This window comes from Nelusetta ayraudi, unplaced genomic scaffold (genome assembly GCF_046127955.1).
Source record: "Nelusetta ayraudi isolate G7.1 ecotype Tasmania unplaced genomic scaffold, CSIRO-AGI_Nayr_v1 ptg000041l, whole genome shotgun sequence".
Classification (NCBI taxonomy): Eukaryota; Metazoa; Chordata; class Actinopteri; order Tetraodontiformes; family Monacanthidae; genus Nelusetta; species Nelusetta ayraudi.
In genome coordinates, this window is record NW_027466091.1 from 1915462 (window position 1) to 2055815 (window position 140354).

The 140354-nt window shown below is 47.1% G+C and overlaps 7 protein-coding genes and 1 pseudogene across 16 annotated transcripts in view; 5 read left to right on the top strand and 3 right to left on the bottom strand.

Moving 5' to 3' along the window:
• Positions 1–28833: 28833 nt before the first annotated feature.
• On the bottom strand, positions 28834–31949 carry LOC142893109 (uncharacterized; annotated as a pseudogene).
• A 574-nt stretch (positions 31950–32523) lies between these two features.
• cenatac (centrosomal AT-AC splicing factor) lies at positions 32524–35835 on the top strand. Of its 5 annotated transcripts, none has more exons than XM_076033387.1 (11): positions 32527–32869; positions 33081–33247; positions 33511–33619; positions 33698–33766; positions 33867–33929; positions 34199–34266; positions 34346–34460; positions 34571–34601; positions 34751–34852; positions 35101–35233; positions 35503–35835. In XM_076033387.1, the coding sequence occupies exons 1-11, from the start codon at positions 32753–32755 to the stop codon at positions 35603–35605; spliced, it is 1077 nt and encodes a 358-aa protein (XP_075889502.1). In that variant the 5' UTR covers positions 32527–32752; the 3' UTR covers positions 35606–35835. The 5 variants fall into 5 exon arrangements, with proteins under 5 accessions (XP_075889499.1, XP_075889501.1, XP_075889500.1 ...); XM_076033388.1 differs by having other exon boundaries at positions 32529–32869; positions 33511–33609; positions 33700–33766; XM_076033384.1 differs by having other exon boundaries at positions 32524–32869; positions 33867–33970; positions 34199–34460.
• A 1175-nt stretch (positions 35836–37010) lies between these two features.
• Positions 37011–62302, top strand: atosb (atos homolog b). 4 transcript variants are annotated; one of them, XM_076033379.1, is made up of 10 exons: positions 37011–37761; positions 54134–54327; positions 54470–54653; positions 54767–56088; positions 57305–57363; positions 58470–58569; positions 58746–58904; positions 60456–60524; positions 60704–60912; positions 61414–62302. In XM_076033379.1, the coding sequence occupies exons 4-10, from the start codon at positions 54937–54939 to the stop codon at positions 61565–61567; spliced, it is 1902 nt and encodes a 633-aa protein (XP_075889494.1). In that variant the 5' UTR covers positions 37011–37761; positions 54134–54327; positions 54470–54653; positions 54767–54936; the 3' UTR covers positions 61568–62302. The 4 variants fall into 4 exon arrangements, with proteins under 4 accessions (XP_075889494.1, XP_075889498.1, XP_075889495.1 ...); XM_076033383.1 differs by lacking the exon at positions 37011–37761 and adding an exon at positions 38120–38495; XM_076033380.1 differs by lacking the exon at positions 37011–37761 and adding an exon at positions 48746–48939.
• A 3212-nt stretch (positions 62303–65514) lies between these two features.
• Positions 65515–72778, bottom strand: naaladl1 (N-acetylated alpha-linked acidic dipeptidase like 1). Its single transcript, XM_076033389.1, is given in 19 exon segments — positions 65515–66032; positions 66356–66448; positions 66546–66633; positions 66720–66893; positions 66994–67075; positions 67180–67273; positions 67639–67730; positions 68447–68514; positions 68742–68805; positions 68920–69005; positions 69096–69215; positions 69350–69435; positions 69769–69873; positions 69977–70070; positions 70199–70391; positions 70622–70741; positions 71722–71843; positions 72166–72338; positions 72494–72778. Coding segments are annotated over 19 exon segments (2229 nt in total). The 5' UTR covers positions 72691–72778; the 3' UTR covers positions 65515–65854.
• A 1540-nt stretch (positions 72779–74318) lies between these two features.
• Positions 74319–89181, top strand: erap1b (endoplasmic reticulum aminopeptidase 1b). 2 transcript variants are annotated; one of them, XM_076033395.1, is made up of 23 exons: positions 74319–74451; positions 74769–75296; positions 75389–75527; positions 75951–76085; positions 76210–76330; positions 76988–77142; positions 77267–77380; positions 77564–77695; positions 77826–77957; positions 78102–78185; positions 78348–78505; positions 79003–79082; positions 79193–79376; positions 80175–80331; positions 80906–81090; positions 81198–81359; positions 81781–81921; positions 82012–82093; positions 82276–84285; positions 85205–85288; positions 86605–86701; positions 87089–87359; positions 87821–89181. In XM_076033395.1, exons 2-19 carry the CDS (start codon positions 74800–74802, stop codon positions 82447–82449), a joined length of 2832 nt encoding a protein of 943 aa, XP_075889510.1. In that variant the 5' UTR covers positions 74319–74451; positions 74769–74799; the 3' UTR covers positions 82450–84285; positions 85205–85288; positions 86605–86701; positions 87089–87359; positions 87821–89181. The 2 variants fall into 2 exon arrangements, with proteins under 2 accessions (XP_075889510.1, XP_075889509.1); XM_076033394.1 differs by lacking the exon at positions 85205–85288.
• Positions 89182–94525: 5344 nt separating this feature from the next.
• LOC142893116 (uncharacterized) lies at positions 94526–105980 on the top strand. Its single transcript, XM_076033396.1, has 11 exons — positions 94526–94697; positions 96689–97243; positions 100977–101024; positions 102775–102816; positions 102909–103295; positions 103408–103440; positions 103602–103655; positions 104032–104121; positions 104874–105017; positions 105123–105305; positions 105795–105980. Exons 1-10 carry the CDS (start codon positions 94653–94655, stop codon positions 105285–105287), a joined length of 1563 nt encoding a protein of 520 aa, XP_075889511.1. The 5' UTR covers positions 94526–94652; the 3' UTR covers positions 105288–105305; positions 105795–105980.
• A 1075-nt stretch (positions 105981–107055) lies between these two features.
• gak (cyclin G associated kinase) lies at positions 107056–128039 on the bottom strand. Of its 2 annotated transcripts, none has more exons than XM_076033392.1 (29): positions 127600–128039; positions 124662–124723; positions 123993–124052; positions 123196–123310; positions 122096–122238; positions 121877–122002; positions 121124–121213; positions 120536–120671; positions 120276–120388; positions 117445–117523; positions 116496–116613; positions 115001–115050; positions 114674–114822; positions 114125–114247; positions 113876–114009; positions 113585–113779; positions 113368–113485; positions 112905–112984; positions 112610–112803; positions 112365–112520; positions 112107–112273; positions 111722–111962; positions 111415–111633; positions 111200–111340; positions 111016–111114; positions 110664–110918; positions 110306–110448; positions 110023–110199; positions 107056–109940 (listed from the first exon to the last, which is right to left on the bottom strand). In XM_076033392.1, the coding sequence occupies exons 1-29, from the start codon at positions 127739–127741 to the stop codon at positions 109839–109841; spliced, it is 3927 nt and encodes a 1308-aa protein (XP_075889507.1). In that variant the 5' UTR covers positions 127742–128039; the 3' UTR covers positions 107056–109838. The 2 variants fall into 2 exon arrangements, with proteins under 2 accessions (XP_075889507.1, XP_075889508.1); XM_076033393.1 differs by having other exon boundaries at positions 111436–111633; positions 127600–128036.
• Positions 128040–131162: 3123 nt separating this feature from the next.
• Positions 131163–140354, top strand: part of aacs (acetoacetyl-CoA synthetase) — a 26852-nt gene continuing 17660 nt past the window's right edge. Inside the window, exons 1-10 of the mRNA XM_076033390.1 lie at positions 131163–131452; positions 132296–132399; positions 133453–133573; positions 134235–134348; positions 137152–137249; positions 137760–137874; positions 138036–138117; positions 138230–138383; positions 139270–139350; positions 140139–140263. Of these exons, the coding sequence (XP_075889505.1) occupies positions 131314–131452; positions 132296–132399; positions 133453–133573; positions 134235–134348; positions 137152–137249; positions 137760–137874; positions 138036–138117; positions 138230–138383; positions 139270–139350; positions 140139–140263 (1133 nt within the window). The 5' untranslated portion in view covers positions 131163–131313. The remainder of the gene's footprint in view (positions 131453–132295; positions 132400–133452; positions 133574–134234; positions 134349–137151; positions 137250–137759; positions 137875–138035; positions 138118–138229; positions 138384–139269; positions 139351–140138; positions 140264–140354) is intronic.

A 140354-nucleotide genomic window follows, 5' to 3' on the forward strand; every position in this document is an offset into this window, starting at 1 on the left:
CTCAGGTCTTTATTTGCCTTTCTAAAGATTTCTCAATAAATATTGTGACCGAATGATTATCCAAGCATGACATTTCGCTCTGGCTTCCAGAACAGAGAGGAAAATCACTCCCCCCCCCCACCCCCACGTCCTCATGGGGACCCGCAGGCCGGACGTTAGCAGAGAGGCCACGTCTTGGTTCTACTACACAGCACATCCATCACTGCAGAGGGACACCAGAGGCAAAGGGGACATTCGGCATAATGGCGGTCATTTCCGGGACGCCCGGCACCGCGCGCTGCGGCCGTCTCCTCGTGCAGAGTCGGCCGGTCTGCAGCGCAACAGTGAACAGACTCATCCGTCCAGCCCCGATTCCATCTGCCGCAGCGGCAGCAGCCCCAAAACAATCTGCTCCTTCTTCTGGACTTTCCCCTCTCCAGACATACTTTCTGTGGCAATCTGTTTAACCCCCCCACCCCCCAACCCCCCTTCCGCCCATCCCCTCTGCTCCAAACGGAGATAAAGGGGAAGACCAGAGCCTGATTTATTCATCAGTCAACGCCGAACCGTCGTGGACCGAGAGCTGGATAGCGTCGCCGCAGGACCTCTCGCTCCCCCCTCCGCTGGATTCTTTTTTATCTACCTTTTCCAGACACACTCGCCCCCCACCCCATCCTACCCCTACTAAGGACGAGCGCTGGCGATAACCCCGAGCTCTCCCTCAAACTGAATAACAATGAGGCAGCAAACGCCGCAAGAATAACACGTCGGAGTTTTCTTTTGCACGTCGACCCGACCCGTTCCACATTAAGCCTCAGGTGCAAATGTCATGAGGAAGAATGAGCAGAGGAAGCCGAGGTGTTGGGCGGGTCAAACCAGCGCTGGACTTTGACCCCTGAGGAGGTCACAGTTCATGGCCGACATAAAACTAAAAGTTGAAACAATGAACAGCCAGCGGTCGAAACGAGGGAGCCGGCTGAATGTGAATCAAGGTGTTCTGGAGGGCATGAAAGGACATCTTCCCCCCCCACCCCCCCCCCAAAAAAAAAATTAAAGACATTTTTAAAATGCACACATGAAGCCATGGGCATGAACTGCAGAAATACTGCTGGCAACTGTGAGTGGAAGCAGACATTTTGAGACAGCTTCCACGTATGGTGCAGCGCAAACTTAAAAGTGCAGCTGTTTTTTTTTTCTTCTCTCGCAGGAAAAAAGGTCAGAGCGTCTGCTCTTTAAATCTTTGATATCAGAACTATTGAGCGCACTGGAGTCTGGGCTTTGAACTTGAGATAAGGTGGTGGCCACATGGTGTGTATTAAGGACAGAGGAGGAGGGGCGGGGGGGAGGAGGGGCGGGGGGGGGGGGGGTCGAGGGAGTGTGTTTGCATTTAGTTTTTCCAAAGTTTGCCAGAGAGGAGACTTTTCTGATTGGCTGCCATGCTGCAGAGCATCTGATGTTGATGTTTTCGAGGAACGCTTATTTTTCAGCACCTCCTGTTTTTCCATTTCTGCTGGATCGGTGTTGTCAGTGCACCTCGGGATTCCACTTTTAACATGCTTGGTGGAGCCAGTAGCGACATCTGCGCCGCCAGGTTTCCTCCTCGAGCGGCCCGATTTTTCCATCTGGCTCCTGCAGAGTTCGGAGTTCGGGGACGAGTCGGGAACCTGATTTACACCTCTGCCTGCTCTGCTCCCCGCCCCTCCCCCGCACTCCCATCCCCCCCCCCAGCTCTCCCTTTTACCCGACAGGAGCAGCTGCACTTTATGACAGATAGGCCATGTCATCTCTGAAATTCCTGCGGCGCTGCCCTGCTCTCAGCGTTTCTGTCAACACTCAATGTGACGCTCTAATTTTAAAAGGAGGCTCTGCGTGCCCATGAACTCTCGTTCTGATTACCTGTGTGGCTAACCAACGCTGGAAAGCTAGTGGCTGACAACATGCTGACAAGCGGACAGCGGACAGGTGGGAAAAAATAATTTACTTTAGGTGGGCAAGGTTGCGTCCCCTGATTTGCCTTCCCTTTGTCCCACCGAAGTTAACATGGAGCAGGTTCTATTTCAAGCATCGACCGAGGTGCGTGTCACCCGCTAGCGTCCTCACAACTTTAGCTACGCCACTACATCACTGGAGAGGACGCAGAATCCGTCAGAACCCACCGTGAGGGCCTCCGCAGGGCCGCTCAGCCCTCTGGGTTCTAGACGTGGGATGAGCTGGGAGGAAATTCAAGGCTGTTTGCCATTCCAGGCAGAGCGCAGCGGGCCGGCCTCAGTATCAATGACAAAAGCAGACAGACAGCGCGCACTGATGCATAAAACATGAGCCGGAAAGGTTCGGTCCGACCGCACCAATTATCATTTTTTTGCAGAAACCTGAGACGCTGCAACAGCATGTCTGAATCAGTGCGAGGATAACACTATGCAAATGAGGGCCAGCCAAATGCACACGTTCGACGGGGTTTGAGGATGGCGGCGGCACTTTGGAAAATCCCACTGCCAGGCCCTGACGAGAATCTCCGAGGAAAATCCATTCCAGGTAATGATATTTACTGAACTACGGCTCTGCGAGGCGGCGTTAACTCTAAAACAAACACGTTTAGACGGGCGTGTGGTCAAACTACTGTGCAGTCCACAAAGATCCAGCAGTTATGTACGAATTCAGACAGGGCCAAGGAGCTGTTTTGGTTCAAACCATGTGGGACTCATTTGCGAGGGAACCTCTGGCATCGATTCCCGGGGCCTGGTTTTGATGTCCAGATAGGCACGGTGCAAAGTCTGCTCGACGTGAAATAACTCCAAGATAAATGTGGCACCGAGGAAGAATTCCAAAGGCTAACCATTAACACATTTGGATGTTTTATCCCCCCCCCCTTAGCCACGTTGTCGTGGAACAGCTCGGGGAACCGTCTGCGTTCACGCGTCTCCTCAGAACTGCGTCCATAAAAAGCAACAAACAAAAGAAACAAACGTCAGTTTTTAAAGATTTTGCGGAGTATTTTATGGTACGGCTCCCAAGCTGCGGGCTTCTCGTGTGTGAAACCAGTTGTTTACAAAGTGTGGCGAGGTTTTAACAGGCAGATCCATGTCCTACTCTTGCTGTTTGCTGTGGACGGTGAGAGTCGAGAGGCCACGACGGGGAGGAGCGTCGCCTCCAGCTGGGAGCGGCGCAAGACTGGGCTAGAAAACATCTTCCGTTGCGTCAGCTTCCGCCGCGGTTTGCACGGTTTCCCAAGTGTTAGCAGTTTTCCTCCGTGACGGCAGCACAAGAAGAAGCGACGACTGCAGATCTTTCATTTTCAGGGTTATACGAGCCAAGAGGATATGTTTCAAGAGCTGAGCTCAACAGTTTGTTTTTTTTCTATTTTTTCCAAAGAAAAATTTTCCATCCACTCGGGATGATTGCCTTTTAGGCTTGCAGCGTTCCAACGGTTTTTTTTTTTGTTTTTTTCATTCGGTTCGCTGCTCACGTGACTCGTAACACCCCCACACCAAATAACACAGCGCTGGCATTGGCCGTGAAGGATTTCGTCCATGGGATTTCTCAGAAATGTTCTCACGATAGGGGGGAAAAAAAAACAAAAAAACAAAACCTCAATGCCGAGTATGGGTCCCATGAGCAGACAAATTTAGCGTTTTTTCCCCCAATCCGGCTCCCACAGATTAAGGTACACGCGCGGCGTATCTTAAATCAAGAGTCAAGTGCCGACAGCGAAGGTGAAAGTGCTCGGTCATGTGATTCAGCTAAACAACGCATTTGCGTTCTTGTAATCCGACATGTCGCCCCTGAAACGGATGTTTCAGAGAGCGCCGTCAGCCGTAAATGTGCAGTGATTTACAAGATCACGATTGCGCACACACACACACACACACACAGTCGTATATAATAACGCGCAGACACAGCGGCACCGAAACACAGAAAGGCTGCACCGACAGCTCAGCCTCCCACCTCCAGGCGTTCCTGGCAGGCAAATGGACGCTGGAGGGGAAAATAAATGCAAGCTCAGACTTCTCGTGGCCAAGCGGTTGTCGTTAACTCTACGGCAGTGGCGGACAAAAGGCTCCAGCCAGTCCAGGATTCTCAGCAGGCCACCACCACTGAGTGGCTGTGGTGACAGGAAATGTAGCCACCGGGGATGAGGAGCTCTCCTCCACAAGGCCTGGAGGCCCAGGATGGAATTACTCTCTCTTTTTTTTTTTTTAACTAATTGTATTAACAACCAGTGGTGGGAAGTAACAAAGTACAAATACTTTCTTGCGATTTTTTTTTAAGTATCTGTACTTTACTTGAGTATTTCTTTTTCTGATGACTTCTTACTTTTACTCCCGACATTTGTACAAAATATCTGTTCTTTCTACTCTTTAACACTTTCTTACTCTTTACTCTTGTGTAAAGAGTGTGTGAGTCACAGAGTGTTTTGTGTGCGGTCAAGCTGGCATTCCCGATTTTGTGTTGCAATCTGTGTACAAACACAGTGTCCAGTTTGGTTAGAATGCCGTCGGAACAGTGAGAAGCCTTTTTGAAATAAAGTTATTCCAAAATAAAACAAATAAAAGCCTCCCTCTGTCAAGATCTCCAGTGTGGACGATGAGCTCATAAATTAAACAGGCCTTCGCTGAGCGCAGTCGTGTGGACACAGTTATATTCCATTGCAGTATGACGAGGCATTTCCTTCCCCTCAGCTGAAAAAATAACCTTCAGCAAAGAGCGCAGCAGCCTCTTACACAACCCAAACACAACGGAGGCCCTGGGAAGAGGCGTCGGAGCGTCTCTGTCCGACTCTTAACCTGCAACCTCCAGCCTACCAGCAGCTGCGCGCCCGCATCCAGCCACCTCCATGACAGAGGATCCACTGCCTGCATCCATCAAACGCAGTAGTGGAGGATGCGAGGGGCGCAGCTTGGGTTTCACACATCGATCACGGGAGATAGAGAGGATCCCCTGCCGGGGTCGCCTCGGTGACCCCTTCACTGTCGACAAACGTCACCAAAACCCCACGACGTGTCACTGGGCTCCGGCTAAATTTATGGAAACGAGGCAGAAACTGTGGTTTTCCGGGAGCTTTCGCACCTGAAAGCGCTTTTCCATCTGCTGAACGGGATGATTTATTCCAGATCGATTCACAACGCTTCCTTTTGGGACGTGTCGGGTTCTCATTTCTCAGTTCTCAGAGTTTTTGGATTGTGCGGCTGCATCGTTACAACAAAGAGAGAATCAAGTGAGAAAGCGGGGCTGAGCATTCCGTCCAAAGGTTCCACACAAAGCCTACGTCAAACGATCTTGCAGCCCCAGAGCGAAGCCACGAAGAAGCCCATTTGCCATCAGTTGTATTCTCACTGCAAACCACTGGAGAAGGTCTGGACTACCTCTTCCAGACCATCTTGGCTCTGATGATTTGACTGTTGTACACAAATAAACAACTGAGACAAAGAAAGGAAAACACGTTGACGTTTCGGGTTGTTTCAACAATCTCCAGTCGCATCTGCTCCACTCCAACCTCCAGGTCATACCAAGAAGGAAGGTCCGGGGTCCCTCTGAGCAGACCGGACTGTTAGAAACTCCTTTGGCAAACTATTTCAACGCGTAATTGACGTCTTATCTTTCTGACCCAGGTGCAAAAGCATCTGAAACAGCCGGACGCATCCACTCAAAGATGGACAGAGATGTGCCGGCTGCGGTGCGGCACAGAAGACAACAGACCACAGACTCTGGCCGCCGTCGCTCTGTGTTGTTTCAGAGGATTTGAACAGAATTCTGAGTGAGTCCGTGGCCGAGATGCTTTCAGTGCGGCTGGCGGTGCCTTCAGAGAGGTGAGAGGATGGAGGAATTTGCAGCCTCTGTTCTATCCCTCGACTTCTGGTGGTGACAGCTGTTCAGAAAGAGGAGATCGCTGTGTGTGTGTGTGTGTGTGTGTGTGTGTGTGTGTGTGTGTGTGTGTGTGTGTGTGTGTGTGTGTGTGTGTAAGCGAGAGGATGCAGCTGCAGTCTGGCCGTGTGATGGTAGAGGTCCGGCAGCAGATGGGGGCTTTAGGCTGCACTGCAACACGATACGCAGCATTTAAAAAAAAAAAAAAAAAAAAGCCTCTCCCCCACCAGCCCCAAAACAAGAAAAAGCTTTCAGCCCCGCAGCCCTGCGAAGGCCTCACTTCTCAAGATACCAGAGGAGAAACATTACATGAGCGTCGACTCGGCGTCAGAGACTGGCTGTCTGCAGTGAGCAGGAAGGAGGAAAAGAGCAGCGTTCCACCTCGCCGACGGGTCGGCGCAGAGCTGCAGAGGCACTTTTGACATTTGAATGATCTTGAATGAGACGACCTCTACATCCTGCCCCCGCAGAGCCAGCTCCTACTCACAAGTCTATCACGTAAAAAAAAATGGAAAAGCGGCTTTTGAAAAATGTCTTTGGCAGTTTTGTCTTTTTGTGCGTTGACATTTAAGCATTTTTCTGCTGTATATAGAAAGAATCTCCATTCCAGTTTGTGCAGTTTCAAGGTTAACGGGACACGGAACGGTTGCCGGAATGGACCCGGAGCAATAGAACTACTTTCGCTCTGACAGTCTTATTGAAAGATCAAATTTACTCCACGTTCATATCCGGATTAATTAAACTTCACGACTTTTCCTATCAATTCTTCTTTTTCTTTTTACGACAAATCAGTTCTTCAGATGTCAAATAACATCAAAGCCAGGAACGGGCAGATTCAAATGAATGTCATATCACGTCTTTAGCTTTAGCTTCAACCAGACGGGGGGGAGATAAGAAGGGAAGCCAATGTCCCGGAGGCTGGAACCCAACTCGTTCCCGTCCTCCTGTTAACGTTAATGACAAAGAATACGAGCTTCTAAATGCTCCCATTTACGTCGCGCCTCGGTGTGAGCCTGTCGCAGGGGCAGCGTGTGAATCCGTCTCCACGTTTGCCGAAAGTCTGGACGTGAGTTACAGCGGCTGTAATGTGGCAGCTGCTCCACTTTTATCACTCCAATTATAGTTAAAAACGTGACGCCTGCGTAAGTGGCCGTTTGAATCTTCGGCCGGTCACGAGGAACCCGGGTGGGGAGGGGGGTCGATGGGGGGGTACTGCACAAGGGGGGGGGGGGGGGGGGGGTGGACGTACGCTCCACATTGTTAAGTGAGGGTTTATGAAGAGTCTATCCCCGCAGCAGGAGAGCTTTTATTAGCCGCGTTTAAAAGGCCGCCTTGTTAAACATCAAGCAGCAGGTGGGTGAAACCAGGCGGCTGCAGGATCCGCTGCGCCGCCGCCGCACCGCTGGCTATTTTCACCCTCTTCTGAGCTTTATTTGACATGCTAGTGTGTGGACAGGGCTGTTTGGAGACACAATAATCACTTTCAACTTGAGCCCAAAACGCTAGATTTACCCCTGCGAGTGCGAGCGACGCCCCGGGTGGTCACTGGCTTTTTTTTTCCTCACTATCTCCATGTCAGAGAGAGGGAGTGTGGGGGGGTGCGGGGAGGGGAGGGGGGGAGAGAGAAAAGGAAGATATGTTCATAAATCATCGCTGGTATGACGTCTGGGAGACGCCCACATACTGTAATCAACCTTTAGATGCGATAAAGTGCTGACCTATGAGATGGACTCCAGAATCCAGAGACCCTGAGTGGAGGATCTGGACAACCTGGACACATCGTCACCAGTTCATCAAAGCACATTCAAAAAAAAAAAAAAAGTTTAAAAAAAATTAGTAACAAAAAAAAGGAGCTAGACTTTTGCCCTTTATTGATTGACTCTTTCATTCATAGATGAATTGATTTTGATTGATTTATATTAATTCACTATGTTTTCACTTCATTTATTTTACTTTCACTTGTGCAGTGGTTGTTTTAAGAGTGCTATAAATAAATGCAGGATGACTTAAATAGAGGCGATTGGAATGTTTTTAGGATTTCTAAAATACAACAGAGGCTGTTCCACAGACGGAATCCCAAAGTTCAGAGAAACAGAACTCATCTCTGGCTGCAGCATGCTCACACACACACACACACACACACACGCACACACACGTCTCTGGGTTAAGAGACGCTGCCACTAAATCCGGCGGTCACAGTCTAAATAAAGCTCTCCATCATATTGTTTAAGCTCAGAGCTGCACTTGATTTAGTCTGCAACTCCTCACAAAGCACACACACACACACACACACACACACACACACACACACACACACACACACACACACACACACACACACACACACACACACACACACACACACACTCTGTCTTCTAGCTGATCTGTATTTCTACTCATAAATAATCAGTTTCCAAGCTCCTGCTTGAATTATCTGCAGTTCTGAGTTTGTTTAAGCTTCACCTCGAGATTGAGGATACACAGAGATGTCAGGCGGTACATTTCTACCATAACAGAAACTATCAGGATAAAAAAAAAAAAAAAAAGAATAACAGGCTGTAGATACAAATACAGGAAGAAAATCCTTCACTTCAGTTAAAAAGGCAAATATCTTTTAACTTTTTCCTCACAACCTTCAGCAGTTTTGGATAATTTTTTTTGTAACTTCTTCTAAAAGTTTGGATATTTTAGAAGAGACCTCTGTTTTTATAAGGTTTTATTTTTGGAAACACTCATTCAATTTTTCATTTTCTATCAACACTGTTGTGACTTTTTCAGCTCCAAGAGCATAAACAGACTCCTGCTCCGTCCCTTTGACAGATTCGATCGTGATCCTGCAAACTGTCCCAAGCTAAATGGGATCCGTCTGCACGCTCCTCCCACTAGCCGCCGCCGACTCTGGTCCCTTCTCAGAATACAGTGGGCGCATCGAGTAGTTAGTCAGCAACAGCAAGTAAACAACTCATTTGCACCAGGAAGCTTATAGGAAGTGTAAAGCTGTCTGTTGGACACTGAAAAAGTCTTTGAAAAGTAAATGAAAAGCGCACACATATGCTCAAAACGACAAGTCGGGCAATGTGGTCAGAGAGTAAACATTTGGTTTGGGGGAGACACAGAACAAGCTAAACAAATTCTCCTGTTCTGCAATTATGTTTTAAGAAGTCGAGCCAGTTTCCTCTGTCCGGGGGGGGGGGGTTGGCAGCTCTCGCACTCTGCCGTGTATTAATGATTCACTGGGGAGTGGCTGCGGCGCAGAGCATATTTCACCAGCCGGGGAGAGTGAGAGCTGAGGTTTCTGGTTTGGGGTCATCTGAAGAGTCAAGACCAGACATCCCCCTGCTGCAGCTCCCTCCTCCTCTGAGTTGGCCAATTTTGTTTTTTTCTTTTCTCTGGCCAGAAAGATTTGGTATCTCCATCTGGTGGAGGAAGTCAGACGAGAAGGGAATTTATTCAGCCACGTCGGCCTGCGGATCAGCTGTGCTGCTTTGCCATGAGGCGCAACGTTGTTGTCGTGCTTTGTTCGTTCATTCGTGACTATTGTTGAGTACTGACACTTGAGTATGTATTGAGTATTAATTCATTAATTCATTAATTAACCAGTCAAAAGTTTGGACTCACCCTTTGAATTGAATGTATTTCCTTTCATTCTCATGACCATTGACATTGCAGTTTCTCACTGAAGGCATCTAAACGACATATGAGCACACATGGAATTACGTAGGAAACAATAAAGGTGGAAAATAACTCAAACACCTTTTATATTGAAATTCTCCAAAATAGCCACCTTTCATCAAAATCATATGTAGTTATTTGGGCTTTTTTTTTTTCTTTGCTACATAATTACATTATCTTGCTAATACTGTATATTTCATGTCTTCAGTATATATCTGCAGCATAGAAAGTTGTAAAGAAAAAAAATGCATGACTGATAGTGTATTTAATGATGTACAAATTTATTGATGCATTGATTCATGAAGGTGTTGTGAATTAATTCCTTTATTCATTCATAGATTCATTAATGCATGAATTAATGCACTGATTTACTTATTCAAGAAATAATTCGGTCTATTCGGTCACGTATTCCCCCGATGAATGCATTAATATGCGTGTATTACTTCATAAAATGTATTCATGTGCGTATTAATGTATTCATTAATGTATGAATCCCTGTTCAAATCCTCATGTTCATTCACGTGGGAATTCATGAGTGCGCCCACGTATTCATCCATTCATAATGCCCGTATTCATGTGTGAATTCAAGCAGAAGGCAGAATCCTCCAAGTGGGGAGATCTTTTAAAAACTTCAATCTTCAATCTGCTGCCTTCTGTCAGACCGTGACACCTTCCCAGCTGATGTAGGTCCTGCATGTCTCCTGGGGGTCTGGGGGACCGGGGGTCTGGGGGACCGGGGGTCCGAGGGCCCTGAGGTTTTTGCCTGACCGTGCAACGACGACGAGGGCTGAGGGATGTGTGTTTACGCGCAGAGCCGCTCGGCCCGTCGCGGCGGCGGGCGGGCGGGCGGGCGGGCTCCCGCTGCAGCCGACTGTTTATGTTCATTCTGGAGACCGGCCGCCTTCAGCCGACATCAATTCAGGCAAGAGAAACACAACCGCCATGTGCGAGTGTTCTTCCACTGTAAATATTTCCTTAGCTGTCAGCTGCCCTCCCTGCCAGCGCTCGCTCGCTCGCTCGCTCGCTCGCTTCCCCCCTCTCCCCGCCCCTTCAAAGCCGTCGTCCTGGACGCTGTGTAAGCTTGTCGCGTCGGAGGTGTTCTCCATCCAGATGGAGAACACCTCCCGCTGCACCTGTACGTCTTTGCTGGCAAAAAGCAACTCGCGGGAGAAAAAAAACACGCCGAGTGTGAACGCCGCAAATAAACAGCCGGGGCCGCTTTACTGTAAGCCGGTGAGTAATGGGCAGGCCAGGGTGCGTGTGTCTGCGTGTTTAAAGCCAGAGTATTTACTGCCCTCCAGCCCGCTGCAGGCCTCGCTCCTCTTCTACCTGCTGCTGCTGCTGCTCTCGTGAAAACCCCAGCCGATCTCGGGGAGGAAGGGCGAGGGCGGCTGGGAGGAATACATTTACTTCCACGTCGTTTTCACAAAAGTTTCCCAAGCAGCAGCGGCTTATCTGCGAGGCCCCTGTCAGGCGTGAAAAATATGTTTAAGCGCACTACGGGAAATAATGAGCCGCAGTAACTCATTTCGCTGGATTTACAAACTCATTTCTTACACAATAAATAAAAACGCCGCTATAGCCATCCGAGGGGAAAATATGATGTGGGTCCTCTGGAATGTCTCCTCCATGTTCTGCCAGGAAATCAAAGCTGGAAACGCTTGGTAGGGAACCTGTGTGTACTAGGAACCAATAATAATTTGCTTAAGGGAACCCACATCTGGTCGTACGGCTGAGGCCGAGGTTAAGAAACTGGGCCAGCGCTCCCCGCCAGTTGCAGGATGAGAAAGGGGCCCTAATGTTAAACAAAAATTTTAACTACAGGAAATAGGCCTGTTATCATAATGCAACCATTTGCCTTGGCTAACAACCAGGCTAAAATTGCTTCTTGTTTACTATGTTTTCATTGGGGCCAAAAATTTATGGACAGATAAATCGCGAATCGTCGGCGGAGCGACTGCAGTCGCCCGGCTCTGTTTGTTTTCACTGTCGTGGCCAAAAAGTAGGAAAAATACACGGAACAAGTGCGAAAAAAGGAGAGTTTGTTTACACAGCTAGGAGCTTTGTTTGAGGGCTTAGATGATAATCCAACGCGGTCCGCCCTTTGAGCTACTGAACACCGAGGAGCGCTTGAGACTTTTTTTTTTTCTACCCACCCCCAGCAGGTGCCTTTAGAAAGTAGAGTGGAAGGATATTACAAGACTGTGAAAATCTTTGTTTGAAGATCGCGGTGCCGATTGAATTTTGCAGATTTTACTTCACCATGACCGTCTGATTAAATGTTTTCAAAAGCACACACAAATGTGGAGGAATAAACTATATACAGGATGCTAAACTCTGACATTCGTCAGTGTGCCAAGCCATCGTGTCGGTAGCAAGCTAGTCTAGTCAGCAGGATTATCTCCTGGTTCGCAAACATTAGATTAAACGATTCATTATGTCTGCGCGTCTTATCTTCTGTTGTCTCTCTAATGAAACAGTGTGTGTGTTTCCACAGGCTGCACAAACACAACTCTGTCAGGGAAACCAGCAGACGGGCCGATGATGAGAGAGGAAGATTTTTGTGTTTTACAGCCGGGATGAAAGGCGGTGAGAGTTTTGGCCTCCAGGGTCTCCACCTGTTTTCCCCGAACTCTGCCAGACGCCGGTGACAAACATCGCCAGCACTCGCACACAACTCCCGGTCCTCGCGAGCAACGAAGTGGAGCCGAAGTGAACCCACCGCAGTTTGACTTCGCCGCAAAATGTTTTTTCAAATCTTACAGAGCGTCCGTCTTAGTGACATGTGTTGGTTGCCGGACCGCATGTGAGGGAATCGTTTTTTTTTTGGTTCATACGTCAGGGTGGAGGTTCTCTATTTAAAATAAGGAACAAACCACGTCCATGTGATTTGCAGCGTGTGTGGGGTTACTGAACAGAGGAGCTCGGCGGCCTCTGACGGCGAGCAGATCCTCCGCTCTGTTTATGATAAATTTTTAGGCCCTCAGGACGGCGCCTCATTCTTCCCAGAAGGATTCCCGGAGCAGCTGGGACGACTTAAAACCAAAAAAAACTAGGAAATCAAGTCTTTGGAAATGCAAAGGTACGGATGTTACGTAACGTGCGTGCAAACGTCTCGCTTCTTTTTTCTGCTGCTCTCAAGGGGACTGTTGAGAATGAAGAGAATGAATTTCCTTCAAGACCAGAGATAAGACCGTTGGATTAGGACTGACGGGAAAGAGGAAAACAGGAACGTCAGCGAGAACTTTGTGGAAAAAGGCGGAGGAGAAGGCTAAACTACGCACTGCTCTTTTTTCTCGTCAATACTTGTTTTAATTTATCAACTTCAAAATCTTTCAAAACCGTAAACACAACAGCTGTCGGCTGTTTTCAAACACATGGAGCCGAATTAAAACTATCGAGAACGCAGCCAAAGTGCTGGCACCGAGCAGTCAGAGCTTTAAAGAAGGTAACCGTCGCACAATGCTTCGCAGAGCGACGTAAACACTGCCAGTAAATCTGCAGGTCAAGATTCACTTAAACTAAACACAGAGCAGAAACCGCTGCAGCGGATCGCCCAGACTTTCCAATCTCAAACCTCATTCATTTTACCTTGCCAAGATCCACTCCAAGGAGGTTTACACTGGGTCTTTAGCATTTGGAGTAGTAACCGCTGCTACTTTAGGTTGCGACCCAAGCAGACAGCGGCTGCTGCAGGCTGCCCTTAAAAGTCAAAGAGGCTGTGAGCTGCCGCCAAAATAAAAAAAATAGGCAAGGATGGATGTTGGCGTAGCCGCAGTCTGATCAGAACTGGGTGGTACGTAGAACCCGTTTACACAAAGACAGATTTCTCTGAAAAGGCAGAAATGTTTCGTCGGTTCGGCCCTGCGTTTACACGAAGCCGGCATTTTCAGTGAAACCGCGCAGACTCAGACCGCACATTTTCAAAAACGCTCCTCAGGGTGGAGAAGTTTGCCTAAAACGGATCATTTTTGTAAACGCTGATGTCACACTTACAAATTCCACAGAAGTTCAACTCTGTCGTTTATCCACGCCGTCTTTTCACGAGCAGCCTTTCTTTCTGTTCTCCGTGCTACTAATGTTGTTAGCGAGCTCCTGCTTCTTTAAACGGCAGTGCTTTTGGTGTTTTTCTCCTTCTTCCGCCTTCAGGGGGTAAACTTGCGGCGCCACACCAGGCCTGGCATAGGTATTACGTCGTCTTTAGTCATTTCCAGTCTCTCCATGGAAACAGGAACATTTTTGAAGATGGTTTCGTGTAAATGCGGGGGGGTTTTTTGTTTGTTTTTTTGTCTAGAGCATTTTTGAAAATGTGCGGTTTCCAAAAAAAAAAAACCTTCTCCGTGTGTACGGACCCTTGCTGTGTTTAACTAAACTTGAACTAAATTCCCTGTGACAAAATTGATAGACAAATAAAGGAATTAGCAAGGCCACGTGAAGTGTACCTGGCCACAGGAGGAGGGAGAGGTGAAGGAAACCAGAGGGAGAATAGGTAGAGGATTTCGGGAAGAACGACAAAGGAAACATTCAGTCTTGATCAGAAAATCTGTCAGCGTGTCAGCTGACTGACAACGTATCTTCTACGCGTGAAGGAACGTCTGTATTTGTAAAGTCAAGACAATCGTGGAGAGCGAAATGGGGAAAAGTCGTCATAACGCAACTGCGAGAGACGCAGCAGTTACGTAATCCGTCGCCTGCTAGCGCCAGTGCAATTTGCTCAAACGAGGAGCATAAATCCACAGCGGGAACGCGCCAGCGACGCCAGTGAGTTTTTGTCTTACCGTCGGCTACAACAACACACTGTGCAGGCAGCTGCAGAGGGGTGTAATTAATGTCCCAGACCAACAAAAAACAGATGCAACCCTGTTTATAAGGAGGGGGGGGGAGTTACAACCTCCACCGGCATATTGCTGTAAAACTCTTCGCTTCGGGCGCTGCGACGTGCTTATTTTCTCCCAGCGAGGAGGACGCGAGGAGGACGCGAGGAGGACGGTTCGGCAGCGACAAGAAAGGCGGGCGACAGCGGACGGCTGAGAACCTGCAGGTGCGAAAGGAGAGTTGGAGTTGGGACCGCCAGGGGGAAGAAAAAACACCTGATTCGCCCTCACGTTTGGCAGATTTCTCTGGAAAAACACTTGCAGAGACAGAGGACGGCGAGGTCAATCAAGCCGGCGTGGGATTTTTACGACGCATATTACACGCACACATGACGCATACGTAAGGCCCCCTCGCACCACAGTCAAGTGTTTCATTAAAGTGGATGGATGGGGTCATCATGAAAAGCTGTTCCTGTAAAATCTCTGAGTGTGGAGCTCAAAACTTCACATAATTCATTATCATAACACAAAATGAAGAGAGAATAAGTCATATGAACAAAGGAAACCACGTGAGCTATACAAGGGCCGGAGGACATTTCATAACGTGCAAGCGGTGGGAATGTGGTGTGTGTGTGTGTGTGTGTGTGTGTGTGACGATGGGAAATAAATCACATTACTGGGCCGAATCCCAGGCACTGTATTGTTTTATTGGATGACAATGTAGAGACATGTAACCAAACAACGCACACCGCTTTTGGTTTTTAAATATATGTTTTTTCAAAGATGGATTTACACTCTGTGGTTTAAACAGAAACAAATATTCTATTGTTTCCCACACAAGTGGCAGTGACGGGATCTGAGACACGAAGGTACAGACACCGGCCGCTTCATGAGGCAAAGTGTTCAAAAGGTTCAGACATCGTCGGATCGTCACACGTGGAAATACATGCTGATCAGCGCACGGTGCTAATGAGCTAACGAGCTAATGGGCTTCAGTGTGTGTGTGTGTGTGTGTGTGTGTGTGTGTGTGTGTGTGTGTGTAGAAGGGAAGGGAAGGGAGGGGAGGGAAGGAGGGGAATTTGTCACTCTCTGACTACCATTATGACTCATTCATGTATATATAAATGGGAAAATGCAGCAGGTCTCTTTGAGGTCGGCTGTAATTTTTTTTAATGGGCAAACTGATGTCAGGGAGACATTTACCGAAACAAACTCCCCCATAAAAATCCCTGAGGTCGCTACATGGAAAGAAAAGGGGTTTATGTGGGGGGGTGGAGGGGGTCAGCGTCATTACAGAGCGCATTTCTTCAAACTCCATTCTGAAGATTATAACGTTGGAACGCAGCACAACAGAGGGTTGTGTCTATATATGTTCTGTAGGGCCTCTTTCAAATGCTAATTCCTCGCCGTACTGTATTTTTTTTTTTTTTTTTTTGCGCGCTCGCACGCGGGAAACAGCTGCAAACAAAGTGCTGTTTTGTTTTCCAGGGCGGGACAGGTAAGAGTCTGTGCAGCAGCGAGCCAGTGGGTTTCTGTCGGCTGGCCTATCGGAGCCATCTGAGGAGAACCTAAAGCAGGGGACCAGACTCAAATCTACAGACTCTTGTCAGAGTTCATTTCCCCTCAAACCTCCGTCGCTCAATGAATTCCAGATGTCTTGCAGACGAAAGTGAATTTTAAAGGGAAGGGGAGGAGGGGTAGGGGGGGGGAATGGGGGCTTGTCCCTTTTTTTTTCTTCTTCTTCTGCACAGTATGTGCGATGCGTGTATGTTGGCGGGGCTGAAAGAGCAGGATAGGCCCCTTTCGCACATGGCACAGCTCCAAGAACATGTGGAGACATTCTCTCCCTCAAACGTCTGAACGCTATTTAACTCACATGTCAGCCATTAAAAAAAATCCCAAACCGAACTATTTACGTTATTCATTGGCAATGTAAATACGCTTCTCGGGGGCTAATGCGAAAGCGGGGGACCGCCACAGCCGACAGGTCGGCCTGCCAGCGGTGCCGGCGTAGCAGCCGTGGCCGAGACGAATGAAGTCCCGGCTCGCTCATCTTTGGCACCGAGACTCCACCATTTCTGCTAAGCCTCAAAATTCAAACGGCGGGGCAGCGCAAAACAAGCCAAGGAGTCCTTTTCAAATCTGCGTGCGTGTGTGTGTGTGGTCCGCCTCGCTGGAAGAACCTGAGCGAGTGCAGTCACGGCTGGAAGGAGCGTACGCCTCTCTATTTTTAATAAATATCAAATCCTCCTCGCCCGGAGGGCCAGATGAAAAGACGCCTCGTGTTTCTCTTGGCTTGCCATTCGGAGGCAGACCCCGTGCAACATTCTCACACTGGGGAAAAAAAAAAAAAAAAAAAAAAGTGAAGTGCGCCGGGTCTGCACGCTGCGTGCGGCCTCCACGGCGTCCCTGAAACGTCCCCGAAAGTCCCAAACGTCAGGCTCATTACGACGATTTCTTGGAAAACCGATGCTTCTTTGAATGTGGTTTTGGAAGGCTTTCGGAAGGGTACGTTCGAGCTTCCGACAACCAAGCGCTTGTATTTCACATACGTCAAAATGAGGTTGCCAGAAGAAATTTAGCCCTCGCCTTGAACCCCTTCCATGCGTCCCCTCATCACATCCGTCAGGGCGAACCCCCAAACTGCTCCAAAACCCCCAAAAGTTGAGTAACGGCTTTGGTGCTTCCTGTCCCAGGACTGCACACTCACTGTTTGCCCCGTCGCCCTTGGTAGCGGCGCTGCTACGTCAGCGGCAGATGTGTAGTGAGGCTCAGAATAAATAAACTCAGCAGCGATGATGCCATCCGCAGAGGCTAAATATTGACTTAGCGACCTGTAATCACATTCACACGCACAGACGGAAGGGAAATAAACAGCGACGTTGAGCCCGCCTGCGTCGCCTCCAGCCCGACCCTCCCACCACAACACTGGAACCTCGGCTGTCTTGGGGGAAGAGGAAAAAAAATACAAAACGGGACGCCTCGGGCCTCCGAGCTCCTCAGCGGTTCTACTAATGACAACTTGCCCGTGACACCAAAGGGTGGGAAAATAAAAGGAGCGAGTATGACGCTGCGTGTTTTTTCCAGTCAGCCGCCCTTTTCCTGTGACGTGCCTCAGTATATTGCGGATGTTTGCACGTTGTTGGTGGTGGAGTGCTGAAATGTGGTGAGCTGTAAAGACAAACTTTTTTTTTTTTTTTGGGGGGGGGGGGGGGGGTTCGGGGGGGTTGTTTTGTTTCTATAGGGGAGATTTGTTGAAAACGGCTCTGTGTTGCACTGCTGAAGAACTGGAAGTATTGCTTCCTGGAGGCCTTGGAACGCTGCAGACTGAAGGCGTAATACAAAACCAGCTGGTGTAATCTTGGGGTGACGCGCCGCCTCCTACCAGCCGGGGGCGATCAAGTTTTGGAGTCACAAAATGCTCCAAAATTTAGCCCAGATTTTTATTATGACATAACCTCACCAGCTACTTTTTTTTTTTACTTCACATTGCTCGATTGCTTCTGAACACAAATGGCTAATCAACCAGTCACACGGCAGCACAGGCACGTAGAAGCGGCCAAGACGACTTGCTGTCACTCAGGGCAAGCATTGGAACCAGGACGAAAGCAGATTTAGCTGTTGGCTAGTCTGCTTAGTTTGTCCTGACGCTGTGTTGACAGTTAAGTTTAAGGCTGAAACAAAACAAACAACAAAAAAAAAAAACGTGGTCTGTTTTAACGCAAAACTCCCCTCCACACACACACACATGTTTACAAGATCAATGTTAATCCACGAGCATCTGTTTATCTGCCTGAGTCACAGCTCTGGCTCATCGTGCACAAGGGGCTGGGTCGTGGGGTGGGCATTAAGCCTGCATTCTTGGAGCTCTATAAATTAAGGGTCCAACTATAAGACCTTCATGTGGCGGGAATCTGGAGATTAAACAATAGTTGTAAATCAGCCACATCTGGGAGGGCCATAAATCTGCAGTCCTATCCTCGGGCTCATCTCGTCCCTGGTCCTGTTTACTGGGATTGGGAGGCACACATAGAGGGGATCCCTTTTCTCCTTTTTCTTATATAATCTCGCATGGTTTTACAAAATCCGCCTTTTCGCAGTGGATCAGCACATACTTACACATACTAAGTGTCAAATCCAGTTTTTGCATCTTAGACGATGACGTTTTCGCCCGAAGATTATGTTAGCTCACACGTTTTGTTTTTGTTTTTGCATTCCAACTAATTGGCAAAAAGGGCACAAGGTTGAGACACAGATGGCTCATGCAGCTCGGCAGTGTTAAATGGAAAACGTCTTCTACGAGTCCCACCTTGCACATCCTGTCCCGTAATGACATCCCCTATATAGCGCTTCAGCAAAACTTCAGAGCTCACACCTGCAGGGAGTAGTTTGCAGACAGGCAACACTTTCCAATACACGGGGTGGACGTGGTTTCTTTATTACAGGACAGGTTCTTGTTTCTTGGACTGAGCGGTAAACCACGTCTACGTTTGAGGTTTTCCTGCAATTGTCATTTGTGTGCGTGCCTGCAGAGCTTATTTGCGGCAGATGTTTGGGAGTTGAATCCTTATTAGTCATTAAGGCAAGCTGTTATTCATTCACTTGTAGCTGTTTTGTTTTCAATGAATTGAAGGGACTTTAAATGAGCAACTCTCGGCCTTTCATCGCATGCCAGCAGACAGGAACTAATGAGGAATGTGAAGACGTTTTTTTTTTGGGGGGGGGGGGGTTCTGGGTGATGCTTTCCGTTTATCAGCGCTGAGCCCCAACGACATTCTCTCGTCGGCCACATGCAAGTGAAAACATCAGGTCAAAAAAGACGCTTGTCTCTCCTCCTTTATGGGACGTTTTGTAGCGTTTTAAATCAACGTGTGTCATTTGGAACATGCTACACTAAAAAAAACTTCAGTTAAGTTTACTTCCTGAAAGCTCTCAATTTAAAAAAAAAAAAAGAATTTAGACAAAATGACTCTGGTTAAACTAACAACTTTGACAAACTAACAGACAGATTGTTGTGCTTTTTGTCTGGTGAATCGCTACTGAAAAAAAAAAAAAAAAGGGGGGGGGGGGCCGCAGCCGTTGAACTTTATCGCGGAAATATATTTCCAAGTGCCGCTTTTATTTTCCATACAGTCGGAGCAGATCCAGGTGAGATGGCTTCCATATGGTTGGTTCTGTGCATGGGAATGTGTTTTGACATTTTCTCTCCATTGTTAAGATCTAGATGGCCTATCCAAATGTTGCCTTTTATTTCAGCGGGAGCCTGTAATTGTCGGAAACTGTCAGCTTAGACCAATTTCTCCTTAAACAGCCGTCTGGATTAGTCAGAAATTGGCCCATTAGTCCCCCTTCAATGCCTGCACATTTCTTGGCCCGTGCACACAGGAGAACCGATAGCGGCTCAGATGACGCCGGAGGTAATCACAGCAGCTCCGACGTGCCCCCGCTATTGGTGCACAAAGCCAGACTGATAAGTCGGACAAAATGCACATTGAAGGCATTTTTTTTTTTTTTTTTTTAAGGCTAAACTATTTGATGCTGATTGCAGCACAGATTTAGTGGATCGCGGACTAATCAAGGCAAATTGACTGAAGCCTGGTCAGTGTTTGGAAAAATGGGCCTGTTTTCTCCACACTGAGCCAAGGTATCATGGATAAAAAGAGGGCTGCGATGAATGGAAAGCACATAGAAAAGGCAGGCTGGGATAATTCAAGAAGATTATTAAAATGAATACAACTTATTATCTAAGTTGTATTGGATACAATGTGGGCATTAAAATACTTTCATAGTGTTCTTATAATTATTTATATTTTTACATGAACATGATTTTTTTGGATCTACTTTCTGTTACTGCTCGGCTGCTGCACACACTGGACATTTCCCTGCTTAGGACACTGAATACTCATATTACCTCATCTCATCTTATTTGTACTTTTTGAGATATTATTAGTTGTGTTTTTAAATGCGAAGTGTTTTAATAAAATAAAATGAAGGTTACACAGGAAGAGAGAGCATTTCCTGCTACATTGAATGTTTTTATGTATATATTTGGTGACCTTTTTATGCAACACACTTGTCCTACAAACTTGTGCCATGACAAGTATCCAGTCAGTGTGTGTGTGTGCGTGCGTGTGTGTGTGTGTGTGTGTGCACGCTCCCTGGCTTCCTTCCAAGGGTGTTAGCAGCAGAGTGTGTAAAGGCAACAGTGGGGAAGCAGAGGTGAGGTCCAGAAGTCATAAATCCTCCTCAGTTCACTTGTTGTTTGCTCAGTGACACCCCTTCAAAGGGAACCCCCGTCTCCAAATGAACTTGTTGCCTCGCTGACAGACTCGGCTTGGCTTGTCCAGCTGTTGACGCCGCTGAGTGTTAAATCCTGCCTCCTTCTGAGCTGATAAATTGAAGATAAATGAGACAGTCACGCCATCAGCGGCTGGAAAAGGCCCGAAGCCCTGAAAATGAAGCCTAAAGATCAACTTTTAAATAACCTGCTGTTGTGGGTTCTACAGTTGTTGTTTTTTGTATTTTCATTTGAAAACGTTCAAAAAATAACCTAACCTTTGTGTATAAAAATGACTTATTTATCAGTTGTTTGTTTTTACCCTTGCTTTACTTAACGTGCAGCTTCAATTCAATTCTTTCTTTTCTAAATCGCAGTGAAAGCATAACGACTAAACTCAATAAGGCCCGTCAGAGCACGCCAGATTAGCTTGAATCCAAACGTTGGCCGGCTTAAGAGGGAGGCCCCTCTGAGATACAATCAAGTCAGAAATGAAGGGGACCCTGCAAACACTTGTTTATTCTTTAGTTTTCTCCCAGGCAGCGAACGTACGCCAACAGAGTTTCCATTGTGGAAGAAACAGACGTCCTTTGTGTGGCGCCACTGCCGAATTTAGTGTTTCCATAGCCCGCTGCTCTCCGCCCTCTAAATCATATAATATTCCTGAATTACAATGACATGCACGGGGTCAGGTTTCTCCCCTCTCAGACATTTCTGTCAGAGCATCTTAAAAGTTTTTTTTCTTTTCTTTTTTTTCTCACGGGAAACGTGAGCCCTGCACCAGAGGCAGGCCTGACAGAATGCGTCGTCTTTGGGCAGCTCAATGGTTTGACCAGGCTTTGGTGTGGAAGCCTTGGAAGTTAAAAGACAGATCAAACTATTAAAAAGGGGGAAGTGGTCAAACCGACAAAAGGACAAAGAACAAGATTTTCTTTGATTAGCAGCGGTGACATGCTAAGGCTAAGTTGCGAGAGACCTTTCAGGGAATAAAAGCACGGCCACTTAATTCAATGTAATGATTTGTAAATAAGACTGTCCATAAATATGTAAATATTTGTTTTTTCTTTCTTACTCTGAAAATATTGTACTTTATTTCAGATATCTTTTCTTCTCTGTGCACTATATGCTGCTGTAACTATTACAAATGGAGAAAGGCTATTCTATTATATTCTATACTATTCTATTCGATGAGGTAAAATGCTCCCTGCCACTCGATGCATTCGGGATCGTAGACGGGGCGGCGGCGACTCGCTGGAGTTCAGAATGAGCGGCGGCAGGATTCTCTTCCCTTCCCTTCGCCTCCTGCCCTCTCTCTCTCCTACACTGGGTGCTGCAGACAAGTCTGTGGTGGTGTGTGGATCCACCCGTGTAAACAGCCAGCCGCCTGCCAAACCCCCTCAATTTGTCACTTCTCCCCCAAAGTCACTTAAGGTTTTTGTGGCTTGCGAAGGTGCTGGTGAAGGTGGTGGAAAAGGAGGAGGCGAGGCGAAGGGACGGGAGTTTGTGCGGTCGGCGGCGCCCGCTGTTTTGTAGGTGCGCTCGGGAACGCTAACTGGCGGTGGAAAACCAACGACAACCTTCATCTGTTTACACCTCGGTGCTATTTCTGAGCGCGACAGATGTTTGGTCTTAGCGGATCGGACCGTCGGCTCATCGTATTACCAGGCGGCAGGCCGTGCAGCCAAACTGTGTAAACGATGGTCACTGGCAGGTTCTGAGCATGCAGGGCTTGGCATGTGCCCGGTGCGAACCACAAACCCACCATTCATAAGCAGCGGCACGGCCGGGGGGAAGGTCAATACGGGGGAGTGGAAGAGGGGGAGGGATGGTGCAGAACTGGAGCAGTGTTTCAGCAAGCAGGGACTTCACACGCTGACCTCTGGAGGAAGTGGTTCAAATGCCGTCGCTGTTAAATTTTATCCCCGACACTTCAAATCAAAAGCTCGATGGCACATTTATTTGGGGCTTTTAGGACAAAAACGCTGCTTGTTGCTTAAGTGAGAGCTGCAGGGAGGTAGGGGGGGGGCAGCCGCATCTAAGCACTGGCTCTGCTAACCTCTAAACAATCTCGAGCTCTGAGAGACGACGCAACAAGGACAAAGCAGCCGAGACACCGGACGGGAGAGAAAACACTCCCATTCAAAATGTGGATCTGTGTTGAAACACAGCCAAACGGTTTGAAAACGGAACCGAAGATTAGCAACAATACTGGACTTTCAGCACGCACCTTCTCACCGCGCGCTGGTCGCCTCCCCACAGCTCAGTGCTAGAACTCGCTGAAGGGAGACCGGACATTGTGGAGGGAAGCGATGGAGTGGGACGGTTGGAGTGGGAGGGAAGACAGGTGTTTGCGAAGACGCGCAGGGTGATTCACGCAGACTGAGGTGAAGGAGCGGAGGGGTCAAGGCTGCCGCAGGCAAGAGAGGGAGAGGGAGAAGGAGGAAGGCAACGAGGGGCCACGGGCAGGAAGAGCACTGATGTCTGTGTTAGCCACACACACACACACACACACACACACACACACACACACACACACACACACACACACACACACACACACACACACACACACACACACACCATCTGTTCTGTGCTCAATCACCATTTGGGCCTGCAGTGGTAAAGTGCAGTCAGGACTACTGGTCACAGTGGTCACAGTTTAGCACATAACACCTGGCAGTTTCACAAACATTCTTTTGTTTTGCTTGGCTTTTAATCCTTTCCAATAATACACATTAATCCAAGGTTGTACCTGTATAACCAACAACAATACGAGGTTTATGAGGCACACAAACTTGACTTGATATCTGACCACTGCCCCTGGAGGCACAGAGTGGTATTACATGACAGAATGAACCAGAGCAGGATGGTTCAGACTTTCTTCAGTGAGGCATCTCTGCCACATTGCGACAATATAAACTTTATCAATGTTTTAATGACCAGTGTTCATTATTTCTCACTCTTTGCAATCTGGGGTTTTTTCTTCAGCAGGACTACCTTTTTCTTTAGCCTTGTGTCCCACACCTGATTCTTGTTCATAACCTGAAAACCATGCGTCCCACTTTGCCCCCTCACCCCCACCCCCTCCTCCCCTCTTTCTCTAGGCAGGCCTTTCCGAAAAGGCACAGGGTCAAACCCTGAGTACAAAAAAAGGCACCGGAGCCTCAGGGAGATATCTGGAGAATGCCGAACACGGCCGGCGAATGAAGACGCAGCTGTGCTCCTTCGAGAGCTCCCAGTCTCTCAGGAACGCCAAGTTACGAGGCCGCTCACACACACACACACACACACACACACACACACACACACACACACACACACACACACACACACACACACACACACACACACACACACACACACACACACACACACACACACACACACACACACACACGACTCTGTTTGCTTAGTCTCTGACACGGAAAGAAAACCAGCCGCAGACATGGGAAGAGGGAGAAAGCGCAGAAAAGTGACGAGAGGCTGAGACGTGAGTGGGTGGATGGGTGTGTGTGTGTGTTGGGGGTGGGGGGGTGATGGCGAAGAGATCAAAGTGTGCACACAGACAGAGACCGTAAACAAAAAGCGGGACAGAAGATGTTGGAAGCAGCTTGTTGTTACTGGAATGCTTCAACCGGCCACGTTGCCTCCAACACACGATGAGCCCAGACTTCATCCAACACCGCTGGAAGTCAGACAACTCATTAGAGTGATCTTCGTCTAATAGAAAAAGCAAATACCAGCATCAGCTGCTCTAATTTAATCAAGCCACAGTGGTGTTAGATAATAAGGCGCCAAAAAACACAACGATTTTTAAGAACTTCGGATATCTTCCACAAAGAGGTAGAACAAAATCTTCAGTCAACTAAACATGATCTTGCCATTACTTTTTCTTAGAATTATGAATTCCTGTCCGCACTCTAAAATCTAAAAGAGGCAAAACTGCTCAATGTTTTCCGAACTAAAACTATTCTTTCCCGCAGCGTGCAAAAACCTTCTCCATGCTGCAGCCTGAAGTGTCTCCATCTTGGTTTCCGCGAGTACAGCAAAAAAAGGGACGACATATTGGCACCCGTGCATCCACACACTCTGTTACCATTTTCTAGATTTTATTTTATGTGCAGGACCCCACTAACTTACTCTGAATACATGTGAGAAATATTCAAACAAACACAAATTCATCAGAATGATTGTCTGACAGATGTTTTCTGGTCTCATCAGATCATTGTTTGGTTATTTAATAGTGACATCCGGCAAATGTGAAAATAAAAAAAGAAATGAAATGCTTGATCTACTTTCGTTTTTATCTGTTGGGTAGTTTTGCATTTAAAAAAAAAAAAATATCTGTTACGATCTGTCTAGTTTGGGTTTTGGAGGGTCTGGGAAAACACACATAAAACCAAAACAGCTGGACAAACTAAACATGTATATTCATGGAGGTGACATGTTGTGCCACTCACTTCAGTAAAACCAAACTATGGCGAGCTGAGGAAGATTTACAGGCTTTTCCACAGCTGCTTCGGCATAATGTGCTGGTGACAGGCCACCCACACAACTGCAGAACACCACCACTCAATCTCAGCACGGCGTTCTGCCCAACTATCAAAGGCGCTGTAATACGTTTGTTTCCTATTGGAGCCTTAACGCTTTTGTTTTGGAACTCGGAGAGAAGAACAAACTGTTCTTTATCACATTTGATGATTAAAGTAAATATTTCTTTAAATCGGACTTAACTAGCATCAAAATAAAATCTGTGCAACATCTTTAAAAGCTCATACTTTCAGTGGGAAAACTTGAGCAATCAGGCATCGGGAGGCAGTCGCCGTCCAGGCAACCAATGAAATGACGCCTCCTGCCGGCTACAAGTAGGTACTGTACATCAATTTACAATTAAAAACAAATAATGCTGATTTGAGTTTGTTTTGGAATTTTAAGACACGTATTTAACTGACTGTATTTCCGACTATGACACAAATGGAATTTCTGACAGTTTATTGGTGGGGTTTCTCTTAAATAAACAGCCAGAATGTTTAAAACAGTGAGTTTTGTTACCAATGTGACAATTCTGTTTAAGGGAGTCTACAATCCACTATTAAACAGCTTTTGTTCATTTTCATTATTACATTATTTTCACGCGCTTGATTGAACTGACATCAGTGAGCGATGGGCCTAAAAAATAATAATGTGTCGTCTGCGCCGATGCAATTGTGTTTCCTCCTCAGTCTGCGGTTATTGTTGTAGCTGAACAACGTCTTTTACATCAACCATCCACCATTCTCATGTGCAAAAGGAAAATGACATCAAATAATGGGGGCTCTCTTTGAGATAGAGCTGTGTTTTATGAAGACAGACGCGTTGTCCAAGCAGATGGACCGAAATTGGATCGAATCAATGGTCCGATCCTCTATAGAGGACCAGTGAACATGTAGTATCAAGCCTAAGTGAGTGTTTAATGGTGGCTGACTCTGAACAAAGTAGTCCAAATAAGACAAGCATTTACAGCCCTTATTAGAGCAGCCCTGTCTTCCCATTTTGCTACAGTCGAAATACAGCAAATGTAAGAATGTTAAATGCAACCAACAGTTTGAGCCGTCAGTCTGGCTGATGTCTCCACGGATTGAGACGTTTGCAAAAAAATCCAAGATCCTGTGAAAATCAGAACTCAGGGTTTCTGCATTAAAAAAAAAAAAAAAAAGCACACATCATTTTAACGCTCACAAAAGCACAAACAAACAAGGCCAAAGCAAAACTGGGGTCTTGAAATTGCTGCGTTCGTAACCGTAAGATTACAAGGGAACATCATAGTTTAGACAGCTATAAAAACATAATTATGCGCTGCTGCTTTATGAATACTGTGCCTTTCAAAATTAGGTCTCTTAGAAAAGCTAAACACCCTCCTGTTAATTTGTTCCCTTTTTCCAGGCCTTTGATTTGGCCACTGCGGTGAGATAAACGTTTATAAATCACAGGGTGAGCCGCTCAGACACTGCGAGCACACAAGTGTGTCGGGGGCCCGAATGGATATGGTTTTGATTTGCAGCGCGCGCCGCCGCACCAGCCAACGCTAATCACCGGAGAAAGCTTGTGAAAACCATGATGGATTTCGCAGACATGGTTTTCTGAGCTGAAGGTTTCATCACAAGTCCATTTGGGCTTTTATGTAATTTGGTTAAATATACAGAGTTCCTTTTTATATCGTTTTTGTGTGTCCATTTTAGACTCAGCAGTCTAATTGGAAAGTTGGACACAGACTGCCGTGTGTGTGTGTGTGTGTGTGTGTGTGTGTGTGTGTGTGTGTGTGTGTGTGTGTGTGTGTGTTCAACTTAGTGTAACAGAACAGTGAAGAGACCAAGGACAAGGCCAGTCAATATACATCCATAACATCAACTCCAAAAAAAAAAAAAAAAAGGGGCAAAATTCTCCAAGAAATCTAAACTAGCAGAGTAACCGACAGAAGGGAAGACAATGTAGGGAACACCCGAGAGGAAGTGGTGGATTTCTTACCTGACCTTGGAGATGTGAAGGATGCCGTCATCACTCATCACACACATTGGGTCATGTGGCGCTAATGCGACGTCTGTCATCCGGCTTGTCGTCATCTTTGCTGGGCGGTGGGGGGGGGGGGAATAAAAAGTTTGCTGCATTGTAGCAGGTGAGACTGCAGGATGTCAAAACTTACCGGCGTAAAGTAAAACCTAGAAACACTGGTTTTATGGTCCAGAAATCTTAACACGTCACACACAGTAAAATACAAGTGCAAAAAAAAAAAACGGTATTTCACGGTACAGTTAAAATACTTGGGAAGAACACGCATTTCTCATACACTGGAAACAGGAAGTCGCTACGTGCCGGACCACTTCCTGCCTCGCACACCTGGGGCAGGAACAGCCAATCATTTTCTGAGCATTTGTTTACAAGCTGAACACTTGCAGCGTTACAAATTGTTTAATATAGATGATATAGAATATCTACTTTATGTTTATCTAATATCTATATCGACCTAATATTTATTTAACGCATTTAAATATTTATACCTATCTAATATTGATTTATTATTTATGTAAATAATGCTAATTTACATCGCGCTCTATCTAATATGTATTTGCTTTAATTGTTTGAGCTTTTCAACAGATTTTATGAAGAAAAATACGTTTTTAAATGACATTTTTAGGATTAGTATTGGACATTTAAGTGGAAGAACAAACTGTAAACTTGCTTTAAACTTAACTTATAGACAGCAGGAAGGGCACATCAATGAAGCAGCACTTGTTGTGGACTTTTGTGTGATGACTGCATTGTTTCTCTGCATTTGTACTTGGGGAAATACATTTTCAGTATGTTTTAATTTTTTGTTTTGCTTTGTTTGCTTGCTTTTAGCTTATGAGACCATAATGCAAATAAATCACAACTTTGACGATTACAAAGATTTGCCTGTTTGAGCCTGATATGGTGGTTGGACGCTGGATTGCGTGGAGGAGAGGGCAGCAACAGGCTGCGCAAAACACAATCCAGATGATTTATGAAGCAGCCTGTGTCCCATTAAAGTCCAGAATCATCACAGAGACTCTGCAGCTCTGGAAGCACCAGTGGCTGATGAACACGGGTCAGATAAAGGTACAAAATAAGAGAGGTGGGTGGTCTAACTGACAGGTGAAGACAGCTGCTGCTGTCCTCTTTCATTTAAATGTTTTTATTATCACTCTGTGAACCCCCGTCAAAGAACTTCTGTTACATGTCTTCGTATCTGAAAACAAAATACCCATAAAGATAATAATTTCCAGTGTGCATATGAAAGAAAAGAGAGACGGAAACATCAAGAGATAAGGTTGATATCAAAACATTCTCTATTTGGACAGGTTTTATCAAAGAGAATAATAACAAACTCTGATCTGATGTGGCAAGGCTCAGAGGGCCCGGGCAGGCTTCGAACACTGAGGTAAAGTGCAATTTATCTTCTGCAAACCTGACGTCTAAATTTAAATTTAATTTAAAATCCATCTCCACTACACCATTCTGAGATTAGACAGTACAAGAAAATGACCACAGGAGGGCAGTATATAGCAGTTGTTATGCTGCGAACGCAACAGATCTGACTTGATTAAAAATAAACATGAAAAGTTAAATGGGACTCCTATTCTCCTATTCATTCAAATGTTAGACAACCCTGAAAATAAGATGCTCCCAATTTATTTTTGGATTAATCTTTTTCTAAAAAAAAAAAAAAAAAAAAAGGCCTCTGAAGATCAAACCTTGTAATTTATTCAGAAAATTGTTATTATTTTGTGTAACCTGTAGTTTATTTTAATGTTCATTTTTCTTGTTTCTTATCAACATTTCACACATATTTGCTGTTATGGGATATTCAGTAGATAGTAGTAAATATTTTGGGTAAGCAACAGAACCAAAATAAGATAAAAACAGATCGAAAGAAACAAGGCAGAGGTTTAAATGAATAATTAAATTAAAAACAATGATGCAGATGTGAAAGTACCCTCTTGTAAAAATACAACATACATTATTTTATAACTGCTGCAGTGTTACTTCCTGAGTGACGTGTGATGAATCTTTGGTGGAGGGTCTTGATGCTTCCGTCTCATGGACATTCTTGTGCCTGTTGAGCTTTAACCAGCTAGAGAACCTTTCCCCACACACCGTGCAACTCTAAGGCCTCTCCCCGGTGTGCATCCTTGAGTGACTTTTCAGGTCGGACCCACGACCAAACAGCTTGTCACACACATTGCATTTATACGGCTTCTCCCCTGTGTGTGTTCTGGTGTGCCTTTTCAAAGTTGTCCCCGTTGCAAATTTTCTCTTGCAGAAGTTACAACTAAAAGGCTTCTCGCCGGAATGAACCCGCAGGTGGTTTTTGTAGGCCGAGGAGTCTGAGAACTCCTTGCCGCAGTCTTTGCAGGTGTACGGCTTCTCGCCCGTGTGAATCCTCAAGTGCTTCTTCAAATTCACGCACGCTCGGAAGCTCTTGTCGCAAGTGTCGCACCTGAACGGCTTCTCCCCAGTGTGGATCCGGAGATGCAGTTCCAGATTGTAGCGCCGGTTGAAACCCCTTCCGCAAAACTCGCACGTGAAAGACTTCTCGGTGGAGTGGATAATCACGTGTTTGTTCAAATCCCACTTCTCCCTGAACAATTTTCCACAGTCGCTGCACTCAAAAGTCTTCCCCACGGTGTGAGACTTCACGTGAGACTTGTAGTTTTTGAAATTAGACATCACCTTGCCGCACTTGTCACACCTGTACGGGTTGCAGTCGTTTGGTATTTTGCTGCTTGTGGTGTCCCTGAACCTTTTCTCTGCTTTTGCCTTAACAGTGCCACCGGGTTCCTCAGTGCCAGAGATCTCATCACGTAACTGATGCATTTTTCCACGAGAGGTCTCATTGCCTGCGGAAGGGACAACACACCCAGGTCTGCCCCGTTGGGCTTTTCTTTTTAGCTCAAGCTCTCCTTGTTTAGAGTCCTCATAATTGTGCTCTTCATTTAGTGCACGATCAAATTCTCCATCTGAACTAGATTTGTCAATTTCAGGTAATGTTGAGTCCTCACCATGAGACTTTTCATCAAGTGTTGGAGTCATGAGTGATTTAGTGATCCTGTCACTACATTCCAAATCTGGAGTGGTCTCATGTCTCTCATTTGTCTCTATCTTTCTAGCTGAGACTGAAGCCATGCTCTCATCACTACTTTCCTTCTGCGGTCTTGAATCAGCTGTTGTACTGGATATTTCTTTATTATTATCATCTGACTTGTTCAGTAGCTGTGTTAGCTCCAGATCTGTGAATGATTCCTGACTCTCATCATCACATCGCTCCAGTGCAATCACCTCATTACATCCACTTCCAACTGAGTCTTCCTTTGTGCTTTTCTGACGTTCTTTCAATGCAGCAGATGTAGCGTCCTGCTCCTTCCTTTTTGTTGTTGCCAGGTTTCTTTTCTCTCGTCTCCCTTTTGATGGCAGTTTGGTGTCTCCATTTGGTTCTTTACTTTTATTTTTCCTGGTAATGACCAACTTTTTACTTGCAGCTGCTGTTGAGCTCTGATTTCCATTGCTAACATTCGGAGATGTTTGAGGATCTCCAGCTGGTGTCTCGCTTTTATCTTGCAGCAGCTCAACGTCATGACTTTGCTCACCAGTTAAAGTAGGGTTTGAGGCATCAGTCGACTGTTGTTGCGACTGTTCTTCGGGCTCCTCTTTAATCTGTGGCAGACCCAATGGGCCAAAACTGGGTGTTGTTTTTTCCACGTTTTGGACAGATGTACCAAGTTCTAAAAAGGATAAGAACAAAGGATATAAAAATGTACTGCATATGTTTAGGTCAGTTTTCAAAAAAAAAAAAAAATCAGGTAAGGAAATTCACACTTTAATAATGTCACAACTTCTATCTAATAATAAACTTGGTTAAACAACCTTAAGCATTTCTGCAAGTTTCAATGATTATTGGGTTTCAGTAGGACGATTAGGATATTTCAATATAATATTTTTGGTGTCAAAGGAAATACTTCAAATGCAATTGCAGTACACAATAGTAGACTAACTAGTGATTTGCAACCTGATACCACGTCATACCACATTAACTGGGTGTGGAGGGTGTCCATTACAGCTTTTAATGTAAGTGGACTCTTAAATCGTTTTTGTTTTGTTTTTTGGTCTTTTTATTTTGATCTCATTGATCTAATGTACTGTAGGCTACACCGCACAATCAGTCTCTGGCGACACTAACTCGGGTGTATATTTGAAACCGAGCGACTCCCCAATATCAGGTCGAACTGGTCCGTCAGCCGAGCCACGCGTCAAATACACTTTTCGAAGGTCTTGCGCTACAGACTTACACCGGTAAACTGGACTAGCTGTTCGGTTGGGGCCCTTTTTTCCGCACACCTACCTGTCTGTCGTAACTTTATCTCACGTGAGAAGAAGGTCTCCAGTATCTTGCGCTGACGGACAATCTCTGCCTCGTGACCCTCTAATGTCTTTTCAAACGCGGCTAATATTTCCTGAGCGACGACAGTTAGTTTATCACAGACGAACTGCCGCATACTTAGAACCAACGACATTGTTTTGGGAGCAAAAAAAAAACAATCCAGAAAGTGCGTTATTGATTGCTCGCTGAAGGCTGTCACTCACTCATGTCAATATACGTGACGTCAGTCGGCGTTACCTTCGAGCCACGCCCCCAGCCGAAACGCATTTCGAGTCGTGAAGAAACTGCGTGTATAATGAGCGATCCAAAAACATGAGAAAAACGGAGTGTTGCGGGCCACGTCTTCCTCAGTGTGGTCGAAGCGCGTTTGTGTTTGGCCCGAGATGCCTGGCTGTCTGTCAGTAATACTATAGTAAAAATTTAGACTCAGTTGTGGATTTCTACTGTCATTATGAGGGGAAGTTAAGATGAACGTATCAACAGTCCTGCTTCGGTGCAAGTGAATTATGACTGAAACAGTTTCACCTACCAATTAGTTGTGACTCGTTCTGTGGTTTACGTGTGTTGTCCAGCAGGCTGCGCTGTCGATAGATTTTCTCCTCGTACTCAAAAATAGTTTGCTTGATAGCTTCGAATATTTCTTGAGCCATTAGACGCACGCTAATAAAATCTCTCAAGAATTCAACGGAAGACATCGCTGCTGCTGCTGCTGCTGCTGCTGCTACTGTTGCTTAGTCGTGAATTTTCAACAAATAATTACAACAAGTCACACGTGCTTCCGTTAGTTGTCGCAGTATTTTGGTTCCCTCAACGAGTTAAAAACAATTCTATGCTATCATGGTTCCGGTCACAACATAAAACACAAGGTTTAACGTTTAAATATCTATTTAAAATGGAAATTTAAAAGGGTACTGTCTCACAAATCCCCCAACCCCATCTCTATTCCATTTTTAACGCCTGTCTCCTCCTCTTCCCCCCTCCCCCCACTGTGTTGGGGGGAATTAATATCCTGTCGTACTACTTCCGGTAGCGGGTTAGCTGCCTGCCCGGCGATCATCGGAACTCAGATACGTAGCGCCGTGGGATTGTTCTTTGAATACAGAAAAGGTTGCCTTCGTTAAGTGGACCGCTGAATAGTTGTGTAACTGGTGTACATGATTTTTCACCTGTGACGAATCAGCCTTTTGCGTATTGTCCCGGTTTTAGCACACTGTTAGCATGGGCGCATACTACTGCGCCATATGTAAGCAAACAACATTCGAAGGCAAGAAGCACATCTTCGGAAAGACTCACCAAAGCCGGATAAGAGTCGTTCTATTGAAATTTATAGAGAAGGTAAGCACATTCTTATTTTTTTCTGTGTGTTGGTTTCCACCCAAATTGCATCAACTTCAAACTGCCTAATATTTAATTACAATAACGTGCCATTCGACAATACATACAGTATAACTACAGACCCACACTGTGTCTAAACACTATAAACTACTGCACACCACAATTCCGTAACGAAGTGAAACTCATTGCCTCTTATTTACGTTTCTCCTAGGTGAAGGAGGCCCGTCGGACATTGAAGAAGCCCCAGGTTGAGAAGTTTGACGGTTGTCTGCACAGTCAGAACTTCTGGTGTTATTGCTGTGATCTTGAAGTCGAAAGAAATGTGACAGACGGCGATATGACTGTGCTCTTTGGCGGCTTGATTGAGCACCTTGCCTCGTAGGTTTCACACATAAACTGCATATTAATGATCTTTGTCTGCCTGATTCTGATCAGTATATCCTGTTTACGACTTAATTGCTTTAGAAATATAAATATGCAGTACATCATAACATGTGTAACATATGAGGCACCAGTGAGCTGCAACAATTCAGTGTTAAATTAAACCACCATTAATTCATGTGTCTCATTGCATACGAAAACACCCCATGCATCTCTCTTAACCACTAATGCTTGTGCTTGTTTGAAAATGATGTTCTCAGGCCAGAACACAGGAAGAAGACTCACAAATTCTGGTGGGACAACAAGGCAGAGCCCAAGTTTAGAGACAAGGTCATCATTAAAGAGGAGGACAGTGAAAGGTGGGCTGCAGGAGGGGAATGGTTGTGGTTGATCAAGTTTTACCATAAAAGGAGTCCTTCTGTAAACCTTGCCATTTGGTTCTTCTTTAGGTTTAAAGCTGAAGTGAAAAAAGCTTTAGGGTCTTTTGTTGAAAAGGAGGATGAATTCATAAAGCAGGTAATGCAACATCACCCTGTCTTTAATGAATCATTTTCTAATGACTTCTAAAATATTTCAGTCAGGATAAAGTCTCTGCTCTTTTGACATGTGACTGCAGGAGGCTGCCACCATCCGAGCCCAGGAGAAGCATCGTCAAGAGGTCCTGGAGTTTCTATTAGAGGTTTGTTTTCCAAGGATGCAGTGGCAGTATCCCTCACTGTGGCATCTGACGTGATTTTCAGTGATGTGCAATGGAAAACGCTCTGAGTTTTATGCTGCACTTTTTTTTACTTCTCTATATCTGAAAGCAAAAATATCTTTGTTTGACTGGAGGATTTTAATGTTGATATTTGTGGTGATTCGCATGTGACTATGCAAGCTAAGATGGAGCACGACTAGTGCTCAGACTTCCTTTTGAAAGACTGTTGGCTTTTCCTTAACCAATGTCAGCGTGACGCAGAGCCCGACTTGTTCAACGGAGTCAATGGCACAGACACATCTGCAGAAGACGCCTTTAGGTAACGCCATCAAGACCTGTCATATTTCTGTCTTGTCCATCTCTTTATCAATTGACTTATCTCTTTTTCTCAGGAATAGCTCTCAGTTTACACTTCAAGGACTTGAGCAGCCGTCGGCGGGCGCCTTCAACCACTCGGCTCTGGAAACACAATGGGCGGCAGCTGGACAAGGCCTGACATTCATCGGTTATCAGGTAGACAGATGGCTGTCACGAAGACAGTTTTCAATTTTGCCTCAGTTACGTTATGTTTTTTATTCTATAGATACCTTCACCTTGCACTCACAAGTGGGTTTTTTTCGCAGGACTCAACAAACAGTGGAAATGTTCATACAGGTACAACAATGGATGAATGTAGAAAAGACTTGTGGCAGAAAAAAAGAAAAGTTTAACGTCTGAGTGTTTCATGCATTTAACTGCATCTGCTCAACTATTGCATGTTTTGAAAGTGTTGTCTCCTGTGTGGCCTGCTGTGTGGGTTGTAGGTGCTGTGCCTCCCTGGCTTCAGGATGATCCTCTGGAGGGGAGCTCTGGAGCTGCAGCTCATCCCCAGATTGGCCCATCACTCCAAGACTTCCTTAAACAGAGTAAAACATTATGCATATATTTGGTTTATACTTAAAAATATCATGTTTTGGTTAATTTTAGCTTTTAATTGCATTAAACTGTTTGCTCAGCCATGTGCAAGGTGAAATCACTTGCAAGAGAGTTAGAGTTTCTAACTGAGACATTTCTAAGCCAAACTCTCAACCAAGGGTTTATTCCAGTAAAACATAATTAAAAACATGTAAAAGATGTATGTGTACTTAAATTAGCCTAATTTTTCTCTTATCAGAGGAGCAAGAGAAGCTAAAGAAGCTTCCACCAAACAGAGTCGGAGCGAACTTTGATCACAGCTCACACACTGACGCCAACTGGCTGCCCTCATTTGGTCGAGTGTGGAACAGCGGCCGCCGCTGGCAGTCCAGGTAGGAGATGTGCACCTCTTTCTTTTGTGTGATGAACCCAATAGTGACTCACTTGAATTCTTGTTGTTCTACTACTTTGAGAGACCTTCCATTCCAAGTCTGATGTTTGGATCGTAATATTACATCATTGTATTCCCAATGAAATTTTAAAACTCCCTAGTTTAAGAAATTACCATAAATTTAAACTTTTAAAGCCCTGTGGATATCTGTCTGCTAACTTTAAATAGACACATGATGACAAAGTGGTCTCAACGCTTTATTTCCATCAGGCACCAATTCAGACAAGAGGAAGGACAGAAACACCGGCAGAAGAGGAAGAAGGAACACTCAGCCGTGGGAGGAAAGAAAGCAAAAACGGCTGATGAGTCCTGACAAGATTTAAAACTTAAGATCACTGCAAAAATAATGTAAATACTCTGTGAGATAATGTGTACATGTTTTTTAGTTTGTTTTTTCATTATACTTGCGTCATTTTTAGATGAGTTATGGAAAATTGTTTGTGGTCTTTGTAAAATTTTACAAATTGTGAGCGAAGTTAATGTGTCACAGCTGTCATCAACCAACTGTAGCACACTTTCTGAAAATAAAAGGCCCAAGATTTATTTGTCCAGCAAATCGTAACTGTACTGTGTTCTAACCAGCAGGGGGCGGTATTCGCCTTTTTTTGTTTAAAAAAAAAAATGTAACTAGAGAAGATGTTTTTGAGGTAGATTTCAATTTTTAACCTGTACATGCAGCCTTAAACATTAACGCTCATGCTAGTAGTAGCTCTGATCTGAGCTTTAATCCACTCTTTGTTTTAGACTGTGCAAATAATCATGTGGCTAAATGAGGTTGTTTGTTATAAGAATAAGTAACTGTTCAACAGCAACATCTCCAAAAGCCATTATTAATGAGAAGAGCAGGGATATCTGAAATGAATGACACTGGTTATAAAACAGCACTTTGTTTTGACCTGCCTTGAAACTAAAATTACCAGCAATTTGATCCGCGTTGTTTGATATACAGTATATCCTATACGCCTTAAATCTTACATATTGTATATGAATATTTTTTGAATGCCCAGACCATGTCTGTTTATAAATGCACCTTTCTTCTTGCTATCACAATTTGACTGCTGTGTGCGCTGCAAATTTCCCTGCCATGGTACATATGTGTATATATTGTTAATACCTATTAGCAGATGAAAAGAACAATTGTAGTGACTTCATAAAGCATCCTATTTAATGGCAATAGTTCAAATGGATTCATGCTTAACCTTCAAACCCGTATATGTTGTATATATATAAATACTTATGTGCATAAATGGTGATGATCAGTTAAATTAGAACAAACACACGTATACATGTGTGCATATACACATGTAGTGTTAAAGGTGTTTGTGTGTGTATATATAAGTATGTATACTATATACATGTATATATGTATGTGTTTTCTTTTTTTATACTTCAGGGCAAGTGCTGTAATGCGCTGAGGTAGATAATTGAACACGTGTTTTCGATGCAATATCTCGCATTTTGAAGCCGTGCCCAAGCCCTGCCTTTATCTGCACATGCCTCCTGTTCTCAGTGAAGCATAATGACGCCCTAGTGTGCAGTGGGTAGATGGGCGTGGGGCTTAGTGCAGCTGCGAGGGGATCCAACGTGTAGTTGATCTATTCTTAGCCCCGTGACAGTGCAGCTATGGCCGATCTGGTGCAATCGGGAGAAAGGGGGACGGGAAGGCTTAACCCTGACTTTCCTCCCAGAGTCCGAGCTTTAAGAGCGGGACACGTCCTCTCGATGCGTCCGCGTCGATCTTTGCCTTCATGTCAGATGATGAGCTGCCCGTGTTCGTGCGTTAAATATTACCCGACGAACATTGACATTCGTAGTTTGAGATCACTTGGCACGACAATGTGGGAGGGGAGAAAAAGCACGTGTACTGGGCGTTTCTCTGGTTAATCCACCGTCCAATCGCAAGGCAGGACTTTTGAATAAATCTGCATATTTTAAAAGAAGGCGTTATTCTCGGCCCACGATTGGTCGGCAGGAGCAGAGGCGGCCAATCGCTTAAATGACAGGCGCTCAGCTGGCTCGTGGCGCCCCGCCTACTATATAGAAGAGAGCGAACCCCGGAAACGCCGTCGCTTAAAGGGACAGGAGAGGAATTTCAGGGGAAAAGGGGTGAAACAACGAAAACAGCTGCTAGCACAAAAAGACAGACAGGCAGGCAGGGAGAGGAAGGGACGTGGTCAGTCAACCAGCGAGCTATGTGGCAGAGGAGATTGTAGAATCATTCGACTATTTTTTTTCAACCATCGAACGTCCATCTGACATCGCCGAGGGCTTTTTCTCTTTCATAGCTTCGAGGTCGACTTCGGTCCCTTAAACGTCTGCTTCCTTAAAAGAAATTCGACAACGCAAGCAGTCGAGAGATAACAAAAAAAAAAAAGGCCAAACTTCCACACAAGAGGAAGGCGTCAGTCCGGGGCTACCAGGCTCTCTTCTCCTCCTGCCTCGGTCCACATTTCTCTCTCTTCACGCCGGGTGAGTCGCCTTCCTATTCCCCCTTTTCTCTCGCTAGCTTTAGCCGCCTCGCCTTTGTCGTTGCGTGGACGTTTGAAAGATCGTCATACCTTCGAATTCCTTGAAGGGTCCTGCTTTATTCGCCCCCCCCCCCCCCCCCACCCCCACCCCCCACCCCTTCCCCTCACATACACACACATATACATACACACACACACAGCAGTTCCTGGTTTTATTTCAACCTCGTTTTCTGAACTCTGGACGTGTTCCGTTTGGCATCCTTTGTATCTCGGCATCGCTGAAATGAGAGAAAGATGAGTGGAATCCAGGCCGAGCAGCTGATGACCTGACAGTACAGTACGTTGGTTGGCGTAGGGGGGCGTTCCCCCTGCTTTGTCTGCCGTCTTCACTCCATCTCTTTATGTGAGTGCGCGAGCCTTCAGTCTGCGGCGGACGGGGACAAAGTGGTGGGAATGCCGACGTGTTTAATCATCGCCAACACAGGTCGCGGGCGTGAACGCTTTCGTTCCGTCATCGTCACCCGCGTCCTCCTGGTGGTGTGCGAAAGAGGAAGAGGAGGAGGAGGAGGAAGAGGATGGAAGGGATCAAGCTCTATGTATCACGGAGATTAGGATCGTTCAGCTCAGCGGGGTAGAATATTGACGGAGACGGTGACGCGCTACGGGAGCACCGTGCACGGTGCATTGTTCCCTGGATCTTGCACTTGGGGATCGCGTTGCATCATTTCAATTAGGGTCACTCTCAGCCTCCTTTTTTGTTTTTGTCTTTGACTCACTACATGCACACACACACACACACACACTCATGCATATACCTTTAACATTGGTATGTATAGGACACACGAATGCACACGTGTTTGCACTACTTTAATTTCGCAAACTGATTATCATCATTTGTGCAAATCTGTATTTACATGTACAACACATACAGGTTTGACGGCCAAATATGTAACGTATCCAATTGAGCTGTTGCCGTCCATGCAGTTCATAATGTAGGCCCAGGTATGACATCGGTTGGTACGCTCAGCCACAAAGCAAGGACCTCCTATTGTGCTGACAAGCAGTTGGATGATGGCACTGACTCACTCATCACTGCACACGTGTGTGTGTGCGCGCATTGGCGCTACCTCACTGTATCAGCCATAGTGCACAGGTGCTGCATATGGAAGGTCCCAGCATCAGCTGTGTGAAGTAATGTATGCAGATGGGCTTGTGAACACGCACACCACGGCGGCTGCTGCCGCTGCTGTGGATTCATCGAAATTATTTTTCTTTTATTCTCATTTAATTTGCGACTATCTGTCTAACCGCCACCACCGTACACCGTCTGGGAGGAACCAGTGGGCTTTTGTCCTCTGCCGAGTGTGTGACGTCATGTGGCGGATCCTCACAGTCCCATAAGGCGAGATTACAGGGGTCACGGGTCGGACGGCGTCCTGCGCGCAATCATCCCGCTCCTGTAACTTCTTAAAAGCGGGCAAAACAAAAATGAAATGACTGTCCGTTATGAGTCTCGCATCATGTGAGCAGGAACGGAGTCAGAGACCAAAAAACTCGGCAAAGACTCGTGTGTGAGTCAGTGATGCAAGCTTCACATCATATGAGCAAAAAAAATGGAGATGCAGAAACTCCGCAAAGATTCCTGTGTGAGTCACCCAGAGAGAGAGCGAGAGAGCAAGGTTTCTTTTTTGCACAAGAGGTAGAAAACCACCAGGAATTCCCAGTAGCAGCAGCTTCTCTGTTTGCTTATTCAGAATGAGAGACTGCAGGGGCTGCTGCCTGTTCGTATCATATACTGTATATAGAGCCTGTAAATAACCGGTTTGGCTGTGTATTGTTGTATAATTACATCACGTTTGCCACTTCATAAAGCCAGTATTTCTATTTTACTGCATTGAATTGGCCAGGCCCAGATATGCAGGGCTGCTGCACCACTGAATATTGCTGTAGGTGTCTAATCTCACCTTGCTGGCTGTACATTGTTTTATTTGCGTGCTGTGCCAGCTTCTGATCTGCAGTATTATTATTGATGATACGGAGGCTGCAGTCTCATCTTTTTTTTTAAAGCATACAGACCGTGCAGTGTATGTTTTTGTACATATGTGCAAAGTGGGGTGGGCTATTAAACACGTTGAGCTGATGAGGCCTCGTTGTCAGCCCTCCAATGTGTCTCTACAGGATTTGATGTCAGAGATTACAGATGATTATGTGGGTTAGATCCAGTACTCAACGCTGCTCTGGGGGTATATTGATTGATTGTGTGTGTGTGTGTGTGTGTGTGTGTGTGTGTGTGTGTGTGTGTGTGTGTGTGTGTGTGTGACAAATTACCTTCTCAAATAAAGAGCTATTTTAGCCATTAGGGTTTTTTTTGTTGTTGCTTTTTTTGTTGTTGCTTTTTTTGTTGTTGCTTTTTTTGTTGGGTACACGAGCCAAAGGGCAGACGAGCTTCTCGTCAACGCAGCCCAACCAGCGTGTTGCTGTCAGCGCACGTTTTATACCACACAGCCTGAAGCCATCACCAGGAACCAGCGCTGACTGGTGGACCGACAGGGGAAACAATGACCCCGTTGTGTTGAAAATTAGATGGAAAATCTTCTTATCGTCGCAGCTCAAGTAATGTAAATGTTTTCTTATATAACAACATTAACCGTATGGGTTTAAAGTAATGCTCGCAGCGGTAAGTGGCGTTCCAACGGAGAGGCTTTTGTGTCAGTTTGCTTTTTAGTATAGACGACCGTACGTCTTCCCCAAAGGTTAAGCCTGTATTGAAGCACTCACAAGACATGGCTCCACATTCTGACACCTCGTCCCGTGACCTTCAGGGACGCTGTGACCAGGTTTGAAAGTGCAGAGGGAGTCGCAGCGCAGTTGTTTGTCTGATAAAAAATAAATAAATAAGGGAGCAGCCTGAGGACGCAGAGGAAGGCTGGTTAAGTGGAAAGCTAAATTTAACAGCCGCACGGGTCAAAGTTCAGCGTTGACTCTGTCGTTGGGCTTTTGTGTCCTCGCACAAAAGATGGTCAGAGGGGGCGAAAGCCATTTTCTGTCTGGCAAATAAAACAAAGACAATGGCACTGAAGCAAGGCGATATTATGTGTAAAAAAAAAAGCACTCCTTTCCCAGTGTGTAGCACCTCACTGTTTTGTTTTGTTTTTAGCATGTTTACAGAGCTCTGACAGATAGCACCTTAGCCCTGACACCCTCACTCTGTCACCTCGGGTCACTACACACACAAACACACACACACACAGAGACCCTCACCCTCACCCTCTAAATCTGAAGGCTTACCATAAAGGTCAGTTCCTCCACTTAACAGTAAGTCAGTAGCAGGAAGCGGTTAGTCCTCTTATAAAGCTGACGTGTCCATGTGTCTTTAGGTCCTCCCCTCGCTCAGGCCAACGGTAGGACCACCTGCTGACACTCCAGCAAAGGGAACCCTGCAGAATTAATTGCTACTCGATGTCGGCCGGCGTTGGCCACTGTTTTACCGGCGACGCAACCCACTCGGCGCTCACTTGCCTTGACTCGAGCACAGCCGACAGGTGACGTGCAGGGAAGGAGGTAGATGTCAAGCTGACACTTCCACCTGCTGAATAAATCAACACGGTCTGACATTTCACCCGACATCATGTTGGATGGATGCAACTGTGTTCTGTACACTGTGTGGTAGTCAAGCATTATTGAATATGCCCCTTTGTGGCTCCATGAGTAGAGCGGGTCGTCCAATGATTAATAGGTCGGAGGTTTGAATCCCGTGAACATGTCAAAGTGTCCTTGGGCAAGACACTGAACCCTTCACTCCATTCAATGGAAACAGCCGCTAATCGCTATTGCACTTGTCGAATTTTCAGAAGTATCGACATTATTTCACGAAAAACTGTAATAGAAACACAGTTAATGATAATTATACAATTATTTCTTATATCTGTTTGATGATAACTGATCCCGCTGACTGTTTTTTGTTGAAATCAATGTCTGAGCTTTCCCGTGTACACATCAATGCCCGTCCTCGCACGATTGGAGCGCAGCCGGTTTGTTTTGTTTTTTTTTATTTTGAAGTGATTTCTCTCCAAGCACACACGTGCGCCTTATTTTTGCTTCAAGTCAAACGGTCCCGTTCAGTACGGCCCTTCAATATATTGTCGCAATAAGTTATTTATGCGAGCCATTTCACGTGCGGCCGCGTCTTTCCTTGAAGGCATCGCTGTCAGCCAGCACTCGCACGTGTGGGCAGATGTATCCGTGCATTATATAGGTCAGCGCAGAGCTTATCAAGCTAAGACCTGTTCACTCTCTGGCCCTCTCCCTTTCGTCCTTGCCCTGTCCCCTCCGTCCATTACTCCCTCTGCGCATTGTCATTCGTCTTGTTGGCTCCACCCCCCGACTCCCTCGATGCTCCCCCCCCCAACGATCCGGTTTAATAGAGTGTGTGCAAGGCTCAGAGGCCCTCGCGCGCACGTCATTTGTCACTCAAACTGACTCGTCTGCACGACGGGGGAAAGAAGACTGTGGGCCTTCGTGAGAATAATTAGCAATACAGTCACTTCATTGTATTGATGGTTGTTCACATCTGACCTCACCGGCGGTAGTTAGCTCGTCACTCTGTACCGTTTGCACACAGGTGTGCCTTCACGCACCGAGACGTCGGGCCGCCATCGGTGCGTTTTGTCATCTTGACGTTTTGTTTTTTTCGGGATCTGGGCGTCTGTATACAGATGTGCCAGTGTTTGTAGCCTGACGTTTCCCAACTCAACTCGGTCCCCTTGCAGCAACTCATGCGCTCACCAAAGCTGTCCTTTATTAACTGCTGCTTAACGACAGCCAGCGCGTGTGTGTTTGTGTTGGACTCGACTCAGGATTAACCCTTCGCAGACCTCTCCCCCGGCCTTAACTGTGTAACACCAAAATAGATAAGTGGTTCTTCGCGTGTGTGTGTGTGTGTGTGTGTGTGTGTGTGTGTGTGTGTGTGTGTGTGTGTGTGTGTGTGTGTGTGTGTGTGTGTGTGTGTGTGTGTGTGTGTGTGTGTGTGAGAAAGTGAGGGACCAGTTGAGCACATTGAGTAATTTTCTTTTTTTTTATGTCATTTGGATTTTTGTATTTGTTCCCTGGTCGTTGTGTTGCTGAAAAATACTCACACAGCCACAATACAAATGTGTGTGTAAAGGTGTGTTAACGGCAGTCAGTCAATCATTAGTCAGGTTGGGTCATTAGAGAGACACAGTTTGCCTGCATTTGCCATCAGTGAGCTTCATCGTGAAATAAAAGGTTCTGTTTTTTTTTTTTTTAATTCTGCAGCCAGATGGCAGACTGGAATGCAGTCAGCTGCGACTGGTTCTGAGTGGGGGGAACCGCCACCACGCTGTGCAAGTTCCCTGAGCATGAAACGGGGGGTGGGGGGGGGGGTTTGTTTCAAAAAACCAAAGGAAGATGGACAGGAACACAAAAAAAAGAGATGGCTGAAGGATAAAGGGAGAGATGAAGGGACCCTTGTTGAGAGGCTGAGAGGCAGAGACAGAGTCCAGGGTGAGGGAGTGAGGACTGGGGGGGGGGGGGGGGGGACTGGGAGGGACTTGGAGCATTATTTCCTGTCCGACATGAATAGGCAACATATTTCTTTCGGAACATTCCAAACCCAAGCTGGCCTTGGCAGCCGCCGAGTCCCAGGGTGCCACAGTCCTCCCATCTCTGCGTTTCACCAATTTAGACTGGGCTTCTGCAGCCACAGTGGGTGTTTGCTTTTTATCCTGCGTGGCCCTCATCCAGGAAGACAGAACTCACGTAAAACATTTTGTCCAAAAAAAAGAAAAACGACGGATAAACACCAGAAATCTGTCTTTGCCAATCAGTCCTGTTTGCACTTGCTCCTGCTGGATAAACAGCAAAGTCGTTGCCCTTAAAAACAAAACCAGCACCTTTTCGCAGCACCGCTGCACGCGGGAGGACACACAAAGAGCGGTGGGAACGACTGCAGATGGGGAATCATTGGCAGACGGTATTCCAGGAATTCCTCCTTGGCAAGCTTTATTTTGAATGAGGTGAAAGAAGTCATGCTGTTAGTAATCTGCAAGTCGGTCACGGTAATTTCAAGGCACAGTTGATATTTGGATAAACCTGCAGACCCAGAGGCAAGCAATCAACAGCGTGTTCATCTCACGTTGTCAGAGTCGGTTTCACCCAGCCGTCCATTTTTCTGCCACCGTTCCTCCTGCTGCTGCAGCCAATCCCAGCTGCCTGCTCACACCCTGGACGAGTCGCCGGCTAATCGCAGGGCCGCATGGGAAGATAAACAACCATTCACGCTCGCACGCACTCTCTGCGGCCAATGTCGAGTTTCCACTTTGCCTCACGTGCACGTTTTTTGGGACTGTGGGAGGAAGCCGGAGAACCCAGCCGGACACGGGGAGAACGAGCAACCTCCACTCAGAAGCTTCCATCTAAAAAAAAAAAAATGATGCTTTGTTAAAGCCTAAAACCTGTGTCAGGTGTCGGGGCTCTCTGTGACATCACAGAGGGGGCTGATTTCTAGATCAGTTTGTTTTTTTTTTGGCTCCCACTTTCTGAAATGCGGGGCGAAGAAAAGAAGCCCCAAAACAAGAAGGTTGGAATTGTATTACAGTGTGACCCTATAAAAAAAAAACAACTAAGTAGCAGCACACATTTTATTTATTCTTTCTAGGCAGCAAGGGCAAACCGTGTAAACTTTAATAGGATGTCGTTTGCTCTCCTCTGGGACTTAAGTCGTCAACACACAGCTGGTCAAACATCCTTTTAACAGAGGGAGAGTTCATCTCAGCATATTGTTACAGTACTGTGCACACATTAACCGAGCCAAAACCAGTCTGGATGGGAATTAACCTGCTGGAGCTTTTTTTTTTTTTTTTTTTTTTAAATTAGTTCTGGTTTGCTGCCTGTACCTGCGCCTGTGCCTCGCTCCAAGATCAGAATGTCCCGAAAATGGAAAGCAGTTGGTTTTTATTACCGTGTGACGATGCACAATAAAAGGGAAACGGTTTAACACACACACACAGACACACACACACACACACACACACACACACACGTGTTTGATTGAGTTCTGACGTTGCCCTGATGAGGGACAGATGAGAGTGAAGTTAATACACAGTGTTGTGACTGCAGTTGTTGTCCTTTCACTGTTTTCCAACCGCTGCTAGCGCACTCAGGCTCACCCGACGTTGCAGAGGAATCAAAACTACTGCATCACAAAGTTAAGGATGTGAAGGAGCGAGTGAGAAAAAAAAACACATCCATCCAAGCCCTCTCATTGGCTGGCACTGTCTTTGGGGCCTGGGATAAACAGGCACCGACGCGTGTGTGTGCGCGTGCGTGTGCGTGTGTGTGTGTGTGCGTGTGTGTGTCCGCTCCTATTTAAACTTTGCACCACTGACCTGCCCCCCCCCCCTCCCACTCCTCACTGCACAGTGCAATTACACTCCCCTTCCTCACCCTCCCTCACCCTTCCTTCCCCAGCCCTCTTCTCCTCCTCACCTCCTTCTCTTTTTCCCCTCCCTTTGAGAGGACCAGTTGGACCTTGTTGTTTCTGTTTAACCAGCTTACTTCACATCAAATTCAAAGCTTCTTCTTCTTCTTCTTCTTCTTCCTCCTCCTCCTCCTCTACAATGAAGCGCTGTTGTCACTTTTGAAAGGCCTACTGCCAAAACAAGTCCTGGGTGCGCCAGTGTGTGCACACGCGATGGTTTTCATGTCCTAACTTTAACCGAAAAGGTCGTCATACACTCATCAAAACAAGCACGGCCACGCTCTCTCCAGCCAGAGCTGCACTGCCGCGTGCCCCGTGTTTGCTGGAATGCCATTGTGTGTTTTCAACACTTCTTTCTACTCAGCCCAGCTCCTCCTCGTCCTCCTCCTGCTGCTTTGGAGGGCCGTCAAAGCGAGGACACACCTTTTTATTTCCAAATAAGGAGAGTAAAATTGACTCTTAAAGGGACAGAAGTGTGTTTTTTAACGTGCCACTGTGTGCAGGGTGGGAGCACACAAGCCTTGTAAATAACACAGCTGCTTGCAAGCAGGAAGTCCAACGTTCTGACAGTTTTTATGGGCTCCCGCTGCTGCAAGAACTGCAGATGGGCCAGTTTCACCGCATTTGCTGCCTTCTTCCTCTCGTCTCCCCCAGCACTTCTGCTGCTACTCGCTGTCAGTGCTCCACCTTCTTCCTCTGGGTCTCTCACCCCCGTAGCCCCACATCTCTATATTTGGAGGTTCGGCGTTCAAGCCGCGTCTAGTTTTTCAAATCTCGACCGCGGCCGTTCACAACAGTGACACACCTCCACACAAATCTGAGATGTCTGTTTGCAATCCCACTGCACCTTTATACGGACTAAATAATGTCATGTGGTTAAGCACTCAACGGTCATTCAGTCGGTTTTTATATTTTGTATTCATCAGGTTCGCTGCTAAAAAAAAAAAAAAGGTGCAATGACGTGATCAACGAATGGTGTGCAAATTGAAGTAAGCCATGAATACTTTCAATGTATGCACGTGTACACACACTAATAAACAATACACAGGGGTGGATCCTCAAAGAAGGGCGCGCAGCGCTAAAATGCGACGGGATTGCGGCCGCAATTTGCGCCACAGATGCGGGGATCTGCACAAAGGCTTTTGCGCTAATGACGTGCAGGCGCAAACACGCCCACGAGTGCGCCACCTGAAACCGGTGCGACTGTTGCGGTCTGGCAACCTGAGAGCAGTTTGCGCCAAAGGTTGCTGGTGAGTGCGTGTGTTGGACAGTGGAACTCTGCTGGGATGAAGGCGCTGCTGTGCTCCTGGCAGTACGATGCCTCCTCCGTCTACCAAGACTGCTGCCATCATGCAGAGAAAGTCAAGACGCGTCAGTCACCAACACCTGAGGACCAGCTGTATTTTCCATAGCCTGTCTAAAATATTGCCATATATACTGCAGTCTATGCCAGTCTATATATAAGACTTGGGGAGCCATATTTATATTTCAGGCTTTTCAGAGAGGAAAGTTTCACTCAGAAGCCAGAAACACTCTGACAGACAGAAGCTGCGCCTGGTTCTGGTTCTGGTTCTGGTTTTGGCCGGCGGTGTTTGCGTCTGTCAAACTGCGTGCGGACACGAGCGCAAACTCTTCCTGGGTCTGCCGCTGTTTGAATGAGGCATATTTGCATAGAAGGGGGCGTGTCATTTTGCACGTAATGACGGATCGGAATCACCGTTTTTTTTGGCGCTGTCTACGCGGATTTTCTGGCGCAAAAGCCGCGCAATCGCTTTGTGGATCTCCCCCATAGTGTGCCTGCGCTTTGCATGCCGAGTGCGTTTCAAGTGTGCCACTTGTTTAGCCATGTGAGTGCACTGACTGACGGTACGACACGCTGGAGCTCACGCAGCCCCGAGTCGACACGCCGCTCGTTATTAGATCACAGATGGCAACTTTATTCGCATCCAGTCCTCGGCAGCAGATTAGGCCCCTCTGCTTTAGTAGGCTTATATAGGCTGCGTATAGTTAGCACCGCACACACACACACACACACACACACACACACACACACACACACACACCTCTTTGTCCATGAGGGCGAGTGAATACCTCAACAAAGAATGAGTGGGGGGTGGGGGGAGCTGTAACAGCATCAGTGTCTGTCCTCTGTGTGTGAGTGTGTGTGAAGACAGTCCATAGAAGAGTTAAAAAAAAAAAATCCCAGACACACACAACCTTCACAACACACACTTCCACACGCAGACTGGTGTCGCACAATGAGGAAAAGATTAGAGTGAAGTGGAGAAACTGTACACGGAACAACACGCTGGCCAGCAGCTGTCAAGGACGCTGGTTTTTACACACACATACACACACAACACAGTGCTCTTTGCTCGTTCCTGCAGAACACTGTGGGTGGGTGGAGCCTGGCGGAAACCACGCCTCTCCGACAGCCCCTCCTTTTTAAAGCTCCGCCACGGTCCAATCGTCATCATCCATTTCAGCAGCCCACAGCTGACCCTCCTCTCACCCCCCACCTCCCTTATCCCTGCCCCTCCTTTCTTTCACCCCCATGTGCCTTCAGTGCTGAGTGAGCAAAGCACGCCTCGCTCCATCAGCTGAGATGAAACCGAGAGTTGCTGCCTTTTTTTTTTCTTCTTCTTCTTCTTCTTTTTAATAAAGCTACACACAGTGGCAGAGCCAGGAATGTTTCCTTGGGGTGGCACACAGGGAGATGACTCACACAGGGGTGAAAATAAGTAGATGCCTAATATGTCTACATGACTGTTTCTGTGATTTCAGTTGTCAGAGTGACTTTATAACAGTTGGCCAATGAATTAGAGAACAGGAAATCTTCACAAATATTAAGAAGTTTTTCTTTGAGTGTCAGAACAAAATTAAGTTAGAAATACAAAAATAATAATGAGAAAAAAAGATATTGTACCTCAATCAACAAAGATATGACTTGACATGTTGTAGTGTGGAAGTGGTTAGAAGGTGGAAGAAGGTGTTTTTGTCAAATTATCTCCCCCCACCATGGGGTGGCCACGACCACCACGTAGCTCCGCCCCCTGGCTATACAGCGCAGCAGAGACAGGGTTAGAGGAGGAGGAGGGGCCCGAGGGGTTGAGGAAGAGGGGTGATGGGAGGAGAGAAATGTGGGGGCACCAGCAGCATGTGGGGGGGGGGGCTTTTGTGTTCAAGATATTTTGGCGGGGCTAAAATAAGGGAAGGGGAGAAAGAGGGCAAGAGGGAGGGGGGGGGGGAGATGAGATGGCTGGAGGTGGGTGGGGGTGGAGGAGGAGGGTAGTGGTGGTGGAGGCTGTTGATGGCTGTTTGATTTGTGAACGTGTGAGGGTGGAGAGGAGCAGACAGGAAGAAAACAAGACGCACCGGGGAAGCAGAGCAAAGCAGTGCAAAGCAGTGCCAGGCCTGCAGAGAGCGGCTCGCCGGGCTTCCGCAACGCCACCTATCCTATCAGGAGGAAGGAAGCGCAGCGAAAAGAAGAGCGACAGAAGTGCCGAGTGCCGGTGGAAGTAGAGCCGAGCCGAACCGAGCCGAGCCGAATCTCCAGCGCCGCATCCATCCGTCCATCCGGACGAGTTGTGAAGGGGAGCAAAGTGGGAGAGGGACAGTGCGTGTGTGTGAGAGACGGAGAGATTTTTTATTTTATTTTTTATTTTTTTTACTCGAACGGGGGTGAGTGTCACAAGTTGTCCCGCTGTCTGTCTGTCTGTCTGTCTGTCAGGCTCGTCGTGTTTTTAATCGGCGGCGGAACCACCGGAGGTGACTCACTCCGCGACTCCTAAAATGGCCACATGAGAGGCAGAGAGGCAGGCAGACATACCGTCAGAGGGGGGAGGGAGGGACCGGGTGTCAAACAGCGCTCTCAGCAACTATATGTGACACATACGCACACCGGCTTTACTTTTAGGGTCCGCCTGCTCCTGTCAGCCGGAACCGGAAGTACCGAGCGACTCGTTCTCTGACGCTTCTCGGCTTCAGCTTCGACTGGTGCGCGACCCGCCTCCCGTGCCCGTCACTTTCTGTCCCGAATCATGTCACTCTCTGTGTTATCGTGTTCTTTAACTGAAACTCAAAACACGCTCGCGCGCGCGCGCGCGACTGTCATTCCACCCACCAAATCAGCCACATCAGATTTCCAAAACTTGAGCTGTCCTCTTGTAATCTAATCAACAGGTGATTGTTTGCAGGCTACTTTGTCGTGCCGGATGCTTGTGTGTGCGCGTGTGTTTATCAGACTTTAAGCACACTGCAGGTTTGGGGGTGGGTCGGGTGGAAATTATGTTTTGAGTTTGTTTTTGGTTGCTTTCCGCACCCTGACTGCTGCCTCACCTCTGTGACAGGCCGGTTGGTTGTATCCAGCACATAAGAAGGAAAGTGCAAATCCAGCTTTTTGGGAGCAACTTTTTTTTTTTTTTTAATGAGTTCTGCATCTTGAGGGCAATTTTCCGTTGTCGTGCAAGGTTTTGATTCGGCCGCCTTTGATGCAGCAGGCTGAGTCGATGTGAAACGACCAGGCGAGAGGAACAGGAAGCAGAACATCTGTTCATAGCGAGTGGCATTTCCCTCAGCAGCCACATTAGTATTCTGTCAACTTTGCAACACCCTATTTTTATTTTATTTTTTTCTTTAACCATTGCCGACATCCCCGTGACAAAAGATTACATACATAGCATTATTTATTGCTGCCATTAAGTGAACTCACCCAAAGTATTTATTGTCTACAACAAAGCACAACTGTCAAAACTCAGAGGCTGTTTTGGTGGTCTCGTAAAACAGCCCGGGGAAGGTGGAGTTCTGCAACCACTGCCAACCCTCTAACGCATACAGGTTGTGTTTGCACATCCACTGTGCAGTGAGTCATCTGCTGCGTTTGCATTACCCCTTGAATTGCGCAAAACCTGAGTATCGCAATGAAAAAACTGGTAATGCAAACGCCTAAACATTGAAAAACCTCTCAAATAGCGCCTAAAGGTTTGGACGCTCTTATGGGGTGGACGTATCGATGTAGAGGTATATCACAAAAGTGTAATGGAAACACCTTTTCGCATTTACACGTCACCGGATGTGACGTCCGGGGTCACATGACCAGTTCACTTGAAATAGCTGCTCCAAAACTTACAATGTCTTACACCTCCATCATCCTCAAAGTGGGGGTGTCGTGGGACGAAATTTTACGAGAATTACAGCTGCTTATGTGCGTCACACTGTTCAATGGAAACACCTGCAAATGGCAATTGTGCTTTGTTGAAGTTTTAGAAACGTCAGCTTTTATTTTGCGAAAAACGAGTGGAAACGCAGATACTGTGCTGGTTTGTCGTATTGTGTCTCTGGCTGCGGGAAGAAGACGGAGGCCGGGGCTGCCGGTCTATTCCATTTCCTTTGTGTGCTTTCAATTATGCGCAAATGCGCTGACCAGCAGCAGGCTGTCCTTCAGGAACCTGCTTGGTCAAAAAAAACAAAACAAACAGGTTCCAGCTTGAAAAAAAAAAAAAATGAAACCAACAACGTCTCCAAATGACAGCTTTGTGTGCATGTTTGTGATTCACCCCGCGCCGCTCTTCAAAGTTTACAAGGAGCTGAGCCTCAGTGTACGTTTTTGCCTGTTTTGCAGATGTTTTTACTCAACGTGCCGATTATCCCGAGAGCCACAATGACTGATGAGCATTTCAGTCTTAACAAGCTGTAGTTCAGGCTGAGTTGGAACCGGGCCTACGCGTATGAGTCATTTGCTGACTTGTAGGCCCGAGTGCAGCCTCCTATGCAGCTTTTCTGTCCCCCCCCCCCCAACCCCCCCCCCCGCTATAAAATAAATCGCTCCTCTCGCTACCATGAGATCAAGTCCGTGTGACCCGTTGGCCTTTGAACCGTTTGACCTGTGGACTGCAGACCCTCCCTCGCTGAAAGGAACCCGCTGAACTTGCACACATTTCAGAACCGTGCGAGCTAAACATACTCCTTTTGGCACGTGACTTGAAGATGTTAAAGCTCCACGGAGGTTGAAAGTCTTGAGCCCTGAGTCCACGGTGCTCGTTCCTGACGGCAATAAAAGTGCTCGATTTTTCTCATCCCCAAGAGGGTTTTCCTCTAAGAGCTACAGAGGCTCGCTTTCAAGTATAGAGAATTGATCTCTAGTGAGGCCTCAAATGCTTTGAGTGGCTCTGAAACTGGGGGATCTCTGCCCCTCCACGCTGCATCTATTATCTCCTTTTCTGCTGTAATCTTCAACAGTCCGTCTCTGTTTTCATGTCTCGGCCATTTCTCCTTCCTTTTTGCCTGTTATCGCACCTTTTTTTTTCTGCCGTCACTCTGGCACGCTGTAAAATGATGCCTTGCTGACATGCTGCTCTTCGTCCTCAACCAGAGATGTTTTATGTACTCGGCAGAGATTTTACCTCTTGGCCCGGGTAGTGACATGAAGCAGTGCGGAAAGTGACGTTGCATTGAAGCACGCAGCATTTTAGTCGCGAGTCAGGATTGACATGTCTGTATGTTGTTGTTGTTGTTGACCGACATCCCCTATGATGGTATGGAAAATGTAGACGGGGCACAGCATTACTAAACAGTCTGAAACTGTCTGTTGCAGTGAGGGAGTTTTACTGATAAAGGTGGCAGTTCCTTCACCTTGTTTTTTTATATATGTGTGTATAAAAAAAAGTTTGCAGAGGTTTTTGTTTTGTTTCCAAAAAATAAAACAAAAACACCTTGGCCTCAAAATTCTTCCTCTGCTAAGCGTTTCTGGAGACAAGGTCCACCCTGGACTCTACCCTGGTGTGGTCCAACCCTCCATAACGTTGTCATTTCTTTATTACAGTGATGACGCACGACGCATCTTGACTCTTTTGTGATTGGGACGGTTTTCAGCCCTTCCTTGATCCAAAGTGCAGTTGGAAAAAAACCCTGGTTTTAAACTGGAGAGGCGGACATCAGTGGTTGCTGTTGTTGTTTTTCTTTAAGGGCTCAGGAATTGCAGGGTCGCAAACATACGTTTGACTCCAACAGAGTTTGAAGAGTATACAAGCAATCTTCCAGGGCAAGAGGCATTTTGCACAGATCATTTTGGGACTGAGAATTGGAGGTTATCATCACATCACGTCTGCTGTTAAAAGTAAAGGCAGTGCGAGGAACCATTACAACAACTCGTCTGCCAAGTTTTCTGTTTATCTTTCTCCACTGTCCCCGAGGTCAAGCCTGATTGGCCCCCTGGTGGCTCGGTTCAAATAAGGTCAGAAATACAGCGGGACCGAGCACAGAGCCTTTGGGATCCCTATTGAGCTCTGACATTGGCAGCAGGTGCTATAAATACTTAGTGCTGACTGTTATTCTATAATTTCACCCACCTCCCCTGTGTCGCCCGCCCACCCGGCCGGCCCAGTAGCTCGTCTCTGACACTCCACCTGTCGTCAGGGAGAGAATACAACAGAAAGTGGTGCTTTGTGTTCTGGAGATTGACCACCAACTTTCATACTTGAGCCCGAAACATTTGACTTGAAGTTTTGGGAATGAGAGATTCCACTGTCTTCTTTAAGTATGTTTGAATTCTGACCATGTGTACTTACATTTAACTACATCGTACTACAGCATCTCAGCAGTTCTGTGTGTGCAATGAGCAGAGAGCATCGCCCGATGACATACCAGTGGGCTTCAGTTGCACGTAATGCACTCGACTGGATGTTTTTTGGGGCATTGTCTCATAAAACTGCCACCTATTGCATGTCAACCTTCAGAGCAGATTGGTGAGAGCCTCAGTCACATCCTTTGCCACTTCCTGTTTCAAAGAGCATTGATGGGAGTTACGGCCGTGCAAAGGGACGATAAAGGGAAATGTGGGACATTTTGTTATTCGTGTGTTCAGACTTCTGGATACTTCCACACTGCTTTCTTTTGTCCTACTGATCTCTTGAGGGAACATCTTTGCTCCCACCACTCCCTCTCCCCCACCTCCCCTCCCCTCCACCCACAGTCTCTCCCCAACGCTGCCTCGCTTTCTCCCTTTCTGTGGCCAAGCACAAAGGAACTGTTATCCTTGGGCTACTGGTTACCATCGCGACGGCTTTCAGCACGCTTGCCTCCCCGTTTCCCTTCCCTGACGCACTCCCAAGTTCTGGTCCAAGTGGGTCGAGAAACATCCTGCCATAATTTCTTGGTGCAGCCCTGTTAGAACTCGCGTCTGTCGTTGTTCTTCTTTGTACTCAAATGTAGTGGTTTGTGGGAAGCACCCTTAGCTGTGCTATTGGATGACAGTGTGATACACTTGATGCAGGATACATTTTCTTATTTCCTATTTATCTTCCATGTGGGGTCAAGTTTAAATCCGCCTGCTAATAAGCAGTGTTGGTGTGTTTGCTTACAGCGTATGTGTTGAAGTATTAGAATGTATTATTAGAATGTACGTCAGTGTTAAAGATTTATGATATTTATATTGCTAAAAGCTTAATATACTGCCCATAAATACATTCATAACGGTGTATGAAGACTACAATAAAAGTAATTGGTTTTTCCTACCCATAGTACAGTTCTTATTTATACATAACAACGTACATATAGCAAGGGTCTTGCTCCCATCTAACCCTAACCCTCCGCAGATAAACCAACAAGGAAGAAGGTGGACGAGGTATCCACGTTTGTGTGCGCAGGCCACCGTAGTTCACTGGCAAGCTGGGGAGAGGGTGGAGGAGTGAAAGACGCTGCAATCTAAAATCTAACCACTTGGTGTTGCTGTTTCTTCTCAAAATCTCCAAATATTACACACTTCACCTTTCAGTGATGTCGTTTCACCCACCGCTTTTGCGACGCAATGTGTTTACATGCGCTGTTTCTGATACTAATGGTGGGTTGCGTTTTCTTTTCTTTTGTTCTCTTTTTACAGGGATTCTGGGTGGAATGACCCAGTGATGATGTCACTGCTATGCCACGCCCTATGCCCAGGTGACAAAGGAGGGCAAGTCTGGCTATCCGCCAACCACAGAGGGAGCCCCATTACAAAAGAAGATTCAGAGTCCAGTTCAAATTTGTTTCTTCCCAAGAGGCTCCTGTGTAACTGACACACATTCGGCCCTTCGGGTGAGTTTTAGCCTTCACGGCAATGACGCGATGGAATGCATGCTGGCCAACTGCTTTCGAGAGTGGTTAAAGAAGACATTTATTTCAAATGAAAGGGAACGCGTGTGTGGTTTTTCACTACCAAACCTTATGATCTCACCAGGTTGCAGCTCCTGTCTCGCCACCTTTACTCCTCCCCTGGAGTGAGTGACTGTCTCCTGGTGGACCGTCATGGGATCTTGGCACCGTTCAATGGCTGCTGCCAGGCATGCAGGCAGGCTCCTCGGGTGCAGGTAGATGATGCAGGTAGCCCAAACCAGCAGAGTTAGTCAAGGACTGGCACAGAGGTGAGAATCAAACAATAAAAAATATAATGTGACTATTATCACATTAGATTAGGTTTTTTTTTTCTCATGTCACATTTTAACAATTCTACTCTTATGATTTTGTTTTTAATCAGGTGCTGTGCGGCTCAGCTTCCCCCTTTGAGAGGATCTCAACAGGAACCGTAGCTCCTCCTTCTCCTGTGGGGGAACACCTTGTTCGGCTTCCACTTGACACTTGTGAGAAACTCACTTGGCCCCCGTTGCTCAAAACACAGTCAAGACTCCCAACGAGAAAAAAAGAACCATGCGGCACATTCACGTGGAGTTGGCCCACAAGAAGGCCACCCTGGACCTTCCGGCCCAGGAGGGGGACCTGCCTCCGCCCACGGCCCCGGCGCAGGGCCTGGACGCCGGGCTCACGCCGGGAGCGCCGAGGCACTTTGGACAGGAGGAGCTGCGCTTGCAGAAGGTCTACCAGCTCTCCATTTTCTCCCAGCTGGGCGGGTTCTCCACCTCCACGGAATCCCTCGCCGAGACCCAGAAGCCCGTCCGCCTGGGCGTCAAACGGGGTCTGGACGAGCCCCAGCTGACGACGCACAAGCGGCCGTACCTGGGAGACTCGTCCGATCCGGAGGCTCTGGAGGGGGAGGTGCTCTGTGGGCCAGCGCCGCCGCAAGCTAACGGGATGGGGATGGGCGTGGCGGCGGGCCCGGGCGGGCCCAGGGACACGGACGTGGGCGTGTCTCCCAGGTCTCCCCCTCTCTCCCCCAGCCACAACCCTCCACGGCGCCCCCTGCAGCACAACCACGACCGTCCCGTCCCGGATGCGTTCGCCCCGCTCTCGCCCAAGCCCTCCCCGTCCCACTCCCCCTCCTCCGCCACCTGCGACCCCCACGCCCTGCAGGGCCACCACCCGCTTGGCGGCTCGGTCGTCAGGGCCGAGGCGGCCAACGGCAGCCACCCGCCGGTCGCCGTCGGTAGCGAGAGCTGCGGCAACGGCGTCCAGCCCAACCCCTGCTCGTACGAGATGCCCGGGTACGAGACCCCCAACCCGGCGAGCCCCACCAGCCCCCCGGGACCCTTCTCCCCGCCGCACCACACGGAGCTGCAGGAGCCCGGGGAGGCCACCCAGTGGGAGGCGGGACTGGAGTCGTCGCCGCCGGAGCGCAGCGCCACCCAGGCCGCCTCCTCCAACGGCCTGGCCTCCTGGGAGAAAACCCCCACCGCCAACGGCCACCGCCTGCACTCTGGCGGCCACTGGCCGGCCAAAAAGAGGCTGCTGTCCCCCAGCGACACGGGCGAGTCCTGCTCCGAGGACGAGGGCCCGTCCACGTCCAAGAGAAGCAGGCTGTCGCTGTTGGCCGCAGGGCTCGGCCCGGCGTCGTGCCGCAGCACCGACGCCAAAGCGGCTCCCTACTGGAACCACCTGCTACCCTCCACGCGGGACCAACCCAAGGTCAGCGCCTTTCACACACCTCCCGCAGACACACACACACCAGCAGCATCATTGTCTTTTTGTGGAGCTGCATTTACACGCTAGCCTGCTTTCCAAACATAATTATTGAAATCATGATTTTGCCTTAATAGCATATTACATTTAAACAACAGTGAACATAACATGAAGCATTTCATCATTTTTATCCTCCTGGCCACAAATTATTTTACCGTCGCATGCAAAGCCTTCATGGCTTTTAAAACTGTCGGTCCTGCTTGAATAAGTAATATAAGTCATGAGCAATTGAATGCTCAGAGTTAGTTGTGGATAGTTTTGAATGCAGCGAGCCTTGAGAGTTCTTTGTAATGAGCTCGCGAGCAAAACAAGACGGCGTCGAATTTGAAAAATCTGAAAGAACAAAGTGAGGGGCGGGGCCATTATCACAGCATGGTGGAAAAGGCTAAATGGCTCCAGAACGAAGCCCATTGAGGGGAGGGTCCATTGTTTCCCCCGCATCAGGCCACGCAAGTCAAAGACCGACATGCAGGAATACACACACACACACACACACTCATCCATGCATCCTGGTAAACATAGTTCTGGAAGTAAAACAGCCAGTTTTGAACAGTAAAGGGCCAGAAAGAGCTTTGGGTGTATGGGCTGGCGCGCTAACAGTGACTGTAGCGTTCTGCAGTGGACTAGTCAGGTTTCATACTGTGGTTGGATCATCACAGGCAGAGGGGTGTAGTGGGTTTTTTTTGTAGGCATAGCCTAGAGCTAAAAGACAAAGAACGATTTTTCACTAAATAAAATACTAGAAAAATCTTATCTGATATACATATCAAGAGCATCAATTCTGAAATGGTATCTGTACTTGTTATTGTGCGTAATGATAAAAAACTAAGCTGACAACGAGCTCCAAGCTAACCAAGGGTTAGTTAATGGCAGCAAGCTAAACCTTTGGCAAAAGGAGATGTCCAAGAAGAAGTGCAGGCTAAGCTAGCGATGAGTGGACTGGGAATCGGGTGGCCTTTAAAATGTACGGCAGTTTGGAAATGGGATATGTCTGCGTGGGTGACGACGTCGTCACAAGTCAATGCTCAGTAAGTAGAAAAGATGTGCAGTTGTGAGTCGAGACTTCTGTTTGGGTTCGACCGCGAGCCGATCGGGAAGAAATCTGAATCAGAACTGAAGTCAAAAATCACCAAATGATTTGTGTTTTTGTCGTCTCGTTCAGACCGCCACTGACTGCACACGAGCGGGGAGGCGGCTAAAAAGTGGACTGCGGCTGAAAAGGTGAGTGGCCCGTGTGGTTTCAGTGTTGTAAGCCTGTCATAGCGAGGACTGGCCGGGTTGACGCGTCGCTTCTATCTAAACCTAATCAGGGTTCTATGAATGGCTCATCGTGGCCGTAGGTCAGAAAGCAAACGAGTGGAGGATGATTCGTTATTTCCTGCGAGATAAAAGTTAACAGAAACATCAAAGGTGAAGGTAAACTGAGACCCAGGATTTTTAATTAGAATTTTTTTTTTTTTTCGGGAGGGAGGGGGGGGGGGCTTTCAACAATAAACCCAAACATTTGGAGATTAAAGTCAGCCCCCTGTGGCAATATCAAACAGTGCATGTACTGGTCTCAGTCGAAAAAACGTTTGGCATGCAAACACTGTTTGGTTTCCAGCATGAGCAGTTTGTACTCAAACTGTGTCTTTTCAAAAGCGGGGAAACGCTCATGAGCTCTCCTACCTGGTGGCCAATTAGTGCAAACTGAAATAACAGGCCATTGATAAATTGTCTGTGGGTGGTTTCACGTGCGTGCAAATCACAGGAGATATTTGGTCATCAGACAAGATGTTGTTCCACTAGTGCCAGACCAGAAGCAAACCCCCTCGAGATCAAACCACCTGATCACTTCTTTACATGCATGATAAATTGACTTTAATCTCAAAACGTTTGCCCTTTTTTTTTTTTTTTTTTTTTTATTATTACATTGTCAAATGGGCAAAAAATCAAATTAAAGTCCTTGGCCTTAGGTCTCAACCTTTAGGCTTCCTAGGAAAATGATCCCCCTGGTGGTCATTTCTGCTTCATCCTCGGGTGTCTAACAACACGGCCGTCGCCACCGTCTCCAGCTCGGGATAAAGTGGGCACGGTGCAAAGAGACACAGAGAGTCAGCGGAGGTTGTGTGCAATTCCAAATTAGAGGGGCTTTGTGTCCGGGTTTGAACAATCAGACACACTCTGAAGCACGGAACATGTCGTTTCAGACCAAAGCAGTGTTCGCCTCACCACTAACCACCACTGTGTTTTTCCTTCTGTGTGTGTGTGTGTGTGTGTGTGTGTGTGTGTGTGTGTGTGTGTGTGTGTGTGTGTGTGTGTGTGTGTGTGTGTGTGGCGATATTCAGTCGGCAGCTTCGCAGCGGCAGGCACGCGGACAGCAGCCGCTCCACTCGCTCCAGCTGGCCGTCGTCCTCCATCAGCAGGTCGCTTCTCGGCAACTTCGAGGTACAAACTCCCCCAAAAAAACAAAATCACTCAATTTCTTTTGCACATCTCGCTCTTGTTTGTTTGTTGTACACAGATTCAGTTGATTCTTTCTTGTGGTTACCGGTACAGCTTGTTTTTTAAGCACTGCAATAACGTACATCTGTTTTATTCTCTGCTCTCTGTGCGTCCTCCAGGAGTCCATGCTGAAGGGCCGCTTCTCCCCGTCGGGTCGGATCGAGGGCTTCACGGCCGAGATCGGCGCCAGCGGCTCCTACTGCCCCCAGCACGTCACTCTGCCCGTGCAGGTCACGTACTACGACATCTCGGAGCACAGCGCACCCTCACCCTTCCTGGTCAGTCTCAGAGACTCTGTCTGTCTGCCTGCCTGTCTGCCTGCCTGTCTGCCTGTCTGCCTGTCTGTCCGTCCGTGTTCATCCGTGCTGCGTTCAAAGTCATTGCAATCGTCTCTCTTTCACATTCTGTGAAATGAGAACTATGATTGGTTGAACTGGGCCATTCACGCCAACAAGCAATTGAACATTTGCACCCTCTTAAAGTAGCCAGTAAGTGTCTGTCCCTTATGTCCCTATTAATCCAGTACCGGTAAAATGGAGTTGGTTAATTCCTCTGTCATTGAAAACCTGGAAAAGTCCTGCAATTTTTCAAAACCTCTCGAAAGTTTTGGAGGGTGGCTTGGTTTGATGTGTGTGTGTGTGTGTGTGTGTGTGTGTGTGTGTGTGTGTGTGTGTGTGTGTGTGTGTGTGTGTGTGTGTGTGTGTGTGTGTGTGTGTGTGTGTGTGTGTGCCATCAGAATGTCACGCAAACCAAAATCTATCAACAAATTTGCGAAATTTGGGAAGGGAAATTTGTTTTCTTCCGCGATATTTCGCGTCGTTGGAAAAAGGAGCGTCAGGAGTTTGTTGCGTCTCTTCGCATCTGCGCCGCTGCATGTCAAGCGGAGGAGAAGTGCTGCCCCGCAGGCGCCTCTGAAGGACACAGGAGCACATGTGGGGCGCATACCATGACATCTAACCCTGCATTATGCTCAGCGCTGCAGGCTCTGTGTGTGCACGCGCCCACGCACACGCGTGTGTGTGTGTGTGTGTGTGTGTGTCCCCGATCATGCGTGTTTCTACCCCAAACAGTCGGCCCGCAGCAGGCTTGGTTTTCCAGGCACACTGGTTGTTTTGAGTCGGATGGCCGCGTTCACACCGTCCCAAACGAATCGTGCTGACACCAGATCTGGAGGCAGATTGAAGGGGGGACGGGGGGGGGGGGGGGGGGGCGGCACAAGGTTTGTGAAACTGTCGACATTCCAGCAGCGAGTTTTCAATTTGACCCGTGCGGGACCCATCTGTTTGCTTCTCATGGGAATGAACGAGAGCAACGTTGCCCGAATCGTAAACACTGAGAATACCTTCATCCAAGTCTTTTTTTTAATTTAGCAGCAAACGTCCCTCACGTTGTGCCGTTTCCCGCACATCAGAAAGGTGGAAAGCAGCAGCTGTTTTCATTTGCGCTGCTGCTGCTGCTGCTGCTGCTGCCGCTGCTGCTGCTGCCGCTGCCGCTGCTGGAATGGTTGCGTGTGAGATGAGCTCTGAACGCTTGAAGGCCTCTCGGCTCATCCTTTTAAAAAAAAAAAAAAACTCAAGCTGACATCCGGCGTTACACGGACTCCTGCTCACTTGGGTTGTTTTTTTTTGTTGGCGAGACTGCGGCTCCGCAGTTTCTCTTTGACTTTCTCTGCTTTTATTCTGTTTTTTTCTTGGTCAGTGCTTTTGAAGATGTCTCACGCCTAAAAATAAACAGCTGTGTCTCATCACTGCGCTTCCAATCGACTCCAACCCCCTCTTGTGCGTTGGGTGTTGTGTATTTATTCGCTGCAATGCCTCTGTCTCCCACAGGGGGTGCTGTCCCTTGAGCCTCTCGGGAAGAAAGGGTACAGCATACCCAAAGCAGGGACCATTCAAGTGGTAATTATGCTTTCATTTGTCTTCATTCTATTTTACAAGGTCACGCTTGCCTCCTCTGGTCTACCGCAGTGTATATAAATATACGAGCTGGAATGTGAGGACGAGGAGAAGTTGTCGCATTCTTGCCGTTGAAGAACGTTGAGGAAGAACTCTGTGTTTTTCTATGCGTCTTTTTGCAGACCTTATTTAATCCCAACAAAACTGTGGTGAAGATGTTCCTGGTGACCTACAACTTTGACGACATGCCCTCCAATCACATGACCTTCCTGCGCCAACGCATCTTCCTGGTGCCCGTGGAGGAGGGCGGCGCCGAGGAGCGGGGCGAGGCGCCCGCAGGAAGTGGCGCGCAGGACAGGAAGAAAGTTCTCTGCTACCTGATACATCTCAGGTAAAGCTCCACCTGTGGGCTGCTCTGAAAACTACACGGAAGACAAGAAATCAGACAGAGTTGCGCGAAAACTAAATATCGCGATAAAAAAAAAAACGGGTAATGGAGATGCCTGAACTTCCTCTTAAATATCGCTCAAAGAACGATTTCACTCCAGTCAAGATAAAAAAAATAGTCGTCCAAACTGGGACTTGAGTAAAAGTAAAAGGGACTTTGTGGAAAAATCCACTCAAGTACTGCATTTTGTTTGTCGCTCAATAATACAATAGAATAAAGAGAAAAAGAAATCAATCTAATCTCGTCAATGTAAAGTCGTGGAATGTAACTCGTGACGAGCCATGTCTGTGAAATCGGTAGGGTAACATCTTTTATATTACAATTCCATAAACACATAATTCCGTAGTATTTATTAACATAATACTGGCACTGTAAACCTTTTTTCTTTGTGGTTTTAAATCTGTGTGTGTGTGTTTTATTTTGTTGTTTTTTTTCCCTTTTCAGATTCCAGAGCTCCAAATCTGGAAAGATCTACTTGCACAACGATATCCGGCTGCTATTCTCCCGCAAATCCATCGAAGTGGACTCGGGGATCCCTTACGAGCTGAAATCCTTCACCGAGGTGCCAAGAAACCCCAAATATTCTCCCCGAGTGTGACCCCCCCCCCCCCCACTCCCCTCCCACAACCCCACCACCCCGGCCCTCCCCGCCTGCTGACGCTGCCCCTCGTGTGCTTCCTGAAGAGGAGGGGGGAGGGGCAGCGGGGCATGGTGGGGGGGGGGGGGGGGGGTCGGAGGGACAGACTGATGGAGCGACGGACGTGAAAACTTGACGAGACTTGACGAGATGTGCCACACGCAAACAATCTGCTTCGTTTCTTTCTCTTCCTCCCCCCCCCCGCCCCCCCGCCCCAGTCGAAGGTTGAAAACGTTACAAAGTCACAGAAACAACACCCGAACCAAACGTTGGCATTCCCAGTATCTTCCATTCTCTTAAAAGAGGACAAAAAAAACCCCATTTGGAATATGCGAGACGTGCAGGAGCCGTTAACAGCAGGAAACTTTTAACGGACTTGCGGCCACACTCACAACAACAACAACAACAACAACAACAACACGCATTGAAAGAGGGCCGACGGAACTCTTCTTTGCCTGCACTGACCGCCGTCTCATCCAGGCGACGACTTCTTCAACAACAAAAAAAAACCCTCTGGAGCCGCAGAGTCGGGAGACGATCGGACACAAAAGAAAATTTAAAAAAAACGGGAGCTTGAAGTGGATTGGCGGATTTTTTTTTTTTTTTTTTCAAACAATGTGTTGCTTTTATTTATAGAGAATTACTGCTGCGTCATTTTTGCTGCTCAGTGCGTAACTTGAAGAGAGGTACCCTCCACCACCACCACCACCACCGCTGCCACCACTTCACCTGCACTGGTACAGACCACTGTGTCCTCTTGAACCCGGGAGAGTGGAACCGCATCATTCAAAAGAAAACAGGGCAATCCAGTTCATGTTCATGTAGCCAGACTGAGGGACACTGTGCTGTTTCCTTTCTTTTTTTTTCTTTTTTTTTTTTTAAGGATTTTAATCAGAACAATCTGATGTTGAAGCAGAAAAAAAAACTAGTATTTTTATTACAATTTTTTGTTTTTGTTTTTGTTTTTGAAAATGTCTTAATAAGCAATATGCTGCACAAGGTAGAGTGTGTTTTTTTTTTTTTTTCTCCGCCGGACGAGCTTTCTCTCGAGGTGGGGGGAGGGGGGGGGGGAGCGGAGGGTTGAAGCGTGAGGGGGAGGGAGGAATGGGAGATGTGGGGGGTGGGGGGGTGGTTGGGTATTTAAATTGGGGAGAAGTCTATGTATATTTAAAAGAATAAACTCTGCGACTGGCGAGTAGCACCGGTGTCTGTGTGTTACTCTGTGTGTGTGTGTGTGTGTGTGTGTGTGTGTGTGTGTGTGTGTGTGTGTGAGAGAGTGTTTAAATGCCACCTTGTCACTGCAACATTACCACCCTTGCTGCAATTACCTTTGACTTTGCTGCAATTAGAGCGAGCGCGTCCTACACTGACGCGTGGAAACGCTCTGGATGTGTACTCGCAGTATGGATAATGATGACGGTCGCGCCGCCATAATGGTTGTTATTGATGGCATGAGTGCGTAAACTGCTTGAGAGAAGCGTGGGACTTCACAGAGGTGATGTCACAAGGAGCTCATTTCCAGACCGGTGCCTTTTGACACACACGTATTTGTGAGAAGTGAAGCAATGAGAAGATGTGAAAAAAAAGATGAACTTCTTCTTTCTGGGGGAGCTCACACTCACCTTTTCAGCTGGCATCACCCGCAACACCCAAGAGAAACTGGGGATTGCACTTCCTGTCCATCTGCCATGCGCCGTGTGTGTCGACACTGCGTGTCAGCGTGAGTGTGCGTTTCGGTGTGCGATGCGGCCGCTCCGCACAAAGTCTCAGACTAAAGCTGTTACGACGGGAAAAAGCATCGCTTGCCAAGTCATCTGGGTTGATAAATCCCCCCCCCCCCCGAGTCACAGAGCGCGTTACACAAGCGCCGTCGGCAGGCCGGGTTACAGCCGCGTTGACAGGAATAGGGCTGCATTTGCAAAAGCCACTGGAGCTTCCCCTTTTATTTTTATTTTTATTTTTATTTTTTTTTAAATCGTCACCCCGGCAGCGTCACGTTTGGAAATAACATCGGCAAATGCGGTCGAGGCAGTGCGTCGCATCGGGGCGTGAAGTTGACTTTCTGTCCTTCACAGGTTCAAATCTTCAACCCTCCAGCTCTGCTTCGCCAGTCAGCTGCACGCTCATCCCGGTAAATTGGTAACTATCCCGCACCAGAACTCAGAAAAGTGTGCGTTTTTCTTTCAACTTGCGCTGCGTTCTGGAAGAGTGAGCGCTAAGACACGTCATTCTGGAATGTGCCCCTTTGTGATGTCACAAAGGGGGCGTGGAGCGTCAACCCCAGGTAGCAGCAGTCCGCTTTACAGCCCGTCCTCTGAGATCCCTTCGTTTGCCCCCCCCCCCCCCAGCGCCCCCCACCACCTTCCAAACATGTACGTGGAGGCTCCAACGAAGCATCGGCTCCAGCAGGGGCGCATTTAAACGGAGCATTTCACTTGCTGGACGCTGTAAACAGAGGGCTAAATGTGCTGTTTGTCAGGAGACCTGCATCGGCGATGCTGAATATAAAGTAAAGATGTGGAGCGTTGCTGCACTCCTCCTGCCACATCTGAACCCGTGGAGTGCAGAAAGACTCTGCTTGTTCTGGGCAGTTGTGCAAACACTGATGTCAAAGTGTGTTATTGCCAAGCACAGCATTGCTGAGGAGAGAAGTCATCCTCGGTAAATATTTCCCTGCTAAAAACACTGAGAGGGAAAGGAAACCTATATTTACCTCCTCGCTACAAGAGACTCGGTCATTGCATTTGACTTTTTTTTCGATGTACAGTTCAACATGTGAGGCAAAAAAAAAAAGAAAAAAGAGAGAGAGAGAAAGTGTTATGGGCTGAAAGCGTCTAATTTGGTTACATCGATCCCAAACCCAACCGCTCACCTCTGACCTCCAACAAACAAATGCATGCATTATCGGTTTACCCTCCATTTGTGTGACACAAAGCTCATGCTTGTCCGGGCTGCGGAGGAGGTCTGTGAATCAAAGCAGCAGTTCCCTGGAGGGACCTGTGTTTTTCAGTCAGGGCTGAACTAGGAACACCCACCAACCCTCCTCCACCTCCTCCTCCTCCTCCTCCTCCTCCTCCTCCAAACCTCTCCTCCCCACTTCGACTGTAAGATACTTTCCAGACGGTACGGTCCAGGCTCGGTACACAGCAATTTGCGTTAACAGTGAGGAGGACCTGGCGAGTTATTGCAAAACAGCCGTCAGCTGATCAGCTGATGACAGGCCAGCCTTCCACCTCTGTGAACCCGGGCTGGTGCGATTGCTGCGAAGCATTTTCTGACCTCTGGCGGCGGGAGCCGGTACTGCAAGCTCGGCAGCGGGCCTGCGGGCTGAGACAGCAGCGAGAGCAGGATGTGGTCGAGGCCCGGAGGAGTGGGAGGGCTTTCTCACACACACACACACACACACACACACACACACACACACACACACACACACACACACTGCTAAAACTAATAAGCGACCGGACCTGCTACCTTAAAAAGGGAGCTGATGATGCTGCTGATGGTGTACAGAAAGCCTCTTCGGAGCTCCAAATTGAGGACGGCCAACTCATTAAATGCTTGACGGCTCTAAAAAAAAAAAAAAAATGTTTCTCATTTGCATTCAGTATGAAATGACAAACCCGTCCTCTCTGTGTTTGGGCAATGTGCTGACTGTGTGCACCGAAGAATGGTGCTGATCCACTGACTTCTGGAGGATTATTCCATGCACAGTGGCTGCATTTCCCATTTCCAGGCACTTCTGTATGTATGCCTACAACCCTGCACCTGGGATCCTTTCTCACAGCTTTTCTGTGTTGTGGTTGCATGTTCTCCCTGTGTCTGTGTGAGTCCTAAAGCATGCACGGGAGGTGAATTGGGAACGCTCAATTGTCCGTTTTACTAAACATAACAAACAAAAGAATCTCGTTTGGTGATTTTATTTTATCCCTGAAATGAAAAGGGACCACTGTTTGCACTATGCTTTCATACAAAGAACGATCTTAATAAGTTATTATTTTATGTTGCAATGCAGTTCGTACAACAACTATTTAGGTTCATTGATTGGACTTAAATTATTTTTTTTTAAAAAACACTTTAATCAGATACTGTCATCCAACAGTGCAAAACATCCCCTGCACACAGAAAATAACATAAATAAATCACAGGCCACAGGTTCCTTTCTTTTATATCAAATACTTAAAAAAAAACAAACTCTGAGGGTTCTTCCTCCCTCCTCCTCCTCCTCCTCCTCCTCCTGCTCCTCCTCTAAATGACATCCGACAGAGTGCTGGCGGCGCCATCAATGGCCTGGCTGAGGACTGACACGTGGTAGTGCACCTTGTCCCAGTCTGCCTTCAGGTTTGATATCTCGGCTTTGGCGAAGGCGTCAGCCAGACCTGGGAATGTTGCCTTGCCAGCGCTGCTGGAGGCCCAGATAACATGCCTGCAAAATGACACAGCAGGCATCGTATCAATGCTAAGAAAGAGCAATGTCCAAGCCTATCACTAACTCTATCTATCTATCTATCTATCTATCTATCTATCTATCTATCTGTCTATCTATCTATCTATCTGTCTATCTGTTTGTCTGTCTGTCTGCCTATCCATCCATCCATCCAGCTATCCATCTGTCTGTCTGTCTGTCTGTCTGGAAAATTAAATAATTGTAAGTTCAGCCACATTTAAAAAAAACAAAAACAGTTCTCAATCATTTTAGTCACATTACGAAAAACGAGCGCCTTCTTTAACAGTGCCACCTTACCGTACCTAAATGCATATTTATCGGGGAAGGCCAGCGGGTCCAGAAAGGCTCGGTCCAGCAGCATGATTTGGTCATTGATCTTCCTGACCATCAGCGGACTAAAGACAAGACAAAGCAGAAACGGAAGGAGATTTGGATCGAGGAGCTGCAGGGAAACCAAGGAGCGCGTCTGTGTTGCAAAGTTTTGCCTCTCACTTTTCCTGACTGAAGTCCGTGTTGACGATCAACTCGTCCAGTTTGTCGGCCGCCTTGCGAAAGCTTTCCACTGCCCGTATTAGTGGTTCTGGGACAAGACAGAAAAAGAGAGACTTTAGCCCCGCCTTCACGAGGTCATTCCCGGCACGGGACAGACGAGCTGCACCGCCTTACCCATCGAGATGTTTCTGGGCGTCAGCGTTTCCTGATAGAGCGTCACGGAGGTGTTGAGGTATGCCTCCAGACTCTCGGCATAGTCGCTGTTGCTCATGGGCAACACCAGGCTGTCGGACAGGCGGATCAGGATGTTCCCCGCAGTCCTGGCGACCGCCTGGTGACTGTGGAATCCTAGTTAGCAGAGGCAGGAAGGAGGGGCGTTCAGGGCTGTGGAGGTTCTACTGAACGGGCTGGAATTGTGTGAGATCGAGGTGACGCGCGGCGCACTCACAGGGATCGATGTACCTGGAGCAGTAGTCGAAGGTGTCGTAAGCTGTGTGGTAGGCGGGGTAGATGCGAGCGTTTGTTTTGGACTGCGCAGAGAAAGCGGGCACAAGGCCATGGACGGTGTTAAACTTTATGCCACGCGCCAGGAGGGATGGGTCGCAACGTAACGTGTGAGTCACTTCTTCCCCACCTTGTCATATGTGTAGGACATATCTATGGAGGCGATGCCCAGGTAATGGACGAAGGCGGCGTAATCACTTCCTGCTCCCGTCAGGTAGCCCATTCTGTGCAGGGTAGACAGAAAGCAAGAAGCCTGAGGAAGGCAGCAAAGGACAATACAGCAATACACTCAATGCAGTGTGGAGGGCACAGAATCACTTTGGCCTCACTGATAACTGAGCCAAAAACACCCAGCAAGATCAAACGTGGTCATTCTAATGAGGAAGTTCACACGTGGTTTAAAGCAGTATGGAGTTAGCGTACAGAATTCCAACCTGCTCCACGTGTTTCATAAAAAAAAAAAGAAAAAAAAAAAGCAACAAATGTGTCTTTATCATACTGCTCCAATGAGTGTCTACACACTACATGGGAGTTCAATGGATGATGTCAGTCGTAGGGAACTTTCAAAGGCGTCGCTGCAGTGGAGTACCTTGGTACGACTCCATGTTTCGGGCTCGTCTTGTTGGTGAACTTGATCCAGTTGTCGTACACGGACAGTGACTCCTGCCCAGGTGCGTCAACCTAGAAGCAGTAGTAAAGACTCAAGTTACAGCATGAGAGAGGGGGCAAGACAATCTGAGGTTGGCCCCGCCTTCTCTCTCTCTCTCTCTCTCCAGAATGCACATTGGTTGAATGAAGCAAGCTTCAGTGAGGTTATGGGTAACTAGTGGGCCTTTCACTGACTGCTCATCTGTGGATCGTCCAATTCAAGGTTAACTGTGCAATATTTGGAGATTTTGAAGTAGCACAGTCGAAGAAGTAGAACCTCCTCCTGAGCTTGCACATGAGCTACCATGGCCTGCGCACACAAACCCGTATACCATGTCTGTCTTCTTCTTGGTTGGTTTAGTACGCTTTCAGGTGGGCTGGATTGTCCCAACCAGGCTTCCTTAGAAATATGGCAGTGCAGGGGCAACTAATTGATCTGTGTATATTCTTTTATATATATATATATATACAATACAATTCAATATATATATATATATATATTGAATTGTATTGTACTGCTATTATACACTTGAATGGATGTATTTATAGGCAGTATATTAAGCTATTCCCACTATGAAAAAATATAAATCAAGGCAAACATTACACGCTGGACCTTTAAGAGGCCTTCTGATTGGGTGAGTCCTAACGTGGGTGCACCATGACCTACAGCACCTTGGCTCCAACGGCTGCATTGACTGACTCGCATGTGAATAAAAAAACAGGCAAGTCACCTGACGGTCAGCGCTCACCTGTTGTGCAGATTTGAAGACGACATTCTGGAGCGACGGCATTGCTGAAACCGCGAGGGTGGCGTTGGCTGGGGGGGGGGTGAGAGAAGGGGAAAATCGAGGCCTTTAGTCTGATTGCAAATGTGATCCACCTTTCACTTTGGGTAATCTAGGTTTTGTATGGCTACTTTACATATGATATTGCATCATCAAGGCTCCTTAAAATTCATCTCACACAATTGTGAGGCCTCTCGCGCCAGCTGTACGGTAACTGTATTCACTCAACACTGCCGTTGTGGGAGGCGGAGCTTCTTACCAAAGACGGCGATGTCCACGTTGATGTAAGCCACAGCTCGTCCACTGAGCTTGGCGACGTATTGCTGCAGAAAAGACACAGACAAACAAGATCATGTGGACATGTCACGTGACAGCAGCAAAAAAACAAAAAGGAAATGGAAATGAGCCTATATGTCCAATCAATTTCATCAATCTACCTCCACGTATTCCGCAGAGCCGATGAGGCCGAACTCCTCGGCGCCCCAGCTTCCAAAGATGATGGACCTTCGGGGCCTCCAGTGACCTGCCAGGACACAAGACGGGAGACGCAGGGATAAGCTCTTCATTCTCGAGTCGCGAGCGGAGCCTGCCCTTCACTCAGCAACACACTCACCCTGCTTGACCTTCTTGCCAAGCACTCGGCTCAGCTCCAGCATGACAGACGTCCCGCTGCTGGGGTCGATGGCACCGTGAACCCAGCTGTCCCTGTGGTTCCCGTAGATCACGTATCTGTCTGCAGACACCAACGCACACACACACACACACACACACACACACACACACACAGACAGAACCAAAAGCTGAGCACAGGCCGACAACGGGGCAGGATGAAAACAAGACACGGTTCGGGAGACGGTGGGGTCTCACCTGGCTCCACGCTCCCCCTGATGACACCCATCACGTTGGCGGATTTCTTCACCTCGGCAAAGTTATAAATGTCCATTTTCACATCGCTGAAAAAAAAAAAAAAGAGGAAGAGCTTCTGAAGTAGGAAGCCAAAAATAAACGGAGACAGGCAGTTTCCCCGTCTTCTTCATGTCTATTGGGTTTTGCCTGAGAGTGACTGAGTAAACAGCAGCACGAGTGAGAGACTTGCGAGAAAAATGTTGAAAGTTTTAGCTTAAAAAAAAAGAATTATTTGTAAAATAATATTGATATCAGCAGGCTGAAGTATACACATCCCTTCATTTTCCTTACCCGCTTCTTCCTGAAGTATGTGCATGTATACTGTAAATCTTTTATTTATTTTTTCAATATACGCTCTAAATTGGTCGGGCGCATTTTACCTGCCGTTGAAAGAAGACTCCGACTTGAAACCTGGGCCACCGAGGTTGTATTTGCACTTGAATCCCCCCTGCCAGTCAGCTGGAGCCTCGGCTCCACCAAGCTCACTGCGACAACACGAGCAATACACATTATTGTTGTTTTAGTCATTGACAAACACATGCATAGCGTTTCGCTCTCAACCTTGGGAGATTTTGCGTCATCACAAACCAGATTAGTGCTTGGGCGTCTTCAAATCCGATTGGCTGAGTCGGGATGGGTGGGATCCCTGTGATGTCCCCTTCGGGAATCCTGTAGGTTTCCTCTGCCATGTGCGTGAGGGGAAAAATGATCATTACTAATAATTACTAATAATTGTCTTTACCATTCAGACGGCTGTAAAAGCCCATCTTCTGATAGCGTCGGGGCCACAGTGCCGCCTCGTGCGCTCACCTTTGGCAGCCAGGTAGGGAGTGAGCAAGTCTCCAAAGTCGGTGGCGTAGCCGCCTCTCTCCACGCCAGAGGGCGGCAAGTACCACGAGTGAGGGTACGTCTCGTTGACGTCTGACATGAGGCCGTCGTTGATGTCCAGGGGGTCTGTGTAGACGAGGACGCCGACCACGCCGTAGGGCGCCGCGTTGATGGCCTGCGGATTTAATAATAATTCATGAGATTGGTTGAGGGCTATTAGATCATTCCAAGTTAATCTAACCTTTATATGTTTTTCTTTAACTTCTTCGAGTGAAACGAAGATCTAAGACTGCATTGTGGTTTTACAACATGTTTATCTTTGCAAGCTCACATTTCCTCACACCTCACACCTCGTCTCGTCTCGTCTGAGACAGGACGTTGGAGGAGACAAAGCGTTGCGCTCACTTTTGCGGCTCTTCCTGCTCCACCATATCTGGTGATGGCGATGGTTCCTCAGAGGTCCACCGTGGCGTTCAGATGCGCGTAGTCACTCGGCTTCCCTTGGTTGGCGTACACCAGTTTTCCCTGAAAGCGTTTCAAAACATCAGGCAGTTGAGCGCTGTAGTCAACTCATCAATGTACGTTTGGAGGAAATGATGTGATGATTTCGTTCGTTTGCCAAAATGTCAAATATTACCACGTGCCGAATGCAGGTGTTTTTTTGTTTGTTTGTTTGTTTGTTTGTTTGTTTGTTTGTTTTTGGTAAAGGGGAAATGTTTTTCAGGCACAAAATATCCAACATTGATTTTTATTCTATTCTTATTACCAGTGTGCGAAATACAGGTGGGGTGGGGCGTGGGGGGGGGGGTGCTCACTTGCCACTAATGCCACTAACGGTCACTAAAATGTCTTGAAGATCACTATGACTTTCACAAATAGGGAAATGGACCGGTTTTACGCCTCACAGAAGAATGAATGAAACGTGATGTTACCGGCTCAGATGTTGCATTCCATTGAGTACTGTAAGGTTATTACAGGCCACTGCATGTTAAGTAAACTTACATTGGTATTGAGTAATAATCAAGATGGGGGTGGTGGGGGGGGGTTTATTTCCAAAACACGGCTTATCACATTTTATAATTTTCTCGTATTATGGCCTCCAACCCTCTTTGATGACTTCACTTCACAGATATCACCGATCGTGGCAGATAAACTTGGTTTATTACCTTCGGTGTCCACGTAAACCTGTTCTCCGTGCATACAGCCGCACACCAGAGGAAAAGTCACTCCCTGTTCCGCTGACACTGACTGCACACACACAAGTGCTCAGTGTGTCTTATCTCTTCCGGAGGACGCAAAAGGTCGAGGGGTCCTCGGGGATAAGAGAGCTTCAGGCCCGTCTTGTGTAACAACCATGTCATATTGTTTATGGCTTCGTAAAATAAGTTTTCATTATGTGCGAGGGTATTTGGGTGCAGACTGACTCCTGTTGGGGCAGATTTTTGAAGAGATACCGGAATCCCCAGCTTCTGTATACGGGTGGTGGTTGTGATGCGGCACTCTACCTTTACATTTCCTGGAGGAGAATATGCAGCGTACGGCTGAACCACGTCAGGGTCGTTTTGCTCTTCGGTGTAAGCCTTCTCTTTCTCTCGAACGGTATACAGCACCTCATCAGATGTGTTGACTGAAAAAAATGATTAAAAAAAATATTTGAATATTTATGTAATAATCATAGTTTACTGTTGAACGCTAGATTTTTTTTTTTTTTTTTTACCCAAATACAGGTTCACTATGGCCAAATTGGTCAGACCTTTCATCATTTAGGAAAGTAAAACTAATCGAGCCGTTAAATAAATCCCACAGAGCGCGCCGCAATGCCATTTCTGTTGCAACCCTAAATTGATGCATTCTCCACCTGAGAGGAAAAATTCATCAGTGGCATCTCCACATTTACACCCATGTGTTGACAGTAACGCCCAATTGCAATCGTGGCCGGGTGGACTCACCCACGGTGACCTTATTGGGGTTGTTGGGGTTGGGGAAGGACAGGTAGACCATGTAATCCTCCCTGAACGCGTGGTCCAGGCCCGTCTCTGCATCCTGCCATCTTCTCAGCATCAAAGCCACAGTCTCCTCGTCTCCCACAGAGGTGGCCATGTGAGGCTTCTTCGTCAGCTCCCTGTAGGCAGAGTTTTGATTCGGATGTCATCTCAAAGTCTGTCACGATTGATGCGTATCAATCTTAAGACCCCTGTGCGATCGAGCCAATTTTTACTGAGAAAACAAAAGGTCTTCTCACAGATAATATATAACGATCGCCTCTCGGCAACTCACCTCAGGTTCTCTTCGATATTGCGGTTGTCCACCTCATTTATGAAATTCTCAATAAAACCCTCGTCCACATCTTTCTTGAGCTCATTCACCCAGCGCGGTATAGTTTCCTCTTTTTCGATGGCAAAGTGGCCGATGAGGATGCCGACGGTGAAAAAGATAAGGCCGCACACCGCCGAAATCAATAAGACCTTTAACATTGTTGTCCTGGGAGCGAGACCTTCAGATGAGATGTCCACCCTCTCTCTGGCCCTGACTGACTGTGAGCTTTCTTTCAAAGACCTCTGATGTTGATTGCAATCAGAACACAAACTCATTGTACAGCTGTTAATGTTTGCAGATGGGACGGACTTTATCCCTGTCTTTGTTTTGGTGTGTGTGTGTGTGTGTGTGTGTGTGTGTGTGTGTGTGTGTGTGTGTGCGTACGCGTGCGAGTGCATGTTTTCCAACGTGTGCATATGAGTGTGTGTGTGTGTGTGTGTGTCCAAAAAGAGATTGTCAACGTTACTTTTTAACGGGCAGAAATGCCAGTGAGTGAGGCCGTCCCTCTGTAGTTACCGCCACTACAAAGTTCCACTACTCTGTGATGTGATTTGTGAAGTGATATTCATGTTTTGAAACTTGACTTTCACTTACTCGAGTCCAACTGGCACCAGGGGCGTAGCCATCATTTTAGAAGTGAGGTCTTTTGAGTGATTTATTATCCTCTAGCATTCAATTGCACCTCTCCTTAGCAGCTAAAGAACCACACACAGAGAAACGGCGCAGCACAGCGTCAGCAAACAGACTTTAGCTCTTTTAGCTGGAATCAATGTAGAAAAATGGTTGAATCAACAATGAATGAACGTTGAAATATGGTTGAATCAACGTTGAATCATCGAGGGTTTGGGTTAACAAATACTGCCAAACGTGGGTTTTAATAGTCTGATGTTTATAGATGTTTGGTTTGTTTTGGTTTGGGTTTTTTTTTTTTTTTTTTTTTTAAATATACCAGGTCTTCAATGCCAGGCTGTTTTATCACAATTATATGGCGGACACGCCCCTCTGGGTGGCTCAAGTCTAAAAGTCAGCGTCTCACCACCCATGAACCTCACTGCACGTCACTGCTCTTGTAAGTTCTTTATTTGTGACATTGTCTAAAAACAAATGGGGGTGGTGGTGGGGGGGGGGGGGACCCTGTCAGTCAGCCATGTACACAGAGGATTGTATACTGACGTTCTAATTTCTACAAAATAAAAGAATTCAAGATCAGACACTGATTCAGTTTGGGTAAACACTACCCTCTAGTGGCCAAATGTTATACTTGGGTCTGTTGCTACCTACAGAGGTCATACTTGTCATAGCACCTCTTATGTCCTTCTGAACACGTGGAAGGCCAACTGAAGCATATTTAAAAAAAAAAAAAAAAAAAAAAAAAACAGGAAGCAAAATAAAATTGATTTTAGCTGGGAGGTTTTCTTGGAGCCTGTGTTATTACACACACACACACACACACACACTAAACCGGTGTGGTGGTGGTGGTGGTGGGGGGGGGGGGGAGTCGTACTACGTGGTACTGCAATTTTAGGAACCTACCAGAAGGTACCAGAACACAACACATGGCGACCTCAACCAAATGGCTCACTCTAGTGGTGAAATTGATTACTGCAAGCTGTCGGAGCAACTTCCTGTTTGCAGGAAATATTTTCTTTCCGTTTCCCCTGTTGCTGCGTTCTTTCAACCACACAGCTGGAAGCGTTACAGCGTTTGTGTTTGTTTGTTTGTTGTTGTTGTTGTTGTTGTTGTTGTTGTTGTTGTTGTTGTTGTTGTTTTTTTAAATCATATCTCTATAGTGTTGACCAGGAGCTGTGCCCCTCTGGTTTCTCCCACAATGCACCTCACTCCACGTCCTCGCAACCGTCGTTTCGCTTTCTCTTCTATTCTCACATCTTTCTGCGGGCCGCCGGCAGGTGAACGACGCAGTAAGTCAGCGGCTGTTGAACGCTTTTCAGTAGTTCTTTAATTCTTTACAGTTGCTGAAGCTAAAGTGTATTCGGTGTAAGCTAATGTGTCGGGTGACTGCAAATAAGAGCGGCTAACGCGTCTGTTTGAAAGAAAAGAGAACGGTAAAAAAGTAGCTCGTGAAAGCGAAAGTGTCAGTCAAGTCTGTCGCCATTTTTTTTTTTTTTTTTTAATGTGGTTAAAAAAATAAATTTAAAAAAATGCGAGATGTACTACGGTACTGCTCCTGCGCACGAAGCCCGTTTCTAACTTGCAATGTGTGGGTTCCGTGTTACAGGTGAGAGGAGGTTCCGGCCCTTGTTGTCGTCATGTTTCCTTCGTCGCTCCTCCTCCTCCTGCTGCTGTTTTATCCCTCGACACCCGCATGGGCAGCGCAGATACCAGACCATGGCCAAGTCAAAGACGTCCCCAGGGCCACCAACGGCCAACCCTTCCCCTGGGCTCGCATGAGACTCCCCAAGACGGTGTCCCCCGTCCACTATGACCTGAGCCTCCACCCCAACCTGACCACGCTGGACTTCACGGGCGTCGTCCGCATTCTGCTCGACGTGCACGAGGACACCAGCACCGTGGTCCTCCACGCAAAGCACATGGAGATCTCCAGCGCGCACCTGCTGGCCCCCGAGGGCGTCCGGCCGCTCCGGGTCCTGGAGTATCCTCCCTCCCACCAGCTGGCCCTCCTGTCCGACTCGGTGCTGACCAGAGGCAGGAGGTACGAGGTCGAGCTGGGCTTCTCTGCCAACCTTTCCGACAGCTTCCACGGTTTCTACAAGAGCAGCTACCGCACCAGCAGCGGGGAGGTCAGGTGAGAGTCCCACTCAGTCCCAGGTGAGTCCTGGTCACGAACGGTGCCGCTTTTTGTTTTTAGTCCGCCAATATTTGTTGTGTTTTCTCCAGGGGTCTCGCGTCCACGCAGTTTGAAGCCACATTTGCTCGGGCAGCCTTCCCCTGTTTTGACGAGCCGGCTTTCAAAGCCAACTTCACGATCAGGATCATACGAGAACCTCGCCACGATGCCATATCCAACATGCCCAAGGTACACATATATGCAGAGTAAAGACTTTTTAACAGACGAGGCTGAAATCTGTCCATGAAGTCAGTCTTAGTTGTAAAGAAGAATGTTATAGAATATAATATAGAATTTCATTGTTATTGTGACATGCACAACCTATACGAAATACTATACACTTTAAATTTTTAATTTAAAACTGCAACAATAAATGCATAAGCAGCACACACACTGCAGTCATAAATACAATAAAAAAAAAAACAGCCATTGTAATTGCATGATTCTGTTACTGAGTATAGGTGTTCTTTTCGTGGTTGTTGCTATTGTATAGAAACGTGAAGTGACCCTTCATTCAAGTGTCCTTCACAATGTTCTGTGCTCTCATCAGTATTATTATTGTATTACTATTCTTTTTAATTATTTTGTTGGCTCCATCCTGGTTTTTCTCAGGTAAAGACGGTGGAGTTGCCAGGCGGTTTGCTGGAGGATTACTTTGACACCACGGTGAAAATGAGCACATACCTGGTGGCCTTCATCGTGTCGGACTTCCTGTCAGTGAGCAGGACCACGCAGCACGGCGTCAATGTGAGAAGAAGCAGACGCACCCCGGTGTCGTCTCGAGCTGTTTTTCATTAGTTTTGTATTTATTTTTTTTTCTCACAACACTTTTAAAGACACCATCCTGTCTGACTGTCCCCCCCCCGATCAGATTTCAATCTATGCTGTGCCGGAGAAGATAGACCAGACTGCCTTTGCTCTGGATGCTGCAGTCAAGCTGTTAGACTTCTACGAGGACTACTTTGACATCCCTTACCCGCTCCCTAAACAAGGTTGCTTTAAAGATCTCGCTCTGTCTCTCTATGGGTGTATGTGGTAGACCCCAAATGACTTAGGAAACATTCCATTTAGCTTGCCAGGGTATAGCTACACACGCACCATTCCATATACATGAAGACAGAGACTCCGGACTCTGTGCAATGTTTCCAGCATATGCAAACAGTCTCGTGTACAGTAATAATTCACGGCAGCAGCCGTAAGGCATCGTCAGTGTGAAAGATGCACCCCTGTTGAACAGATGGTGTGAGTGTGCTCCTCTTAGACGCACGCTACCAGTCAAGGGTTTGGACACACACTGTGAATTGAATGTCTTTTCTTTCATTCTCGTGACTATTGACAATGCAGTTTCTCAACGAAGGCATCAAAACTACGTATGGACATGCATTGAGAGTTATGTAGGAAACAAAGTGTAAAATAACTCAAACACGTTTTATATTTAAGTTCTTTTTTAAAAAAAAAAAAAAAGCATATTTAGAGTTATTCAATGTGGTTTTCTTTGCTGCATAATTACATATATCTTGCTCATACATTAGATGTCTTCAGTGTCGATCTGCTTTGCAGAGAGTTGTCAAGATAAAAAAAGACAATTGCGTGAGAAACTTTTGACTGGTAGTGTTTGGTCTGCATTGGTTTGCTGTTATCTCCTGCAGACCTGGCTGCTATCCCCGACTTCCAGTCCGGAGCCATGGAGAACTGGGGGCTGACCACCTACCGAGAGACCGGCCTCCTGTACGACCCCGACAGGTCCTCGGTGTCAGACAGAATGTCCATCGTTAAAGTCATCGCTCATGAGCTGGCGCACCAGGTAGCGTCGTGAACGTGTGTCTGTCTTGTGCATGGATAAACTTGTTGTCTGACGCCGTGGCGTTGGCACACAGTGGCTTTTCCTTTCACGTGACAAGTCAAGTGCTGCTCTTGTGGTTGGGCAGTGGTTTGGGAACCTGGTGACGATGGAGTGGTGGAACGACCTGTGGCTCAACGAGGGCTTTGCCAAGTTCATGGAGTTTATTTCCCTGGACCTCACCTACCCAGAGCTGCATGTGGTGAGAGATTTCCCCGCATTCTTCTGCTTTACAACAGTTTCTTCCTAAATGTAGAACGCAGCCTCACTGCACTGGACTGCAGAAAGCCAACGTACCGCACAGGACATATTAAACACCTCCAAGTCGCTCTATTTTTGTTTTAATAGCGGCAAAAGGGGATGAAATGACCATGTTTATCCCTAGGATGAATTCTTTTTGGGGAAATGCTTCGAAGCCATGGAGGTGGACTCTCTAAGCTCCTCCCACCCCGTCTCCACCCCTGTGGAAAACCCCATCCAGATCCAGGAGATGTTCGATGACGTGTCATATGACAAGGTCAGTCAAATTCCAGGCATCGATGCAGTTGGAGGGGGGGGGGGGGAGCAGCATAGCTGCGTCATCTGCACCTCAGTTAAATTTGCTCATCATCAGTGGCCCGTAAACTTGTTTTGCTCTTTCCGTTCAGGGAGCCTGCATCCTCAACATGCTGCGGGACTTCCTGACGCCCGACGCCTTCGAGATCGGCATCATCCGCTACCTCAAACGCTACAGCTACCAAAACACCGTCAACAGTAACCTGTGGGAGAGCCTGACTGATGTGAGCGTCTGTGCGAATTAGCAGGCACACGACGAGTGTAAAACCACTTGAGTTATGTTATATCTGCTGTGGTCCTGGCAAACAGATATGATTGAATGACTCTATTAGCTGACAGCAGTGTTTTGCTTTCTACCAACATACCAGATTTGCAGCTCTAATGATCTTGATGAAGGCGGCGTGAAGCACAGAAAGTTCTGCTTAGATCGCGGCCGACAGTCGGGAGCCTCGGTAGGTTTGCACTCTTCCGAGGAAACCGTGTTCAGCAGAGTGCAACAGAAAGATTTTGTTTTTCATTTCTGCATTTCTGCCCATTTTCTTTCTTTATTCTGCATGATTAATTTCCTCTGCGTGTCCTAACGCGTCTTCCTCTGTCTCTTTGTCAATCGGCAGAAGTGGTTCAGTGGCGAGGAGCTGGACGTCAAGGCCATCATGGACACTTGGACCCTGCAGGAGGGCTTCCCTCTGGTCACTGTGGAGGTCAGAGGTCGAGAGGTCAGGGTCAGTCAGGAGCGCTACATCAAGACGGATGACCCCTCCCTCACTGAAGGGTAATTGATTTTTACAACATATATAATATAAAGTTGGTGTGAGAGAAGAAGGTCCAGAGCAGTGTTTCTCAACTGGTGGCTCGCGACCCAAAAGTTGCGGAGCTGTTTTGATTTGGTCTTGGGTGTTTAAAATATGTATAATATTTATAGAGAAAATGCTGGGCATTTATTTTGCAGGAAACACAATTCAATTCCATCATTTCAATCATTTATTTACTATAAATAGTAGAAAGTGGGCTTGCATTTTTTATTTTTGTGGAATAAATTTGGGTCGCATCTTCACGATGAAGAAAAATATGTGGGTCCTGAGTCCTCACCAGTGGAGAATCACTGCTCCAGAGTGCAGGGTTGGATTTGAGCCACCGCTGAGGGGAACAGCCTGAAAGAGAAGAACTACTCTTTTTGTCTTGGTTTCTTTCACACCAGCAAATCACCGCTTTCAAGACCTACTCACCAAAACTGTGCCAACTTTGAAATGATGTATTTTTTGTTTCTAGGTACCTGTGGCAAATCCCTTTGACCTACATGACCAGCGCCTCCAGCACCATCCACCGCTTCCTGCTGAAGGAAAAGACTGGTGAGTGCGATGCACGTCGCAATGAGCTGCACCATCAGGCTTCCTCGTCGTTTCACTAAGTGCGGATTCTGCACGGGCGTCACGCTTTGTCTTTGCTCCTTTCCGCGCAGACGTCCTGTACCTGCCGGAGGAGGTGGACTGGATCAAGTTCAACGTGGACATGAGCGGCTACTACATGGTGCACTACACAGGCCAGGGGTGGGACTCCATCACCAGACTGCTGCATCACAATCACACGGCGCTGAGCAGCAACGACCGAGCCAGCCTCGTCCACAACATCTTCCAGCTGGTCAGGTGCGTCCACAGGCCACAAGGAGTCGCCACTGAGCGGGAATGCAGAGACAAAGTCTGGATTTCAGTCAGGCTGGAAATGCAGAATTTAAAGTGTACCATTTGATTTCTGGCAGTAACTGTCGGTTCTCGAGTTGTGGTTTGGAATAACAGCTGTGGAGAATTAAAATTTCTAGAAATGGAAAATTACAAATCGAGCGCAAAATGGAATAATTCTGATTTGGTGCAGAAACTTAAGTGAACAAATGAATTTGACTCTAGCTTGTGAAATTCCTCCTCTTCATTGACTTTTTCGACAAAGGCCCTATTGGAAGCTGACAGCTGCCTGTAGATGCAGGCGCAGTTGAGGAACTAATCCTTATAAGGTGCTGTTTGCAGTGGGACAGCGTCATCAGGCAAACGAGCTGCACCTGGGCTCGTTTTTCAGCCCGACTGCTGTGAATCCTTGACGAGCATCATTGGAAACAGCTGCGGCAGCCCAACTGTTGCTAGCCATGAAGGTCACACAGGATCTCTTTGCCTGGTGCATTTAGGCACACATAATATTAAAAAAAATTCTTAAGTTTTAATATATTTCTTTCCTCAGGAATTTTCACAAAATCAGATTTTGATGTGTGGAGTTTTGTCAAAGGTTCTCAAATGAATTTAATGCATGAAGTTGAAATTTAGCGTCTCAGTTTTTTTTTTAATTTTATTTGGTATCACAATACGCTACATACAGAATTACCCCATGGCCATAACTGGAAGGCAGTGCTGAAGTGTAAATGGGAGTTGATTGTGTTGCCTGTGTTGTTACTTCAGGATCGACAAGGTGCGGCTGGACGTGGCTCTGGAGCTCTCCAAGTACCTCTCAAAGGAGACCAAGGCCATGGTGGTGCAGCAGGGCTTCTCAGAGCTGGTTCCCCTCTACAAGCTGATGGAGAAGAGGGACATGTTTGACTTTGTGAACCAGATGAAGGTTGGCGAAGGCGCCTGTTCGCGACTCGTTTTTTTTGTAAACTTTATTGCGGATACAAACAAACAAGTTACCACACATCAGAGAGATGATCATAGGAAAGCAACAGTATTCCTACACTTATTTATTATACACAAACACACACATATATATATATATATTATTTTAAATTTTTTAAATTATCATTATTATTATTATTATTTATTTTTTACTACCTTAAAGGTCCCATATTGAACAAACCTTTTGTCTCCAGACTGTCGCCGAGCGCCGCAGAAATTAAAAAGTCAGATCTTTAGTTTTGGGCCTGCATATTTCCTGCTCTTTGTGATGTCACAGAGGGCACCGAGGGCCAGTAATCATTCCTCTGAGATCATTGTGTTCTTTGGGGTCTCGTCAAGTGAACGGCAACAGTCTGTTCAGTGGGAGGCTGTAAACTGTGCAAACTTTGCATTCTGGCATGAATATTTGCATCTATAAATAAAGACCCTTTCTTATCTAATCCCTGATCAAACTCTAGCAAACTATCTAGTCGCCAGTGGTGGTGCTGATCTGTGTGGCCACCGTGTGTCCTCCGCAGGACTACGTCCTGAACTTGTTCCGGGCGCTGATCGACAGACAGGAGTGGAACGACTCGGGCTTGGTGTCTGAGCGGGTGCTGAGGAGCTACCTGCTGCTGTTCAGCTGCTACAGGAACTACCCTCCCTGCGTGGCCAGAGCCACCCGGCTGTTCAAGGAGTGGAAGGACTCTGACGGCACCATGCGGTCCGTAACAAACGAGCAAATCCCTTTGATAACGATGATGATGGTGGTAGCAACGCCGGGCTCACCGGCCTGGGACTCAAGATAAAAAAAAAGCCTTTCGTTTCCAGCCTTCCTGTTGACGTCACCATGGCCGTGTTCGTGATCGGAGCCCGCACGCCCGAGGGCTGGGACTTCCTGTTTGAGAAGTACCGCACCTCGCTGCAGATGTCGGTGAGGAGTCGCATGAAGACGGCGATGTCCACCAGCCAGCTGCCGGACAAGCTCTCCTGGTAGGACTCCAGTCAGGCGTCAGAATCAGCAGCCGTAGCACAGCAATACCAGCTGCGTGTCCATTACCCCAAGAGTCATGGAAACACCAAAACTTTGAAAAAACTCTCTGATATGGCTGAAAGCTTTTGACGCTGTCATGAGGGGGTTTTCAGACATATCGATATAGTGGCAAATCGCAAAAGTGTCATGGAAACAATTCCCTCACATTTACACACGGGGTCACATGACCAGTTCACTTCAAGTGAAGATGGCGCGTTTTTGGACGGTGTTTGGACGGAGGAGGGGAGAAAGAGAAAAATATAACAACCATTCTTGACGGCAAACAAACTTCAACAATTTCAGAAATATCGCTTTTATTTTGCAAAAAAACCTCATGGAAACGCCGCTTGTGACACGTGGCGCTCTTCTCACCCCACACAGGATGATGGAGCAGAGCCTCCGGGGGGACGTGATGAAGATTCAGGACCTCCCCGACGTGGTGGTCTCCGTCAGCAGGAACCCCTACGGCTACAAGATGGCCTGGGACTTCCTGCGCGCCAACTGGAACACCCTAATCAAGAAGTGGGTGTTCTAAAACTTCTCACGTGCTGCGGGTTTTGACTCGGGCCACTTCCCGAACTCACACACGTTTCTGTTGTACGAACGCCACAGGTTCGACTTGGGTTCCAACACCATTTCCTACATGGTGAACGGCGTCTCCAACCAGTATTCCACCAGGGAGATGCTGGACGAGGTGAGGTTTCAAAATAAAAGTCTCCAACTCCAGACGTCTCTCCACCTTTTCAGCCTTGACCGCTCAACTCTGCTCAGTTTCAACATGATTCAGCACATTTGCACTGCAATTGTTTCTTATAGACGTGTTTTCTGTTAACTGATGTTTTTTTATTATTATTATTATTATTATTTTTCGTCCAGGTGAAAGCCTTCTTTGGCTCTCTGACCGTGGAGACCGGCTCGGAGATGAGGTGCATACGACAGACGTACGAGACGATCGAGGATAACATCCGCTGGGTGGACGCAAACCTTCCACTGCTGCAGGCCTGGATGGACAAACACCAGCCGCGCAGGCTATCACACGAGGACCTCTAGTGGCGAGGACCGGTAGAGCGAGTTCTGATCTGAAGGGAAGGAGGTTGGACTTCGTCAGTGCAAATGTCAAAACTAAAATCGGAAAGTAAATCGCAGAAACGTTGAGAGGATAGCTCGTCTTGGTTTGCAAAAAGAAAGACGTTTGAAACCCACCACTAGATGGCACCACAACTTTGGTTGACCAGAAATTTATACACGTCCTGGGCCCTGCAGTGATTGGCACGTGATCGACAGCAGCATAATAACAACAGAATGAAAAGTCCTTGGTTTTCTATATTGTCTGAACACTCTGACAACAGCCAAACGCAGTATTAGTCCGCATTTTCATGTCAGCCATATTAAACCAGTCACAATGACAATTTTTCCATTTGACACATGCAACTTTTTGGGGGATTTTTCTTTTTCTTTTTTTGGGGGGGGGGGGTCGGTGGCGGAAAGATGGATTTTATAATTGCTTTTTTAAATGTAGAAGCTTTGACTTCAAGTCACAGAGCACAAAATGTCTCTTGAGGGACCAGTGCAACAATAGTGTGGCTCCAGTCGCAAAGACTGCCGACTCACCCTGTGGATGGTGTCAAGATTGTTGAAAACTTAACTGAAACAAATGGCAGCGCATCGCTTGATGTCAGATGTCGTTAAAATAAAGTGTGTGTGTGTGTGTGTGTGTGTGTGTGTGTGTGTGTGTGTGTGTGTGTGTGTGTGTGTGTGTGTGTGTGTGTGTGTTAGCCCCGCCGGCTACCTGATCGTTCATTCCCTGTGAAATTGTTTTGGCGGATCACACTTATTTATGAAAATCAATAGCGTTCACGCTTCCAGGGAACTCAATACACTGAGGCAGAACCTTGGGGTTTTGCAGAAGGCGCTTCCTGTTTTCCTCTAGTGCGCAGCACAATCAAAATGAATGATGTTGTTGCATAATTAGTTCAGATGGTGAATTTGCACTATTGATTTAATATTTCTCCATCTGTGTCATGCACTGTGGTTCTCTCCTAGAACTTCCTCCCACCTTTGAAGAGGTTTTCACCTCATGCTAACCCGCCAATATCTTTCTCTTTGAACTGGGCAGTTGCCCCCCCCCCCCGGCACCCCATGACACTGGAGACAGGGGACGCGGTGACAGAAAATGCTTGGATGGCAAAAATAAATGATTACCTGATTATGATTAATATTGAAATGAACACAGCAGTTGGAGTTTTTACCAGTGATCTGTGGGAAAAACCATTAAATAAAGAGTGCGGGGGAAAAAAAGAAAATTGCCTTGCAGTCTTGTTTTAAGTGTAGCAGCTTCTTCTCTTCAACTCTGAATCGCCACCAAGGACTGCGCTCGTGCAATCACTGCGGAACCTCTGCGAAGTCCTCCCTCCTTCCTCTTCTCCTGTAGATGATTGTCGGAGCTCTTCATCCTCCATCCATAAACCTCCGTCCTTCCTCCTCCCTGCCCGTCCAGGGGTTGGACAGTCACTGTGACTTTAAATCTTCCAGCCGGGCCGTAAATACACCTGTAGGGACCTTTGGCACCCACCAATAAAACACAACCCTCCGCTGATTAAACATTAGGTTTTTGCATATTAAAGCTACGTCTAAGGGGCTTTTAGTAGCGCACACGGGAACACCCGCCTGCCAAACCAGGAAGTAACCTGACGGAGGGCTCTGATGTGGGGAAGTGGTGTCCGTGGGGACTGGCTAAACTGTAAACTTTGGGCTCTTTGCTCACGCTTGCGCACTCGTACACACCCCCTTCCAACTCAAACACGCCCTAGCAGCGGCTGAACTCTGTTCCATGTGTTTTCCTTCCTGCCAGTCGTACACCTGAGGAGAGCCACCTGTCACCTGGAGGTAAGCAAGAGACCGGAGCTTCGGCTTCCTTTTTTTTTCCTGAAACTTCCACCTCGTCGACTGCCAAGATTCATCTGCGGGATCTAAGTGCGACATGTTGGGCCCGTTTGTTTGTTCAGGCAGCAAACCCGGGCCCCCGTTCCAATGTGCGTGCTGATCATTGACCTCAACCTCTTCCTTACGATTGTCCTCGTCCTCTTGTTTGCTTACGTTCTCTCTTTTCATGAGTCATGGTATAAAGCGTGGAGCTGTGCTGGAGTCGGGTCTGAAAACTGGGCCTGAGGGCCCGGCCAAACACAAGAATGTTGATTTTAACTTTCAGGACCTGTTATTAATAAAAATGAGCGACTATTTTGACCGCGGGTAAAGTAGAGTCTTGTTGAAATTGGGTGGTAATTTGTAAAGCGGGTTAAATGTACAGCATGTTTAGCAAGGGTTTCCTTCATAGATACATGGACACACCCTTGATGGGTTACAAGAACCACTGTCTTTGCCAATCCTTCAAACAGTCTGTATTAATGTGTTATTCTGAGCTCAGACATCAGGCTGCTTATTGAGTACATTGGGAACCTTCCCAATGTACTCAAGGATGTTCCCAGGACTTTGATCCAAATCTTAGTGTTCCGTCCTAAGAACCAGGCGGAGATCTCATTGTTTTTGTGAGGGCGCTGCATTTGATAAATGCTGTGGTTGGGTTTTAGTCCCAGGCCATGAACCAAATCAGTAGAACAGGCTGATGGTCGTAATGACGCAACGGAACTTTGATTTCAAACGTCCCTGTTGGAAATTAAAGTCTTATCTAATCTAATCTCGCTGCGGCACAGTGGCACACCTTCCCCTCGTCTCTCAAAGGTGGCAGTGACTTTGCAGGTTCTCAGTTGACCTTCTTTTGGTTTTTCCCGCTGCTTCCACCTCGAAGTGGAAGACGAGCTGGACTTGGACAAACAAAAGCTTTGATCTTCCCATGGTCCTGGTTCCTTGGTTTGCTTTGAAGTGTTGTGATGTGAGTCTCAAGAGCCACACTCCGTGTTTTGTTAATCACATTGCTTTCAGACAAGCAGCAGTCCACTTTGGATTTTCACCCTTTTTGGCAACGGCGCACCACAATCGGATGACCTGAGAGTTGATTTCTTGCTTGAATAACCCCCAGGCTTAAAGCAACGCTGTGATTTTTCTACCTCGCGATGATTGTTTCAAAATCCTTTTTTATTGTTTGATGGTCCACTGAAAGTCCGAATGGCGCCACTATCATTGACATGACATGCTTGGCTAGCTTGCTACAGGACTATATCTCTTTGGTCGCCTGCCCAGCACCCTTTCACAAGAACGTTCATGTTAAGCAGAGGTGGCAAAACTGTTCATATTCTGTCCTTAAAAGTAAAAGTGCAGATACCTGTGTTAAAAAAAAAAAACAATACTCTGGTAAAAGTACTTATTTAACTCCTTTTGCTCAAGTAAAAGTGAGTGCAAGTTCTGAAATCTACCCAAATAAAAATAACTTGTTGGTCATTTCACAAAGGTGAACAAGTTCTGCTAGAATAATCTGGACTAAACCGACCAGGAATCTTGGCAAGAGCATCGTCATCATTTTTAATAGCTTTGGTACTTTTTTCCCAACTGCAGCGCAACCAAACTAAAATCAGTGATATTTGTGACCAGCAAGCCATTATTGGATGTTAACACTTTTAACAACAATAACCAATGTTGTTTTCTACCCTTTACTTTTTCTCTGGACTGAAAACGTACTGAGCAGCGACCCCAGAAATTTAGGCAATCTAAAATAATCTCCCAGCAAGCCTGGCTGGTGTCAGTGTGGTCGCCATGACTGCCATGACTTGATTGGATAAAATGACCCTGTCATTATGAGGAGGGAAAAAGTCACCGTCCCAGCGGGCTAAAAAACAACATTCCATTCTTTGGGGAGCAGCTCTGACCTCCTTTATCAATCGTCCTGTCGATCACCTGATAGGTTCGCAGGCTTATCGGGGGGGAAAAAATGTTCTGATCAGATTTTTTGCGTAACAAGCCGTCGCCAGCAGAGTAAGACTGCCGAGTCGTAAAGGGGCTTAACTCAAGACAAACACTTTTATCGTGAGACGCGTCCTCCTCTGACAGCTATAAAACAGTATCGGACTCAAACTTTATGGGTCTCGGGTCCAAAGTGTCCTTTCTTGGTGTGGATCCAAGAAGAGGTGAGGTTAAAGTAAGTGACAAGACAGCGAGGGGGAAATGTCTGGGAGTGATTTTTTTTCTTCACTATAGATGAGGGAAGGACGTTGCCATTGACTGGTCAGGATTTCTGTTGTGTTTCTGCTACAGATTTGAACCCCGACCTCCTCATCGGTCCACCTCGGTCCGGTGAAAGTATTTCCACACGCTTCTCGGGAGGCTGAAAAATGAACTCCTTCTTTCTAGAGTAAGACCAATATTTTTTATCTTTTGTCTTCCAGCTTATCGTTGAACTCTCCTGATTTTATCTCCTTTATTGTTCCTCCAGGCGGGTTGGAACCAGCGTTTGAATTTTAATTCTCAAAGTAATTATAGGCCCAATTAGTCATTGTTACAGTGATTTGTGTGCCTGGAATGTAATAGAAAATACATATGCAGATTACGGATAAAGTCACTCGGAATAATAATTTCTATGCATCATTATATTATTTCACGAATGAACTTCGTAGTAGTACATGTTCTTACCACTAGATGCCACTACACTATTTTAAACAGCTGTCTAACAGGACATCAGTGTGTTTCTATCATTTTTGTTGATCTGTGTTTCTTCCTTCCACCCGCCCTCCTCTCCCAGCATCCTCCTCTACTTCCTGGGCATTGCCCTGTTCGTTTTGTTCACCACGACCCTGTGCCGGGTGTGCTACCGCTTCAGGAAAGTGAGACTAGAGAGGGAGCAGGTGCAGCAGGTGGACGAGAACAGGAACATATACTTCATCCCCTTCCCGAGGAGTCTGTCCCGACAGGACAGTGAAGACCACCTGGGGGAGCCGCGGCACAGCCTGGAGGCCCACATGCCTCCGCAGTACAACTCCGTCTACCTGGAGCCCCCGCCGGCCTACAACGAGGTGACTGAATCAATCAGGCCACACTCACGCAGCTGTGATGACAGCGTTTTAAAGGTCCAGTGTGTAAAATTTGGCTTAAAGCTTAATTATACTACCCATAAATACATTAATAAAAGTGTATATTTGCAGTACAACAGCACAGCTGCCTCAAATAAAATCCTTCCTTAAAAAATGTACACACTGGACCTTTAAGGAAGACTGCCTGACAGCACTGTTCATGTGTTCGGCCACTGTCAGGTGGGCTTCCTTAAAAAATGGCAACGCAAGGAGCAAGACCCTCATTGTTCTATGCATATTCTTAAATATACAGGAACCGTTCCAAGGCTCGGAAAACCAAATGACTTTTGTGTTTATGGGATGTGTGTTTAGCTTTCACTAAGATGAGAATCACAAGTCAAACCGTATTTTCTAAGGCCCTCAGTTTTGACGTCCTTTGTTTTTTTTTGCTCTGTGACCTTCAGCTCGCAATCAAGCCCGACGAGCTCCCGCCACCTTACATTGAGCGCGAGGCTCCTCCCCCTCCCCCTCCCACCGCATCGCCGCCTCCCGTGGACGAAACTCAGCCGCAGACACAGTCGCAGGAATAACCCCGGGGAGCAGCAGCACCCTGTCCCCCTGCTGACCTCATGGACTGGTCCGGATTGTTGGCTCTGCTGTAGCACTGTGTGTGTGTGTGTGTGTGTGTGTGTGTGTGTGTGTGTGTGTGTGTGTGTGTGTGTGTGTGTGTGTGTGTGTGTGTGTGTGTGTGTGTGGGGGTTTTCTTCCACATTCCTTATCTCACTCGGTTATGCGTCACACGTATGATTGTCTACATGTACCTTGAGCTGAGTGTAGCCAGTGTGTGAGCACAGCAGTAGAAGAAGAAGGTTATGAGACGACTGAGAAGAAAACATTTTTAAAGCAGGCCGCAGGTTTCTACCTCGCTAGCATCGTTGACAGGAAACAAACTGGAGTGTCAAATTCTCGCTGTGCGCTCACATACCCAGGTCGTGGCTCGACGACCATCTGCAAAGCGTCCGGCTGTCGGCGAAGCGTCGGTTCCCCTTTGTGACATCACTAACAATGGACTTCCAGAGTCGGTCATTTTCTTACGTTCTTTATGAGATGCAGAGCATGCGGAAGAAGTGACGGAGCAAAAGGGCTTCTCTCATTTTGGAGGGAGTTCACTGAAGGCACACAGTGTTGTTAGGACACAATGCTAAAAAAAAAAAAGACCTTTAATGTTGGGGGGAAAAAAAATAGTTTCACATTTCTGTACTGTAGGCACCCAAGCTGCAGAGATGGCACCAGGTCAACAACTGCAACTCCAGTTGTGAATGAATCTTCCTTCCCTCTCTCCTTCCCTCCCTCCCTCCTGTGGCTCAGGATGATCTCTGAGCCGCAGGAACACTTAAGACCCCCGAAATAGTTTTTATATCCATGCATGATTACTCTTAACATGGGATCCACGAACATCATTTTCATTCTTGCTGCAATTCAGTCCAACAGGGGAGCCCATGCTTACAGTCCAGTCTTGTCTTTTGTGTTCTTTTGTTTTTCTTTTCTTTTCTTTCTCTCATTCTTTTTTGGACTTTGGCATTACATCTCTAGACGTTAGAGAACATATTGTGCAATTTCAATCAAATGTAGATTCGACCCATTTGGGTTTTTTTTTTTTTTTTTTTTTTTAATCACAGGCAATTTGAACATCATGTGATTGATTGCACAAAACCTGCCTCTCTGTGAGAGATGAGTGTTGATTGGGCAAATGCTTTATACAGTTTGTATGGATGTATATAATGTATTTAAATAACAGATGAATAAAAGTGTTTTATGTTTTTCACACGTGCTTTCTGCCACTGACTTTTATTTGCGTCACATGCTGTCAGTGAGTGAGTGCAGAATCGGACGGGCCGCACGGCTGATTGCAGCTTTATGACGAGGAAGCAGCCTCACTGGTTTAAAGGTACCATATTATTCAGCTTTTTTTTTTTTTTATAGTACCGACCAGGTGGCAGTAAAGCATCATTGCAAAAGTAATGATTACCTAACAAATAACAATAAATCTGTTTACAGCTTCGGTTGAAAACGCCCCCATTTGACCATTTCCTTGCTAAACTGACGCTTGTTGTGCTTTCTTCGTCGTGTTTGGGAGGAGACGCCCATCACGTGACGTCACAACAGTACGTTCCCATGATCGTGTGTTTTACCATGCACTTTCTGGAAAGTGGAGGAAGCTAAAATAAATAAATAAATAAATAATAATAAGTACAGGATGGACTTTTGGATCGACCCTTTCTGGGGAGTGTACTGACAGACTAGAGACACCTACACCTACTGACAACGGGAGATGTGCATTTTTAAAGTCCTACACGCCGTGAATGTGTCTTAATGCTGATGATTTGGAGCTGTGGGTCACACAGAAGTGGCCCCTGGTGACATCTATAGCACCATGTCCCGTCTTGTAACGCGTTCAATAAACCATCGTTCAAGAACTCGTTCATATTTTTTGGGCGAACGAGAACCGAACGCACTGTATATCTGCTTGACGAACGTTGTTGTGCACGCGACTCTCTCTTTAACTTCGTCCAAGTGTGCGCCAGATTTCCATAGAAACCCCCCTTCGCCCCGCTAGAACACACAGCACACAGGCGCTCAGGTCCAGCGGGGGGTAAAAAAAGAACTCAACTGGCAACAGCAGCCACCACTGTCGCACCGTCGCATACGTCATCAAACTGCGAACGATGCATGGAGGCAAAAACAAACGACGGCAGCAGCACAAGTTCACCTACGTCCGCCGTTAATACATCTTCGTGTGATTATTTATTTATTTATTCATTTATTTATTTATTTTTTTAATGGAAAATGATGATCCAGGTAGGAGAATCTAATACTACTACCACCACCACCACTACTACTACTACTACTACTAGTACTACTACTACTACCACCACTACTACTACTCTCCTGTTTTTGTTGGAATAATTCCTCATTTTAAAAAGACCATTCAGGTCGCAGGTTTTTCCTCGTGTTTTTGAAAGTAAACTAGGGATGAAAGCTGCAGATGGCAATAAAAGCGGACTGAATGGGCATCATGGTACAACAAGTTAAACTAACAGGTGAAATGTCAGTATTCAGAGGGCTGACCTCTAAATGCTAATTACGACTGATAATAAAAAATAAATTAAAAAAAAACCCTGAAAAAACAAAGAAAAAAACGATGAACTACTTCTACTTAAGTTTTTTTTTTTTTAAATGTATAATAATTATAATCTATGGACAGAACTAGTTAATTTAAAATTTTGTGGACCTGGACTTTTAACTAGTTCATGTAGAAAGTGAACTTCCCCAACGCCGACCGTGTCTACCTCCATAAACTAGTGTCTGTATTTTTCAGGCCTCCATTGTTTTCTAAATCCCCCTGGGAGAGGTGGAGGGAGAGAGAGAGGGAGAGATTTATTTACAGAGTGAATGCCTGTCACTCACTGGGAATGTAACCCCTAAAATTAGTCCCAGGGAGACAATGTGGGCTTATTGGCAGCATCCACTGCGCAAAAGCCAATGGCCATAAATGGGAAGGTTGCTGAGATGTAAACACACTGACAGCCTGCGCTGTTTATTCTCTCGCACAAAGTCTCTGTCAGAGCCTGTTATCATCATTATCATTATTATTATTATTATTTTAGGTCTCAACTGAAACACTAGGGGGCACTACAGGTGTGTGCTGAAAAATAGATTTTTTTTGTTTTTGTTTGTTTGTTTGTTTGTTTGTTTTTGCCCCACTCCGAACTTGAATTTGCAGAGGGTGCTGTTGTCTCTGTCTTCAGGTTGGTCTGAATTTACGTCAATCAGACAAACATGACATCAACTTGCTGGGTCTGGGGCCTTTTTGTGACTGCGTTGGATCTCCACTGTTATACTGGCCTCCTCCCACAGTCCAAAGACCTGCCCATCAGGCTGCTCGGCAACATGGTTAGTGCTTGATTGAGAGTGTGGATGATTGGGATCCAGTGGTCACTTGTTCATGGTCGAACTCGGGGGATGGGCAAACCTTTTGACTGCTGGACCACAAGGGGTTCTAAAGTTTGACCGAGGAGCCGAGAAATATGTAGAAAACATATCATGTAGCGTTAATGTCAATTGAAGATCTTTGAAGCCCCCACAGTATTTAGCTCTTTATTGAAATGACTGTTATAAACTGAAAAAAATGGATGAAATAAAACTATTTTATAATTTACTGAGTGACTATCAATATCATTTCTTCGAGTCCGGTATGCCGGATTAAAAAGCTTAACAGGCTGCATATAGCCCCCGGGGCCATAGTTTGCCCATGCCTGGTCTTACCCTACCTTCACCCCCCCCCCCCCCCAGCTGGGATAGGCGCCAGCAGCACCGACACAGTGGCTGTATGCATTATGGGATACATTGAGTGGACTACAGGATGTAGTGAATACCGATGTTCAATCAGCATTCGGACACGACTACAAAATGGCATATATGCAGTTTATACAGTAGTGAGCAGGAGGCGATTTTGAACACCGCTAAGGATGGAAAATGGATGGATGGATAACAGGATATCAGGTCCACCATTTGCAGCTGGTGGCTCCTGATCACAGAGAACAGCTGTTCCACCCAAACGTGGAACCCGCAGGCGCCCCGAATACTGTCTCTGGCTGTCAAAGTGGGCGTGGCTGTATGATTAACATTAGGTACACCTGTGTGTCGCTTGGCCTGGTGCCAGCCCTGCGTGATGGTCCCCTCGGCGACGGCAGGCGTCGGCCGGGCCGATCAAGGATTGGCTGACAGGCAGGAAGACATTCAAGTGTGCGTGTTTGCTCCTTCTTCTTCTTACTCACTTGCTACCTCTCACAACTTCACTGTTAGGGTTTAGAGCAAAGGCCTCAGTTCACCGAGAGGGTATTAGCAGAGTTCAGGTTCGGCTGAGAGTTATGGATTGGCTTGCGCTGCACTAAAGGGAGAATGAATACAAAGACAGATTACCCAAAGTGTCTCCGTGCTCCGTCGGGAGGCAGCTAAATCATCGCAGGTCTATTTAAAGAGGGGGGATTCCTCTCACACGCAGCAGCTGACGTCCGTTGATGATGTCGATGGCGACGGTAATGACACAGACAGCCGTTCACCTCGCATCGTTCATGCATTTTAACTCCCAACGTGTTTCCTGTCTTTATTTCAGCCCCTTTGGCAGTTTGTTTTTCGTCGCGCTCGCCTTTTGAACCAGAGCTGTTATTACAGTGGGAGGCTCGGCGGTTCAATAGGGCCGTGCAGCCGGTCGAAGGCTGCCGTAATCCACCTTCGCCGAGCAACAAATGAAGCTGCGAGCCTTCGGGCGAGAGCGGCTCTGTTGTGCAACTGCCGCTCGCTCAGCTTGTAAACGTATGAAATCTGAAACCGCTCCCAAAACTTCACTTCGCTGTTTGAAAAGTGGTGAGAAGAAAAGTCAGTGGGAAGACCCCTTTTCTCTCCCTGAGTCTGATGTCACGTAATGAGGTTTGGTTTGGGTAAGTAGCTGACGGCTGTTGGCAGAAACAGTTAAGCAAATAAAACAAACCTGTTTAGAATTACACAGTTCTAATAACCGCTGTTACAGAAGCTCGCTACATATTGTAAACCTTCTTGGTAATCAGTGATTATTAAAGTGTGGGGATGATACAGGATAGTCTTTCCTTTTTATTTCTGCTGTTGGAACCAAAATAAAGCCATTCATTCATTCAGTCATTCATTCATTCATTGATCAGAACTGTGGATGTTGCCGCTTCAACAGTGATGATACAATCACAGTGGGACCGGACCACAGTTATTAAGGGGTATATTATTAAACAATGATCTCAACATCAGGAACACGTTGTGACTGAAGAACTCAGTGTTTGAGCTGCTGTGTTTTTTCCTGCGACAACCCCCCGTGCCATTGGCCAGATGGATGACTCATGCTAATATGGCTGGTGCCTTCTTTAGGCATTATCAGTCTACTGACCAAGACTCAGGAAGTATTCAGGCCGCCGTGTTTGCCTAATCTGGCATGGTGACTGCTGAGGCGGACGGAAATATCTTCTGGTCTCCTGGCACTGTGAAACACTAATAACAGCAAAATGAATCAGCAGTATTTCAATGTATTTTTATTCTCTTTGTTTCTCTTTGTATATTAGCAGACCAGGATATCCAGATGTTTAAAACTTGGAAAAGTGGTTGTCGTTTTTTTCTCCATCAAAACTGCTCGCCAATGTTTCAATCTTCCTCTCATTGTGGGCTCAGAATATTGATTTAGCACTTGTTTACATTTGTGGCTGCAAGATCGAGGGTCCAAACATTTGTTCCTACATCTATTCTTTGAGTATAAGATCTTAGAGCTTCTCCCTGTTGATAGGAATCCATTAGTATTGCGACTCGAGGTGTTAGGATCCCAATTACAGCAAGCTGATGTTCCGTTAGGAAGGAAGTGACTCGTCCTCCAAATCCCAGCTGGAGACAGTGTGGGTGCTGGCATCAGATTTCATGTGATTTTGTCTCAATCCACAGAAAGTAGATGCTTCATCATGCTGTGCTGGGAATCAACCCCTTGTGATGTCATGAAAGGGCAAAACAACCTCACCAATACCTCTCCCTCAGCCAGATGTTCACGTTGCTTGACAGTGACCTTGTTTCCTGTCCCCCTCCAGACATGTGGAAAGCCCAACTACCGATCTATTTTAGCAGGAAAAACAGACAAATAAATCTTGAAAAATGTTTTGAAGAGCTTTTTCATTTCTTCAACTCTAGTAAATGGCCGTTGCTGCTTTCCAGTGCATTGTGCGTCTCCTCTGTTGCGGGAACAACACTGAGGCCTGGAAATGGCTTTGATATGGGGCCGTTGATAAATAAACAAACAACAACAACAACAACAACAAAATCAACATTTAGACGCCAAACACGTTGCAACAAAAAAATGAATCCCAAGCACGTGTTGAACTCCTTCCGCTGATTCATGCATGAGCGGGGGTGTGTCACTCCAATGAGGTCCTCTCTCCTCCTCCAGCCCCCCCCCCCCTCCCCCCCGCCTCTGGTCGCTTTGATGGAGCGCTTACATAATATCTTCCCCCTCATCCAGCCAATAGGTAGCAAAAACTTTCGCGCACTCGTCCCCGCCGCGCGCGTCGTGCACGCGCATGTGTCACTCCCCCCTCTTCTCCTCCCGTCCCATAGGTTCGGTCCATAGGTAGGGGACGGTATAAATAGCAGCTTCTGCGCTCTGGGCTTCCTCTGCAGCCTTTCCCACTGCACGGCTCTGTTCTCTCTGACTCCAGCAGCGCAGCCGACAAAATGCCCAGCAAGAGGAAGAAGAACAAGCGCCGCACGAAGAGGGCAGTAAGTGGCTTTCTATTGATTGATAGTGATTCTTTTTTTTTTAACGCCATATCCAAATGATATACCGAAGGTTTTGCTTGGACGGATGGAATCACGCCAAGAGGACTTTTTTTTGTGACGATCGTGAATGTTGTTGTTGTTGTTTTTTAGCCCATGTTGCAAAAAAAAAATGTAACCTTTAAACTTTATTTTAAGAAACTGTTAGCTGGTGACTGATGTATAACGCGCTTCTTGACACTTTGATCGCGCCAACTCTGGCTGACGCACGTTGCGACGGCTCCCAAATCGGATGCGACGCGCTCCCTCCATCTCATCGTGCGTTTTATTTTCAACTCATTTATTTATTTATTTATTTTTCTTTTATACCAAATTAGGATAAGAATTTCGTCCTTGCGCGCCCTGGTCCTGTGCGCCCCCCCCCCCCCCCCCCCCCCCTCCCTCCATCTCTCCATTTCTTCCAGTATTTGCGCGCAAGTTGAAAACTCGCCTCGCGCCTCGCCTCACTGGCTCCCGACGGTGATTCATTTCACCTTCTTTCTTATCGAGCGCGGGTGAAAGGTGAAATTCACGCCTTTTTTTGGGGGGGGGGGGGGGGGGGGGGCATTTGGGAACACCCGCGGCGCGGGTCCGGACGAGGGGTGGGTGTGGCAGAAGGGTGGGACAGCGCGTTGTGGGGCTTCACTTCTACCCTCAGACATTGTTGTTGCTGCTGGGCTGAAAATAACCCAGCAAACACCCCCCCCTACCTGCCTCCCTCCACCTCCCTCCTGCACAGTGGCCTGACCTGAGGAATGTCCTGCCTGCTTCGACTCTATTCCTTGCCCCCCCACCCCCACCCCCCCCACCACAGATCGGAGTCTGTGAAATCTCTCTGCTTCTCTCTCTGTCTGTCCGTCCGTCTCAGGCAGTGGGACCCACCAGATAAACCCTTGTTATCACTGCTTCCACCTCACAGACTCTGGAAGCCCAGGAAGCGGAAGGACACTTGAGAACGCCAACTTGAGCGGCTCCTCTTTGGGCCACACATGCCACTAATGCCACAGTCCTGTGATCAAACAAATGAAAAGGGTGTCCCGTCCCAGACAGAAAGCTATTTGGGACCAGCGACCAAGGGGAGGGGTTGTTTTGTCAGTGGCCCTGATGGACACACATGCCTGGTCGGCTCACGGCGTCCCGACTTCTCCCTGTGTGAAGCGCCTGACTGCTCGCGGGCCGAACAAAAGCATTTTGGCGGAGTGATTGTAACCTGATTATGATGTGATTAGACCTACTGTCTGGCCCTGCCGCGCGCTCTGCGGCGCTGCTGACTCGCATGGTTTTGCCTTCCCGCTTCACCAGACCTGTCACTGCTGGTCCTGCTCAGCCACGTCCCATTATCTAACTGGCTCTGCCGGTCCCCTACCCCTCCCTGCAGCGATCTGCGTCCTGAAAAAAAAAAAATCCTCCAGTAAAGCCTGAGGGGAGTTTAGTCCCGTGCTGAAAAACACATTGTGCAGGCTGCGACGGTATGCCTGGTATTCCAGCGCTCGGAGCAAAGCTCGGATTTAACAAACTTGGTGCAGTCGTCAGCAAAAACTCACTTTGCATCTCCTTTTGGGTCTGCAAATGCCTTTTACCAGCTGGAAAACTCAAAGTCAAACAACTCATCCAGCTCTCAAGGCCACAGCAGCGACTGAGCCTATGTCAGGAATCTGGGGGCGAAGGAGGAGGAGGAGGGGTCAGACTCTCAAGGAGCGAACAAAGAAGCACTTAGACTTTAGCTAGCATGTTTTAGGCCTGTGAGAGAACCAGTGCCAGCACAGGTAAAAACATTGCAAGCACCGTACAGGTAGGCCCATAGGCCGAGTCGAACCCCAGGTGAGGCGTCAGTGAGGCGTCAGTGCTTACCACGGTATCGTCTGCATGCTTTACAAGTGGTTCTTGGTTTGCAAAAAGAAAAACTAGAAGCAAACCATCAACTGAGAGGCTTTGTGTGGTTTTTCCACTTGCAGCAGACCCTCAGGCGAACCCTCGAGGAGCAGCATGTGGCATGCCCGCCAGCCAAAACCAGCCCGGCCATTCCGGTGAGTGCGCCCCCTGCAGGAACCTCGAAGAAAGCTAAAACTGCAGCCCCGGTGCCAGAGAAGGTCCCAGAGGTTGCTCCCGTTGCCCCCGTTGCCCCCGCTGCCCCCGTTGCCCCCGCTGCCGTCGCCGCTCCTGTCGCTGCCCCCGTCGTTCCTGTCGCCGCTCCTGTCGCCGCTCCCGTCCCCGCTCCCGTCCCCACTCCCGTCCCCGCTCCCGTTGTGGAGTCTCCAGAAGTAGAACTGAAACCTGTCGTGGAAGAGCCCGTTGTGGAGACTGTCCCCATCGAAGTCAAGGCTCTTGAGCCTGAGGAGGTGGTGGAGGTGGAGGAGGTGGCAGAGGAGGTGGTCGAAGTCCAGGCCCCAGTGGCTGAAGAAGCACCGGCTGTTGAGGTGCCAGCAGAGGGGCCTCCTGCAGTTGAAGCTGAGATTGTACCCGAACCCGAACCCGAACCCGTCGTCCCCGAAACACAAGCAGAAGTGGAGGTAAGGAGTGTTTGTCTCTCACGAATCCTTACTTTAAACATCAAGGTTTCTCCAATCAATCCAAGTGTTGAGTCAACCATTTGCTGTTGAGCCTTCATTGGACTGAACACCTTATTTTGGGATGTTGGCCGTGTTTGGAAAGTGGATGGTGTTGTCTCACGTGCGGTTTCACCATAAAGAAAAAAAAAAAACAAGAAATGCTTTATTGCCGCCTGGGGCTTTTGTGGACCTTCAGGAAGCCATGTGGCCTCAAGTTTACTCGGGCCTCATGGCGAAGGCTGGAGGTGGTGGGGGTGAACTGGGAGGAGGTGCAAGAGCAGAGGGAACACAGTGTTCCGTTTTTGCACATAGGTGCAGAGAAAAAAAAGATTGTCGACATCCTCTGCCTTTGTGCACCGCTGCTAAATGACCTGGTGTGCGACGCATCTCGGACATGCGTGCGCTTGAATTCATCTTGGCAGCCGCTGGCTATAAAACAAGGTGTTGGACTTTTGCATCCTTTTTGTGTCTTAACTTTTCTCGGCGTTGCTTCGTCGTTGTTGTTGTTGTTGTTGGTGTTGGTGTTGTTGTTGTTGTTGTTGGTGGTGGTGGTGGTGGTGGTGGTGGTGGTGGTGGGTTTCTTCCGCGAAGCGTACATCTTCCTTAATTAATGTCTCTTTGATTTTTTTTTTTTGGGGGGGGGCGATCAAGTCTGATGTAAATACGACACGGCGGCACCCCTTGGGCAAACCTTTTTTTGGGAACAGAATGTTCTGTTTCCCCCCCCTCTCCCAAACAACCGTGGCACCACATATGCACATGGAGACGATAGCGCTTCTTTGCACGCAAAACGGCAAACGCCGTCATCGAGTCTCGGGCCAAGAGTTGGAATTTGGACAGGAATGGCGTTTTTTTTTTTTCCTCTAATGGGCTTGAGGGGGATCGGTGGAGCCGGGGGAGAGGGGGTGGGGGGGGGGGTTGGGTGGGTGGGAGGTGGACCACTGTTGTGCACGTGCACGCTCTGTCCCTACCTTCGTCCCTCTTCCCCTCCCACCGCGCCACCCGTCCGCTCTTTTCCTCCCCTCTCGCCTTCCCCCCGTCCCTTCCCTTCTGCCCTGCTTTACGGCTCGCAGATGTGCCGGACTCGGCCGGGCTGATGCTCACACGTCTCGCTGGCGTGACTGACCGTTAGACACGCTCTCAGCTCGCACGGCGCGCAGCCCTTTGACAGCAAAGACAAAGCATTTTCGACAACTTCTGTACTGAGCTTTTTGATCCGATCCGAGCACACTTTGTGAGCAGAAGGCGTCCGAGGTGGTTGCGGCTTGTCGCGGGTCCGGAGGTCGGTGCTCAGAACTTCGGCCTTTTCTTTTCGCTCTTTTCTTTTCGCCACCGATGGGGCTCGTGTTCAGCTGGCTCTGGGGCCGGAGGCAGGCGGCCCCGGCGCTTCCTCGCGTCGCCGCTGAGGCTCAGGTGAGTGTGAAGCCCACCGTCCGTCCCAGCCACACAGACCTGCTGAATCTGTTGCCTCCCCCCTCTCACCCGCTCACCCTCAACCCGCAACCCCCCACACTTCTTCTTCTTTCCAAGTCCTGGGGCAGAAGTGGGTGTGTCCCTCGCAGAGCCTGAACATTTTGTACCAGTCTGCTCCTTCTTGCGCTCCTACAGCCCCTACAGCCCCGCTCCCCCCCCGACACCCCCACCCGTCACCCCCCACATCCTTTACCCTCTTCCCTCCTATAACTTCTTTGCTCCTCCTCATTGGCTTCCCTTCCCGCCTCCCTCTAAGCCCTTTTCACACGTCCCCTTTGTTCGCCTCCTCGTTTCCCCTCGTATCAGCGGCTTGACTCGACATATGGATCCAGTCATCCATCTGTATCTGCGGCGCCTTTAGTGGAGCCATGTGGTCTGAGTTGAACGATTGCGCCCGTGTGGTGCACAGTATCGCGAGTTGTGTGCAGTAGTTTTTTTTAGACGCAGCGCCGCTGAATGTTATTGTTCCTACGGTGACGGAAGGACCGTCTCGCTTGCACTTTGCTCCCCCGTGTGAGTGAGGACGGGGGCCGAGGGGGAGAGTGCGTCGCCAGCGAGTCTTTTTTGCTTCACTTCCCTTTGAGAGAAGCAGATGTGCAAAGTGACTGCTGTGACCTGCGTGGCGTGCGGTGTGAAGGGTTTTTTTGTGGCAAATGCACGTGAGGGCACTGGGCTGCCACACCCACCCCCTCCAGCGTCCAGCATTCCTCCCCCAGCCCGTGTTTCACGTGCACACGCAGAAGTTTACGAGCCACTTTTACGGGTTTTTTCTTCTTTCTTTTTTTTTGCTCGAGAATGTGCGCCTTTGTCGCTCCATATGCAAAGAAACTAAGTTTGAACAAATCATTGAAGATGTCTTTTTCTAATCCCTATTCATTCACATCAACTCCAGGGCACCTAAAACATCTCCTCGCAATACTTTTTAGGCTTCATTAAATCAATAAATTTTGATGAGATGTTGTGAGCCTTGTATAATGAGCTAATGAGCTGTCTGAATGAATTGATTAAGCGTAATGACTCTTTTGTGTCAAGTCTTTTGAAGAGGTGGCCGGTCAGATCAGGTTATTCCTTGGGGGTCTTGGGTGGGCGGGGCCACGAGTGCAGCTCTCTGTGGGTACAGAGTGTCCTGAAGCTCAACACATTATGCACAGCGTGTGCAAACAAACGCTAAACCGTCCCAACTGTTGCATTGCTCCTCTATTTCTGGGTACTTTTTGACGAGCACAGCACCTTTTTTTTTCCAGCAGTTCTTAAGATCCAGCAAGGCCTCGCCCCTCTTAATGGCACAGCCTATAAGGAAGGAGAGGAGGGGTGGGAGGGTTGGCCAACTGGGATCTGACTTCAATAACAAAAGCATTTAGTCTGTGTCCTGAGACTTTTAGTTTTTAAAAGCTTTTTTTTTGGGGGGGCGGGGGGGGGCGGAGAGAGAGGGGGGGCGGTCTTGTGCATTTGTCCTCTGCAGGACTCGCACGGGCAGCCTGGGCGCTCTTTGCGCCTGTCCTACATCAACAGCCGAGAGCCTCAATAATTTACGCTGAACTGCGAACGCTTGCATTATTTATGAGTGGCTCCCTGAGATTGCCACTGTGGCTCAACACACTTGAATGCGCAGCCAGTGGCCATTTAGGTTAGCGCCAACACTCTGTCGCAGGAAAAAGCCGAGTTGTGCGCAGTTTATGGGCGAGGGATCGACTGGCCGGCCGTATTAAAGATAAAGTCTGTCAGAAAGATGTGCGTGTCTTGTGTTTTCCTCCGCTGCCACTGAGGCTCCCGGTCTCATTTACGATTTTGTCTGTTTTTTTTGTTTATTTTTTTTTTTGTTTTTGTTCGTTGTTATAACGCTTCAGCCGGTGGCGCTCGCTCCTCTCTGTTAAATTCCTCAAGGCTGTGGCGGTTACAGATGGGCTGACAGATAGTCCAGCCCCGGGATCAGTTTGCCCTGGGCACATTTTTTTTACGGGGGCCCGCGTCGTGTGTCCCTCCCAAAGTGTGTAACCTTTTAAAAAACGGCCTTTAAAAAAAAAAAACCAAACAAGGAACATTCCAAAGCAAAACAGGATACCGCTATAAATCGTGCCAGCAGATACTTTCCACCGCCCGTGTAAGTTTGACCACGCGGTTGCTGTGAGTTGAGTTACTGCGTCGTTAAACTACCACTGCTGCCACTGCGTCCGCAGCGCATTCACTCACATTCACTTATTGCCTCTTTGTGTCTTTGTAGACCACACCCCCAGATGAGGCGGCGGCGGCGGCTCCTGTAGAGGCCGAGGTAAACACACACACACGCGCACACACACACACACACACACACACACACACACACACACTAGAATTTGATTTTAAAAGTAATTCAATGAATTTGCCTTAATAGTGACTATGTTTAGAATGTGATGTGGGACTGAGCGTCGGTTGGCCGGATGACTCGACATCAAGGGACGACACTTGAGTCGTAAAACAACAGCAGCGGTCGCCCGTTCAGAAACCACCCATCGAACAATCGTCAAAACCAGCGACACAAACATCAGTCTTCAAATCCAACGCACAAGTCTCCCAAAATAACATCTGCTGAGCCTGCTGGCCGGCCAGTCGCTCCCATGGACATCCCAGCATGTCAGTTGCCCTTCTCTGAGACGGATGAGTCCCTCGGGGGGCAGCCGCTGTTTGGGGCCCCTCGTGCACACGGCTTCTGATCCGGCTCACGGATATTCTTGACCGTGCGGACAGTTGCTCGTCCGGTCTCGCTGTCTGCCGCAGCTGGAGAGAAAGGGCAACATGAACACATGATACCGGGCCCTCTCGCCCACTAACATGGAAGACATGTCTGTAACACAGTAAGATCATGGGTGAGCGTTACACCCCTTTTTTTTACACCCCCCCCCCCCCAAAAAAAAAAAAAAAGCGTGAACCAGTTGCGTCAAACCATCAAGTACCACGACTTGGAGAAATCGCAGTAACAGCCTCTATATGCTGCCCCCTACTGGAGAGGTTTTTTTTTTTTTTCAAAGTTTGGTTGCAGAAACGACAACGTTTTGTTTTTATCACAGAAGTCAATGTCATGAAGACGTAGCACAAGGTAGAGACGGCCGTTTGGAGCGTGTGCACGACGCTGCTGCTCGTGCACACGCTCCAAACAAAAGGCAGCATTCAGGGGGCGGCCTCGCTCACACTTTCCACTCACGTCTCCTCAATTCATAGCAGCAGAGGAGCCGCAGGAGAGGCGGCTGCTTGGCTGCAGATTTCTGTGACATCGGCTTCACACCTTAATTAGTTGAACCGCGCTACTTCAGCTCTCTTTTTTTTTTTCCCCCTCTTACATAACTCAGCGCTCATATTGCAACCCGGCCGGTTCGTTCAAAACTGGTTCCTCAGAAGGAGGGACGATCGGTTGAGTTTTTAAAAAAAAAAAAAAAAGCCTCTGGTATCCTAAGATCCTCTGTCGGCAAGGTGTTCAGACCTAGAACACATTCCAGACAGAGTCGTGTGATCACTGCACTCCAACCAACTGAGACAATGGCGGCTTGCAAAAGCTTCAGAAAGACTTTGGAGATTTTTCTTTCCCAATTCTTGGAAAGTTTTCAGTTACAGAAGCAAATGACTATTATTAAGTACTGATGAGGTGAGGTGATACTAAGCCTTTTACTATCGCAACGTGATAGTTTCACGTGAAAATATGCGATTAATTTGCGATTAATCGTGAGTTAACTATGGAAAACCATGCGATTAATCGGATTAATTTTTTTAATCGACTGACAGCTCTAGTAATAACGTGACAATTACCTCAAAAACGTGTCAATAGAATTGTAATCATGTGAAACTTGCCCAATTTTTTTGTTTAGTATGGCAGCAATACGCTTCCAGACTCTTGTCTTTGAAACCACTCGAGTGACAACATTCATTCATCTGCCACACCTCATCGCTGTGATCTGGTGCGAGCTGTTTTCCACTGCAACCTGTCGCTGTGGTCTATGTATCCTTCAATCTATCGTTCTCACCCGGGCTGTATTTATTTCTCATTCCAGACTGTGAATGAGGAAACTGCCCCAACAACAGAGGCCCAACAGGTAGCTACTCTTCCTTTAAGAAAAAAAAAAAATAAAAAAAATAATTCAGATCGCTAGCGTTGACTGACCACGGGGTGTTGTCGGGGGGGTAGGTATCACCCGCGGAGGAAGTCAGCGAGCCGCAGACCGAAGCCGAGCCCGTGGAGGCCGAGGCTCCTGCCGTGGAGGCCGAGGTGACAGAGACTGAAGAGGCGGTGGCGGAGGAGGCGCAGGCGAGCGAACCCGTCTCAGCTGCTGCGGAGCCCGCCGCGACAGAAGAGGAGACGCAGGAAGTGACGGAACCCGCAGCGGAGTCGCCGGCGGAGGCCGAGGCCGAGCCGGCCGAGCCGGAGCAGGTGACTGAGGTTGCCGTCTGCCCTCCCAAAGAAGAAGAAGCAGAAGCAGAAGCAGAAGCAGAAGCAGTGGTGGCTGAAGAAGTGCCTGAAGCTCCTGCTGAAGCTCCTGCTGAAGCTCCTGCTGAAGCCCTCGCCGTCACAGAGGTGCAGACCACCGCCACTGATTGCAACAAATAGTTTTGTACGACTGTTGTTTGCGGAATAGCACAAATATTGTTATTTTTTGTAATTTATTTGTCCCTTGTTTGTGCTCCAGGAAGTTCCTGCTCAGACTGAAGAAATCCCAGTGGTAAGAATTTGAACCTTTCCAATTCCAGCTTGATGTTTGCAAGAAAATTGAATTAAAAAAATACAATACATTTTTTTTTATGATTGGTAATAATAATGTTAATAATAATGATAATAATAATAATAATAATAATAATTATATATTTTTGTTCATCTCACCAGGTACCAGAAGCTGTGGCAGAGGAGGAAAAAGCCCCTGTCCCTGAAGTCAAAGAGGTATGTTTGGTTCATGCATGGCTGGATCCTGCTCTTTGACTCCTGGTTCCTATTCTTTAGAGGAGAATGACGGACCACATGTATCGGCGTCACATCAAACCCGGGATCCACATGACTCCGAAAGCTGAAAGCAGCACAGTGCAAGGAAAAACAGTGGATTGAAAAAAATGAGCATAGGAACGCGGGTGTATAAATATCCGCATACAAAGTGGGACAGTGCACCAGAGTCCATTTTCATTCATTATTTATCGTCTGTTCAAAATGCTCATGGCCAGTGGGGACGAACGACTTCCCCCGCCTGTCCTCCTCGGTGCACCTCGCGGAAAACATGTGGGAACATCTTTTCGAGACGTGTGTGTGTGTGTGTGTGTGCCAGGAGGCTGCCGACAGTCTGGTGGAGGACTTTGTCATCACAGAGTCCGCCGAGGCCGTGGAGGAGGCCATCGCTGAGTCCACCGTCCTGCAGGTGAGGGGAGGGGCTTCGTTATCGGCCGTCGCTACACCTCATGCTCTTCTTTCTGCTGTGGTCTCCAAACAGCCTGCAGCTCCCTGCCGTTTTGTCATTTAATGACCAAACTACAGATAATTGTAAACAGTTACACTACTGTAAACACGTGTCATTAGGTTACAGTTACCTGTGGAATTATTTGTCATTACAATTTCAATTCCATCCGACCAACTTTTAACAACTTTATGTTGCTCTGCGTGGTTTTCTTGTCCACTGGTTCTTGGTTCTCCTGTCAAGTTCAGAGTTGCAGCGCCCCCTACCGTTCTGCCAGCTGAATTGTCTCTCTCTGTTTTTTTTTAGGACTGTTGGATGTGAACAGTTTGAGAACGTCCATTCAAAATTTAGAAAAGTAATCAAAGTGTAATCAGTTACATTACTTAGATAAAGTATTTGGAACACTTCCACTACTATTGCATTTTCAATTGGGCTAACTTGTAATTGTAGCCAATTACAATTTCCAAATTCTGACGCTCCCTTCGTACCTCACCACGCCCACAAGCCTAAATGCAGTTACGCCATTGGCTGCTGATTCACCGTTTCTATTAACGAGCCATTTGACATTGTAGCTAATACAGTGGCCAGCGACTGTAGACATAACTCAGGTCCAAACGTGGGCCTTGATGGGTTCCGCGGCCGCCCGCTGAAGAAACCGCTCGTCAGTAAAGCCGAGAACGGAACTTTTCTAACGCTGTCCATTCATCCACTTTCAGGAAACCGTGGAATCCATCGACAGCCTGAGCGCCCCAGCGTCAGAACCTACAGATGTAGCCGTTGCCGAGCCTGAACCAGAACCTGCTGCTGCTGCTCTTGCTGCTGCTGCTGCTGCTGCTGCTCCCGCAGCGGAACCAGTCGTGGTGAGCACCTGTCGCCTGTCCACCCCAGACAGCGCTCCCATTTTTTTTTACCACCCTACCTGAATTCCCCCCCCCCCCTCCTCCTCTGCCTCCTCACCGCTCCAGGACAGCCCTGCTGAGCAGACGTGCGAGGCCGTGCTGCCAGAGGAGCCCAAGGCGGAGGTGTGCGACATGCCGTGTCAGATGGAGCTGGCCGTGGAGTCGGCCGAGATGTCGGTGGAGTCGGCGCTGGGCGGACACATGGTCCCCGAGGTCTCCATCGAGGGATAGACACGCGACAAACTCACAGTCAGTCCGGGTCGTCACTTCATCCCGGTGGCTCTAGCTGGCCCTGACCGCGCTAGAACGTACATTTTCCCATAAATGTTCCCATCCAATGCGTTGGTGTGACTCTCTATGGATTCTCCTGGCTTAGTGTTACATTGAGGATATTACAAGGCAGGAGTCAGCAACCTTTTAGGGCACTGAGAGCTACTTCATGGGTCCTGAACCATATAAAGGGTGAGGGAAGGGAAGTTAATGAGTTCCCAATCCAAAGCAGTGACTTGGTTGGATAAAATTGAATTTTAGACGCAGCTCAACACAGTCGTGCCATTATTCGAGCAGGCCTGCAGGCTACTGGTGGTCCTTGGGGGCTCCCTGGTGTCCATGGGCACCACGTCGGAGACCCCTGTTGTAGGGTGTATCATTTCAGCGTGGACTAAAATATGACGTCGTGAAAATGCACGGCCCGCCACTGCTTTATCCTCACCTCTCCCCCTCCCCTCTGCCTTCCAGATTCTCCTCTCGGTGGATTGGGCACACGGCGATCTCCTCAGGGGAGTCAACCAGCATTTTTTTTAGGGCTTACGACAGAAACTCCAGGAAATGGAAAGGGACATCCACGCTTTGAAGTGCCTCTCTGGCTCTGGATCCTGTCATAACCTCCAACCAGATGTGCTCCAAAGATGCCAAAAGTGCTGCGGGAGGGGAGGGGGGGGGGGCCGGGGGGGATCACGGCAGCACAGCGGGGGCCCTTGTCGTCATGTTGAGGTGGCAACAAAAAACCAAACGTGACTTCTTCGTCTTCTTTTTGTTGTCGTTTCTTTTTTCGGTCTGATTTCCTTTCTTACACGCACACAAAGAGGGCACATGTTAGCAAAATAAAATACAGCTGTTCTGTTGAGGTCTGTGTCAGCTTTTTCTGTCTCACGCCCCCCCCCCCCCATTTAGATAGCAAAGCTATAAGGTGCCAAACCTTTTTTTAAAAATGATTATTATATGGCCACACAGATCCCGGACAGTTTTATGGCAAGAATTGAATTCGACTTATTTTTGTTCCTTTTCTCTCACTGTGACGTTTTCCTTTTTTTTTTTTTTTTTTTTTTTTAAATCTGTTTTGTATAGATCAGATGTGCTACAGTTTTGTGCTCAAAGTCTGCCGCTCTGCTACAGGAGACGTCATGTGATCTTCTGCTCGCGTGTATCAGTCCACCTTTGAAATAAAGCTGTAACTCATTGTGAAAACTTGATTCCATCTCTTTCTTCTTCTCCGTCTTCAACTGTTGAGAGTGACGGATTTCATTTTTAGGTCAGGTCAACCCGAGCCAGTCTGTCCAAAGCACACAAACTGGAACTTCAAGCTAGTTTGTGTTACTGCCGTTTTCTTCTTCTTCTTCTTCTTCTTTTTTTTTTTCTCCAAACGATGTGCTTGTGTAACAGCACCTGAATGGAAGGTGAATTGCTAAGTGGTGGAGGTAAATCATGCTTGAACTGAAACTACAGGGATCAATTATGTCTTTAAAGACCCAATTATATTTTCTTTTTGAAATTCTCTACAGGTATAAAACTGGCATTGTTTTTTTTTTAAAGAAATATTTGTTCTGCCCACTCAGAAAATCTCCAAAATCTGTTGGAGCGCCAGCAAAACTGCTACCAAGGAATATTTTTTTTATTATTATTTTTTTTTTAATAAACTCAAAAAGAAAAAGCAACAGTTGCAACGCAGGCCTGCCAGATTCCCTCCACTGACCTGCGTTCCACAACATAGACAATGAAACAGACTACAATTCCTTTTTAATCATTTGATTTCCACATAAATGTACATTCATATTAGTAATGATGCCATTTGGTACAATAAACAATACCGGCGTGTGGTTACGCACTCATCCCTGTTCCGACAGGAAAATCATACTGTGGAGACCTGACCTTGATTTGTTGCTTTATTTCATTTCTCAGGTTAACTGGCCCCTGGAGAGTCTGCGAAACACAAGTCCCCGCTTCCAGTTTGAAGTCATAAGAAAAACTTTAAAGGATTATCAACAAAAAAGACAAACAGCGCAAATGATAAACACTAGCGGCTCAACGACAGAGAGGAGATATATATATATATATATATATACACATATATATATATATAAGTATATATTTATATTTTTAAAAGCACATTCTTTATCCATAATAGATCCTTTGGAATGAAATCAGCAACGAAGGGGTTGTTGCCATCAAATGAGCTACTGTCCCAACTGCACTCAGTACATTCTACTAATATATTATCTGACTTTTGTTTTTTGTTTTTAAACCTTGTGCCATTAATTTTCATTAATATGTGTCATTACAACCACCCGAGAAACAAAATAAATAAGAAAGCAGGTGATGTGATTGGTCCATGAGGTAAAATACAAAAAGAAAAAAAAAGGCAAACAAAAAGATAAATCCTAATGTAGAGGAGAAATAGATGTTGATAATGTTGAAAATAATGAAGAAAATGATGGCAGTTTTGAAAATATCCTGCTTTCAGTCATCACACACAGCCGATGATGAAGCTCAATGACTGACGCTCAGGCAGTTTTATGAACCCACTTGATTATGATGAGAAGGATGATATTTACACTGCACTTGTGACAAAGGGAGCAGAAGCGCTTAGAGCTCCGGCTCAACATCTCACAAAGAAAGAAAAGAAAAAAAGAGGAGAAAAGAAAAGAAAAGCAAAAGAATTAAATCCACCACATTTCCAAACAGCTCCTTCATCATCTTTGAGAGTCGAGTCCGTCACACCGGGTGTGACTGCCAGGTAGGAGGTGCAGTTGGGGAGGAGGAGTCTGTGACACCGGGTGGACCGGCAAAAACACAACGCAGGGACCCCTTGTGACGTAAGGTGGGCTTCGAGAGCCGGCTAGCTCAACCAAGTTAGCCGGGGCTACACCGCCGTGCTGGACTGAACAACTGTATTCCTGCGCATGTCACAATGTGAAAAGCTAATTAAAGTTGCCCCCCGAAGTGTATTCGTCACAACCGTAAAGAGGTCATCAGAATGCTGTCCAGTTTTTATGGTTATACAAACCAGTTTGGATAAAAAGTTTCAAAATTAAGTGCCTTATTATAGCATTTGCGCAAAAAAAAAAAAAAAAATATCCAAATGTGTCCTTTTACTTGAAGTTAAAGTTACATCCCAGTGGTGGCGTTACAGTTTCCACACCCCTGAAATTTTTTTGGGGGTGTTTTAGACAATGAACATTTTTTTTTTGTGTGGCCATTCTGCGTCGATAACCAGGTGTGTCTGTACAGCGGTGTAGCCGTGGCTAGCTAGGTAGCTAGCTGGCACATTAGCAACGACCACCGACTTCCGAGCGGAACTCTCAGCTCTCGGCGATATCGAGACTGAGTGTAAATTGAGACGTTTTTCCTCACAGTTTACTGCTACAAGAAAGAAAAAAAAAGAAAAAAGAGCACTTTTCTAGAAAAGCCGCCCTGCCAAGCCTGTGTAATTTCTTTTAAACCCTGGTTTGCAATGATATCGTTAAGGTTCCACTGTAAGGACAGCATGCAGTCAGCTACACACAGCACAGCCTGAGTGGGAGGAATTAAAAAAAAGAGCACTTCAAAGAAAGTAAAGAGAAGAAAAAAAAAACAACAGCAGTCAGCCCGCTGGAGGGCTTTCTAACGTGAGGGCTCCACGACAGATTGGGCTGATTGGTTGGAAGCCAGTCGCAGATGTTTTAGGATGCAGGTGTCCACACCAATCTGAGGAGTGCACGCGGCTAAGACGGTGATTGTAGAAGCAGCATTAGTAGTGTTTAGCAGGCAAGGTTCTCGTTTGGTTCCCCAAGAGGTGCAGCCATACCTAAATGTTTTGTTTTTTCTTTTCTTCTCCTCTTCGTCCTTCTGTGGTTTGCCTTTTGGTCACTGAGACTGCTCTGCTCCATTCTTTTTGTTTTATAAATTGTTTTTTGTTTTGTTTTTTTTCTCTTACTTGAGGCATCAGCGATCTTTAAAACGTCACATTCTTGTGATCTGCTGCAAACGTCCACATGTGATTCCAGACAGTTGGGCAAGTGACTGTCTGCCAGGCACAAGCAACAAGCAACAAGCCCCACCCTCACCCAGCTGCAATCCAAACCCATGAGGAGAGGAGTAGGTTGGGAATGACTCTGGTGAGGACAGCACCGTCTCTCCATTTTCTTTCTCTCCGTCAGTGATTGTCACCCATTTGTCCCTCCGGGTGTCTGCAGCATCGATCTGGCGAGCATCCAGGAAGGCAGTGATTTCAAAAGAATGTTTATGTAAGTTGCTCTTCACGAACAGACCCCCCTCCCCCCACCTCTGCAGCCGTGCACGAGGCGAGCTGTCCCGGAAGTGCAGATGAAAGTTGAGGATGCGTCGGGAGTGAAGGTAATGGTGGAGAGGACACCTCTCAGAGGCCCAGCGCCCCCTAAAGGCCCAATGTGGGCTCAGTCCTGTCTAATCTGGATCGGTCCGACCCCGGTGTGGTGGAGCCAAATCCAGTCTGCTCTGCTCTGCTCTGCTCTGGTCTCTTCTCTCTCGCTGCCGGGATCCAGACTCTTAAAACAGTGCTTTGAATCCCTGGTTCTCGAACTCTGACCAGGCGTCATTCAGCTCCATGAAGATCATCTTGGCGTACTCTTCGTAAGGCTTGCCTGCCGCCTGCAGGGAGGACAGACGCTGGTCACGCATTGGCAGAGTCACAAGGAGAAGGAAACGTTGCCATGCGTGCGGTGTACTGTACCTTGTCTGGATGAACAACCAGCGCCGCCCTCCTGTAGAACTTCTTCACCTGCTCCGGTGTCACCAGGTCGGCCATGCTCACGGGCTTCCAGCGTTCCTCGTCCTCCCACAGCACCGTGTGCAGAGTCGACAGCAGCGCTCGGATGTTTCGCTCCTTCCCTTCGATCCAGTCCAAGATCTGACACGTGACAAACAAACGGGTCAGGACTTTTCAATTTTGCGGGACGCAGCTTCCTGTGCAGTGGTACGCATCCGTTTGAAATGCAACCGCGTCAATTTGTCACCTTCAACTTAAGCGGATCGGTGTCTTTTGTCATCTCCTCCCGCCTCATTTCAGCAATGGTTCTAGGCCCCTTTCTATCGGGTCGGGAGGCAAAACCCTGGATGAGATCCTCAAAATCGTCCTCCTTCACTTTGGGCTTGGCACCTTAGTGTGACAAAAACAGATATCAGAATTGAATACAAGCATTAAAATAGTGCAAGCACACAACAGTCAAAACATAGCTTAAAAAACAGCACCATTTCAGGTGATTTTTTCATAATATAAACAGAAGACGGAAGTAAAACAAAAACGCGACCATTTTTAATGCCTGTCAGTGCTGAATGTGATCGGTCGTGGATCATCTAAAACATGCCTCTTACCAAATCCTGGTGCACGGAGTCCTCTCTCCTGCCTTCCACCAATAACACTGGCAAAGTTGAGGTTGTAGTTGGGCTTTGAGGGCTGCGCGCCTGTCGGCTGGGGCGTGGAGGTGGTCTTGGTGGCGGACCCAGAACCTGAAGCGGCCATCCAAGACTTGTTCTGTGCTGCGGGGGGTCTTCCAGACTGCCAGTGGTGGGCTTGAGGCTTTGCAGAGGAAGCAGGAGCCTTTGTGCCAAATGAAGAGCCAGAGGAACCTGTGTGGAAAAAACAGATATATTTAATAAAAGTCATTTGGATTATTCTTTTACTATAGCAGTTTTTAGGTCAAGACTCCGCTTTGAGTAAAATCACCTGCTGTTTTTCCGGGTAAATTGCTTCCTAAGTTCCCGAGGTCAGCAAAAGGATCAAAGGTCTGAGATTTGGCCTTTGACATGGAGGGTCCCGCTGAAGCTGCAGACAAACCCATGATGTCAGCTTGAATTTCAAATGACCTACAGCACTGACGACAGCAGCCGTGAAACCATTTGTGACCCACCCGCGTTGTTATAGTTGGGTTTGCTCGCTGTGGCGCTCATGCCAGCGCTGCTGCTGCTCGCCGCCCAGCTGTCCCACCCACCCAGCAGGTCGGGCTGGCTGGCTGATGACGTCATCTTGGGTGTATCCTTCACTATTTTATCTGTTGAGAAGCACCAGTCTTTAGTTCTTCTGCTTGATGTAGATCTATTATTTTCAGTGCGGCAGTAATGATACCCTGGCTGCTGCTGTGCTTACTGAGCTCGAAGAGGCTCGCGTTGGAAGCCGGAGGAGGGTTGCTGTGAGTGGCAGAGGGAAACTCGCCGGTGCCGGAACTGTCAGAACCCAACAGGTCTCCGATGAGGTCGGGGCCGGAGGCCTGTCGAGACGAGCTGAGGCTGGAGCCGACCCCAGAGCTCGTTCCCATCCCGAAGGGGTCGAACAAGTCACCTACAGCTGGAAGGCCGCGAGGAGGGACAGAGAATAAAATTAGGGAAAACCCAAAACATTTCATTGTTGAGGCGGTGAGAGGGGAAACCCGTACGTTTCGAGTCCGACGGGGCGGCGCTGAAGAAAATGTCTTCTTGCACTGCTGCTGTCTGACCAGCAGGTGGTGCAAAGAGATCGTTGAGAAGGTCGCTGTTGCTGGAAGCAGCTTTCATTCCTCCCTGGAACCCTTGAGGGGCAGCAGAGGAGGGGTTTGTCGGGGGTTGAGGGTCAGAGTTCAACCCCAGCAGGTCAGCCGTGTCACTGACAGGGGGGTCCTGGGTGGTGGGGGAAGGGTTCTGGAAGGTGGAGATGAAGAAAGAAACCAAAATATGAAGTCAGAAAGCGAGGAAAAATTTAAAATTGTAAATAAAAAATAAAAAATAATAAAAATAAAAAATAACCCGATGTGATCAGTTGACCTTGAACGGCAGAGTCCCTACCTGGAAGTCAGCATCAAACAGCGGTTCACTGGGGTCACGTGACAGCGGCTCCCCACCGGGGGCAGAGTAAGAGTAGGAGTCTCCTTCCGATTGGTCACTGAGGTCTTCCTGGTCATTCATTGATCCCGCCCCTTGACTCTCAGCGGCATCCTGACTACTGCGCACATCTAGAAACAATAGAGGGCCGGTTGAAGCTCGTCTGAAGGATTTTGGACATTTACTTCTTGGTTGAAAACGAAAAGCAAACAGACGGGGCACCTTCCCAGTCCAGCGTCTGGAAGAAATTGTTGCTGCCGTTGTCGTTGCTGCCAGGAGACTCTGGTTCGGCTGCACTGGAGCTTTCTGGGGGCGGCTGGGATGCCTCCGAGTCGTAGAATGCAGAGGAACCCGGTTGACGAGGCAGCTCCGGTTTGCCTGTGGAGGTTTTTGGTTTAACAGCGACGGAGTCAGAAACATGACGCTTCCGCCAGGCAGAATGTCTCCAGTTGAAAGATGCTGCTCACCAAATTTGCTGAGGATCTCCTGCTGCTCGTCCCGAGTGGAGAAAAGGATTTTGGGGTTGAGGCCCTTGGTTTGGAAGCCGTCCCAGGGGGGAGGCTTGGTGCTGGCCTTGTCCCTGGAGTCAACCTCGATGTTCAGATTGACCTGGAACAAGTCGGGGTACTTCTCCTGGATGTCACAGGCATCAAGGTCATACCTGGCAGGACAGAGAGGGAGGGCGGAAAGGTTCAAATCTAACCAGTAACGATGGCCTCGTCGGGTATGGAGCGGTGCCTCTATGAACCTGGTTGGACCTACTTGGCAAACTTGACCGTGGTGGCATTTCTAGGCACGAAGCCTGTGTGGAACTGGATCTGGAACATCTTCATGGAAGCCATCTGGAACGCAGTCAAATTTACATCCTAAGTAAAAGTGATTTTACTCGCCATATGTATATACACACACAGTCAACCAAAAGAATACAATATACCAATATACACACATCAGGAAAAGAAAGAATGATGTATGATGTTTTCCCAACAGATGGGATTACCTTCATGAATCAACAAGTTGTGAGGTAGCAAACGTTAACCCAGCAGTAGTGCTTAAAGTGGTCCCCACTTTGAGCACCTCTTGCAATTGCAGAGGCCAAAAGGTAACTTGTATTCATGTCATGATGTCTCAATAAATTTGGTATTGAAATATTCAGGCGTGTTTTTTCTTTTCCTGATGTGTGAGTACAATATTTTGTCTGTATGAACGAGAAGAGACGCTGCATTACCTTGGCCTGCAGACGTCCTCCCAGTGTAGATCTGGCGTGATAGATGACCACAAGCACGTCTCCTTGCACCGTCACATTAAGGGGAATCTCGGCTTTTCCATCCTCCATCTTAAAATCCCTGCAAAGCGCGTCGAGACGATGAGACGGTGAAACAAAACCCCTGGGGGGAGTGTGTCTGTGTGAGTGTGTGAGTGTGTGAGCGTGAGAGGAAACTCACTTCATCCTGTCATACTCCTGCGACGTAGTGAGGACCCTCTCGTCGCCCACGTACACCTCGCAGAACGGCCGGCACCCGTTGCGCTGCTTGTTGAAGAGCGGCACGGGCGTCATGACGATGGAGCGGATGACGATGGGCTTGCTGTGCGGGATGATGGGCTCCTCTGCCATCATGTCGCACATGTACTCTATATACCTTCGATTAAAAAGGGGGAAAAAGGAAATAAAATTGACAATCTGCAGAGGAAGAATGGGGGGGGGGGGCGAGGAGACGACTGTTGGGCCTGTGCACCTCTTGTGCGACGGCGCTATGCCGGGGGGGCAGCGCTTCATGGAGAACATGTAGACGGCGGCCTCGGCCGTGGTGAAGAGGCGGCAGAAACACAGGAAGGAGCAAACTGCCACTGCCGACGCAGCCCTGCCATCCTAGGAAATGGAAACAGAATAAAACACAGAGGGAAACTGAAACATCTCAGTTCTCTTTCTCCCCCCCCCCCCCCCTGTTCACACTTCCCGGTCCGGCCACCTGAGGGGCACCTACCAGGCAGTGCACTATGCAGATGTTCCTCTGGTCCTGTTTGAGCCACAGATGCATGTTCTTGCACACGCTGTAGAGGCTGCGCAGGTTGGGCGCGCGGCGCACCTGCCAGTTGCACTCGGAAACCTGTGGGAGCAAACACACACAGAAATCATGTCAGAGCGACAAAAGAAAGGATGGAAATATAATAATATAATACCAACTATGATACCAATGACTTTGCAATCATCATCATCATCATCATCATCATCACCACCATCATCATCACCACTACCACCATCACCACCATCATCACCACCACCACCATCACCATCATCATCATCATCCCCATCATCACCATCATCATCATCATCATCATCATCATCACCATCACCATCATCATCATCATCATCATCATCATCATCATCATCATCATCATCACCATCATCATCATCATCATCATCATCATCATCATCATCATCATCCCCATCATCACCATCATCATCATCATCATCATCATCACCATCATCATCATCATCATCATCATCATCATCATCATCATCATCATCATACCCTGTTGTGGAAGCGAGAGGGCCTGTACGATCGCTTTGAGAGGTTGTAGACGGCGTAGTGGCCGGCGTGACGCGAGTCCAAGAACAGGCGCACATCCTCGATGTTGTTCTTGATTGCCGACTCCACCCCTTCGGCTGGGAATGACATCACTGCACGCGCACACAGGAGGAAAAAGTGTAACCATGTCAACACGACAATGAGTCAGCTTTTGCTCTAACCATTAACAGACTTAACGTTATTATTATTCAGTTATCATTATTGTTATTATTATTATTATTATTATTATTGTTGTTGTTATTTTTGTAAAACGGTGGGTCACATGTCTACCTGCTATTCTGGAGGTGATGTATGAAATATCCAGATCCCCTTTAGCGTAGCTGGAAAAAAGAAGACAAAAACACGTTAAGAAACAAATACAAATAATAAAATCAAACTAACGCCTTTAGTAAACGAAGCAATCCGCTGAGAGGAGGGTTTTCACATCACAGCAATTGATGTGATTCGAATGAACAAACTAGAGCAGATAAACCTCAGTCTGGAACTCCACTGCGGGATTATCATTACTACAGAGAGCTTTTGACTGCTGAGGATGAGAGTGAGTAGTTGTTAACTTTACTTTAAAACACTATCACAGAAATAACAACAGCAAAACAAAGCAATATGATCCAGTTAGAGTGATAATAAAGAATTAAAGGCATTAATAATGAAGAATTGAACACAAACTAGAGGCGTAGTTAAAAGAGAGAGAGATGCAACGTGTTCTATGCTGATGACATTTTTTCATTATCAGACAGCCAAGTGGGTGGAGTTGCTGCTGTTGATTAACAGCCAGTTTGTCACACAAGTAATGAAATGGTCACAGCAATGGATGAGTGGCTCAATGGTCGAGACATGTGGACAATAGTTGTTAAAACATATAAAAAAAAAAAAAAGACACACAGACATTGAAGTGGCAAATCAAGATGAATTCACAGTGCGAGAGCTGAACGTCTCAGGTTCACTTTATTTCCCCCCTGCTGTGGGGCACACCGGTGGTGTCACCGTCCAGTGCCACGTTCCGAAGGCGTGACACGTCCTTTCACTCATGACAACGACAATGGCGGGTTAATTGCGGATTGTATGGTGTTAGGAACAGCAAAACTAGGATGGGGGGGGGGGGACGCGGCACAGCAGGCGGCTACGTTAGCTGCTTCCTCCTCTAAATCAACAGACAAGCTACAGGAGCACACAGACAGGGCGACGCACTCCACCAACCCATATTTACCTCGGGTTGCTACGTGATGATGACGGAGGGAGCCGGAAGGGGGAAAGAAACAAACAAAAAGTGATCAAGGTGACCAAACAAATGAAACAAACTGATGGCGTAACATGAAACATCAAGGGAGTCATGGAGGCATAGAGACTGTGGCTGTTGGAAGAAAAAAACTCTTTCTTTCTATGATTTATCAACACGCAGTGAGGAGACTGGCATAGGTCTCTCCCCATTATATCCACTTCTCATTACCAACACCAATAATCTATATATTTCTCAACAAGTCAACAAGCTTTGGTGCATGGACGACAGATGAGATCAAAGTCTACTTGCAGAATTTTATCAGTAAGACTCTTCGCTGCGAGAGCAGTGCATTATTGTCTGACTGCCTACTGCACCTAAGCGTGAACGTCGCTCTTGCGAAGCCAACCTGCCATTAAGATCATCAGCGGCTGTCAAGAGCTAGAACATTGTTTAGCTTGGATGTTTTTAATAAAAAAGCAATATTGACGCTCACTAATCCAGAACAATGAAGATTAAGAGCGAGGGAATAATACCGATCAGACGTACCTGGCTACTGACTGGATGACTTTTGAAGACGTGTCCTTGATGTTGGTCAGGAAGCGCTCGGTTCCTCCGCGCAGGATATCCAGGAGTCCGCTGCCCGTCTGGTCGGGGTCGTAGATCCCTGCGGGAGAGACTCCAGTGACACGGTGCCGCGGAGGACGCTCTCAGAGCGTGAAGCCACTGGAAACTACACGCACGGACGACTTGCATCGTTTTAGATGAGAGCTTCGGTAGAGTATCAGCCGACGGCGTCACGCCGTCCCGGTGGCATGACAAGAGCAGCTCGTCGAGGGGAAAGAGCATCGTGTCGGTGCGCACAGATGGCTCGCTGCACGGAAATCCTCTTAATCGCTCGTACGCAGGCTAGGTGTGCGTGTGTGTCACGCGTTGCCGTGCGTACGTACAAATAACCCCACTGGCTTCACAGAGACTGAGGCGACAGAGATGACCGGCACCAATCGTGCCAAGAGTCAATATGTGATCTTTGGCTGCAAATCTTGGTTTTTTTTTTTCCAACATGTTTCTGCAAACCGTCTCTTACTGCGTTGGCTACCAACACAGCAAGCAGCTGATAAACTGTGAGTGCAGCCATTATACGAGATGAAAAATAGGCCTAGAAATATCTGCGGCTGTTTAAGCGTGGAGTGGAGAGCACCGTGTCCGAGCTACTCAGCAGACCCGGTCAGTGGGTTAAACTCAGTGGAACCTCTGTACCACAGAGCTAAACCTAATGGTGCCACGGGCAAAACGATAAACGTCCAAATGAGCCGGTCGATTTTTTTTTTTAGAAACTAGTTCTGTGCCGCAAGGTTACAGCTGCGTTTTAAAAAAATAAATAAATAAAAAAAATGGAATTTCCCCCCGATGAGCGAACTCATATCATTCAAAAACCGCACACCTACAATCTCTCATCACAAAGTGATGTTATGAGACGGCAGCGCTGGCCTCTTACCTGCATTGTTGTGCACGTTGTGGATCTGCATGGGCGGCTGGGCTCCATTGTTGCCGAAGCCTCCGTTCTGCTCCAGCAGCTGCAGACATTCATAGCCGTCAAGCACGGGGCGCCAGCAGTAGTACGCACTCAACATTGTCACGAGTATAATAATCAACGGACAAAAAAGAAATCCTGTTTTTAAAAAAACAGAAAACAAAAAAGAAATCCTCGACGTTCCCTCGAATGTCCCAAAGTTATTATAAAAGATCTCGGGTTCCTCCTTAATTGTGAGATCTTCTGTAGAGAAGCCTCCTTAAAAACAGTTTGAGGAACGGTTCGGAGCAGACATGCTGTCTAGAACGTTCAGACAGTCTGTGCCCTCGCCCGACCGCCCGTCTACATCCTAGAGTTCCTTCCCAGTGTTGCGCTTCCTTCCCTGGTCTCCTCTCCCTGTGCTCTGCCTCACACTTCGCCTCCCCCATATGCCTGCGCCGCAAAGTGAGAAGAGGAGGGAGCGAAGGATTACACTCGCCTTCTGTCCAGCAGGGAAACCCCTTCTTAGCCCTAATCAGATCAGCCAAATCCGCCGCCGCTACGCACACTTTAGTGGGCTCGTCCACATTCAGTTCGGGAGGGAAGTTGCTGCAGATTATGATTGTTCATGAATGAGAAAACATTTCTTTTTTTTTTTTTTCCTTACTTTTCATATATTTCTAGGAAAATTGAAGATTGATTTGAAGAATCAACTACTGACAAAAATGCTAATATTTCCTAATAATCATGTGTCTTGAACTTGTCAAAGAACTTCACAGGAAGTCGATTCTTTAGCCGTTTTGTTTGATGGACCATAAAAAGCATGTTCGGAAATGCACAATTCTGAAAATTGAGTCTTTGTGATGTCACAAAGGGCACGGCTAATTCTCCCAAATTAGTGAGGAAAACCCCAGACAGGACCTCTGAGACTTTCCTGAGGCTTGCTTGTTTTTGTCACCTTGCAGACATGGAAAGTCCAGCAAAGAATCGGTTTAAGTAGGAAGCTTAACTGAAGACTTTTGCAGGTCGCTGTAAACAAAGGGCTAAATATACTGCTTTCTAGACATCTATAGCATTTTTGATAATAAATGATTCAATGTTTCTCCACTGGAGTAGTGGGATGAAAATAAGGATCTGAAAATGGGGGCGTTCATTTTAAAATGATCGAAATAGCAGTTAAAATGCACAAACTGGCTGAGTGTCAGAAATCGTAGCAGCAAACATATGAGAGTTCCAGGAGGAAGTGGTAATAACCGTAAACGTGAGGGGCTTTAGCACTAAAAATCAGCTTTGGAAAACGATAAGTCACAACTGCGGCTCCGGATTTTCAGATAAGTATCAGGATTTGTGGATTTGTGCTAAGTTCATGAGAGGCTGCTTAGTTGGTCATGGCCAGTCAACATGAGAGGCAAAAAGCCTTTTCTTTACTTAAACCCCTCCCCTCCCCTCCCCCCATCCACTCACAGCTCACATTTTCAATCGAATTTTATCGAACGATCCTAATGTGCAGGAAAACGGATGGTTGACAAGGGAGATGCATGATGACAGACAAGGGGCACCAAGTATGGTTTGTGTTTTATTTTGGGTTTCACCTATTTATCACCTCTTAGTCTCCCACTGGGCCAACACCAGCTGGCAAGAGGCAAGCCTGGGAGAGAGAAAACAGGCCCCTTTGAGGCTGCTGTGTGTGTGTGTGTGTGTGTGTGTGTGTGTGTGTGTGTGTGTGTGTGTGTGTGTGTGTGTGTGTGTGTGTGTGTGTGTTAGTTGGCTGCAGCGTGTTAACACGGACAGGAAGAGGCCGTGTGGTTGGCCCGTCAATAGACAGAAGATGTGCCCTCGTCTCGACTTGTTTACTCCCAAATCCCCTCAGTTCAGCTCCTCGGCCTCCTCTCACAACCAAAAGGCAGCTTCGGTTTAGCAACACAAACGGCATTTTTCAGTTTTAATCCCGAGATGAACCTCGTCTGGCCTCGTGGAAGCTAACCAACCCCAAAAGTCAAGCGGCGCAGGCCACGTGACCTTGCAACGACAGCCCGGTCGTTCACAACTCTGAAACCCATCCCATCCGTCATCACAGCCTCCGAGTGAAAACATTCTTCAGCAATTCAATAATGAATCGGGATCCTTTACGGAGAAAGGGCGGGGAGGCACATCAACAAGAAGTGACGAAGCTAATACAACTTGTCAGTGTGGATTGGCAGTGGAAGCTGTTTTATCAGGACTAAGTGGTAGGTTCACATTAAAAAGAGAAGAAACAACAGCCCTGAAGACCTTTTTATGATAAACACAAAATGAAGCCACTCCCCACCAGCTGTGGCGAGACTTTAGTGGCACCATTCATGTCAACAGGAAGCCTCAAGCTTCACCTTCCAGGTTTTACCTCCTCTTTTTAAATACTCTCTAAGGGCTCTTTACCTACTGATGTTGAAAACAAATCTGCAGGACATAGGAAACGTCCCATTCCGACTTCCCACAACAGGACGGGCACAAATTTCCTACCACTAAATACTCGTATGCAAAAATTGCATGAAGTGCATCCACGCTGAAAAGTCTGAAGGGTATTTTTCAGTTTGATTAGGCTCCATTTTGCGCGTGGTCAGAGATGTTGTCCGCGCTATCTTTGCCGTGCCGTCTGTTCAAAATTTGCCAGTAACAAAACAAAGCAGCAGCAGACGAAAAAGAGAAGTGGCAAGTCTAGAAATGTTGTGACTTCCTGATGAAGGCACTGCGGGTTTTTTTCTTGAGCGACCAGGACCAGTCGGGGTCTCTAGGTGGCGAATGAATACAAAAAAGGAATACATGGAGTGGACCTTTACCTCTGTGACGGGTGACTTGGGGTTGACGTTGCGCGCCGCCGCGATCTCTTGCAGCTGGTTGACCAGTTCAGTGATGGACAGCCGCTCGTCAGGGTTCACCTTCAGCATAGACGCTGGACCGCAGGGAGTGGAGAGAGACAAGATGATGGGTTTGGGTTTCTGATCTCCAAAGTCAGTTCATCATAGAGGACGGTGATGACGGCAATTTTGTGATTATTGTTTTGTTTTTTGGGGGGATTTTTTAGAAGGTCGGGCCGTACTTATGAGGTTGTGGTACACAGTGTACTTGGCGTCGTTCTGAGGGATGGAGTATTTCCCGTTGACTATCTGCAGCTTGGCCCCCTCCTCGAATGGGTGCTGCTTGAAACACAGCAGGTAGAGGATGCATCCCAGGGCCTGTCAGGCAAACAAATGATGGAGAAAACAATAAATACACAAACTACTTTAAAAAAAACAAAACAAACAAAACAAGACAAAACACATACATAAACACTAATTTTGCCATTTTGGGCCTCAAACTAAATCCTCAATGTTTCCAATGAATTTTGATTGTCTTGTTGACTTATTAGAAATATTTTTATTTAAATTTTTTGAATCTAAATATTTATTAAGGTCTTGTTTTAGGATGATAATCCTATGATAACACCTGAACCCAACCATAAACATGAAAAGAAATGTTAAAATTTCTACAATTCACTTTTAGAACAAGGTTCAGATTTATAATTATGACAATTTAAGCTTTAATTGACGCAAAATTAGCCTTGTGCAGCCATCACAGAGGGGCTAATAAACCACTGATGGTTGTGGATTAATGGAGGAGCAATAAAAAATAAATGTCAAGCTCTGACCCAGATGTCCTGTTTCTCATTGATGGGGAAGTTAGAGTAGAGGTCAATCATCTCTGGTGTTCTGTACGCTGGAGTGGTGTTCCTTGTAATCTATGAATAAAAGACAAGGAGAAAATCATATAATCAATAATCATAGTGCAAACACGCAAATGATCCAGCTTTGGTCAGCCTCAAGTAGAATTATGGAACTACATATATTCACATTTACATCCAACTGCAGACCGAAGTGGAAACCATGGTCTCTGGGGACATGTGACCAGAAGTCATCTGTTGCCCCAGCGAATGTGTGTTTGTTGCCTGGTACACATATAATTGACCTAAATCACCAGTGTTTCCTGGATCTCTGGTTCAGGCTAAATCCAATCAAAGGTTTCTGGTTCCTGCGTCCAAAGCAGCACTGGAAGGCTGCGCTCAGCCTCCCAATCAAACGCCTGGTTATGTAATTAACATAAAGGGGCAAATTAACAAGTCAAGTCTTGCAGCGCAACGCCGCTTTGTCGTCAGATTAGCGGCGTGGCGACTGTGTTCGACTGGTAGGTTGGGTTCCCACTGGATGTTGGATTCAAGTTTCGAGGGCCAAGTTTTGGATTTTCCAATCAAAATCAAAGAAAGTAGCGTGTGACACACATGCAGCACCTGCTGCGTCTTTGTTTTCACCATACGCTTTGTGTCTTCAAACGCTCAAGGCTTCCCTTCACTGCCACATCACAGTGTGTGTGTGTGTGTGTGTGTGTGTGTGTGTGCCCTCCCCACCTCGTCCTCCACCATGGATCTCTTCTGTGCTGACCAGCTGTAGTCTGGGTAATGTGACACAGTGGTGGCGCTGCCAAAGTCGCACAGCTTGATGGTGCCCTGGTTACTAATCAAGAGGTTCTCGATCTGCATCGACAAGAAAAAGGCAGCGTGTCAATCGACGCACATCACTCAGGGTGGCACTTTGAGTCAGCAGCCGCCGCCGCCACCGCCACCTACCTTGAGGTCTCTGTGTATGATGGGAGGTTTCTGTTTGTGCATGTGCTGCACGGCGCGACACGCCTGGTAGAGGACCTTGAGCACCGTGTCGCACGACAAGGGGGCGTTCTGCTCCACTCGCTTGATGAAGTCCACCAGCTGACCTGAAATACAAGTTGCGCGCATTTCCATTAGATTTTGGCTAAATAAAAGCGATTTTTCTAAATTTTCGAGTTTCCACATAATGGTGTGAAGCGCATAAGCCGTAATTCTCGTAAAAATCTTGTCCCGTGAGACCCCACTTTGAAGAGGCCCCTCCCCCTCATTTCCCTTCCTAATTCCTCGTATAAATCTGCATTTCGATGTTGCTTTGCTGTCAAGAATGGTTGGTCTATTTTTCTCTTTGACTACTTGTAGAAAATATTTCGTCTCCTCCTCCGGTCCCAACATAATGTGCCATTTTCACTTGAAGTGAACTGGTCACGTGACCTACGTCACGTCCGCCGACGTGTCAAAGTGTTTCCGTGACACTTTTGCGATATACCTCTATATCGATACGTCTGAAAAACCAGCTCATGAGAGCGTAAAAACGTTTTAGCGACATTTGAGAGGTTTTTCAAAGCATCGGCGTTCCCATTACCATTTTTTTCTTGCAATATTTAGGTTTTGTGCAATTCTAGGGGTAATGAAAACGCAGTTACAGAGATGGGAAACGGAGGAAAACAGTCAATGAAAAGCCACCGCCGTAAATATGCCTGCAGGTCTGTGGGAATTGTAGATGGCAAGAAACAAAGCAGATAAAAGTCTCGCATGAAGGATTTGATCACATTATGAAATATTGAGAAACACATTTGAGGCGCGTTTGACACGTTTGCATCGCAGTTAATCCAATAACGGACTGCTGAACGTCAACAGAGTCTGCTGAATGGGGACATTGAGACAGAGCAGAGCGGAAATCGAGAAGGAAGCTGCCCGACCGCAGACAGGAAGCCGTTTCATCAGCAGAGTTTCCTGGGAAACGCTGCTCGCCGCTGAGACCGACAGTGACGGGTGAAAAAAAAAAGGGAGGTGGAGGTGAGGAGGGGGGTGTTGCAAAAGCAAGAAAAGTCAAGAGCATGAACCTCTGCACAGCTCCGTGAGGATGAGGAACTCGGCCTGTCCGGTGTCCGACTCCTCCTTGCTGATGGAGGCGGCCGAGCAGAACTGGACCACGTTGGGATGACCGGACAGCTTTTTCTGGAGGGCAGGCGGGTCAAGGGTCGCACAGCAAAAACATCACACTGTAATGTGTTGACGTGAGGTGACCATAACGACAAATACACTAAAGATTGTTTTACGTTCACATATAGCTCTACCGTCCTTATTAAATAACCCTAGCATCTAGTTAGCTGCCAACCAATCGCAAAGGTGTGATGACGTAAACCAGTATAAGCTGACCAAAACCTTCACGTTACCGCTGAAACACAAGCGCTCCGGATTTTGTTCAACAGCTGCAGGCTGCCGATGAGAAACACATGCCTGAATATCTAGCCTTGACATTAATTCATTTTCTGTCGGGCTCACTGCATCACGTTGAACAAGGAGCACCGCTGAGGGCTTCGGAATAGACTTGCAATCGGCAGCCATTAAGGCCGAGAAGCACAGGAAAAGCACGACCGTCTGCAACCGCAAGTCCGTTACAAAGATTGACTGAACAAATGTTGTGAAACGTGCATTAGTCATGGTTTTCACATTCTACTCCGCAACGGCCGCTAAACCACAAGTTATCTAGAAATGACAGCGAAGTCACGACGTCCGACTTGATCTCGCTGCCGTAACGCGTCGCCCGAGGCCACCGGCCGCCGAACAGCTGCAGCTCCACGCCACCAATGGAAACGTGTTGATCTTTTTGTGCGGATCTGGGATGGATAAAGGATACCATGAAGCAAACTTCCTGGATGATTTCCTTGTTCTTCTCTTCCTCGTTGGACAGCAGCCTCTGGGGTGAAAAAGAAGAAGGAGAGAGGAAGCGCTGACATTCAGTATTGGACATGTGGCGGAGGGACTCATCCATTGTAAATGAATGCTGAATGTTCTCAGATTTTTTTTCCCCCTCGTGCAAACCTCGCACAGTTCATTATCCAAGAAAAAAAAAAAGGCTATCAGGCCTCCAAAATGTGATGCTTTGTTTGACCTTCCTCATGTTTGGAAACAGACAAAACAAGGCTGTCTCAAGGGACGGGGCAAACACCTAGTTGGGAGGGTTGCCACCAACCTGGGGAGAGGGTTCAGGCCCCTTTGTGACATCACAAACGGGGAGGAATCGGATGAAGCAAAATATGAAAGTGGGACTTCTCTCATTTATGGGAGTGTGTTGACTGAAATATCATCTGCAACTTTTGACAGTCTGTGACCCTTTCACCACATACACTCTTTTTATTTTATTGACCTTTGCTGTCAAACAAAGTATTTGGATTTCAGAATAAAAAATGTGATTGTTATCTATAGACAAATACACGTAAAAAGCTGAGTGCAACAGTGTGTGAGAGATTCCCCAACATTTGACACAGACCGGAGGGTGGAATTATGGGGGACACCTGAAACTCACCTTGAGGGCGTAGTCTTTGCCACTGCTCATGTCCTGGGCTTCATACACGAAGGCAAAACCACCTGACAAAAAGCAGGGAGAACAATAATGAAGAGGTTTTGATTAAAAAGCAGTACAAATGTAAACAGTTTCCCCCCCAAAGCAGCAATAGAAAGCAGTTTCCACTAAGCACATTTTTTGAGTTGTTTTTTTTTTTCTTCGTAAAGCTGTTATGTGAGGGTGTAAACCACACCATTCATCTTATTCCATTCCAAAGCAAACTCACTGACGTACAGAAGCACTAAACCTACTGACCTGGGCACACGCTGGCCCACCAGACCAGCCACACAGGAAAAGATGATAAGCTGACCGGCACAAGAGGAACAACAGAGGCCCCATTTTCTGTCACCAGCTCACGAGTCAGACCCTCGGCCCACCAACTGACCTCCCCCTCTGAAACATGAACTGGTGAAGATAATAATGCTGCTACTGCTGCCCCAGTGGCAGCATTCAGGGGGTCAGGAATCATTTGAACAACTCCAGGATTCTTAATCCTTGGGCAGAACACAGACGGCTGGACACGCTGTAATTAAAACCCTCTACCTGAGCTGCGAAGCTATCACAGCTTCTAATGAGGGGGATGAAAACATTTCAGAACTGCATTTGACTGTGTGGGCTCACAAGAAAATCTCCATAGCCCCAGTCCACCAGGAGGGTTACCATGGCAATGGGTAAATGAACAACAGGCATTGCTTTGCCCAAGATTTTGCTCTTTCGAGCCTTATTTACCAAAGGAGGAAGATTTCCTCATGCGTAAAATGTAAATTTGCAGGGGTTTTTTGGTCTCCGCATCAGGACTCAAAACCTACTCCTCGACAGTCTTTGTGTTGCTGCTTTGCTGCCTTTTAGGGCATTCCTGAAATTTAACAAATACTTGTATCCACTTCAAACGCTTGAAGGGTTTCAGGGAGGGAATGGGTCAAAAACAGGGGGCACGACCGCACTCCTGCACATGTTAAAAGCACAGGGACTTCGCGTGAACAATGCTGCTCACTCAGCCTTCCTGGTGACAGATCAGTTTCTCTGCTGGGTTTTTGTGCTGACAATGAAAAGCAGAGACGCTCAAACGGCACGGTTTCCTGTCCTCCAATTACAACTCCAGGCCAAGAAAAACACATATTAAACCTCATCTGGGTCTCAGTCTTCGTGCTTGTTGTGAATAATTACAGGAATAAGAAATAAGGCACAGCTTATCCACTTCAGGCCTAAACAAACACAACAATTTTGTTTGTGTCTGCTTCACCTGCTCAGTGGAGGGAATAAAGGCCACAAAAAGAGGGCCAGCCAGGTGCCTTTCCTGTTCAGCAACACACTGACCTGAGGGGACACAGTGTGTGACTGTGACACGGAACCCATGACAACGCCAAACTGTTCTCGGATTCTTTTTTCCTCTTCAGAGAGGCACAGTTTTATTTTGCTTTATTTTGTTTAGCCAAATTGCAAGAATTTAGGGCCATTTCTTTACAGTCATGCTGATATGCATAGATTTTTATGAAGACATTTTTTCAGCCTCATGAAACTTTTGTTCAGCCCATCTAATATGGTAAAGGTCGCACAATCACAATCCATTGATCACGAGTCTGCATATTTATTATTGCTTGGATTACAGCCGCCAACAAAAACACTCAAGTTATAGCTTCCTATTAAGACTGACGCTTTGTCGAAGGAGAGATGCCAGTGCCCTTGATGACATCACAATGGGCTCACTTCCAGAACAGAAGATAAAAAATAAGTCAAGGGTGGGTCTTTGCAACTGTTACGTCGACAGGCCAAACACACTTGTTTTTTAATGCGAAAACATCCCTGTGTCCTTCAGGGCCAGTGGATGTGGAAGGAATTGGAACCACACTTGAGGTTTTCTGTTCCTAATCAGTAATAAAGCCATCCAATCGCACTGTGCGTGCTTACCATGTCTACATAATCTTGTCTGGGTTCGGGCGTACCCTGCTGCCAAGGCAGACACAGGCGGTGACATAACAACCTCGGGTTATGACGGGGTGTAAAGAAAATTGAACGAAGCTACGTCCAAATCAGAGCCGCTGTAAAAGAGACCGCAGGTCAAACTGTTTTTAAACATAAAGAAATGCCAACAGTGTTGCCAACTTTCATTTCGAAAAAAATAAAGCAGGCCTCCCGCAGTGCTTGGGGCCATGACCATCTCAGGACAGTGGCTCCCCAGTAGTGGGAAATCATAACCAAAAATAGGGTTTCAAAAAAGTATGTGCTTCACATAGATTGAACTGCATTGTTCCCAATAGACATTAAAAAGAAGATGAATGTTTAAATTGTATTGAATTTTTTTTAATTGAGCATATTTGTACACAACAATCAATAAAGTGCAGGGTGGATGCCTTTTTTTTTCTTTACAAAGGAATTAAATAAAGAGAGCGGAAAAAAAGAACAAGCGATCCTGATTGATAGCCTACTGCACGTAGGCTACGCAGCCAGTGTGCAGTTGTTGTGAATGGGTTGCGCAATGGTATTGCCTGCAGCTACGTGGATTACGGTTTTGAACACAAACTGTGGCAACGAACCTGAGTTTGCGTCGAAGAATAAATGTACGTTGAAGCCAACTCAGAAACACGGGAGAAACCCCGTCCCGTAACGATTCAAAAACGGGACACACCATTTTATTGTCAAATACGGGACAATTCTGGCTACTCTAAAAGCCGACGACACACATCGGGCTGAGGCGGGTGAAAGGTTTTAGACACGAAATTAAACCAAATCGGCAACAGTTGTTTACACGCAGCCTCATGGCTCTGCGGCGGTCAATGTTATTGTCAGTGAAACACCAGCTCCAGAATGTCAGCTCCAGCCGTTAGCCAGCTGGGCTAACTAGCGCGGCTAGCCCAGTGGTAGCTATCAACACTTCCCACGGCCCCGGCGACCGCCTCACCTTCTGCGATCACCCGTTTGATCCTCAGTTTCATGTCGCCGAGCTCAACGACCTGTCCGACGAAGTCGTTCTGGTCCCGGCTGGCCGCCCCGGATGAACCGGGCCCGGCGAGGAAGTCCAGAGCCGACTGGAATAGAGACATTTTTTCTAACCCTGCGCCGGCCGGGCTTTGGTCTCTCGGATTTCGGCTACAAATGGAGGAACTCTCTGTCGGCGATCCCCGAGAAGCGCTCGGAAAACGTATCGTCTCTTGTTTACACTGTGGGAGGTATTTTCAAACGGGCGATATTATCCTTTCACTGGAGGGAAACATCTTCTTCCTGCTGCAATACTGACGAAGCCGCCATCGTCGTCAACGTCGACTTCCGTGAAGGGGTCATGACGTCAGGACACGATTCAGTCATGTGACGCAAAACACAAAGGGACGTTTGGACATGATTCTGTTGTGTAATCAGAGTGTCATCAAAGCGCCTACCTGTCTCAAAGAATAGTAATTAAAAAAATAAACTAATCTACACTCGTCGTTCTCCCAGCGCGGCGTTCTGTATAAAGCGTCGATGGCCCTATGAGCAATCATTAAAAAGAAAAAAAGAAAAAAAAAAGTGCGTTAAAAGAAATATCCAAACGATAAATTTAGTACTGGCTTAATATCCGAACAGGAATGAAAATGCGTCTTTGGGTCAATGTACTAATTTTGAACAAGAAAACATGATAGATATCTGTAGACTCCCACCTGTTTGCGCTGGTATAAATCTTGCGCCATCTAGTGGACTGATTTGGCTTGTTTGCACTATTGTACTTCCTTGACGTTCACTTATAATAACGACCCATTGCTGTAGCGAGTATGTTGGAGGAGGGAGGATTATGAAAACTATATCTTGTTGACTTATTCTGTTGAACGTTTTGTGAAATGGTTTTGAAAAACACACGCAGCAAATATTCCTCCTTTTTATTTTACTGCAATAAATGGACCCCAAAAAAACCTGAAAATGCACATAGAATACACACAGATGTACTGTTGATCAAGCCTGGTTTACAGCTCTAGTTGATTTGGCTCAGAGTAGGCAGAAAATATTCAAAAACTGTCGTACTTGAAGGTTAAGTTAGGCAGTTGGACTGGTTTTTCGGTATTTTAAAGACGCCTTTCCTTTCATCCAGGAGGCTTCTTCAGTGCTGAAAAATGAAAGAACTGATCTTAATCTTCAAACACTGCAATGACCTGGATGAATGAGAACCTTCACAGACAAAAAGAGGAATGAGGAATGTTTTGTTTTGTTTCCTATTTTCTGTATCATAGAATAGCTAAATAATCTACTGGTTTAAAAACATGTACAAAGTAAACTGTCACAGCATATCAGTAGTAAGTAAGGCAAAACACTTTCTGGACCACAATTCACTGCGCATTCTTTACAATTCTCTGATATCACCGTTTTTAAATTACTGTACAGAGATTTGGGGCAATACTTATAAAGGTACCTTACAACCACTGTCCATACTAGAAAAAAGAGCCATAAGGATCATTCATAACACTGGTTACAGAGAGCACACAAATCCTCTATTCTTAAAATCAAACACATTGAAACTCACTGACCTGGTTCATTTCCGAACAGCACAAATTATGTATAGAGCAACAAACAACTTACTTCCAGGAAATATTCAAAAACTGTTTTTTTCAAAGAGAAGGGGGATATAATCTGAGGGGGGAACTGAATTTAAAACATCTCTACGCTCGCACAACGTTAAAAACTTTCTGTTTGTCTATATGCGGAGTGAAACTGTGGAACAGACTGTCGAGGGAGCTAAGACAATGTTCAAGCATGAGCAAGTTCAAACAGCAGTACAAGCACATGGTATTTACAAGGTATAGGGAAGAAGAAGGGTGTGACAAACACTAAGGTTGTCCCAATTGTTTACGGTCATTTATTTACTTGACGGTGATGATGAGGATGACGACGATGATGATTTATTGGTTTATTTTTATTCATTTAGTTTTTTCACCATGTTGGCACTTTGTCATAATGTTTGCTAGTATAAATGTAACTGATGGATGAGTGCGAAGGGGTAGGACTAGATAAGCTATTGCTTCTTCCTGCTCCTTTTCGAGCATGTTGGGCTACTTTTGTTTCAACTGCTTGTTGTCTTTGTTTGTCTGTTTTCTTTCTTTAGTGTTTTTTCTTCTTGTTTTCTATTTTTGTATGTAGCACATGTTCGAAATAAATATAATAAAAAAAATTAAAATATAAATCAATCAATCCCATATACATATGTCCATTTAAATATAGATGCAGATCTGTAGAAAATAAATTGTGAATTAATCCCACTGTTAAATACTCAGGGTTTTGTAACATGTCTTTGATAAATTAAGCCTTCATCATAGATCATAGATGATGATTCTCTCTTCACAGTCTCACCGTTCAACCATGTCATTAACTGAAAATTTGAAAATGACAAACTGCTTGTAGTTTTAGCAATGTAAAGGTATTGAGAGTATAATTCAAACCTACCTTGAATAAAGTGGGGAAATAATTCATAACTACAAATATAGACACATTGACCAAAATTCACTAAATTAACCCCAAGCTGTCCCAACCAGACGATGAGGAGTGTCGACCTCTCCTCTTGGTGATTGGGCACACCAGTGCATCGCTCCGAAGCTTCGGCTCAGGATTGGTTGCCTTCTCTTCTCCCGTGAGCCAAAAGCTTTGGGCGCGATTGCTCAAAACGGTGCGCCAGTACGTCTCGCAACTCCTCCCACATGGAGCGAGCGCTCGGCTGATGTCGGGCCAGCCCTCAAGGACCAATCAGATGCACTCAACTTGACAGGCAAGTTTCAGATGTTGCACGGGACGAGACGCTGCACCATGCAACCCCCTGATGACGTTCCCGGACGGGAGGCATTCAATGCGTCTACTGCTGGGCATCACCCGGCGTGTGACCTATAATAACCCATCGTATGTCCTATATATTTGACATTGTTTTCTAAATAAAGACATTTTTATAATAACGACACAACGATGTGGCATTTGCTGGGTACCATTCCTGTCATTGTTGTCAGCGTAGGGGCACTTTTCTGTAACTACTACTACGACTGCTGCTGCTGGCACCCTGTCAACTGAAGGCACTTCGGCTAGAACAAGTCTGTTGGTTAAGTTATTTGTGGTTGTTTCAGGAAAACCCTTTTGAGACCATAAGGACAGAAATGTCATTTTTTTTAGTTGTATATCATCTGTTAGTCTTGCTTTTACGATGGTGACGATAATAAAAGAAGAAAATCACAAACATAAAGTGCCCGCAAAGTCATACTTTAAGTGTTATTTTAAAGTCTGAGCTTTTTCATTAATTAATTAATTAATTAATTAATTAATTTATTTATTAATTTATTAATTTATTAATTAATTTAAAAAAAAAAAAGAAGAAGAAGAAGAAGGGAAAAAAAAAAGGAAACCTGGCCGCACCTTTAAAACCAGTTTTCTCCTGTTCAATTGAGCAACGTTGCGTTCTTGAATCCAGCCTACTTTACGTCACCAGGCGCCGCCTTCTGGGTATCTTCGGCCGTTGCATGCTCGTCTTTGACAGTTGCTAGCTGTCTCTCCCGGTTAGTGGACGAGTCATCCCGGACTAAGTAGCCGCTGATCTAATTCCCCAGGAGCCGTGACCTCCAGGCAACACTGTATCTCCGGCAAGGCCTCCCCCCTTCTGGACTTTGCGATAAACATGTCTAAGGACACGGAGGGAAAGAGCGAGAAAATCATGGACCTGGACGGCAAGGTGCTGTGGTACCCGGACTCCAAGAGGAACACCCGGATGGACACTTTCAGGATGCAGGTCAACGGGGACTACGGACTTAATCTGGGTGAGTAGCAGCAGGGAGGGAGGCGGAGACGGGAGATAATACGTGCAAGAGGTAGGTGAGCTGCAGGGAATATAGGTCGGGAATATCTTGGTTCTGCGAGTGCGTGGTCGACGAGCCGCGGGATGCGGGAACGAGAGAGCGTTGTCGTCCCACTGTCTCGCGCCTCGTTAACTGGATGTTTATGTAACGCTGCGGTCTTTGATTTGCTCCGCCGACGTTCTAACCCGCAGTCGGAGCCGTAGACAGAAAGAGAAGACACCTGCTTTCCAAACATGCTCCGAGGGGGAGGTCGAGTAGCTTGGGTCCTCCGCGTCGGTTGAGAGGGAGAGAGAGTGGGAGACATGAACAGGTGTGATGGCATGGAGGATCATCTCTGCTCATCCTTAAATCGCCAAAAACCAAACAACAAAATAAGCACCCTTCTCTAGCGCGTTTCCCTTTAAACTAAAAACAGGGTTGTTTTTTTTGTCACACTTCCCAATAACTCCATGTGTCAAAACAACGTGGCAACAACACTCATGTTTATGTATGGAATGATGTAATGGAACAATTAGACTCCTGAAGGGTGCAAGTGATGTGTATTTGACATTTTCTCGAAGGTTCTTTGATGTATGTATTTGAAATGTGTCGCTGGCTGCTCCGGGTGTTTGTTGCAGAGATGTTACGTTCTTGCCAGAAAGACGCTTTATTTGCTTGACAGATGATTTTTGCACAGGACACAATCTTTTGTTAGAAATTAATATCCGTCTAACCTCTTCCTGTTATTCAGCATGAGGTCCCACTTTGACATAAGTAATGTTATCGCAGCAGTTATGATAAATTGTCTGACTCTCTGTCTTTCAGCCAACTACAGTGACCTGTACCAGTGGTCGGTTGACAACTACTCAGAGTTCTGGGGGGAGGCATGGCGCTTCTGCGGCATAGTCAGCTCCAAACTCTATGAAGAGGTGAGTCCACTGTTGTCACGGAGGGCACTTTTCAAGGATGCATTCCAGAGGACAGTGAGAACAATCATCAGCATGTTGTCTCCTCTTTTGCAATTTTCAGTTTTGTCATTTTGCTGCAATCAAAAAGTGATTGACGCTGAGTGGCCACTCACATCTGCGGTGGTTTGATTAGAGAACCGGCGGCTCTACTGCCGAGTTGAAACTGGAAGCCTGTTTGGTACTATTCTGTTATTATAATGGTAATCGCAAGGAGTGAACAGGGTGCCGAGGAATTGCTTGAGATGAATATAAAACCATTGAAAACATTCAAAGTCATCTATTCTAACGGATAACCAGGTAAGCGGGTTATATTTCCCCCTGTAAAGGTTCATTTAAAATCTGAAGTGGGAACAAAAGACCTGTCGGTCTCATTATCACAGTCCATAGCTGTCATTCCTCCAAACTGTATTTTATTGTGGCGGCACCATAAAGCGAGCCAACATATTGATTTGGGTTTATTTCCTCATTGTGGCGTCGTTATCTGGTATTGCTCCTCAATTCCAGGACGTACGGTAGTCACTCGGGTAGGTGTGTGCGGTTGTAAAGTGCACCTTCAGGTGCTCTACTGTGACTGTGACACACTCCTTCTGCACACATCAAGATCCTCATCAGGGTGACGACATTGTTTTTATTGTTGTTATCAGTGCCATCTTTTTTGTGCCATTCCATTGTGCCTTTATACTGAGCAGACGGGCACGACCAGTCTACCTGTCGGAAACATGTTCATACAGTGTCATCACACAGTTTCCACGACGTCTCACTTTTATTTGCTTCCCGTCGTCGTCGTCGTCTGGATGGTTTTTCATTCCAAAAATGAGGAACTTCTGGGTTCTGAATCAGGTTATGTTTTCACCAGGAGCTGTTCTGCTCCTAAATGCCTTTCATTCAGCCATGTTGCTATATCACCTGTGTGTGTGTGTGTGTGTGTGTGTGTGTGTGTGTGTGTGTGTGTGTGTGTGTGTGTGTGTGTGTGTGTGTGTGTGTGTGTGTGTGTGTTTTGTGGGTGTGCACCAGGTAGTGGATGTTTCCAAACGGATTTCGGACGTCCCGGAGTGGTTTAAAGGAGCCCGGCTCAACTACGCTGAGAACATGCTCAAACACGGTGACCAGGATAAAGTCGCCCTGTACGCTGCGAGTAAGTCAATAACGCATGATTAATTATGGGATTGGCGGAAAGGTGACGCGCGACTTTCAGTCATAAATCAGACAACCTGTCTGGCAGCCGCGTTTAAATCACAAGAGGTTCAAATGCACAAATACAAGATTGTCCTAATCAAAACCCCACGCTCAGTTTTTTTTTCTTCAGCATTCAAATGACTGAAAGACTGAAATCAGAAAGGGACAGTTTTGGTTTTCCCGTCAGCGTGGAATGTTGGTGCAGGCGAGGGAGAATCAGGTTGAAGCTGCACAGAAGTGGCGCAGGTCAAGACTGCACACGTCACGTTATTGGATTAACTGATCTCCTCCGTCTCTCCGGACTGGAGAACCTCTTTTTATTACCTTATCTCCAGCTCTATAAATAGACTCTAGCTCACCGACATGCCGCCTCCCCCTCTGGAGCATTAGTTTAATTATGAGACGATCGATTGATCGCAGTGTTCACTTTGTCTCTTGGCAACTCCGCCATCCTTCCAGAAAAATATTTGCCAATGCACAAATCTTTGATGTCAAAACAACGTCTGGTGTCCTTTGCTGTCACAGCTCTTCTTCTTCTTCTTCTTCTTCTTCTTCCTCTTCTTCTTCTTCTTCCTCTTCTTCTTTTCTTAATCTCTCTATTTTGTCAATCCAACCACCAGCGGAGGCCAACGATGAGATTGTGAAGGTGACCTACGGGGAGCTGAGGCGCGATGTGGCGTTGTTTGCTGCAGCCATGAGGAAGATGGGCGTCCAGACCGGTGACAGGGTCGTAGGTGAGTTGCATATCTGATTTATTTAATCCTCTTTGGCTCACTGAAGGTGGGGAAAAAAAGTGCTTAATGTTTGCATCACCTGAAATAAATAAGTTTGCGTCACACTTGTTGATCAGTGAGCCTGTTTCTCCCCAATAATCCAATAAATTGTCTCCTCTTGTGTGCCTGGATATTATTCAAAGCTTATTGCAGCATGAGGAGGCATGAGCTATTTTTGCATTAGCCATTAGCCTGTGTGTGTGTGTGTGTGTGTGTGTGTGTGTGTGTGTGTTTGTGTGTGTGTGTGCGTGCGTGCACTGGTGAGACATTGCTGGTTGTCTTGGCAGAGGTCAGAGCTCTTTCTCAAAGACACACTTCACTTCTTATATTTGCACAGGCTCCACTGCCTCGGTGGAAACACCTCTCTGTGTGGCACATTCATTATCGGTTATTCTGCACGAGCCTCCCCAACACTGAGCGTCACTGTTGCAGGAAAGCGAGCGGCTTTGCCGATTCCCCCCCCCCCCCCCCCGCAGTTTGAGTTGGTTGAATTAGAAGCAGTCAAAAAAAACACACAGTGGAAGTGCTACTCTTCCCAGATTGTCCTGTGTGTGTGTGTGTGTGTGTGTGTGTGTGTGTGTGTGTGTGTGTGTGTGTGTGTGTGTGTGTGTGTGTGTGTGTGTGTGTGTGTGCGTGTGTGTGTGTGTGCGTGCATGATAATATGTTCTTAGAGGAGATGGACGTTGTGGTAAGAAAATCCATTAACTAGATGACTTGAGCTCTGTGGGAATCTCATTAGAGAGACGGGGGCGGGGCGTCTTCCTCTTGCGGCCGCTCCCACTTCCTGTCCGCTTCTTTTCACACATATGTGAATGCCGATTTGTTTGCGTCTTTGAACGTGAGCTCAGTCCTCCGTGTTGGATTTCCCTTGTCTGCTGGTTGTCGAACTGAAATGTCCTGTCACAGTGCGCAGTCCAGGAGATGTATTGGCACTCAGCTAGTGGTAACGACCAGGAGCCGACGACGTACACACTTTTCAATTTTAGCTACTCTTCCGTCTGTCATGACACCGTGAACAAGCAGAAGAAGGTGGACGAGGTATCCAGGTTTTTGCTTGAGCCGCGGTAGGAAAACCGAGGGTTAGTGAAAGACGCTGCAATCTAAAATGCAACCACTTGATGTTGCTGTGTCCTCTCAAAATCTCCAAATATTACACACTTGCACTTCAGCGGAGGGATCAGGTGGTCCTCAAATCAAGCCCCGTGCTGCCGTCCAGCTGTTTTGCATACTGATCCTCTGCCGGTTCTGCAGGGCAGACTGCGGAACCTTCTACCCTGCACTCCCTGCAGGAGATGCTGCAGGATCTTTGGGAACTTTGTCCCTCCGGGGTCCTGCCTGGCTCAGAGCCTTGGACAGAGCCTTGGACACTGTGTTTGCCATTGCCACACAGGGAGGCCGCGGCTGACTGGCATGGGAGGCAATACCGGCATGTTTCATGAGGATGCAGATGATGTCATGTGGCAAGACAGGGTGGACCGGGGTCGCTTATCAGCTCCTGATAATATGTGACTGTGACTTGTACAATTTATGACCCTGGTGATTGATGAAATCGAAGACTGGATGTGTGTGTGCGTGTGTGTGTGTGTGTGTGTGTGTGTGCACGTGTGTGTGTGCACGTGTGTGTGTGTGCACATTGTCTGGTTCAGGGTCTGGAGTTCACAGAGATATAACACAATCTTTTTTATTTAAAGGATAAAAGTTTATTTTAAGCTGAACTGAAGGAGATAGTGTACTATTTTTTTGGTTGGTTTGAACTTGAAAGTTTCCTCCTTTCATGTATTTGCAGTAGAACAGCTTTAGACACACCTGAGTGAAAGCAAGTCAGTATTTGATTGAAAAGAGCACATTGGTGAAGAGCGGCTGGCAGTAGACAGCACGGGAATATTCAGAGCAGAACAAGTAGAGTACGAGTACCTGCATTTCAGGACTCACCAGTACTGATACGGACTTCTTAACAAGGCCATTTCACATTATAGATCCACTTTATTTTTTATTTTTTTTCATTGTTCCACAGATGTTATTTATTATTAGAGCAACTTTCCTGAGCGTGTTTTTTCTACAACATGTGTGAGACTGTTACAAGTTTCACCACTGTACAAACACAAATGTAACAGAAAATTGTCATATGCGTGCCCATACAACTATCGGTGTCGTGGTATTGGCACCTATTTTATTAAGCACGGACAGAGTACTCCACGCTGGTATCGGTACCGATACCCGATTGTAAATCATCCAGCGAGTTAAGGGACGCGGCGACAGCGCGGGGAGATTTAAGGGCCTCTCTTTTTTCTTTTTTCTTTTACTACAGCCACCTTGAATGAACATGTGAATTCATTATCGTGCTTTGTCCTTTTTTTATTTCTTGTGGTCGCTCACCTCAATATCGCCGCCCGTCTGGTTGTCCGAGACGTCGCACTAACGGTGATTTGCGGCATCCTTGAGCACCTCCCACCGCATTGATCAGGAAGTCCATCACGGCAGCGGCGCTCGTTAAGAGTGAAATATGTTTCCGACTCGCCGCTCGTCACGACTCTCTCTTCCTCTCTCTCCTCTCACCGTGGCACAAAGTCTTTGTCTCGCCCCTCTTCCACTCATTAAACACAGAGTTGAGTGACTGTGTTTCTTGTGTAGAGTCATTGACATCTCCTCACAAGCTGGCCTTTCACCAGGTGAGCAATGAGCACTGACATCGGAACATCTTTCCTCTTCTTCTTCTTCTTCTCCTTCTTCTTCTTCTTCTTCTTCTTCTTCTTCTGCACTTTAGGCTACATCCCGAATGGCGTCTACGCGGTGGAGGCCATGTTGGCGGCCGCCAGCATCGGAGCCATTTGGAGTTCGACGTCTGTCGACTTTGGTGTCAATGTAAGGGCCGCGCCGACTCTTCCCCAGTATTCCCTCAGTCAAGCACAGAAGCGTAGGAGATTAGGAGCATTACGTAGTTAAAATGAGATTGAATTATAGATTGAAAATGTTGACGAGCCATTGAAATGTGAAGTTAATTCCGTCTTCAGAACAAACTTCATTTAATCAGTGAACTGTGTCTCACTCGCCACTTCTATCCCTGGCGTTGTGCTGCCCCCTCAGGCAAACCCATCTAACTACACTTGAAATCAGAAGGGGGGGGGGGGTGTTGGTACTTGAGCAGAATTTTAATCCAGCTCACTTTCTCAGCAATGGCGTCAGTTAATTTTCAAAGGTCAAACGACTGCCTGTGCAGGTGACCGCCACCTGTCACTCTTCCCTTGCTTTCTCTGCTGCCTTCTTGCAGTTTGCTTCAGTGTTGGCTGAGGAAGACAACATTGTGAAATGCTGATCTTTTTGTACCACTTGCCTGGTCTTGAAGCTCCTCTCTGCTGCTGTGCTTGCTTGCAGGGTGTTCTCGACAGGTTCTCTCAGATTCAGCCCAAGCTGATCTTCTCCGTTGCTGCGGTGGTTTACAACGGGAAAACACACGACCACATGGAGAAGCTCATCAGCGTCGTCAAAGGTCGGCAGCGCCCACAATGTTGTCTGGCTTTTTTTTTTTAACGTTTTCAGCAAAGGCGATTTATGAAACTGTAAACCTATTAGATTATAAAGTTTTTTTTTTTTTTAATGTAACGTTGACAGAAAAACAAATGCAGCTTTCTCTTCCTCTTTTCTGCGCAGGCCTTCCGGACCTGAAGAAAGTGGTGGTTATTCCTTACGCTCGCTCCAAGCAGGACACTGACCTCTCCAAGATCCCCAACAGGTGCGTCGTGACAATGCAAAACGCCCAAGTGCACTGGCTGAAACCCATACTGACGGTGAAGCCGGTGTTCTGCGCTGACTTCCTCACCGACAACCGTCTTCTACCTTCTCAGCATGTTTATCGACGACTTCCTGGCTTCCGGCCGCAACGAGTTGCATCAGCTGCCCCAGCTGGAGTTCGAGCAGCTTCCGTTCAGCCATCCGCTGTTCATCATGTATTCCTCTGGCACCACGGGCGCTCCGAAATGCATGGTCCACTCTGCTGGGGTGAGGAACGCGGGGCGGCTTCCTCGCCGTGCGCGATATGAAGTGAACTGGACCTTTCAACTCGAGCTTCACGTCAACCTGCCGCCCTTTTTTCCTTTTACTTTCCAAAGACAAAACTCGAAACACAGAGACTCGCACGAGTTGCGTCATCCATTAGTTCAGTGCTGTGTTCCAAGCTCTGCCACTAGATGGCAGCAAGGCTCCACCCGTAGCGATTAGCCCTCAAAAAGTAGATGGATGGGGACACTTTTGAAAGCAGGAATAATGAAAGTGGATCAACACGCTGGAACTAACGTGTTCTCTCCCTCACGCACAGATTCTGCTCTTTTCCGTTCCCCCCTTCACTCAACCAGTGGCTTAGTTCACACCTTTATGTTTTCAGTTGAATGTTAAAGAGTTCAGTGACCCCGGCCTACTTTTTGTTTTCCTTTAATGTGTTTAACCTCTCGGCAGTGCGAGGAAAGTGTTGCTGAAAACACTGGTATTGAAACACTGGCCGCTCTTTCAGCGCCACCAATTAGTCGCAGCACCGCTGCGTTTTCCGCCTCACTCCGGCTCCGTTAGCATGCCGTTCACACAAGGAAGCCGCGCGCCAAGAGACGGCGTTAAGTTTAAGCCTGCTGGATCTCACATGCAAATACAGAAAAAAACTTGTTTGTGCGAGCAGAAATGACAACAGTGAATTAAAAGCTACTGCTGTGGAATAATAATCAAACAAATCAGGCAAGAGTTTGGGGAGCAAAAAAAAATGATTTGGGTGTTTCGCTGCTTAGGACATTTTTTTTTGTCCATTGCATCTTTGAGCATTTGGGTTTGGAGCAAAGTGAATTGAAGTGTGCAGAACAAACCTGAAAATGCACCTTCCTCTGCCTCCTGTGCGCTGCAGGGGACGCTCATTCAGCACTTGAAGGAGCACGTTCTCCACGGCAACATGACCAGCAGCGACGTCATCTTCTACTACACAACGGTAAGACATGAGGCGTGCGGTCCCCTTCGCTGCTCCTCACTGGGCAGCACAGCCAGAGTGTTTCGGGGATCGAACTGGGGAGGGAGGGAGGGCATCCTTGTTATATATATGTATATATTTATAACAAAAAAAGAAGTCATGTTTAAACACAAGCTGAAGATAATGAGCGGCATTGTTCACTGAAGGTCAGCGCTGTGCATAATTTCCAGCTCGTCCTCAAAGACTCCCTCTGATGGTGATCCACAGAGATACAGCATTTTACGCTGATTGAATTCAAGTGTGAACAGTGATAAATGTCAATTTTGCCAAATATTATTGTTAATATTATTATTGACGTGGAATAAAAAAAAAAGTGTTTTTGTAGGATAAACAGCTAGGTGATTTACAAACTAAAACTAGATTTGCGGCCCTGCGATGAAGTGGCCACTTTGTCCAGGGTGTCACCCTGCCTTCGCCCTAAGACAGCTGGGAGAGGCTCCAGCAGAGCCCCAGGACCCTGATTAGGAATAAGCGGGTGTAGAAGATGGATGAATGAATGAACTAGATTTGCGAAGGCTCACACACAAACATCTGAGAAGTTAAGACATGTTGTTGTTTTCTTCTAATTCAGTTAAATTCAGTACAAGAAAAAAGGAACGACGCATTCTATGGACACATGACTTTACATGCATTTTTCATTTCCCTTTCATTTTAGTCATGTTAGTGATTAAAAGGGCTGTTTGCACCAGATAAAGTAGTGTGTGTGTGTGTGTGTGTGTGTGTGCCTGTGCCTGTGCGTCCATCCGTAGACCGGCTGGATGATGTGGAACTGGCTCGTGTCGGCCTTGGCCGTGGGAGCCTCGGTGGTTCTGTACGATGGTTCTCCACTGATGCCGACGCCCAATGTTATGTGGGACCTGACGGACCAGCTGGGGTGAGTTGCCAAATACTAACACACACACACACACACAAACACACACACACACACACACACACACTGCCTGACAAAGGGGCTGCAACGATGC

Bases quoted from the DNA above. Each gene is read 5' to 3' on its own strand.
- cenatac (XM_076033384.1), top strand. From the start codon at position 32,753: ATGGGCGCATACTACTGCGCCATATGTAAGCAAACAACATTCGAAGGC. The intron at 32,870-33,080 runs GTAAGCACATTC...CGTTTCTCCTAG, and splicing joins TATTGAAATTTATAGAGAAG to GTGAAGGAGGCCCGTCGGAC. The intron at 34,602-34,750 runs GTACAACAATGG...TGTGGGTTGTAG, and splicing joins CAGTGGAAATGTTCATACAG to GTGCTGTGCCTCCCTGGCTT.
- atosb (XM_076033379.1), top strand. From the start codon at position 54,937: ATGCGGCACATTCACGTGGAGTTGGCCCACAAGAAGGCCACCCTGGAC. The intron at 58,570-58,745 runs GTACAAACTCCC...TGCGTCCTCCAG, and splicing joins CGCTTCTCGGCAACTTCGAG to GAGTCCATGCTGAAGGGCCG. The intron at 60,525-60,703 runs GTAATTATGCTT...GTCTTTTTGCAG, and splicing joins AAGCAGGGACCATTCAAGTG to ACCTTATTTAATCCCAACAA.
- erap1b (XM_076033395.1), top strand. From the start codon at position 74,800: ATGTTTCCTTCGTCGCTCCTCCTCCTCCTGCTGCTGTTTTATCCCTCG. The intron at 75,297-75,388 runs GTGAGAGTCCCA...TGTTTTCTCCAG, and splicing joins ACCAGCAGCGGGGAGGTCAG to GGGTCTCGCGTCCACGCAGT. The intron at 81,091-81,197 runs GTCCGTAACAAA...TTTCGTTTCCAG, and splicing joins GACTCTGACGGCACCATGCG to CCTTCCTGTTGACGTCACCA.
- LOC142893116 (XM_076033396.1), top strand. From the start codon at position 94,653: ATGCCCAGCAAGAGGAAGAAGAACAAGCGCCGCACGAAGAGGGCA. The intron at 103,441-103,601 runs GTAAGAATTTGA...TCATCTCACCAG, and splicing joins AGACTGAAGAAATCCCAGTG to GTACCAGAAGCTGTGGCAGA. The intron at 105,018-105,122 runs GTGAGCACCTGT...TCACCGCTCCAG, and splicing joins CCGCAGCGGAACCAGTCGTG to GACAGCCCTGCTGAGCAGAC.
- gak (XM_076033392.1), bottom strand. From the start codon at position 127,741: ATGTCTCTATTCCAGTCGGCTCTGGACTTCCTCGCCGGGCCCGGTTCA. The intron at 116,614-117,444 runs GTAAGAGGCCAG...TCTCTCCCGCAG, and splicing joins CAACGTGCACAACAATGCAG to GGATCTACGACCCCGACCAG. The intron at 112,274-112,364 runs GTGCCCCGTCTG...TATTGTTTCTAG, and splicing joins CCAGACGCTGGACTGGGAAG to ATGTGCGCAGTAGTCAGGAT.